The sequence below is a fragment of the Haemorhous mexicanus genome, chromosome Z (assembly GCF_027477595.1).
Source record: "Haemorhous mexicanus isolate bHaeMex1 chromosome Z, bHaeMex1.pri, whole genome shotgun sequence".
Classification (NCBI taxonomy): domain Eukaryota; kingdom Metazoa; phylum Chordata; class Aves; order Passeriformes; family Fringillidae; genus Haemorhous; species Haemorhous mexicanus.
In genome coordinates, this window is record NC_082381.1 from 48,128,958 (window position 1) to 48,273,136 (window position 144,179).

Consider the following 144,179-nt stretch of genomic DNA (forward strand, 5'->3'; position numbering starts at 1 on the left):
TTAAGTTGTGCTGCAGTTAGTAATTTATTTTATAAATTTTCACTATGCAACTTCTCTGGTCTGAATTTGTTTATAATGCAGTGTGTTGTCCTACATCCAAAAAATGTTTTGCAAAGCAGATTGATTTATAGGAAAAAGCCATATGACTTGTGATGGGCATTGTGTATCTCAATGCTGTACACATTTGGACTTCTAAAGAAATTGCAGGAGAAATTAAATACCTGTTTTCTGCATGTTTTGCTACTTCTCCAGATCAAGTGTTTGTGGCTGACATTCATTCTTAATAAAGGCTTTTTTTTTTTTTCTTTTCTCACTGCAGGGTGTCAGTTTGCTGCTACCTGGACTTTTTAATATTCTCTCAGGGTTTTTTCAGTTTTTCAGAATTGAACCAAACATTCCAGTGAATTGAAGACCCTCTTCATGTCTTTCTTCGGACTGAAAATCAGTTGTGAAAGAAAAAACGTCTATTAAGCCTGGTTTTGGACATCAGAAAAATACTTTTCTTCACACATAGGTACTTACGTGATTCCTGCACTAAAATAGAATGTTCTTGTGAAGTAACAGGGAAGTAGGATTTCTTTCTCTGTCAAAATTTGAATATAACAGTTTCTGTGAGGGATAACATTGACAAAAAGGCACTGTTAGGCTGCTTTTGTGGGAAAAAATGTATATATTCTTTAGTTCTGTTCATCTGTTCTGAAAACCTTTAAGGTGTCTGTGTTCTGCTGCAGGGACAGGAGAGGGGAATTATATGTATGCAAATATTATCCAGATATTTGCTATCTAATTGTGATTTCTTTATAGATTCACAAATATGTGAATTGGAAGAACATTTTAACAGATGAATAAAGTGTGGTGTTTCATAAAAGCTATTAATTCAGTTTTAAAGGTAATTGCCTTTGGTACTAAAAGGGTGGTGGGAGGGGATAAGAATTAAAGGTTGGGAGGAAGTATCTGTTTGAGAAGATAGGAAAAGGGAATTTGAGAATTGATTGGTGCTAGTGTGCTGTAAGTGGGTGGATGTGGTTTTTTTTTTTCTTCTCTCTCCTTTTTTTTGGCTACAGGAAGTGATTTGCAGTGTTCACAGCCTTTTGTTGAAAAGGGTCCTTCTCATTTGTGTGAGTCATGCTTTTGCTGTGAGCGAGTTGGCAGCTCTAAGCAGGACTGAGATCTCAGTCACAGAAAACTGTTACTTCACCCAACCTTAACAAGGAACCAAAAGAAATTTCTTAAAAATATACATTTTTTCATTTTTCCTTATACTCTTTTTCTTTTTTACCCTAAACTCTTGTTAACCCTCTGTGCCGTTATGAATTGCTTGCTATGTTAGTGCAGGCATCTCCTGCATTGGCATCAGATTTGCCAGAACATATGCAGGAAAGCAGATAGAAGGGCATGCTTCAACGTACCAAGTATAACCGCTTCAGGAATGATTCTGTGACATCTGTTGATGATCTTATTCACAATTTGCCCATGAACAGCAAGGTCTCAGCAGTTGCTACAACTTCAGCTTCACCTTCGTACCTGGTCTCACCAGAGGTTCTCCGCAAGGACCAAGAAGATGGACCCACCACCCTGTGTACCCTCATCCATAAAGTGTCCCACCTGAAACTCTCTAGCACGGGCAGCCTTTTGGGTATCAAAAACCTCTCCTCTGCAGTAAAGGAGCTTGCTGTCTCCAAATTGCAGGGAAGCTCGAGTGCTTCTAGTTCAGCAGCAGGGGCTTCAGACAACACATGTAACCTTGTCTCTGCCACTTCGTGTTCTCAGCAGGACGTGAGCAAGATGAGTATGGGGAAAAAAGCACGGTCAGAGGAAATGCACCTGGGAAGTGAAGATTGGAATCAAAGTAGCAGTTTTGTCAATAAATCCTCTCGAGGATGGCTGCACTCGAGTGAGAAGATCCTGGGACCTGGTGTGACGTACATTGTGAAGGTTGGTCTGTTTTCTTCCATTCTCTGTTTTTATCAATGAAAAATTCTCTGCTGGTTTTGCTGACAGGATAGTCAGGCTGAAAGGATCTCTGTTTGGTTGGTTTGCTTTTTTTTGGTGCATAATACAAATGTAAATGCAGGAAGGAAGGGTTGGGAAGCTGTGTTAATTTTTTACATTAAAGCAAACCTGCAAATATTGTTCTATAGCTGTATAAAAATCTTGTTCCTAAGCTAAAAGCTGATTTGATCTGGGTTTTTTAGCCTTCTTCTGAATTTAGGTTTTAGGTGTTATCTAGCATACTGTATATATCTCGGATACATAGGTTTTCAATATGTCTGGTGCAATATACAGGAGGAAAGAAAGACTCCTTGATGTGAGGAGAGCTGTTAATCATGCATGAATTTTTCAGTTTTAAAAACCTCTAAGGGCAAGTGGAATGATATTAAAGTGAAATGATATTTGAAATCTTAGAGCAGTAAGGCAGAGAGCACAATTCTTATTCTGTTTCACAATTAGAAATAATGTTGTGGGTAGAGCAGGAAAATGCAGCTTGTTTTACATAATGAGCATTCAGCCACTTTACATGTTATTGCTCTTTTCAGTTCATTGATATAGCATGTCAAAAGCAGAGGATCTTAAGTTTACAGGGTAAACTTAATGTTTCCATATGCTTTAAAAATATTTTGAAACCACCTGTTAAAGTAGAGCCTTTAAGATAAGTGTATGTGCAATGTTTTTTGCAGTTAGGTAAGAGTCTGGTTACATCTTTCAGCATAGTGTGCAGAAAGTGTAAAAATTACATTATTGTCCAGAATTCATTCTTCAGTTGCCATATTTCATTTGCTAAGAGGCTTTTGTATCTTAAGTGTTAAACTGTTTTGCAGCAGGCTATTAATATTACAGGTCTATTTTTAGTGTCATCTTATTTTAGGTGTAAGAGTCACAGGTGACTTTATTCCAGTCTGCTTTAATACTGAGTGACACCCTTGTTACTTAACTCTCACTGCTTTTTCTCAAGTCTTATTATCAAAAGCAGAGTGCATATTTAGCTGTTGGGAGACTAGGAAGCAGTTTTCATTTCTTCGTGTTAGTGGTGATAATAGATTTAGCAGGTGGTGGTAGATTGAGTAAGTTGGCCAATTCAGAGCACTATTGAAGTTGTACTGTCTTTTTTACTACTCTGAAATTTACTGTGACTACAAAGGAGTCAGTGCTACCTTTCAAGCCACAAACTGCTGTTCTGTCACTCTTCAAGAAGTGTCTCAATAAAAAAACCCCACTGATGCTAGACATAGTGGTCTTGAGACTCTGATGTCCTTCTGCACAGAAATACTCTGGTTAACAAAAGGTCATTTACCATTTTCACATTAGCTCAGGCAACTCAACCATTTTAATTTTATTTTGCTTAGGATAGTATAAGCCCAGTAATGACTGTGTGAATACACTGCTGCTGTTAGTTTTACCTGAAGTGATCAATATGAAAAAGAACAAACACAGCATTCAATTTCTTAATCCTTTCAGTAGTTTACCTACTATATGCTAGAGGAAGCTGATATCCTGAATTGAAAAGAAAATTAAAGTTATACAGAAGTGGACTAACATTTACAGTTAGTAATTTACCCATACCTAACTGAGATAGTAGAACAAATATTTAATTAGTGCAATTGATGTTGGGTACATGAAAGTGTATTTATGCACACTGTGTATAGCAGAATTTTCAAAATCAATCAAACAGCTTACTTTTAGCTGTTTGTTAGTAGTTTATTAGTCATTTAAATGTACGAAATCTAGTGTATTGTTTCTGTTAAAAAAATAGGGGATTACTTTAACTTTATGGTTTCTGGCATAAGAATCACAGAACAGTTCTCTAAATGTAAAAACAAAGATTGAAAATAGATACCAAAATAAGTGGTTAATGAATGAATGAAAAAAGACTGGTCCTGATTAGTTCCTATTTTGCCTGCTTATTAACTATCTCAGTTTTCCTTGGCAACTGCAGCATTCATATGGATAAGAATAGAAGAGCAGTTCCCAAATCCTTAAACATTGTTTGCTACCAAGGCTTTTATCCAATCAGACCATCAAATCAATACACAGATAATGTATACTGAGGGGAAACATTCCTTGGATACCTCATGGCTATACTGACCGTCTGGGGGACTCATACCATGTTTAATTAGTACCATATGCCTTTCAGAAAATTCCATATGCCATTTGTTAAGTGAGACAAAAATTAAATTTGTTATTAACCAGCAAACCCTTTTTTTTTTTTTTTTTTTTTTTTGGCAAATGTGCACTGGGTTACAATTTTCTCATTAATCCACATTTAAATGAGAAAATTTGTCATGGAACAGGGTTTGTTGTAACTATTGGGCAGTTTGATAGCTCACATTGGAAACTTCTGAAGTAAGAGACACAAAATTCCTATGTGCAATGCATGAAAAATCTGAAATTTCACTGCTGTTCCCACATTTTTACATCTTACTCATTTTTAAAATAGGCAGTGTAACTCTAATGCTTAAAAAGGGTGCAGGTTTGTGGTAAACTGTAGCTGTATTCTGATCTCCATGATCTGCTGCAATGGAATTGTTTTCAACCATAAAAGTGCTGGTGCTTTCTCAATCTTTGACTCCCTGAGGATTTCCTGTTTCTTTTTTATATATTGTAACATGAATTTCTTCACAAAAACAACCCCAAGAAGCATTTTTGCAACAAATTAGACAATGACCATAACCATGCTGGGGATATTAAGTAGTTAGTCAGGTACTGATATCATGCTTAATAATACTGCTGGACTGTTTAACAAATAATGAATTAATGAAAATAAAAAAAGAAGGAAGTAGTTTGCTGTGCTGGAAGTCTTTAAAGAGCTCAGTGCTTTCCCTATACTGGGACTTATTACTACAGGAAGAGATTATAAATCTTCATGTTGTTGGAAAAACAAAGGCATAGAATGAAAACAGTGTAAAAAAACCCTGAGTAATGCAACAACAATTAAATGTTTCAATGTAATCTGTTGTTTCAAATGATAAAGATCTACTGATGAGTATCACTGGGTAATATTATAGACATTTTGGAGTTTGTTTTATTTAAATAAGAGCACAAAAGTCAAGAGGCAAATGCATTTTTGGTCTTTAGGTAACTTGTGGCTCGATTTTGTAACAAGTGTCAATGAGTTTAAAATGGTGTTGTTCAGCAGTTCAAAACCAAATAAACAAAAAATGCTGTATAATTTTATATACCTAGATGAAGTGTATCTGAAAAAAACCAGTAAGATTTAAAGCCAACACAATAGTATAGAACAAACCTGAATAAATCTAGTGGTAAAAACCAGATAGAAATATAGTATCTAAGAGAGAGGAAGGAAGAACTATTTCATCCAAAAGAATCACTGCAAGTCAGGCAAATAATATTTCAATAAAAAGGACATTAAATTATTATTATTATAGCAAAGTATTTAAAGAATATAATCCTAACTGATATTATTTCTTTAATATTCTAACACTTTCGTTCTTTGTAAGGGAATAACAGCAGTTTATATCTGATGTGGAAAACAGACATCATTGTGAAGCTGTTCAAACATATCACCAAGTAAAGGCTACAGTTCTGCAAACATTCCTGCATGACACTGTTTATGGGAGGATTCTCATTGAAATAATTGAGGCTACCTTTGTTCACTGGAAGTTAAGTGTGTGCTTAGGGATGAACTGAATTGCTGTGTCTCTTTAGTGGCTAACCCAGACTGCAAAGCACAGCCTTAAATGGAGCTAACAAAGTGGAAACTGCATCGTATGTCACCTTCCCCTAGAAGACTTCAGGGTTCAGGGCTCTCTCAGGGAAAAATGTTTCTTTTTTTTTTTTTTTTTCCCCTTTCTGCTTTAGCCAGAATTTATTTGTTCTCACAAAAAAAAAAAAAAAAAAAAAACAAAACAAAAAACAAACAACAACAACAACAACAACAACAACAACAAAAAAAAAAAAGAAAAAAACGACAACAACAAAACAACCAAAAAACATTACAGCAAACTTTTTAATTTCTCTTTTTGGTTAAATTTATCTTCTTTATAGGAAAATTTTTTGCAAGTTTGTTTGAGTTTCTTTTAATCAGATTTAATTTCAACTTTTGTCAATCAAATTGAGGTAGTGCTGTTGGTTAATCACTGATCATTTGGCATGGCCTGACTAAAAACCCCAAACCACAGTCCCAAAGCATCCTGTTTGTAATGAGGTTTACATGTTTAAGAAATGTGTTGTGTGTTTCAACCATATAGTAATAATAGGATAGAATACTGACTTTTTACTTCAGAGTCTGCTACCCTCAAGCCGGGTACACAAACAGTGCTAACAGAGACTAATGAAACTGGCTTGTCAGTGTGGGTTTTAAAGCTGCATGCATGCAGATTAGGGGAGAGAGAAGTAAGTGACAAAGACAGCGTTGGTTTAAGTAATTAATCCTTCCCATTGTACCATATTCCTGAGAGATCAGTTAGTATCCTTTCCATTTTCCTTCACTGTTATTTGAACTATGAAAGAAAGATATTGATGCCTGTTGCTCTGTTGAAAACCTTTCTTTTGATCTTCATGGACCTGAACTACTGTGGGTCTGTTGTACAGCCCAATAATAGGAAAAGAGTATTTCTCACAGAAATTAGATCAGATTCTATGAGCAGAAATCATACTATAGAGTCTTTAATTATAATATTATTCTAATTACATGAATCAAGTACTATTACTGTACATTTGCACCCTTTTTTTCTTTCTGCAGAAAGCAAAGCATGTATTGATTTCAGAGTTGAAGGATTCAGCTGTCAACATGAATGTCTGTTCTCCAGTACATTTGGAGTGTTTGCATGGAGTATTTTTGTTTAAAACAAAAATTATACTCTTGCTAGTTATTTATCCTGCTAGTTATGTATGTCCTACAGTTTTAAAATCCCTAGATGAATTTAGCTGGCCAGTGTAGGAGGTAAAATTGCATTCAGGCAGAATTCCTTTTCTGTTTTTCCTTGGAAATTGGACTGTTGGTTTCTTTATTTGTCTTCCAACAATGTTTACAGTAAGAATATCATGTGCCCAAAGTAAATATCTACCACTACAAACACAAAGAGAAAACATAGATGAATCAAGATCTTCAGTGAAAACTCATGCCCTTCTGTGCTGCTGGAAACAAGACACTCCTTTGTCCCAAATAAAGGTTGTGTTTCTCCCCTAACCAAAGAGAAATCTTGCCTCCACTAACCCAACAGCTATACTTGTGCTGCAGCCTGGCTTCATTTTACAGCTGAAAGTTCAAGTGAATGCACAAAGTATCACTATTAAATTTTCTTGTTTACAGTGAGAAAAAGCTTGGATCTGCTTTGGTGTAGTGTCAGAGACAACCAGCCTTCCCAGCTACTAATGCTCTTTCAAGGTGATTTACTCTCCCATGCAATGAAACAAATTTCATAGAGAAAGAGGAGTTCAGTATTGCTTCTTTGCAATTCTGCATAGTCATGCAATATTAATTTCATTTGAGCCTATATATTTATGACAAAATGTGGTGCTGCTCTCCCTTTGTCAGCTGCAGGCAGGTCTGAGGCAGAGCCTATCCATTTGAGTTGTGATGGGAATAATGATGGGACTTGGTGCAAGCACATTTCCAGTCATCCCTTGTTTTCTGGAGGGATTAGGCACAATTCAGTAAGGATAATCTGGAATGTTTATTTAATTAGTTAGGTTTTTCAAAGAAGTTTTCATAGGGCCAGGTGAGATTTCAGTCTCAAAAGGCTGAACCAGACAATCCAAGTCACAACTAGAAGTTCAAAGACTGAAAAAAACATGTCTGAAATTAGACAGAAATGGCAACCAAAGCTGTAAAAATAGGGTATGGGCTGACACAAAGAAAGAAATGTGAGGAAGACAGAAAAAGATGCCTAGACTTTTTTTTGTCCTACAGCACCATCACATTTGGATTTACAGATACAGATATTTTCATCTTTTTTTTTTTTTTAACCTCAGAATAAATCCTGAAATTAGAGACATAAGTTGAATAAATACCTTAAATAACAAGAACAATACCAAAAGAGAGAGATTTTATCTTAAGATGTTGTCTAAGCTTGCTCAGCACCATTTCCATCCTTTGGATATATTGTTGTACTAAGATACCTTTATTTCCATTTTTGGCTCTTACTAATCTAGGAATTATACAAGGGAGAGAATGTCTCCTGGGACAGCAACATCTTTCCTGATTGGCATTTGACACTGCTTACCTGTGATAAAGTAATTAAGAAACATAATAAGAAAGAGGATTGTCTCTTTTTTATAGACAAGCTGCTTTTGTGAACCACAGGACATTTTAGAAACTCCTGTAACTTCCCAAAGAATTGAAATGTTTCAGAAACCCTGTCTTTGCCACCAAATGTAGGGGCCATGTTTTGTGACCACATGTTGAATGCAGACGCTACGCTTCTACTAACATTTTTGGCAAATTAATTGTGTACAAAGGCTAAGCAGCAGGCACTATGTAACAGGAAACATTGTATGAACTCTCTCTTACAATATATTTACTTTTGCCAAGGAAAGAAAAGATGGAAAACATGGAAAGGCAGGGCTGCTTGGTATTGGGCACTAACTGGCAGCTGCAGGTGCCAATTCTGAGCTGGCCTTGGGAGTTTTAGGAGTGGTGGTAAAAAGGGGTCTCAAGTGAGCCTGCTTGGGGCCATTGGGGACCTGGTGGTACCCCTGGCTTCCCAGAGCTGCTCTGCATCTTCACAGCCTTTATGCTGCAAGGAAACCTTCCAGAGATTTTTTCATTATTTAAATCCAGCCTTGAAAATTTCTCCCCTTATCCCTGTTTTCTGCACAGTGGGGGTTATCTTTTGGGCACTTTTTATGAGAAGACAAGAAACTATAGCTTCAGCATAGGAGAGTTAAATATTGATAAAGACTAAGAAAAAAGATCTGGTTTAATTGCTGAACTCTTTTGATGAAGACCAGAGGTACATATGGCATTCATATTAAAAAGGACTCCCTCTCTCTCCATGCATATTTTGGATTTTCGGTTTTAACAGTGACAGGTATTTCCTACATCACACCTCCAAATGCACAGTTTAGAAAGCAGAACAGTAAATGCATTTCAGATACTTAGCATGGGTTTTTGTTTGACATACTGGAAAAGCACCTGTTAGATCTTTCATCTTCTGAATCTGTGCTTTAATGATACTCCTCATCAAGAAGTTCTACTTGCTAATGACTCTCTTACTCTCTAATGACTGAGGAAGAACAAGTTATTTAATAGCTAAATATATTTACAGTGTCCATATTTACAGTTTGAAATGTCTAATTATGATTTCCAGCTATTGAAGCATATTGTTTTGGCTGCAGAAGCTTTTGTGTGTTTGTGTTAAAGGAATTCTGATGCAGAACATAAGCTGCTGGAACTAATCTGCATGGTGCTTTAAAGGGAAGTATATTTTAGTGGATATTCAAGGTAGCAGCAAAACAGTCTGGAAAGTGTTCACTGAATTAAAGTATGCAGCTGTGAAAATGAAGCAATTCATCTGTGCTACTGCAGTGCATACTCTAAGTGGTTCACACTGCAATAATTGCATTCACTGTTATTATGTATTTTTAAAATTAAACTTAAAAGTATAGAACTAAACCTTGTGGGTTTTTTCCTCAAATGCAGCATTTTCTAAGGGAAATTTTTGTCCCAAACAAAAAATTGAGGCTTAATATAGAATGTGTTTGCATTTAAAATAATAGAATAAATCACTGTCCAGTGTGAGCTTCTGATTCTAACATTCCTGAGGTTTTGCATGCAAAACCATTTATCTGTAAGATAAGAACAGAAGAAATATTGTTCATGCAAAACTACTGATATTTTTCTGAAATCTTGTGAAGGTTCTGTTCATTTAGCATCTCTACCACATAAATATTTTTGGGCATGATGTTTGCAATCTTATTTCATCCACCTGCAAGTAAGAAATAAGAAAAAAGTATTTTATTTGAAGGTGTTTTGTTTTCAACCATTTTCTCCATTTGAGATGGAGATTAGAAAATTGTCAGAAGCAAAATGTGTTTCTTGGTCATATCTTTCCCCTCTCTACCAAGAAATGAGACCTCAGAGTTGACTTAAGAAATTGCTTTTCAAGATAAGATAAAATGTCTTCTTTTCCTAGCTGAATCTTTTGCCTTTTTGAAGACATTCTGAGTCCTTACTGTTGAGCTGATTGTGAGATGCTGCCAGAATGCTTTCACAGGGTAAGACAATTCATAGAAAGGGTTGGCTATCATTTGCCACTTAAGAATTGTTTGTCTGAATATATAGAGACATATAATCTATTTTTGATGCAGAAACAAGTTGATATATATGTAAGAGGAAATAGGAAGGTGTTGGCCAGAGTTGGAGGTATTCTTGGGAGAACTGTGTTCTCATCTATTGCTGTAGAAGCAGACCACCTGTTTTCAAGAGGAATGAAATTGACAGTCATATCCATCATCATTTCTACTAGTATGAAAGCTCTGTTGGTTTACTTGCCTCATGGAGGATTTCGTTATTATAAATTTACACAGAGTGGTTGAGGCTTATCTTTAGTTGAACCCCAAAGAAGATTTTCTTTTCTGTTTCCACTCAATCAATCCTTACCTAGAGTTTTCTGTCTAGATTGGAACATGCATTCTTTAATGAGGAAGAAACCTTTGGGGGAAATACTGGTTCACTGTAAAGCTCTGTACATGATTACTTATTGCTGTAAAAATTACCAACTGCAAAAGTACGAAAGCACGGAAGAGAGCCTTTCTGTTTTTCATGGCAGCATATGTTTATGACACATTTTTGGTGCCGGATTCTGATAGTGTCTAAATTTAGGGCCTTTTCCTCATTCAGAACAAGGCTGCCAGAGCTTCTTTCATGCAGGATTGCTGCTTCCACAACCAGGTTTGCTGTCCTACATATAGCAGGAAAGCACAAGGCAGAGGTACAGACTGGGGGCTTTGGTGACTGCTAGAGCACAGTCACCAGGTTCCTTCAGAAACCTGCTTATATGTCTGAAGGTATGTCTTGCCCCAAGGGGAGGGAAGGACAGGAGGCTATGGCATGGCTGGGAGAGCATGTTAGTTAAGCTCCCATGTTAGCTAAGATTTTAATATGGTGTTATGTGATAGTTAAGCAGACGATTTAAAGGCAAATATATTTATATTCCAAACTATTTGGAGTTTTCAGAGAAACTGAAATCTCAAGCAGCTTACTTAAAACTCTGTGACTAGTGCTTATGAAAATTTACTTTTCTCTGAATATCTAGCCTTGGTTCTGCCCACAGCTTTTTCTAATATTATAACTTACTCTACATTAGAAATGTCACAGAACAAATTTTCCATTCCATTCTTCTACTGAAAGTGCCTAGGTAAACTAGCATAAATGTGAATGGTTTTGTGCATGCAGGACCTCCTTTTAACCACACTGCTATCTGTTCAGCTGATGGTAGCCAGCATTTTCAAAGGCTGCCTCTTCTGCTCATCAAATGCTCTGTATTTTCAACACCTGAAGCGAGTCCTGCAGACTGCTGTGATGCCAGAGTTTGGGGGAAATGTTTGCCATGATAATGGCAGGACAATGGCTCTCCACTTACCAGGAAAGGGTTTCCCTGACTTTTGACTACACCCTCTTAGCAAAGGGCAGCTCTTAAGGTAGAAAAGAAAATGAACAAAGAAACAAACCCCCACAAAACAAAGAAGCAAAGCCCCACAAAACAAGAAACAAACAAAAAAGCCCACAAAAACAAGAAAAAAGGTTTTTGCACCTTTTTATTGGAGTGCAGGTCTTGCTAATCATTGAGTCCAGAAAGAGTTTCCAGATTCCCAGATCTATGTCCCAGTTGGGTAGCTGAGCCACATCTGTGCATTAATGATGAGTATGATAAGGGGCCTTTACCTATACATTTTTTCAGTTTGAATTCAGTGCCTCTCTACTTAAAAGATTTCAAGTGCTAATTCAATTAAGTCATATAAATAATATACATACAACTACACTATGGTTCCCCTATGAAGTAAAGAAGCAAAGGTATGTTTTGATAAGCTATCTCCCCTTTTTGTGCCCACGTCTTGCTGATCAGCAGTTAAGTAATTTTGTGGTGCATGTCTCAGTCAAACTAGTGAGGAATTCAGGGTAATAAATGTACTTGTAAAGCACAATTAAAAACTAGGAAGCATTTTGGCACTTACTATTTTTATTTAACTTAGTTTATTTTATTAAAGGGAACACTTTCTGATTACAGCTTAGACTTGGTTTTTTTTCCTAGTTTTTAAGAAATTTTTAAAATTCATTTTTGTGGATTTTTTTCTCTACTTCAGTGGTTTAGAAAGTGGGTATTGTAAATTCGGTTAAGCTGGGAATTTAATCTAATATGATATCAAAGGGATTGAAGGATAGAGTTTCATATTAATTTACTGAAGAGAAAAATTCATTTTATGAAATACTTAACAATCTACAGTCTCTGGCTATAGCTTGGGCTGCTTTTATGTTGGTTTTTTTATTTTCTTATTTTTCCTTCTTCTCCTTTTCACACATCAATATTATTACTAAAAATCCTGCCTGTATCCACAGTTACATGTGGACAAACTTTGAATCTTGAAATCAAGTCCTGGGCTGTTACTATTTTTATACTATGGCTGCTTGTTAGTGGGCATCTGGATTTGAATCCTAATATGATTTAGGGTAGTTAGCAAACCTGAAAGTAATTTTTCAGTTTTGTGGTACATTGGGGAACTCCCAGTGCACATTTCACAAGCTCCTTTAGCTGTTATTGGTGATACCTGAAATTAGAGGGAGCTGTCATTTTGATGCAGAAATAAATGTATATTGCACTATAAGCAATGGAATCTGAAACAAAAGCTCCTATTTTTAAATAAGGGATTCCTCGACCACAGTTAGCTAGCACTAGTCAATTCATACTGACTACTTGTTTACTTGCATGCCATAATGTAATTCTGGACTAGCTCTTTGGTGAATGAGAATAAAATGTAAAACAATAAAACCCTCAAAACCAAGCAAACAAATTCCCCCATCCCTTAAGAAATGAAAAGAAAGAACGTGTAGGCATATGACTTGAGATACACATGAGAACCAGATGTGGCAAGTAAAAAGATATTCACTTTTTCCCTTTTGCACATGCCAAGTAGAAGCACTGCCTAAGCCTGTGGGTGAGAAAATTGCAGTGAATTGCCCAGCTTATTTTATTTCTATTTTTGAAACCTAGATCTCCATACAACACCCAGAACTTCAGGAATCAGAATCTAATTTTTGAGCCCCCAGGCTATTATCTGCAGCTGTGCAATGTTACAGCATACTTTGGATACATCAATATTTGAAGGCACAGGCTAATTTTTGTCTAGTAATACAATTGTATGTCTGTTTGCTGATGTAACCCTGTTATCTCTCACGTGATTTGTACAAGGCAGGTACAAGCTGCAAAGTAGTGAACCACTCAGATCTGATGATGGTCATCTGGTTACACAGATTTAAACCAGTAAATCTCAATTTACTAAGAATACCCATACAGTTTTGATGAGCTAATGATACTGAGGTAATTTGGATTCAGAGGTTAGGAGTTCTTATTTTATTTGAGAGTAGGTGATGGGTAGATATGCTACGCACAAGGCAGACACTCATCTGCTAGACATGTATGGAGGTTGGACTGCTTCAGTGCTGTATGGAGCTACATCCTGATGAAATAATAAGTCTTGCTACATTTTTATAAAAGTATTTCTTGCTGGTTTTACTGCCAGCTTCCCAGTCCAACAACGGGGAATTTTTTGGTATTTTGAGGAGCTTGTTAGGAAGCACCAAACAAGGTTGTTCATATTTCTGGAGCAAAGGGCTTCTCTGACAGTGACTACTCTCCTTTCTTTTTTACTCTTCTTTTCTCTTTTTTTCTCTCTTGGCTGCAAGTACGCAAATGCACTCAGCCAGCATTTGTGTCCATTTCTGAGAAGTGTTGAGAGATCTCAATATCCTCTTTTACACAGGCTTCAGTTAAAAATTTTAGTTGCTGTTCAGGAATTATCTGAGTCATAAAGAAGACAGGTACTTTAGGGAGAAAGGAACAAGTCTTCGCATATGGGACAAACCAGAAATCTGAGACATATATCCTTCTCTTACACTAACCTGTCAAAATTGTAACTAATAAGGATATTGGAACCACATGGAACGAGAGCTACATGGTCCCACCGGTATGTGGCACTCTGCTTCCTGCAAGGTACTGTTTAGCATGCAAAGAACAAGTTATGAATCTAAAACCTCTGAATGGGAAGGGATTCATTCATATGAAAGATTTTTTTTCCTTGGGACATATTATCTTTCAGTGTACACAAGCTGGAAACTCATTCAAATATTAGAAAATCAGCAGAAGGCAGAATATTTTCTGAGAAAGCTTGGAACTGGTAGTCCTAAATTCTTCTACTTCAAGGTGGGCTACATCTCAATACATTTGGTTCCTGAGCAACGAGAAGGAGGATGATAGCAGGAGCTCATGAATTTCACAGTACACAGTAGCTGATTGGTTAGAATATACATTAAGTGCTGGGTGAAGAGGAGCTTTTTTTAGAAGTAGACTGTTTTATAACTATATTTTGAATGTTTCATGGAATGCCTAAAGCAAAAGATAGCATTTCTTTTTAAACAGGGTATTTATTTGTTGAAATAAATGAATAATTTATTTCCTTGCTATCTTGGTTGTATGTCTTCTTTCTGTGGATCCTTGTCAGGTTGTACTTCAAATGGATATTTTTAGACAGCAGTGTTGGTCTTGGGGAATAATTGAAGCATAGCAGTAGGTGAGTTATATGTCCCTGTAGTTGGCCTTTGGACCTTTTGAATGTCAGTTTTTATAGTAATTTCGTTACTTGAAAACATGCCATGGTGATTAAGTGTTCACATCTTTTATCCCAGCAAATCAGTTGCCATCTTTGCATTGATCAGTCAGGAATACTGCAAGCCTTACTATGTTGTGTTCAGCTGTCTTCGTGATATACATAAAACAAGTACAGGGTAATTTTTCCATCTGACCTTCCTTCAGTCTGATCTTGTCTCTATTTTTGTTAATGCAGATCAGGTAGTGTGACTCAAAGGGGTCTGAATGCACGTCTTCTAAGTATGTTTATGGGTTTTTGTCTACTTATTCGTCTGTTTATTTTGACAGTGGCTTGTGTGCACATGTTTTTGTGTATTTATTTGCACGCCTGCATGTACTTGTCGAAATACCTTCCAGAGTTTGCTTCCAAAATGCTGGACCTGGTTCTCAGACTCATGCAATTACTTTGTTTTAAAAGACTTGTGGCAAATATAGGTAAGTGAAGGAACGAGTGCAACCCAAGAGTGTTTTAGTGTTGAGAAGTCTAAACTAACTGGTGATGAAATAATGAAATATCTTTAATAAAAAATCACAGGGATACCTTTGATTAGTCATACCATTTACAGCATATTTAATTGCAAAAGCAAGAAATAAATAATGGGGCAAAATTAATCTATGAAAGCATCCTGGACTAAAACAAAAAGAAAACAGAAAGAAAACAGGAAAATATTGATCATTGCTTTTTATTGGCATAAGTTAAATTATTTCAGCTGATTATCTCAAGTGATGCTAAAGAATTTAATTTCCAAGAAAATGAAATCACCCTCTGAGATAATTAAAAATAGACTTAATGGCTTAACTTTCTTCATCAGAGCATGAAAATGTAGTTGTATATATTTTAAGCACTCAGGCATAAGTATATGTAAAAAAAAGAATTTATTTGTAGTAAGGTACAAGGATTATCTAATTTTGCACTGATAGATTAGACTGTTTGCGAGTATGATTTCTAGCTTGAAAGCTCTGTCTTCCAGGATCTCCTTAGACAAGACAATTTTTCAAGAAATTTTTCAAAAAATTTTTTCAAAAATTTTCATAAATTTGCAGATTTTTAAAATATTCTAGGAAATGGATCTTGAGATAACCCTTCTCATAAACTGTGTGCTATAATAATGCAAGTTCAAACAATTTAATGTATAAGAGCCAGTTGATGTTCTAGCTAATTTTATTCAATATTGTGATGATTTTATAGCATTTGATAGAAATAAATTAAGTAATAGTGGATATGGAAAAACAAACTAGATATTCCCTCAGCCTGTAAGCATTTTATGACGTACATGTTTCTGTGGAAAATCTGGACTGAAATTCTACATATTACAGTTACTGATCCAGTCATTCTCTATTTAAAAGATTATCTTTTCAGCAAAAATAAAATTCCCAAAGAGGAAAAATTGTGACCTCACTTGATTTTTGCACCAGTTTCACCCCAAATAGATTGTGTTATGCAGTGAAGATAGAAACACTGATATAAAACTGATATAAGAGCTGATATAAAAACACAATGCTACAATAGCATCATGATCATCATTATCAGGCTCGTGATATAAAGACTCCTCCACAATTCCTCAGACTTTCAGAAGTCCAGTGTATGACTAAATACTTAAACCAACATGCAAAGGTACTGCCATGGGTTATGCCAGTCATGAGGCAGTTTGTGCAAAGACACCATCCAAGTATCTGACAAGAGCTTTAGCTCCAGTAGGCTTTAGCATATGCAAGTTATGCCCACTTTTGGAAGCAAATCTAGAAGATTCCCCCCCAGTTTTTTCTCACTCCCAGTGATAGATACTGTTGAATTTTAACATCTTTCATAATGGTACTCCCTTCTTTCCACAGAGATGCAGGGCAGGAATCTTGGTCAAAAAGTCTGATCTTGTCTTAATATTAGCTAACCTTCATGTCATTCCTTCCTTGAATGACCCTGTTAAAGCCATTTCCCAGCATGGATTATTAGTATATTGTATTAGCATTTTCCACCTTTTTACTACTATAATAAATGAAAATACTAAGTCACATCTATCCCTGAACTGTTTATTAAGAAATTTGGTTGCTGGTGTTCTTTTCAGCTTTCCCTGTTCTAAGTTGCCTTTTTTGTTCTAATGAGACTTAGTTCTCTCCCTTTTAAATAACTTTGTCCCATTAACCAATACCAGATAAATTTCTTTTACCACACTTCCTCTCTCAATAACATTATTTTTTTGCTTTGATTGTATATAAAGTGGACCGATTAAGATAGAAGAAAACAAAAAAAAGCACATCAACACATTATAAATTGAGTGTATTACAGTGACCAGGTTAAACATAAAACTGTTTGTTGAATGAAATGTGACATTTAAATAAAACAAAATGCTTATGGAACAAATCTGTGACATAGAACAGCATAACCACAACAACCTACTTTAGACATAGGATAAATCAAATGGAAAAATAAAAATTGCGCATTGCCTTTTTATGGTGAGTTGCACTTTCTCCCAGAACTCAAGCCTAATTATAATACATTTTCCAACTGTTTCTTTTTCCTTACAGTACTTGGGCTGTATAGAAGTCTTACGGTCAATGAGATCTCTTGACTTCAGTACTAGAATGCAGGTTGCAAGGTAAGATTTTGTACAACTACGTTTTTTAAAGTAACTTCTGAATAGTGTCCCCAGAGCGAAAAGGCCAGAAAGATGGCCAAACACATGGTAAAGGATTTTTGGATACCATAAGTCCACTTTTAAATTTTGCTTTTACGTGTAAATCCCTTATGTGGTATTAATACAGTTTCAACAGGAGTTAAAAGATGTTTTCTCTGTGGATTTTTGATATGCCAGGAGCTACTTTAGAAAATTTTTGCCTGTTCCATATGCCAAGTAAGGCACTTATCTGGGTACCAATTTAATGGCATTTAAGCAAGTGAGAATTAGAATATGCTTAAAATCTGTGATCTCAAAATTAATCTAGGGAGCTGGTTTGGAGCCCATGTTTATGGGTTTTATAGTAATTTCTTAGGAAAAGTTTTCAGATTATAAGCTATCTGCACAAAGAATATAAAGGAAAATATATCAACACAATGATACCAGAGCCAAAAAAAAAAAAAAAAAGAAGAATGATTTCTTTTTCAGACGGTATGTAAGAAGCAATAAGCTTTTATTAAGTTCTTATGACAATTCCTTTAAATGTGTCATGGTGTTAAATGTCTCATGTAAGAGCAGTATATAAGACTAAAGAAGTAGAAATGTCCATGAATTTTTTTTTATATGAAAAATATTTTCTGAGAACTACAGGAATGGTGTTTTGCAGGCATTTTCACTTGAAAAGCTGAGTCATTGATTTCAGAGGAATGTAGCATTGATGTCTTATAGCAACTGGAGACCACTTTTTCAAATTCTGGACTTGAAATGATAAAAGAAATCCTTTTCAAAGAAACACATATAAAGTGATATGACTGGATACAGTGCTTGAATTTCAACCCTTTGAGGCATTTTACAGTTGACAATAAATAAATCTGTCGAAAGCCATATATCACACCATAAACAGCTAAATATTTCTTTTATTAAATGAGAAAAATCACGTGTTTTTAGGCTTGTATGCTAATCATATGGTCTATATGCATTGACTTTGAGTTATACCTGCATACAGCAGCTTTGAATTGGCTCATGTAAGTCCTCACAAAAAGTTAACCATTAATTTGTCAGGTTACTGCACTGATGAGAGGCATAGAAGCCAAAGGACAGGTAAATGACAGAATCCCATTTTTCAAAAAATGTAGACTGTGGAGGCATTTGATAATTTTACTACTGTACTTTTAAAAACGTACCATGTACATTTCTGATGTATTTCAGCAGTGACCTTTGAAAATTATTTCATATCTAAGAAGACTTGTAGTTCAAATGCAGGTGGTACATTTATGTTTACCACTTGGAAATTCAGTGATACTGGCTTGTGAAACAGTTGTGATAATTATTTGGCTTGTTTTCTATATCTGGAAGTGAATTCATCTTAATTTTTCTGCACATTTTCCTTCACTGTATGCCTTCGTTGTAATAGTGTTGTACTTTTTTTATTTTCTAGCTTAAAGGCACTACTCTGACATGAGTACATAAGCATATTTGGTGATCTGAAGCAATATGGTCTATGTAAACAAAATACCTTTGCCTTATAGTTCCTCCAATAAAAAAACAAAAAGTTTATTGTATTCTACTGTGAAACAAACTTGGAATTGTTGTTTTTTTTTTTTTTCCTGCTGAAGTTATAGCATATATCACTACATGAAATAATTTTGTTATTCCGCCTTCCTCTGATTCTATCTAGAGAACAGAATTATTTTTTTTCAAGCAGGAAGCCATATCTTTCTGGTTAATTTTTTATTTTGCATTTATGGTTTTCTATTTATTATTAAAAAATGAAATCCCATCATTTTTGTAATGTAGTTCCTGGTCTAAAATTTTTAGGTTTTTAGGTATTTTGAATTGGGACCTAGGATCTTAATCTGCATTTCATTAATTCATCTGGCTCTAGAAATCCCCTTGTCATGTCCTAGATTTTCAGTGCACACATGCTTTGCTATGTAGCACTTAACATACAAGCCTTTTGTTTATTAAGAAAATATTACAGAATTGCTAGAATTCACACATGCTAGTTAATTTTCTGGTGGGTTTTAAGAAACATAACGTAGGCCTCAAGGTATCTACTGAATTAATAAGACTGATGTTCTGATATTACAGGCACCAATTCCTTCTTAAGAAGGCACCTGGTTTCAAATCGTTTGTGCAGCCCTTTGATTACAAATAAAATAAAAGCACCTGAAAATTACATTTATGTCTACTGCATCATACATGTATTTTTAGGTATGTCCATTGCTGATTTCTCTGCAGCTTGCCACCAGTAAAAAAAACCTGTCCTGGTAGCCTGATGACTCCTGATGTGGTGTGGCCAAGGCTTAGGTCTGTAGTGTTAGCTGTGACTGCATCAGCCAAGGAGCCAGGGTCCATAGCTGAAGTAAAAGCTTCTCTGTGTAAACCTCTCTGTGCTGTTTCCTTAACCAGAGAAACAGATGTCACAGGAGCTGCGATCCCTTTCTCACCCACAACTTTATGAATTGATCCTACTGCTTGCATCACTCCTGTGGGATCTGTTATTTTTTCAGGACCTTTCAAAACCAGTCATAGAAGAAAGTGATCTGTCTTGGATTGATATGGCTTATGGCATTATGCAGTATTTACGAAGTATGATGAAAAAAAAAAGCAGAAAAAAATGAGTCAAGTTACTTGATTTATTTTGATAGCCTGGATGCATTTCTTCCTAATAAGTAGACATCATGTTTGACACATAGAAAGCACTTACTCCCTTTCTAGCACTGCATCACATGCCTGTCCCTGCCTCCTTTGTTAACTTTACTTTTTCTCCATGTTGCAGAGCTTAAGCACAGGAAGTCAGTTATTAGGAATCCTAAATTTGCCTCTTTTCTGCCTTCAAGTTATTGCATGTATCACTTTATGTCTCTGTCAGCTTTGAGGATGAGCAAATCCCAAAAAGTAAAATCAGCAGCATCAATTCCTAGAAGAAAAAAAATTGTGGGGCTCCAGTGATGGGAGGGTAAGACATGTAGTCTCCTACTCTGCTTGAAAACTCCTGGTGTTATTTTAGACAAACTGTTAGTCCCAGTCACAGACAACTCTGTGATTAAATGAATTAGTGCTTGTAAATGGCACTTAAACTGTTGAGTGAGCACCTAGAAATTACTTAAAAATTGGACTGAGATATCCACTTATCTGGTGAATTAGAGGTAAGAAATTCATGTGGAAAGGTTGTGTAGATAATTTGAATGGCTTTGAAATCACAGCTGTTATAATGCATTAGGAAAGTATATACATCAGTGTGCATGCATGGGCGTATCTGACAAATAAAGAACTTTGGCTTCAATTTCAGGAACTGCATCAAAGCCCCAGAGTAAATACATTGGTATTTACAGCCTTTCCTTTTTTATTGCAGTCCTGTAAAATATTGGCTTGTGCCATCTAATGCTGTCTTACCTATCCTATCCTGTAACTTGTGTTTGTTTCGCCTTTTCATTTTTTATACAATATAATGTTAAAACTTGCAGCAATACATTTATCTTCATGTGAGAGCAGTGAGAAAACACTTTCACTTGGCATACTCTTCATCAGATCTTAATAACCTTGGTGGTACCTTGCAGAGGTATTACTGCCCTAATTTTGAATTGAAGGAAAAATGAGCAGTTAATGTAAAATTTCTAACAGATTTTTGCCTTTATCATTACACATATGAACTCTCAAGATTCTCTCATTACAGGAGAAGTAGAAGAACTAGAGTAGTATTAATCAGCTGTGTTGTATTTATTCTTTCCTTTAATGAATGTAATGTCATGTGAATCTTTGAGCAAATAAGAGGATGCGCCAGACAACGGTCAGCCATTACACATAATGATAAATGAAAGCAAACTGAATCCACGTGTTGCATCTTTAATTACCCAGTGATAGTTCTTGTAACACATGTGAAGTCAAGATGACTTTCTTGGGCAGCAAGACAAAAAGAAGCATTTAATTTTCAACATAGTGGAGGATCAGGAGGACTAGCAGACAAGACTACTGAGCTAACCACGGGTGACCAATGGTTAAAGTTCATCTGAAACCTACCATCATCGTCATTGAAAGGGGCCACTCTTAAGCTTCTGTGGCCAGGCCTTTGTGCCTTCAGGCTTTTTGTAAAAAAAATGTTAAAAATCAGGTAAAATTCTTTTGCAACATGTGCAGTGTTTGCAGTTCATGCAATATGTTTGTGTGCTTATTGTTAAAGCTACGGTAGAATAATGAGTCCTCGCTTTTGTGTTGTATGCATGAGTGACTTGTGCACTGGTTTGAATTAGATGTTGCATGCACTGTTTGTTGTACATCTGAGTCTACAAGGATGCACATTCACTGGCATTTAATTGAACGCAATCCATTTACTGCATGCAGCATCATAAAGTCACACCTCCCCATGCCGAGTAAAATATTACCTTGCATGTTGTTTTAACAGCAATAGGTCAGAGGACAGAAATGCCTCATATCAGCAGTGGACCCAAATCCAAGCTCTGATCTCAGTACTCTACATTAACTCTGTTGGGATGAACAGCTTGAAAAGTATTCCTCTCCAAATTTGAGGCCTGAACTTTAATAATAAAATTATTAAACCAAATCCATTTATGCCAGTATCCCTGGAGTAGAGATGGTGGAAATCCAAATGTTAAGAGTTGTATTTGAGTCCAGTGCTAAACAATATGAAACAGTTTAGTTGATATAGTGTTTCACCCGTATCTGTGTTGTTTGCAGAAATTGTCAGCAAGCATCACTGAAAAAAAAAGGGTGGAAGACATTGAAAAGCAAGAATGTGTCTCCTGTGATTCTTGATGGCTGATAGGTAATCTGTTATCTGCAGTGAATTCTGTATTCAGTGTCCTCCTTAACATGCTGTCATGCTTAAAGGTGAGTGTGTGTTTTCTCTGCCTTCTTCCATGAGAACTCTAGGTGTGGGATGTCATTAGGAGATGACAGAACACATAGACCATTTACAGTTGCAGGAAGAGGTGGGCACAGCTACTTCAGAGTTAAAGCTGTGGGAAGCATGAGGTGCTAGCTGCTGCTTGGTTCACCAGGAAGCAGGAGTCTCAAAAGTGGATGGAGACATCCCTATAATTCATACAGCATACCTCTGAGTGTGACAGCTATAGTGCCTGATAGTTTGAGAATAATTTACAATTGCTAGTTAAGCTGTAATTGGCACAGACATGTGGTAGAATAAATAGGTTTTTATATGCCTAAGACTGCAGTCTTTCCTCTTCAGTGCAGTATTAGTTGGAAATTGTTACCTAATATTTGGAATAAGTTTACTAATACATGGTAATTCAAAACCAGAATGAGAGCAATTGAGCTCCCCCAATCCATGTGCCTTTGTAAGAAAACAAAGAGCCTCTTGGAGGATGGGGAAGGTGGAAAGTTGGAAGTCAAATAGTCAGGGAAGCTGTTATGGATATTACTGTATCCTGGATTTTCAGAAGGATGGTGACTCCACATGGGTCTGCAGAAGCATGACCTGGAGCAGAGTGGTCTTAACACCATTTAAATGCAAATTGCAGTACAAAGTTAACAGCTGACAGAAATCTGGAAACCAGAACACTCTCAAGTTCTGCTAACAGCACCTGGCAGTTTGATTACACAAATAATTGATGGCATAAGGAATTTGTGTGTTGTTCACCTGACAGATCCAGTTACACCAGACAGTTCATCAACGCTGAGCAGTCTTTTTTAGGCAAACACAGCCCAGATATTTGTAAAGTGTTATCTGTCTTACTCAGAGCTTTCGTAAGATACCTCTCCAAAGTCCTGCTTTGGACATGAAGTCAGTTAGTCATTAGAGAAAAATATTTGCTAGACTAAATGTTTTCACTCTACTTCTGTAAAGTTTCCTGTGTCTGCCATTGAAATATCTGCTAATATCTACTCTTTGAGAGAAAATACTCTAATAAATGATCTGAGGCTCAGCCCAGTTTGGAGATTACTATGATCCTGATTTAGCAACAGAAAACAGTTTTAATTTCTCTCTCCATTTCTCTGACCAGGACTATGGTAAGTAGCTAGAAACCAGGCTGAATGGAAAAAAGCCTGAAGGTCATAAAAGATGTTAAGGGACTGAGCTACTTAGCAGATGTAAACCTTAAAGTACTTTTTTTTTTTTAGATGCTTTTGGTGTCATTGACTATATTCTTGACAGTTAGAGGGCTGTCTATAAGCAAGGTTTTGTAGCTGTGCATTCATATACTCTTACTTTATGTTCATCAAAGCTGTGTATGCATGCAGAGTTAAGAGATATAGTTAAGGTGTGCCAGTAGGATAAACAAGTTTCACTCTACATTTCTTAAAATAAGACCGTTGTTCAGAACTGTTGTGTTGGAAGAAGTCATCAAGATCAGGTAGATTTCTATGTTACTGATGAATAAGACTGGGTTTTCTGAAACTTACTTGCATGTTATGGAAGAAGGTATAAATTGTAAAGAAATTGTTTCAAATATTCCTTAAAAAGTTAGGCCATCTGTAAACAATGAGAACAGAGCACTGAGCATACCAATGGATAAGGAGTTTCTTTGTCAATGAAACCGAAAGAGTCCTTTAAACTGCATTGGTTTCTCTTAGGAGATTAATGGAAATTCCACACTGAAAATGCAGGAGCAAAAGAGTAACTATCATTAGATAGATTGCATGGTGCATATCTAATGACATGTGGTATTCAAAGCCAGCCGCTTGAATGTGTAAAGTTTATTCAGTAAACCAAAAATTAAGTTGGCCAGCTTCCTTTCATTTTCTTCTTTTAGATTTTCTACATGTGAGAAAACTCCATTTGAAGAAACAGAATGGGGAGCTGACAAAAAGAAAAAGAAGAGTTGTCTCCTTGCTCTACAAGTGACATCAGCTTGCGCAACACATCCACTTGATGTCACCTTATTCCACAAAAGTTTTCTTCCAGGTTTCCCATGAAGACAGGCTTCACTTTGGCCAGGATGGTAACAAATGGCATCACTTGGTCTTTGCACCAGTTTCTGTAGGGGTTTCCCCTCAGGGGTGCTGCTGCATGGTACTCTGGATTCGAGGCAGGAGGTGCATCTTCACCACAGTTGGCCTCCCTTTTCTTTCCATACTGTTGATTCATTCTCCTTAACTACTTCTTCAGCCTTGCATCCTCCAGACATGGTCAATCTGCTGTCAAACACTGGTTTAGTCTTCGGAGGTTGTCAATGTCCCCTGTGCTGCTTCAGACAGCGCATGCTCATTTTGCCTGTTTTGCAAATGAACAGAAAGTATTTCAATTATTAAACAGACTTCTAAAATGTATTTTTGGTCTCTGTTTCTTTTTTTTTTTAATTATTTTCTCAGAAGCAAGTTATTTTTAAATTTAGTTCAGACTTTGTTTCTCCTCAGCAAATACTGGTACAATATTTGGTAATGATTAAAATTGACAGGAGCTTAATACTGGTAAGAAATAACTGTGAACTTTCTGAACCGTTCTTCCATTTAAAAAGTCAGTCTTTTGCTGTCTGTTTTTCAACCTGTGAAGTCCTAAGCTTTTGAGGTGGGGAGAACTAAACTTGGGAACTACAGGACACTAGAATATCTTAAAAAGAGAGTATTAGTAGGTTTTAAATATTTTGAAACAAAAGATATCTGACTAAAATGTAGTCACATTTTCTCGTCTCATTATTTGAGATGGCTTTACTTTTTCTAAATATGCTGAGAAAATCTGTGCTTTTTCTATGTGAATGTAATTTCCCTGAAATATGAGTTCCAGAATTCTGGGGTTTAATCAATTAAATAATATTAATTAAGAATGGGAACAGCACAATCAAAAAATGGAGAGTATTTTCATGTGATGATGTTTCATAGAGAAACACATTTGAACTTCCTGAGTGGACTACTTTGTATAACAGAATAAAATATCACTAAAGCTATGAATGATACCAGGGCATTAGCCTTTTTAATGGAACTAAATGGCAATGTAAAGTGTCCTTTTTTCTTTCTCAGATGTCAAGCCACTTTAAAGCAGTATAGGTCAATCTCAGAAAATGAATATTGGCGATTTTTTACTGAATGCACTTGAACGCTGAAATTATATTCAAAATACGCAACATGTTTTGTGCCAAGAAAATGACTCCACAGTATGACCATCTGCAAAGCAGAAAATACTCTTGGGCAGATTTGGAACTCAGCATGTGGTCCTTACTGCAGACATCACAATAACTAATTTTACAAGAGATTGGCATAACTCTACACTGATTTTTGTCTTAGCCTAGCTAATGAAGCAGGATATGGCTTAGAAAGGTGTAATGTCAAATAATTTTCCTATTAGAAAGGAAGTAAATGTAATCACAACAAACTTTTCCAAACTGGTCAATATTTAGCCATGCAGATACATACAGTTTGGTTTCTCCTTCCTTAGGCAAGGGTTTCCTTGCACAAGTCAGGTGATGGCATGCTCAGCCTAGTGGCAATACCTGTTCCTGGGCTTGATTTGTATATCAGGTGTTTATGCTGCTGAAAAAAAAATTGATTTTGATCAATTTGATTTGCTGAAAAAAAATTGTTACATCTACACTGTCCTTTCTAGCAGTGCAAGCTGAAAAGAAGTCTTCAGGCCATCCTTTCCACATCACTAGGCTATCTGGCTATCTGATCGGGGAACTGTCACAGAATCATGGAATGGTTTGGGTTGGAAGGGACTATAAAGACCATTCAGTTCCAATCCACTGACATGGGCAGGGATACCTGTCACTGAACCAGGTTGCTCACAGCCCCATGCAGCCTGGCCCTGAACACTTCCAGAGCTGGGGCACCCACGCTTTCTCTGGAAAACCTGTTCCAGTGCCTCACCTCCCTCACAGTGGAGGGAGGCACCTCCCTCCAGTGCCTCACCTCCCTCACAGAATTTCTTCCTAATATCTTGTCTAAACCTACAGTTTCAGTTTGAAGCCATTCCCCCCATCTTATCACTAAATGCTCTTCACCTTTCTTGTAGGCTCCCTTCATGGAAGGCCATGTTAGTTCACCCTAAAGCCTTCACTTCTCAAGATTGAGCAATCCAAATTCTCTCAGCCTCTTCTCATAGGAAAGGTGCTCCATCCCTCTAAGCATCTTGGTGGCCCTTGGATAAAATGCATATTCAGTGCAGTGACAGATGTTTAGTTGTCCTTATTCTTCTTATTTTCTTCAAATACTGCTTTTAGACTCCTTAACTCCCACGCAGAAAAAGTACTGTTCCTTCTGTTGCAGGCATGCAAAGAGTTGCTGCCAGGACACTCTGACCTTGATTACACAGGATTGCTCTATGAATGTGTTTTCTGAAGTTCCCAGCATTTTCACTAAAAGCATTGTTAACTTGAACCCTGCAGTTGCTTGAATAGATTTAGTATTCACAGAGGTTCAAAATCCAAAGACTCCCAGTCTTCCCACAGCCTTTGGGAACACTGAGTTCTGTAAAACTAAAATATTTTACCAAAAGAAAGACATCTGGAAAAGCCCAGTTATTTGGTTTTTTGTTGTTGTTGTTTTTGTTTTGGTTTGTTGTTGTTGTTGTTTTTGTTTGTTTGTTTGGAGGGGGGGTGTTGTTGGTTTGGGTTTGGTTTTGGGGGGGGGGGTTGGTGGTTTTTTTTTTTTGGTTGGTTGGTTTTCTTTGTTTGTTAGGTTTTGGGTTTTTGTTTAAGTCTTCTCTGCTCTGCCAAGACAGGACATGCAAGGAGTAGTCAAGGCTGCCTTGTGAAGCCTTGCCCTGGGTTTCAGCCTTTTCACCTAGTTATTCCCTCTCCTATCTCAAGTGGCAGTTTTGATCAAAAGTCCTTGAATCAGATGAATCTATTGAGTAATATACTTAATGTCTGGTGATCAGGAGCTGGCAGATAGGAGAGGTAGTATCAAAACTGCTACAAGACCCAACTCTGCCCTAGAAAAATAACAAGATTGCACACATTTCTTGTTGGGTGCAGTGGCCTGAAAATCTGCTTGTCTTTCTGTAAGTTCTGGGCTGCAACTAAAGAGAAAAGATGATGGGGGCAAATAGGAAGAGAAAGGAAATGATAGACTAATTTATCCTTCAAGTACGTATCTCAGAAATCCAAGTCCTTTCTGTGAGGCAAAACCTACGCGGTATTTCAATGTAACAGTTGAACCACTGGAATAGACAGAGGAGACAAGTGTTGGTGATGTCTCTGTGAGAGCAGCTTGCAGTCAAAATGCCTGGGAAACTAAGACACAGCTGGTGAAGCAAGAGGCACAGGTCTGAAAGACTGAAGTGGGCTGGAGACTGCCACTGGCCTGAACTTCCCATTCTATTACCTCCAAAGGATTCACTTCAGCAGAAGAAAGAGATGGGAAAACACAAATTTTAGCCAGGGAGGATGACTCTGTAAAAGTTAATGTCTGCTTGTTTTTCTTGAGTCAAAGAAAAGCATTTTTGGTGAATTTTTCTTTTGAGAGGTGTACTGTTTACTTTTCCCTGGTTACATTTTCAGGAGTAACCCTTGTCTCAGCATTATGGTGATCACTGTGTGATGCTTGCTTTAGTTCTAAGATGGATCAGATATGTTCTTTTAAACCAGCTGCTTTTTACTTGCTCTGTAAGAAAATCCAGTAATTACTTTAACTAAAACACTTGTTTGGAGTAAAAAAAAATGTGGTTAAAGTGGGAACTAAATACAGGTGCTGAACCATGAAATGGGGTATTGTTGTAGCTATAATGGTCTGAGTGCATATGCAAGGCAGGGTTTGTAGTGAGAGGCATTTTTTGGATAAACAGATGTAGGTGGGGGAAAAAAAGGCATAAGACAAGTTATGGAACAAACCACCTCTCCTATAGACCTGAAGAAAAGATAGTGTGCTTGAAAGGTTTTTTGAAAGATTTTTTTAACCATCTCTTGCTATAAATCTCACATTTCTTCAGAATGGCAGGACGATAAACCTGCTTCAAGGTGTGTTCCATTCCCCCAACCACCCATCTCCCCAAACCAATACAATGTGATTCTTCCAGGTGATTCCAACTTTGAATGGAGTCCAAACTAAAAGAGCACAAGGCATGACTATATCAGTTAGGGATTGCCACCTGATATAATCTGTCACATTTGCTAAGCCATTATAAATTGAATGCTGATATACGTGTATGGCATTGTTCTCCTGACTCACTTGTTGATCCTGTGAATAGTTGAAATATACAGCACATGGCATAAAGTTAATATCATTTTTGTATTTATCTAGATGATGTGTCAAGATTTTGATTATTTTGGCTGTTCTTTACCTTGTAGTTCATTGTTTCCCATTCTTTTGTTTTCAGGTTTTGTCTTTTGGTTGGTTGGTTGGTTGGTTGGTTGGTTGGTTGGTTGGTTGGTTGGTTTGGAGTTTGGGGGGTTTAGCATAAAATATTTGTTATTTGCAGGGTTTTGGCTCTAAATATAATGTTCTGTTAGTCTCAATACATATAAAAATAGTTAAACAATGTTGGGAGTCACCTTTGTTCATTCCTGTGAAACCATTCTGTCTTGCAGTGGGACAAGCCTATTAAAGGCTTGTACCTAGTGGTCAGAGGGAAGGCCTATGTTTGTACAGGAGCAAATTCTAAACACTGACCAGACTGACCATTCACATACTAAGCTGCTAAATACTGAAAGGAACTTTCAGTAAGATTCGTTTGGAGCAGTATGATTTCAAGAGTTTTTGTGATGTACAGTTACTTTTCTATGAAAGGGTAAAGATTAAAATCCGTTTTGGACATACATTTCTTTCAGTCAACCCGAGCGTGATGGGAAGAACGAAGCAATCTTAAAAAAAAAATGACATAAAATATTGTTTCAGGCAATGATTTTCCCTGTAATATAAATGTAAGGCCTCTAATAAACTACTCAGACTGTATTGAAATAGTATAAATTAAAATGTTGTACATCCCATGTACTCTATAGAATGCAAATATTACAAAGAATATTTTAGGGTTCTGATACTGTCGAAATCCTGGTAGTTTTGCTCTTACTGGAAAAGTGCATAGTGTAGTAGTAAGAAAAATTATGCTTTCTATCTCTCACATTAAAAAAACCTTTTTGTTTTTAAAGAAGATGTACAAAAGTGAGATGGAAGGATGGTATTATATTCTAATTTACAATATCCTAGTTTACAGTGAGGAAAGGTCTTTTTAATAGTATGAGGAAACATTTTCTTTTTGAAAGGAAAGCTAACTGACCTGCTAACTGTCCTCACTTGTGCACAGAAATACAGTTGAAACTGTTCTCTCCAGTGCATTTCTAGCGTAATGAAGGAACCCACACATTCTTTTGCCATAAAGCTTTTTTCTGTCTCTTCAGGGAAGCAATCAGTCGTGTTTGTGAAGCCATGCCTGGTGCCAAAAGAGCCTTCAAGAAACGAAAGGTATTTTTTTTTCTTGTAGTGCAGTTGACTGTATTTTCTCTGTACAGCACAGTGGAGACCAGGCACAGCAGGCAGGTGACTTTAAGGCAGCTTTGAGAATTGCAGATGATTAATCATTTAAAGTATTAGCTGGTTTTACTCACTATGTGTTGTCACTTGCCCTTTTGGTCAGGATCTGCTTTTGAACGCATCTGGAAATATAAGTACATCTAGGATGAAGATTGTGCCTTTATGTTCCTTCCATAGAAACCTCCTCCTTTTACTTTCTTTTGTAGACTGCAGGTGGAAGACTTAAAACCAACAAATGGGATGCCTTTCCATAAAATGCATGAGTAAATTTTGGAAATAGGTGCTGGAAGGTACAGCAGAAGCCCAAAACATGTGTAGTTTTGAAAGTGGCTAGATTTGTTCTTGAAAGGTAGACATACTGATGACATTTGAAGAGTTTGATAATCACTGATTTCTGGAAATGGAAAGAGCATATGAGGTGATCATTTGTTCCCTCTGCTTTTTCCATAAACACCTGTGGCTTATGCTCAGTGCCCAGTGCTGATGGTGAGTCCAGTGTGTACCTGGCGTCATTACTACCATGCTTTTATTTTTCTTTGTGTGCTGGGAGTTGGAGTCTTCATACAGGGAGAGGAGGAAGCCTTGGCTCAGCTCCTGCACTGATGGCTCTCAACAGTGTCTTCCAGAGGCCTGTTAGCAAAGCTAGGATGTGATGCTATCTCTAAGGGAAGAAGCATAGAAAGTAGTTATTTATAGCCCTTGTGTGTGTTCTTGGGCACAGGAGGAGAGGGAAAAGGTGCAGGTGAGGGAAAAGGTCTGCCTTCTTCCCCAGCTGCTCCACCATCTAGGCAGAATCTCAGCAGAAAGAAATGCAATGAAATGCCACTTGTTTGCAATGGAGAATCATATCCTGGTAAATCAGTCATATGTGACAATATGTGTCACAGTGTAATTGGAAATTGTCTCAGAAATTAAGGCTATGGTTTCACCTCCACCAAATTTATCTCATTGGCTTTTCTTGCTTCCCTGGCTTATCGTTTTAAATTTGAAAGTAAAGACAAAAGTATCTGTCTTCTTGGAAAAAGCATAATGACACAAAGTGTAGTTGAAAAATAAGTTAAACAGAGTTCCAAGCACCTAGTGGGACACCTTGCTGTATTACAGGTTTTAAAAGTAATGTTCCTAATAAGTTGTTGAAAAGAGCAACAGAATTTCAGATAAATGTCAAAGACGTGTCTTTTGCTGGTCTGTACATTCATCATGTTTCTGTGACTAGTGACGTATCAATTTGGTTAAGGTGGCATGTGCTTCCTGAAGCCAAATTTTCACACTTTACCTGCACTGTGGATGGTGACCCTTAGGCATGACTTGGGAATCATGAAGGATTAAGAAAAGAAGAGATACAAGGATATTCAAAAGAGTTTGTTCAAAAGAGAAGTTAATCAAGTACTAGCTCTGTAACATGAAAGGGTTGAAACAGTGCAGCACATGTTACATAGGAGCAGTATGTACACAGTGTATTTTTAATCAGTTAAACTGAAGGAAAAGAAGATAAAATTGAATGTATGTAAACTTTCAGGACTGCAGAAGCTCAAGTGTGCCCATCCTGCTAGGAACAAAACCATCCAAGCTTGCAGGCAGCTTAGGACAAGTGCAAACATAGTGGCAGCAAAGCACTGTCTCCAAACATTTTGTGTTTTTATCCTCATGACCAGCATGAGTATTTACTAGTGCACACAGAGCAAGTTAAAGGGCTTGGTCTGTTACTGCTGGGCAGCCTATTTTTTTACAGGCTGTGGTTACTTGAATGTGGCTGCTCTCATGCAGGTATGTGGTTCCCCATAGCCGTCAAAGGTGAGAAGTTTATGAATTTTGCTTTGACAGCATAACTTCTATTGCTGCAATACGTCCTAAGAGCTGGTGAAATGCCTATAAAAATTATTAATACTATTACATCCCCTGTATTACATTCTTAGACTTATTCTCTGATAATCTTTAGATGCATATTTTACCCCAGCGTAAAGAGGTTTTATTTGTCTATATCAGGCTTTTACCTACTCTTAAGTTTACAAGCAAAGAATGGTTGGGTTTGGAAGGAACCTTTAGAGGTCATCTAGTCCATAATACTCTGTATCCCATTTTGTGAGCATTCCATCAGTATTACTGGAGTCCACTTACCATGTAGCAAGGGGGTAGAACAGTTAGTAGATGTAGAGCAAACAGTAAATTTCAAGAGTTGAAGCTATTTTTATAGAACAAGCACATTGTTGTTTTATGACACTGACTGAAGGCATTCATCTTAGTCTGCTTACTTGGTCCCTTGGTGAAGATGACACTGGTGCTGTCTCACAAAACTCCTATTTTTTTTATTTTTTTTTTGTGAAGAGTAGATGAAGAACTGCTTAGCTAGTATCATAATTATTATTATTAGTAGTAATACTAGTAGTATAAATGAGAAATAATTTCCAGAGGAAAACAGCTGTTGCAATTAAATGATCTTTGAAAAGTCATAAACTTTTTAGAAGCCTTTAAGATCACCACTAACCCTACATACAATGAAGGTCATTTAAAAAAGAAATCAGAGAACAAAAATCTGCTTTTTCCCCCCCTCCTCACAGCCACCAAGCAAAGTCCTTTCTAGCATCTTGGGAAAGAGCAATCTTCAGTTTGCAGGAATGAGCATAATGTTGAATATCTCCACCAGCAGCTTAAATCTAATGAATCCTGATACAAAACAGGTGAGTGTAACTTCTGTATTAACTTGTGAGGCTTTTGATGAACAGCCTGCTGCACAATTTGCTGTCTGCCAGATACCCAGTTGCTCAAAATTATTCCTTAATAATGTCATAAAATGAATGAACCCAAAATATAATCATAGTGGAAGTCAGCTTATTTCACTGTTCAACACAACTTTGATAAATTATTTTCTTCTTGCCGTGTTTCAGGTAGATTGGTTTTGCTCTTAAAAGACCTATGATGTGAAATACCATTATCTGGTTGTGGGAGTTCTTGTTGAATAAAATTACAAACTTTCAGAGTCATAAAAGGGGTGTGCTTGGAGCAACAACTAAAATACTGAATGTACATCCCCAATTTTGTTGTTTTCTTCCCATTTAGAGTCTTAAAGGGCAAACTGTTCCTTAGGCGCTGCCAAAAATACAGCCTCTGGGATTTTGCAGTGCAGTGAAAGGCCAGTCTTTTAGAGAGACAAAGCAGCCTTTTTAAAGTAGCTCATTTCTTCTTCTTCACTGTGCTGAAGGTACAGACAGACTTTGGGGAATCACTGCAGTGGTTTGTGAATGATGTATGAGATGAGAAAAATCCTCGCTCCTTCCTCATAAAAGGGAAGCAGACAGACATGCGTAGCCACTGCTGTGCTATTTGCTGTGAACCACATATTGCATTAGGGCATGCAACTTTCTGCCCAGATACAGAGAGAAAAGAAGTAAAATTCCTACTGTCCTTTGGGGCCTCAGGGTTAAAAAGTAAGAAAGAATATATATACCATTTATTAAAAAGCTTGCTGTTCATTACTATGTTTTCATTAGTATATCTTCATTCTTATCCTTATTTAGAAAACATCACAATCCTCTGCAGTGGGCACTGAGACTGGGGGAGCAGGGCTATGACTGGCAGTCGTCTGTAGCTTTATTATGGAATATGCACAGCAGTGCTTCTCATAAGGACAGTTACTCCCCATCAGAAGCATAAGAATGTGATGTTAATTAGCTCTACTAAGGAAGTGCCAAACCCTGAAAGTCAGCTTGTCATAAGCCAGTGCTAGGGCAGAAATGTAATTAAACTCATTTATTTCGAAGAATCATCCCATACATGTTTTGCCTTTCTCTGAATTGACAAAACTGTTCATCTTCCTCTTATATCATTCTTTTTGACTTAGGCTCTTCTGGGTGCTGCACACCTGGGAAATGTTTGGTTTCTCAGATATCCCTAGCCTGACTGTGGCCTCACCTGTTTCTTGTTTATGCCAAGGATTTGATTTGCAGATCAGCATGGCCCAGCAGCTTTGCCCTTTGAGGCCCCACACAGGAGGATGGCTGCAAACTTCTGTAATAGTGTCTTTTTTCCAGCAGATCTGAAAGGAAAGAAAAGACAAGCCAGGGTTGTTGGCCCCTGTGGTAGAAGGAAAGCAACTGCGTGTACGCGTGCTCAGCAGTACTGAGAACATATTAAGCAGGGATGAGTGGGACATGATTTTGTTTTGCTTATTTCTTTAAAATGAAGGTTGGTGTAGATTAAAAAGTTTCTGAACTGTATGCCAACATTAATGAATTTTTTATTTGAAGCAATGCAAGGCATTGATAGTTTGCTGTATCTCTTTTCAGTATTTTGATATTGTAGAGGTGAGGTAGGGAATACCCCTGCTTCAAACTAAATTAGCTGTGGGATTCAAAAAAGCACCTAACTTGAACTAATAATTTCAAGCACTTCTCAGCTTCCTTAAAATTTGGAAAAAACTGGTTTCGTGACAATCAGAAATAATTTTTCTTTTACATGCTGAAATAAAAGATTAGGTTATTTGCACAAGTCAAGGTAGTGATAATATGAAATTGTGTTACAGAACTTCACTACTTCACTTCTATTATTAGGATAATCTACATTCTATGTGGATTCTATATACTATGTATTCTATTGTTACTTCTTTAAGAGAAGGAAATCCTCACTGCTGAGTAGCAGAACACTAATTTACAAGTGTATACTTAAAAACTAACCACATCTTTGGAGGATGTTGTGGGACAAGCAGGGCTGTTGAAAATGAAGTGCTCTTTACATAAAAGAAACACTACAAATAGAAGTCACCTCTCTCTGACTTAGTGAAGCAGCAAGATTCAGAGAAAGTTCTGTCAGATTTTTTTCTTTCCAAGGAAGGTAGTTGATAGTTCAGGTCTTTAAGAAGCAAGTTAGGGGAAACAGTGCAGAGAATATTTTTTCTAGCCTATTTCGTTTTTTCCAGAATGGTTTTTGTATGTGGTTCCCTCTCCAAAGTGAAGAATTAAGATTCTAATTCTTATTGTCAGATGCTCTGAGGCACTTAACAACGGCCTGTCCCATCCCAGAAGAATTCCTTGGCATGGCTTCTGTGACTCAAATATCAAGTGAAAATTTCTTTCAAATGACCTTTTCTTTCTTGGTTGTTACATGATTTCATTATTAAAAGATTTTGTAAGTTGATTCTCAGAATAGCAGAGATGTTCTGCTTTTATTAGAGGTTCAGGACAAATTGTCTTTTCCCAGAGAAATATCATATTAGTTCAAATTGTACATAAGCAATTTGAATTTCAAATGCCCTGGAGTGTGCCTGTGAATTTGTCCACAATACTACACTGCATCTAGATTCAAATTTCTGTTTGTATATTGTAAACATGTTGATGTTTGAAACATAAAAAGACACAGTAGGTGTTGGATGCAATGTTAGGAATCTTAGCTGGTGTAGAGGTTGGCATGGTTTCACTGATTTCGCCAGAATGGCGTTAGCAGAAAAATGGTTTGATGAATAGGACCTTTTGTTTCATTCATCATTATCTGTAATAAAGAAAGTGAGTTTTAGCAGATTAAAATTTCTCCAAAGACACTCTCTGACAGGTCTGTATGATTTACTAGAGTTCTGAGTACATTTAGCAATCTTGCAGTATCCTGATGCATTTTAAAGAACACCAGAATATAAACATTTATCCTTAAGTTTGTTTATATTATCATGCTACTCTTTGAAGTCCTTGTAGGTAATTTTGATCTTGGTTTTGGATTTTCACCAGCATACAAGCAAAAAACAGAAATCAGAATTGCAAACTGTAAGAAACCCATCTGACTCACACTTATTCTTTCTGATCCATACAGATCATAGCAAATCACCATATGCAATCCATCTCCTTTGCGTCTGGAGGTGATCCGGTAAGCATTTCTGTAAAGCTTTCTCCCACACAGAAACTGCTTTGGGAGGGCCGTGTGACAAAATTTAAAGCACATCTTACTAAAAGAAAAATACAACCACAACAGCTCCTGTTTCTTCTTTCATAAATTTTTCTTGATTGTTGCCATGAAGCTCTGTTTGAGGGGAATGGCCGACAAGCGTTCATGGATCCTCCCCTCTGAATGACTGTAACAAAAACTATCAAGGGGCTGTAAGCATTCATATTGTAACTGATAAGAAGGGCTTTGTTTTTCAGAGCAATGCAGAATAGTTATATGGGCATTGTATGGATTTTTATCCTGTGATTTATCTTGCACTTTTTACAGTAGTAGAATATGTTGCATCTATATTTATAATATTTATAGTAATGCATGCTTTTCCTTTTCTTTTTCTTCTCACCTGTAAGTGTGAATTGAGAAGACTGTGCTAAATTCTGCCTGCAGGTGTATTTGCTACAGTCATGCAGGTTGGAGGCAGGCTTTCAGAAAAAGCACAGATCTTTTTCTCCTGTTTTGCAAATCTTTTAGATACACCTACAAATTTTATTCCTTTAGATCAAAAGGCAGATTCCTGCTTATTGTGCTTTCCCTTATTTTTATAACCTGTTCATCCAAAGGTGTATTAATAAATGGGCTTCAAAAGTATTTGTCATTTAGGAAGCAATGGGAAAAATATAAATTAGTGACATTGCTCTTACCTAAGAGGTTTGAAAAGTTTTAAACTTAGATTAATTGAATGAGTACCTTTTTCTCCATCGTGTGATTATCCATCTAAAATCAGTCATGTACTACAAGTAAGGCAATTTCTAGCCTGCTTTGTGAGTTAATTCTCTCAGTTCAACTCTGTTAAGGTGAAGATGCTTGGTGCTTTCTCTGTTCATTGTGTTTTTGTCAGAAAACATAAAGACAAATTCTAGTCTTAGTATAGCTTCGCTGAGCTCAGTACAATTGCAGAAGGGAAAAGGACACAATATCACAATAATTTGGGGAACAAAAAATGGATCAACAGCAGCTTGGAAACACAACAGATTGCGATGGATGCTGTAAATGAACAATTCCTGAAGTGGGCAGAGGAGTGATTAGCACAGTTCCCTGCCTCCATAAGAAGATTCTTTGCTACCCATCTGCCATCCCAAATGCTAGGTCCTGGAAACACCATTTCACACTGCCCACTGATGAAATGATTTACCAGGAAAGAGGAGAGGAACAGCAGTAGAGTTCTGGATTTGGAGTAAACAAGCTCTTCCAAATGTTTTAAAGAGATAAAAATCTTACTACTGAGTCAGTGAGCTACCAGAGAAATAAAATTGCATGGTGCAAGGAAGCCTACAAGATACAGTGAAATTATGAATTTGTGTTCTCAATAAGACTACTGCATGAGTTCAGTCGGGTGTTGGGATGAAGAAAGTAGGTATGAGTATCTAATGTTTTTCTACAAGCTTATCTGTGGTCTAGTAAGGCACAACTTTAACTCAAAAGCTTGTGCAAAAAGCAGCTGGTTCCTTTGTCCTGGGTGCATGTTGAAGATGACAAAATGCAAGGATGTGATTTAGCTCACAGCTTTATTTACTCATCAGAGAGTCATCTAGACATAACCTTCATCAGCCCTTAATGACTTCTACTTTGGCCACCACCAAACTGCATGTCCCAACCACAGCTGGCCTCCAGACCATAAATGTATCTCCTTATATGACTTTTAAACAGGTTGGAGAAAGGCCATAGTGACCTAGGAAGCTAGGTACGTGCCTGTGTTTATTCAGGAAGTGATTCCCTTATTTTGAAGTTGTTTTGGAATTTGGTTTACTAGGAGGTAGGACTGCTCTCACTTCTCTACCCCATCAACCTTTCTGCTCTGGACATCTGCCTCCCATTTGTCATAGCAATTAGCTTTACCACCTTCCTCCCACTCCCTTACCATTAATTATATCATTCAAAATATAACCCCTGGAGAAGTGTTCCACAGTCCTGGAGAAAGGCTTGAATATATACTTTTGCAATATTCCCCTTTGCAATGAGTCAGTTCCTGGCTGTGTCAGAATATGGGAACTTAAAAACTTCTGTGCCAAATCCTTTTACGTGCCATTTCAGAACCATTTTTATTTCACCTCCAAGGCTGTGCTCTCAATCTGCTTTAGCTCCCTTCAGTCCCTCCTATGATACTCTATACAATTTTGCTCCGCAGTAATTTCAGGTGGCTGTTTCCAGGCTGCCAGAGAAGACATCTGTTTTTTGGAGATATCTGCTGAAGTTTTGGAGTGGAGGATGTCATAAAGTCTAATAAGGCAGGTCTCTCAGAGGTCCCTGAAGGCAGTAGTTTTTCAATTTCAGCAATACCTCCAAATTTTAACACTGTAATGCAATGTCTTTAGGCTGAAAATTATAGCTCATTCATGCTTGTTTTCAGTTCTTGAATGTCAAGGATCACTTTGCTGCATAAGCCAAGTCCTGCATAGTTTTTGGATGAGGGTCTTCTAACTTAGCCACACTGAAATGTGCCCACCTTAGGTCCTTAATGGTTTGTCATAGTCAGCTTGAATCTCAGAGTTTTAAATGAAATAAGGAGTAGGTGTTTTCAGACTGTCACACCCATGCTAGCTATGAGATAGATCTAGGATTTACTCAGGCATAAATGTATCCATTAGCTACGCCTGAAGTAGTAAATAAATTGATCTATGGCCCATTTTCTAGTCTTTCTGGCCCTGAAATAAATAACACAGTGCAATTTGCACCCACACATTCACTCTCTTCCCTCGTTGTGGTCTCTTGGGATCGATGCCAAGCATGTGCTGGTCCCTCAGAGAGTTTCAGGGCATGCTGTGAGAAACTAGTACAGTGAAACAAGGGGTCTGTATTATTTGCTGCTATAGACATAGTCACCTTTGTTTTCCCGTTACTTGTTGATATGCATACTTATTTCCACTGTAGTCACTGCCCAGACTCTTGCCACAGGATGTGTGAGAAATTACGAGACAAAATGGTAGGGCTATGCTTTTTTAACAGACCAACCTCCCTGCTGCTTTGTCTGAGTGCCTTCCAACAATGCATTACCTGACATGGTTACACATCTGTCACCAGGGCCCATGACTGTGCTTCATCACTTCCCTTGCTCTCTCCTTAGGAAGGAAATTGTGTAGACATTCAGTACAGTGATTTGTTTTGGGTGGCTGGTGGTGGCATGTGCTAGCACTAGAAAAAGCTGTGCTGAAGGAGTCTATCTTTTAACTGAAGATTGATGTTTATTATGACATTAGATCTTGGCATAATTGGCAATGATCTTGGATCAGTTGCCTGAAAAGACTTTGTGTACACAGCCAGCTGTAATGTATCCTCTATATCCCTTGGGTTTAGCCTACCTGACTAGCCAGGCATGTCAGGATATACCAGCTCTAACCAGGACTTCCTGATTGCATCAAGACAACATGGCATTTTTCAGATATATCAGCAGGCCCAAGTGTTTCCCAGAAACCCAAGCCTTTCTGTTTAATCTGCATAATAATAGAAGTCTGCACCATTTGTGCACAGGAGCACAGGAGTGGCAGGAGAGGAAGAAAAAACTCCTTCAATAAGATGTCTGTGTGCTCTTGCTAGCAAATCCACCAGGCATGGAGCCAGAGGTGTGGCAGGGAGCAGCCTAAGGGCTGGGGGAGGCGTGCAGGGATGCTGCGGGTCGGAGCCAAGCAGTGGCTGAACACCTCTGTGCCATATGGCACTGCAGTCAGTAAAGCAAACACCTGCTTGTCACACATGAATAAATGCCATTGCTCAGCATTTCTGAGGAGCAGTGCTGTTACTACCACTCTTTCTGCCGCAGAACCAGATGATTATTCATGTTATGAACCAAAATCTCTGGGTAGTTTGAAGATAAGGACTTTTAATTCTATTCCCTCCTAAATGAGGCCTGGGCCAAATCCTACTGAGTTTGTTTGATTGATGGAAGAGATTTTAAAGTTCTGCTGGATTAGATCACATCTGTAAAAAGGAAAAGTGGTGTAATGAGTCCCAAAAGCCATAAATTTTTATATGGGGTTTAAGTAGTATGTACCTGTAGAGCAAAATATTCATTTGGGGCTCTGCCCAAAGGACTGTACATACTCTGGACTGTGATCTTTTGCTGTAATCAGTGCAAATATGCTTTTGCTTTCATTGTAGATATCTTAATTTTTTGACAGGATACTTCAGACTATATTGCATATGTAGCTAAGGATCCTGTTAATCGTAGAGGTAAGTTATAAATATCTATTTGATATCTGTTTTTCCTTTGAGAAACACTTATTATTCATGATTTAGCTCAGATAACACCCCCACTTTCCTCCCCTGAAAAACATGAATGTAGAGTCAAGGATGGCCTTTGACAGAGCCATGGAAAGATTGTGTAACAATAAGAAGCAGCAGTTTGTTTCTCAAGCTTGGAAAAAATAGGTCTTGCCGCTAGTTCATACACAAATATCACTTTGATTTTCTTCATCTCTTGAAACAAACATTTGCCTTATTTGGCTGTGTAGGCATCTAGGCAACAGCCAAGTCTTATCTACACCCAATCACTGTGCAAGAGCTAAGCAGACTTCTGATTAAGTCATCTGATGAGGCAGCTGTATCTGTTAGGTCTCCCCAATACATGCCTAAATCTTCCTGGCAGAATCAGATTCTTTATCAAGTAATTAGCTTTACAGCCAGCTTGCTGTAATTCTCTTTCTCAGTAAAGTTTTATTCAAGGTTGTATTGCTTTAGTAACAATCAGTCATGGACAGGAACCTGCATGTTGATTGTGTTCACTAGGTCTTAATGCAACATACAAAGTACTTTGTAATGTACCTGAGAATCTATTTACTATTCTCAGATCAAAGCGAGAGAAGAACAGGCTATCTCCCAAAAAAAACAAATTAAAAAAAAAAACACCCAAAAAACCCCAAAACAAAACGAAACAAAAAAAACTAAACAAAACCCTAGGTACTTCCAGCAGGGTTTCTGGGGAATTCAGACACTGTAACTCCAAAATGCTGATCCTGCAAACCCTCAGCTGCCCACCATACCATCAGCACAACTGACCCAGTAGCTTCCATATGTAGTCATGTTTAATGATACCTGAAGAATCTGCTGCATCCTTGTGCAGAGATGGCCAGACTTGAGAATATTAGCTCATAAATAATACCTGCACTAAGCATACTAATATACTGAATGTAAGTAAAATACCTAGAAAACTTACAGGGTATGGGAGGTAGGGAATAGTCCAGTTCTTTGGAATGCTCATTCCATTACAATATCTTGTTGGAGAGGCTCCAGTGTCAGACTATAGAATGCATGGTGCAGAGCTGCTCTCCAGCCCACCTGCTTTAGCAGTAGCCTCCTTCTAAATCCAAGACTGATTTAGCTGTTCTGAGAGATCTCAGTCAGTGTAGACACTAGCACTGTAGACCAGATATTTGCTCTGTAGGGTTTGGAGGAGCTCTGTGCTCTGTCTTCTGTCATGTTCTTTCTGCACTGTGTTCTTCCTGTACTGTGTTCCTTCTGTCTTACATCCTTATCTTCCTGTGACTGTTCCTTGTTTAGCTAGGCTATCCTAGACTGAGAAGTCATCTGAGCACCTGACATTGTTGTCTTCCTTTGGTGTAGTCAGGTCAAGTAATTTCTTAGTTTTCTTTATGAAAAGATTGACTGTGTAGCATTCCAGCTGCAGTGCACATCCTCCATCCTTCAGATAATTTCTCTACCTCTTTCCTTCATTTTCCTGCAGCTCTTTTAAAAAGGTATATGATATCTGCATAACGGGGGCTGCCACTGTAGCACAGAATGCACCTTCCTATTTTTTCTTCCTTTTGTCCTCTTCGTCAGCTGGTTCCTTCTAAGCCCTTTTTGCTGCAGTGAAGCACTGTTGTCTCATGTGAAATTCTTTCACTCTGTGATCTTTAAGCCTTCAGCATTATGCCTTTCCTATGGGTGCTTTCCTCACTCATCTGTATACATCAGTGGTTTGCAGATCAGTGACTTTGTACGTCACCTGTATTAAAACACATTCTTTAAAAGGGTCTAATTTAGCAAGGGACCTGAATTGCCCTCTTTTACCATCACCTGCCGTTCTGTCACTCTTTGTGTTGTCTGCAAATTACTTTAAAAGGGGATTCATCTTTACATCTGTATCTAGCAAAAATGTTACTGCTGCTGTTACTGATGCTACCCTACCACCAATGCTTGCATATTAGACTCATTTCTTCACAAGGATGGAAAAGCTATCTTCGTGCTTTGCATTCTGGATCTAGCAAGCTCAAGGCTGTCTATTTTCTGCTGCAACATTCACAAGAAATCATCTCTGTGTGAGCCAAACCTTCTCATCCTTTTACAAGAAGCGTATCTCCTACCTGCTGAAAGTCCATTCACGTATCCAAGGAAACAGGTTACTCATTATGTCACCTACTGAAACTACTTAATGACTCATGCTTCATTTCAGCTCCAGAAAGATTTAGCAGTGAGCAATATCGCCTCCTTAAATTTGCACTCTAGTTATGGAGTGCAAACATTTTAGCTTTGTTTGGCCTAACTACTTTTGGTCCACGTTTTCAGAGAGATAACTGTGCACCTTCCATGGGGGCTGATTGTTCAGTGCCAATAGCAGTGTTGCAGAGGGCATAAAAAAACAAATGCCTCACTGCTAGTCAGGGATATCTGCCTCTGTCTTTGGACACACGGAGGTCCTGTTTTTGTCTGCTGAATCCATTTTCAACATGTAGCTAGGGGCATTTTCCCTGGATGAGATATTTCAGCTTGCTGGTTGGCACAGCAGATGCTCTAAGGTGAGAAGAGAACACCACTGTATTCTGTTTGGCACTGTCACTGGTGCCATCTCATGCTGAGTGAGGTGGTGGTGGTGGTGCTGCTGCTGCTGCTGCTGAGGAAGAGACAGCAGACATTCCATACTAACGATTGCAGGTTTCTTGGCCCTTTTTCTGGCCTCTCCAGAAGTCTATCCAATATTTCAGCCTCTGAAAAAGTAATATCTACACCAACTTAGTCTCCCTGTATTACTTCAGCTAAATGTCATGATCAACCCTTATTTGTAGGACACTGGCATCCAATGCACTTGGTCCCAGTAAGTTGGACACTGGGTATGTACTAAAATGCAGTTTTTCAGCTGAGGAGTTTATATTCAGGCTATTAAGCCAGTCAGGGGTGAAGAAATCAGTAGCTTTGAGCAAGAACCCACTTTCCTGTGGCAGGACTTGGAAAAGAGCCAGTTTGAAATCCAGTCCAGGCTATAGGCAGTAGACAATATGCTTGTCCAGTTCTGAGTATAGAAAATTAACTCACATGTGCTTCTATGGATATCACTGGGATGTTGTTCAGTGAGATCTTTAGCTTCCATCTCTTAGCACCCATTTATGTTCTTGCAGTGTTGAGCTGTGGGAACTTCACAAGTTCACCTCTTTATGTTTTTACATATGATGAGACTTCCAAGCCATTCTCTGATTTAAAACTAGGACAGATATGTCTGCTCAGACAGCTGATAAAGGCTTCTCAGTCTTTATAGGAAGAGAGCTTGTGTTGCTATCCTCCCCCTTTACTGCCACAGTGGGTTCATATAAGTTGCACATGGGGAAGCACTGGAGCTAATCAGGTTGCTGGCTCTGCCCTCCTCAGAAGCCCTGCAGTTTGCTGGGAGTGTCTCCATGCAAAAAACCAGGAAAAGGTACCAACCTCTGTATTCCTGGAATAAGATCAGGGCTCATTATCTAGGAAGTATCTGCGGACACTGCTCCTCCCTCAGACTGTAATTTGGAAAAAGAGAGCAGCTTGTGAACTTGGGGTGATTAGATGTAAAAGTGAAGTAATTAAACTGAGGAAAACAAAACAAGCTTTTATTGTTATTACCATCTATTAATATTTGCGTAATTTCAATTCAAAGCTTAGAATTCTTACATAATATATTGCATTCAGATAATAAGTGAAATTTTGTGAGGTTTTTTCTGTTCATGGACCTTTTAAAATGGCGGAACAGATTAGTGACCTTGTCTATTGCAGTTACACATCAGTCCAATTTTATGTAACCTTTAAAAAGTTGTAATTGCCTGAAATTCACAATATCAGAATTGGGTTTTATTGTAATGTGCACATCACTAATAGAGCAACTAAGCTTGACATGTAGGTGTTTTGTCATAGGTCATTGCAATCCCACCATGACATAAACAATGATTCGCATGTGTCAATCTTTTTCATTTAGCTTGTCATATACTGGAATGTTGTGATGGCCTGGCCCAGGATGTCATCAGCACCATAGGGCAAGCATTCGAGCTTCGATTCAAGCAGTACTTGCAATGCCCTTCTAAGACACCTACTTTATCTGATAGGTGAGTGCAATTGCAGAAGATAGCTAAAGGACCTTCTTTAGCTTTCAATTTACTTGATGAAATGTTGACAATGTTGCTGGGCACAGACAGGACTTGAATACATAAAAATTATTTCTGCTGTATTAGCGAAACAGTGTTTACCTAATGAACATGGAAGAAGTACAGTCAGTTTAAGATAGGCTATGGATTTCACAATGATGTTAAAATGATCATGTGTTTTGTGCTGTAGTTAGTAGGCAGAGATGGATGGCCAAGAATAGTTGTTATTTGTGCCATTTCCTCATTACTGTCACAGCAGCTGTGTCAGTTTAGATGGAGTAGGTCAGACTGCTGGGATTCCAAAATGACTAATGATGTTTCAGTATTTCTCATATTAGGGTGATATTTCTAGGAATGTGATGTATTGCAGGAAGGTTTGACTGCACTGATATCTGGAGGATACAAACTTTCCTTGCATATGTTCAAAAGGCTGGGATACAGCATTTTGTTTTCTTTAGAGACATGGATTGCTATGTGCTTACTAACATTACTAGAAACCCTAGTGAAATTTTACCCTCTGTAATCTCTTATATCAGAGCAAAAACAGGTATATAGGGAATATACAATGCTACCATCCTAATCTGGAAGCATGCTATATCACATCTCTTGACTTTGTGAGGTTCTTGCAGAATTACATTGGTGATAGAGCAGTCAGAACTAAAGACAAAGATTTAGAGCCTAGTCAATCAAGTCATAGTATTACAAGTACTATTTTAAGGTTAGATAAAGTTGTTTGCTAATACAGTTTATAATGGTCTTTAAAGCCAAGTTCAAACACACTCTTCTCAGCATAAAGAATTTGGTCTGTTGCAAAGGAAGTTTATATCAGTTTGTCTAAACCGGGAAGATTTGACCCATGATCCATCACTGCTTCCTGCCTAACAGTGGTAGCTGAAGTGTCCCTACAATTTGCAGTAGTGATACCTTGACAGGCAGTCTTAACCTGCTGAAAGTGTCTGTAAGTGCTTTACAAGTAAGAGGCAAAAGAAAGCACTCTCTTTCTTATAGAGTGCAGAGTTTTGAGGACCCATGGATGGAGGAAGATAACGAGGCAACAGAGCATCCCTATTACAACAACATCCCAAATAAAATACCTCCCCCTGGTGGATTCCTTGATGCCAGGCTCAAAACAAGGCTTCTCACTGCTGCAGACACACCTCAGGTCAGTATAATTTAATTTCTACTCTCCTGCTGATTGATCCAAAATTTTAAAAAGACATGTGTTTTATGGTGGATACCTTGGGTCTGTCTGTAATTTACAGCCCTTCCTGTGTGGCCAGTTTCCATCTGAATATTGCAGATTGAGGGGGCAACACATTAGGCAGGTTCTTAACAAATTAAAGGAGGTGAAATCCTCATGGTATTAAAAGATTAACTGGGTTCAAGGAACAGAAATCCACTGGGGGCTACTACATTTGCAGGAACCATGTCTGCTTCAGAGAGTATCAAATAGTGCACATTAACAGGGAATGATTTAATGCAGAATCATTTAAACAATCTAGTGCAGCCATTACTAACAGTTCATTATGTTAATGACTTGGGAGTGATCAGTATTCAGCCAGGTTCCTAGGTAGATTTTCCACCTCATGTTGAACTAAGGTCAGCTTGACTAGTTCTACCAGCACTCCTGTCAAAAATTTGACTACAGTATCAATGTAGCCCCCTACGAGGTGTTTTCAGATCCAGCCCAACTTTGCTTAAATCCAGAGGGGTCCTGTCTGTAGCCAACATCCTCCCCTCAGTGCCCAAGCGCATCCCCTGGTACCAGCGTGAATCTTTCAGCTTATGGTGTGAAGAGTGCTGGGGCTGTCTCCTGGTCCCCCGTGTGTTTCTGTGGAACCCTTTTCCCAGTAACAGCTTGACAAGACTTGCTACCTGAGTACAAACTAAAGAAATGATGCATCATTTGGTATCATAGTGGGTCACTAAAAGCAGAAACAGGGAAGAACACCTGAAGGTCACTGGTAATATCTTACTCTTAAACAAATGTATTTGGGATATATATATTCTGAAATTTTGATGAATTGGAAAGGAAGAGTGAGGGTACACAAAATATGTTCAAGGAAATTGGCAGGGCCACTTGTAATGTGTCTGAGCATTTTAAAGGCAATTTAAAAATTCCTTGTGCATGTGTCCATTCTAGTCTGCATCAGGAATGGGAGGAGAGCAAATTTATTATCAGAGCCATCATTTAGGAGAAAAATTCAGTGAAGAATGGCATCATGGGCCTGTTAAACCAGGTGAGTTTTGCTACTTTTAGCTGTAATACTGCAGGTGGTCTTGAAGGGCAAAGCATGTGAAAGTCTGGTGCCTCAAAGCCTAAGACAATGAATGGAACTTGGTTGATAGGTTCCCTTTGTCTGAGTTTTAGTGTTGATACCAGTGAAAAACATTTAATAATTAACTCTGGATAAATTATTAAATGCACACCTTCATGAAATATTTTCTTCTGCAGAGCACTTCATAGATAGAATTACCTCGATTTTCAGCTTTCTAACTTTCTATATCTTAAAACGCCAAGATATTTAAGAGTCTCCTGCATGATCTGTTCTGAAAACGTGACCCACTAGGGTATGCAAAATAGAATTTTTAAATGAAAAGCCTAAAGTGAAAGTTTAATTCGAAATGTGAAGCAATGTTCTCTGCTCAACAAATAGCAAATAGTGCATAATGTTCCTTTTATTGTCTTTGAATTTCAAGTAATTTCAAAACACATATAAAGATTTCACCCCATCCATTTTTATGTGATAACTTTACTGTGCTTCTAGGGACACTTTTGTTCAAAGGCCAGAATATATTCCCTATTGTTAATCTATACACATTTGAGGATTTTATACCTTCTCCTCTTCTCATGACTCCCCAACAGAATATAATTTTTGAAATTTACAATCTTTATTTACAAAGATTTCCTTTCCTCCTGAGAAATAGCCCCACCATGCCCGCATTGAAACACAGTTTTGAATCCATTAATTAACACTTTCTCTACTAGATCCAGCTATTATTGACTTCAAATCTCCCAGTCCAGGAAATTTTAAACCTATTATGATGTGGTGTGTTGATAATTGGTCAACACTCTTCTGTCAATTACACATAAAAAGTCTTTACTTTTCTAGGAACTCTGGATATTTGTAGTATGTCAGAAGAGAAATCAGAAGTAGCACCAACAGGAGAGCTGCCAATATATGTAAACACCCAACATATAAATAAAGAAGATCTATTGGCACTTCAGGCAGATGCTGCAAGTGCCTTCAGTGGAACAGCAGAGGATGCTGAAGCAAGCAGCCCAGGAAAGGATCTGTTTGACATGAGTGAGTTCCTTTCCAATCCACTTCCTTTCTAATAAGTGACCAAATATGTTTATGCATTAGTTCTGTATTTAAAAAAAAAAACCGGTTTTTGAAATTTAGTGTTCCTCGTGTAATTATGGTGAATTTTAGTATCCATTGTGGTTTCATGTTGGACTGAACTAAAATAAGAGTGGCTGAAGACTTGGAGCTAGTCTGTATAACATCTGAGTTAAGGCTAGTTGCAGTCCATGTTATCCTTAACATCACAGGCAATTATGTCAGAAGAAAAATTAATCAGGAAGCTTGCCATACAGAAGGTAAAGGAGGGTGAAGGTATGGATGGGTAGAGAATTGTCTTCAGCTTGTCCTGTGAGTATGCTATGAGGAAGTCAATGCATGTATGAAAAGCTTTGTGCTACAAGAAATGTAGCACGGAAATTAAAGTACTGACTTACCTCTTACTACTGTCCTGTCTGTGCCAACTTTGAAGGCAGCTTTTCCTAGATCAGAATCATCACCATAGCTGCAAAACCACAGCTTAATCATCAGACAAAGTTTGGTATTGATGCTACTAATACACATTGTTTTCAACCTTGAGAAGATATATAAGGTGAAGAAATAGTGAAAGCATTTGATGCACAGAAAAATGTCTTGGGTTTTTTAACTATTCCTACCTCAAATAAATTGCTTATCCATGCTTTATTTAATTCAGTTCACATAATTAAAAGGCAGTGAGACAAAGCAGTTGGTGCCTAAAATATTATTTGTAAAATAAAGTATCTAAATTGCTGTTATCTTAGTGTAAGAAAAACCTCATTTTCCTGGCATGTTTTTGCTGAGATATGGCTCTATTTCCACAGCTTAGTGTGATGTTCAATTGAAAGAAAGAAGGAGCAAAGAAAGCTGAGAGAGTATCTATCTGTGAATGTACATCTGAAAGGAGAAAAATCTGCTGTTTGAAATCAGGGATGTTAGCTGTTGTCAGCCATTGGAACATCAGAGAAAAGTAGTATTAGAAAATGTGCCAATTAGCCCTAAGATTGTGGTTTGTTGAGATAAACATATGTTGGACTCCGTGCAGGCTGTGGTATAGGGAAGAGATTTATAAGCTACTTTTATGAGCTGGCTGAGATATCAATAAATGGTGGCAGCACAATATTTTTCCTATTTCTTTGACCTAAACTATCCTCTCTGCGGCCCCATGCAAACAGGGCTTTGTACTCCTTGCATCTGAACATTCTGTTTAGAGCTGGTGTATCGCTTCACTGTGCTGCTCTCCAGATGTCCTTTTCTAAGCCTAGGGGCACAGAACAACATTTCTTTTTGATATGTACTGGTGGGCCAGATGAAGGTCTTGTAATAGCTAATAGCTTCCAAGAGGTCAGTACAACATGTAACAAAGCACCCTGTGCACCCTCTTTGCTATTTTTGTAAGGCTGTTGGGATCCATAATGACACTTTCTACTCCACGGTTGTGCTGAGTTCAGGACTTAGCTGAGGTTTAAAATATGCTTCCCCAAGGCTGGTTTTAACTAGGCAAATGGTGTTAAATGTGTTAACCTGTGTCTGTTTTGTGAAGTTCTCTTCCTGGATGGAAGCTAGGAGTAGGCTGAGTGGTGAGGGTGAATGTTCCCTACTAGACATAGCCTTGGGCTGGAGACTCAGTAATGGATAATTTTTAAATGAATACCTTGTTTGAACAGAGACCAGATATGAGTATAATGACATTAGGTACCCCTATTATGCAATTTATTTGAAATTAAACTGTCTGACATACCTAGAAAGACTGAAGGAAAGATTTGCCTGCTACCAGATTGTATAAATACAGCTGTTGACAATAGCCACTACTGAAATAAACCAGGACCTTTCAAAAAATCCTGCCGAGGTTCAGCCTGATTTTTATGAGTATCCTTGTGTGCATAATATGCATTTTAAACACATTACACTCCTCAGTCTTAATGTATTATATAAATCAGTAAGTCTGTTAGTGTATCTTCCCTTGTTTTTTTCATAAAGAGAAGCGGTTGTAATGCAAAACAAATCCAGTTTAAAATGACCAGAAAATCACCATTTGGCTACATGATTTACCTCTGAATGATCCTGGTCTTGTTTCTGTTTTCATAACAAGAACCATTTGAAGATGCTCTCAAGAATCAAACATCTGAGGCTATGTTGAAGAAATCCACTTCCACGGGATGCCCCAGTCCTCCTTTATCCAGAGTAGCTGTCCGGACTGAAGCTGAGGAGCTGAGTACAGAGCCATGGTATCAAGGAGAGATGAGCAGGAAAGAAGCAGAACAGCTGTTAAAGAAATGTGGAGATTTCCTTGTGAGGAAGAGTACCACGAATCCTGGCTCATATGTACTGACAGGCATGCACAAAGGACAAGCCAAGCATCTTCTTTTGGTGGACCCAGAAGGAACTGTAAGCACTGACTCCTCACTAATAGAGGAGGTTCTGACTCTACTCATTTTCTCTAAATGCCTTTAATCCTCTTTACACTTATTCACACTTCTTTGCACTTATTCACACTTTACTATAAGCACCACCTCATATCTCTGATGTGCCATCACGTCTCTAATTCTCTCCCTGATGCCTAGCAGAAGACCTAGTACATGATTTCTGCACATTACAGGGAGTCTTAGGGACCTGATTCCCAAGAAAGTTCACACTTTGACCACTGCTGTGCAGTCTTGGTCAAAAGTGCAGCTAAGCCACTTCAACATTCTTGCTAAAGGAAGGAGGTTTGGCTAGCTTGCTTGGCATCTCTGTTACCTGGGATATGGACCAGGCCTTCTCTGTTTTCCTGCATGTATGCCCAGGAGAGAACTGGGGTAAGCCTGTTCCATTCCTTTGCTGCAATAAGACTCCCTCCGCTGATGAAGGGACTGTCCCCCCAGCAGGATGGAGGGGGCAAGGGAGCTCTAATTTTCTGTAGCTGTCCTGTCCTGCTTCTGAGGAGGCATAAACTCTTCAGAGAGATTGAAATCATTGTCATGAATTTTATTCTTGGCTTCTGGTAGTTGCAAGTAGGCAACTCCTTTTCATCTCTAAAGGACAGCTTTAGATAACCAGCTCCAAGGTAAGTGAGAAACTCCCATAAAGGATTTGGCCTGTTGGCATCTGAGCTAAGAAAGCTGTGGCAGAATTCCATCAGTCCTGCAGAGTCCGTATTGCAGGGGTGAGGAGCGTCCGTGGTACTTGTTGCAATTAGTTACATTTGCCACATGAGGCCAGTCAAAGAATGATTTCACACTTTTGAGGTGCCAGCTGCCTAGGCTTGGGTTTGATGAGTACACCAGCCCAGGGGAGTGGCTTTACGCCTCTTGAGGGGCCGCCCATCTTTGCTAAAATTTGCCAAAATTAGGCTACTTTGTTGACTCCTGCAACAAGGTAGCCTAATTTTCTTTTCCGCATGAACCCACAAATAGCTGTTGGAGGGTACTGCATGGGAAACACTGCAGTGTGACCTGGCAAGTGCAGGAATGTTGTGTCCCGCTGGGAGCTCTGCTGCAGTGCTGGCTGGCATGGCATACTCAGGTCCTGTGATGACTTCCAGGGCATGTTTTCCCCGTAAAAGTTGGAACGGCTCCCCCATCTTTGCTGTAATTTGCTGACCTCCTTGGTTAGGGACCTGCTTGTTATCTGCACCTATCCTTCCCTCACCCTGCTTGTATCATCATGGCCCAAATGGCTCTGAGATGCCTGGCTCAGGAGGCACTGTTCCAGAACAGTGATTTTATGCAACTGTGGTTAGTTACAGACAGCTGTGCTGTCTGTACGATTTGTGGGATCTTGACACAGCTTCTGAGCAGCCCTATTTGCAACCTGTCAAAGTGGAGAATCATCAATAACACGCCAGTCAGTGACCAGCCGCCGCAGCGTGCCGGTGGCCTGCATTTCATCTGCATGGTCTCAGCGGGATTGTTCTTGAAGACTGATTCACACAAGTGTTGCCTGAAAATTAATTTCACACACAGTACCCAGTGACACGTAACAGGTCTTAAGAGTGTGTTCTCAGAGCAGAGTTAACTGTCCAGTTGCTTCTGCTCTCATCCAGTGAACAAAAAAGTAGAAAAAGGCAAAAGAGTTCCCTCATTCAGATAATGGATGCTTAAAATGGAGGACTGCAGGATTGTTCTACATTTAGAATTAGACCTCTGGTGATGGTAGAGTGTCTAATTTACGGTAAGAACATATCAGAATACAGATAAGTAAAGTTAGTGCTTTTTTTAAAGACATCTTTTCATTTTGAAAATATAGTTTAATTTTAGAGACAGTGACATTTCAAAGCACAAAGCAGAATGCTTCAGAAATTGGGAGACCCTTTTGGTTTCCTTCAGTGGTATAACTATGTGCACAGAAAGCATCATTTGCCATCAAAGTTATTTGTGGTGGGGTTTTTTTTTGGTGGTTTTGTTTTTTTTTTGGTTTTTTTTTTTTTTTAATCCTGTGACATACTGTGTTAAACTTCTCGCACTTTTTACAGAACTTAATGTTGAAACTGAATTATTTCAGGAGAGGTGTCCACCACAGCATGAGGTGACTTTTGAAAGTTTTAGCACAAGTTTTTCTCTCTTCCTGAGAGGAGATCAAGGAAAATAGACAGCATTCCTTACTCAGAGCAGTGCTCACAGGCGTTTGATTGAGGCAGTGTAGAGCCAGCCCTATACAGAATTTTAGTGCAACATGCTTGTTTGAGGTGGATCTGTGCTCTCCCTGTAGCAGTTGTATGCCTAACTCATTTGCAACATAGGAAGGAAATGTGTTGGTGAACATTTGGCTAAATAATTAGAGATTGCTTTGTAATACAGATTTGGTTTTGGGTTCTGATAATTACGACTGTTTTATCCTTCAATATCAGTTTCCTCCTATCATGGGTGGAATATTATATACCAGCAGGATGCTGCTGCAGAGGGCTGGCATGTGGGCTAGAAAAATGATTTTTCCTGCCCTGAAGTGTTTCAGTTCCAAAGGCACAGGAATGTATTGTGCAGCATAGGACAAACCCAAGCTAAGAACATATGGTGTGGATCACTTTCTAGGAAGAGAATTTTTGAGTAGCAGAAGAAGAAAAGCACAAAAATGCTGAGGTGTACAAAGCAGCTGTTTTCCGACATATCTGGCATGAAGGCTCTTTCTAATTAAAAAGTTACAAACATCTCAAAGAAGTAGGTGGTCCTTTGAAGAAGAAAAATCTGACTTACAGTGAAACAAAATCATGAACAGATGTTTTCAAGCAGACCTATACAGAAAGAGTAAAAAAGAGTAGGCTGGTCCATGGAATTGCATGCAAAATATCTATTTGGTGAAAATAGGGGGAGTGAGAGGGAAAACAGAAGCCACACTGGATAGGTGCCAAATTGCCACCAATTTTGATGGAAGAGGGACCAGTTTCTAAAATATGATTTTGTCATTTTATTTTTAGATAATTTTAGTATTAAAATGAGGGGGAAAAGTACCTTACTCTTTAATCTATCTTCTTCATCCTTTTTTTGAAGGTTCGTACAAAAGATCGTGTCTTTGACAGCATAAGTCATCTCATCAACTATCACCTTGAGAATAATTTGCCTATAGTTTCTTCAGTGAGTGAACTCTGCCTGCAACAGCCTGCTGAAAGAAAACACTGACTCCAGATAACTCTTTTAGTTATTGCAACTTGCAAGCTATGACTGGTAGAAATTGCAGATCTGAAAGGAAAATGTACATTAAAAAAAACCCCACATACATTTCACAAGTATGTTTTATTTAAGTTTAAGAAGCCCCATTTCATATGGTCCACTTGAACGTTTTCAATGCTTTATGTGACATGAAATCACATCAGAAGCCTTTCTTAAAAGTAATTTCAACAAAATTGTTCAGATTCTCTAATGTGAATGTTGATAGTGTATATACACATTATATATATAAATACAGTATATATTTATATTTTTCAAGTCAGTCTGTTGACGGTATAAAACTATCTTCTGTGCCATGTGTTTTTACCAAAAGAAAAATAACAAGTGTGATTGTTCAGATAAAAAAATAGAATTCAGCAATCTCAATTTCTTGAGAAATTTAATATTACAAATCTTATTTCTGATTTTACCTAAGAAGCACAACTATGGGGATTACAGATGGATTATGCTAGTTAACCATGGAAGGAATCTGAATTCAGTAACTAGTATTCCAACTCAGAAATTTAGCATAAAATGTTTTTTAAAAGCATTATTCACTGTCACTGATATCAAAAGGATTTTATCTTTCTGAAGTCGTTTGAATTCTTATATGATGCTATTCAAAACATTTCTATCTCACTTTAGCAATGATTTGGTGTGAACTCTATGTGTACAAGGTGTGTGCTTTGATTTTTCTAATGATATTGTAACTGTATACTGTAACTTCAATTTTTTAATTTCAGTGCTAAGGTTATTTATAAGTAGTTCTCTGCTTATGGTGAAGATTTAGGTGTCCTTGAACTAACAGTCTCAAACAAGATGTTGCATACTGATAAGACAAGTTCAAATAACTTGTATTTAATAGGCTTCATACAAAATGTACATGACTGTTCAAAGACATATCTGAAAAATCTTTTCTTCTTATAAGCAGTAAAAACTATCTGAACTCAGTGGTCAGTTTTGCAAATGATGTCACTTGCATTTACTTGCCAAAGCATAACTTAATTTTGGCCTTCAGCAAGTGATAGGTATTGGAAATACACTGTTTTTCTCTAAATATCAAGTTTAAAAAGTACACATACAATAAAGACACATTTCTAGCAGCAATGCCCTTGACTTTTGGTACTGGGAAATGCTTTAAGGGATGTTTGTACTGTTCACATTTAAGCATTATATAAAGTTATTTTCTCATTCTATGAATCTTATTATGAGTCAAATTCAATAGACACAGTTCCTGTAAGTGCAATGCTAGTGCCAGAGTCAAGATTTAGCCTTCAGCAATCCAAGGTCTTCTCTAGCACCAGTCTCTCAAATTAAATCTTCAGACTTGATTCATAAAAACTCAGCAGGGTAAGTCTGGGTTAAGTACCTGCCTACCCCACAGTATACTTAAAGTTACATTTGGTTCTAAGAATTTGCTACATTTAAAAATTTGTCACACCATAATCAAATTGGCTGAAGAATTCACTTAGAATATATTCAGCAGGACTGTCATGTTAAAATTCTGAAACAACTTTCTTGTACTTTCTGCTTTTAAATATGGTGAAGTTACAACTTGAAAGTTTGATTTTGAGTAATCTCAAAACTGAAAATTATTGAGACACCTAAGACTAATCATGCACCTATGTAAAAATACACTTGATTCTGGGATGTCCAGAAGTCAAACTAAGACATTAGTTAACCAAATGCTTGGGATTAATTTTACTAAAGATAGTTATTATTTGATATTTCTAGGTCTGAATGGGAGCTGAGAGCTAAGGTGAACAATTAAATGCTGAATTCAATCCAGATCAGTATGGCACTGAGTTTAGTGGAATTCTTAAAATTTTGTTTTACTAGGCTGGGAGCGGCAAGGAAATAGGAACAGATATGCCAAAGTAGTATCCATTAAAATGACTTTTCTTGAGAGTCTCACAAAATTACTTTACTTACCCATGTCTCACCATGTTCCAGTTTAAATTTTGTCAGCTGCCACTTTTTTTTTCATATATAATGCTTGTAATTCCATGCTCTAACCTTCCTGTAGCCATGTCTTGGAAAGTTTTCACCGTGATATCATAAGAGAAAGTGTCTTTTTATCGTTGAATATTGCATACCATTTCAGTAAAAGTCTGCTGCATAACCCTCTTAGGTGTCTTCAAGAAGCCCACCTGCTCCCTACGTTCATTTTGGATTCCTAAATATCCTGGAAAAATGTGACAAGATTTGGGTGTATGAATTTAAGGCACTAAACATACACCAAAATACATATCCTAATTTTTTTACTACTGACCTAGCTGTAGCTTTAATAACTTAGCAGCCGTTTAGCTGCATGTTTTGGAAATTAAAGCTGATGCCAAGGAGGCACAAAATGAAACTGCTTGATAGAAATACTGAATTTCCCAGACTATATTTCACAAACTGTGCCTCCAGGGGAAAGTGGCTATTTTGAGCTGCTCTGTCAGCACAGCCAATTTGCCCAGCTCAGCATATCCTCTGATGATGCAAGGGTTACACACATCGTGCCTAGATGCAACGTGGTCCGAGACGGCAATAGCGCCGCTGCACTGCGACAGTGCCCTGCCAACACGATGGGCCAGCAGGTCCTGCCTGGCCACACATGAGGATGCAGAGGCTTTTCTGCATCACTGGGAGCCACACAACTGTCTCACAACTGTCCGGAAAGGAAGAGCATGTGTGCTGCTCAGTACTCCATTTGTGGGTCCAGCCATGTTTTTGTCCCTGTCACTCTGTTAAATTTGCCTTTCCCCTAAAGGGCAAATGAACTGTAAAGCTGTTCGGATAGCAGCTCCAAACCAGTTGTCATTACACCAATTTTAAACTGATTTCAACAACTGAACCTGCTAGAGCGGCTGGGCTCACTTCTGTGAGGAGTCAACGCTGCCACCAATTTAAGAGAAGTAAAAATAATAAGATGGATTTAAATGCTGAGAAGTTAGCAGAAAACCTGACAACTAACAGCATAACAATGTGAGTCTTTTAATGTTCACCTTTGATTTGGTGTACCTTTTAAATTATTTTTTAATGCAATCTCAAGGACTAGACATTTGCTTGTGGTAATTCAATACTGTGACTTCAAGAAGTGGAATTTTACTGAATGGAGAACATTTCTAGACTCAATAGAAATCACTGAGATTAGGTGACATTATAGTATCTTTTGAGGTTTTTTCCAGCGAGTAGCTGAGAAGTCAGAACTGGAACTCTAAATATCCTGGAAAGACTGTCTATGTTGGTTTTGAGTCCTATCTGATTAACAGTTTTGATTTCAGTAGTGTTGCAACTATAGGAATGAATGACAATGAAAACACATTCAATGATTTTAAACAAGGAACCAGATGATTTTGATTACTTTTTATTGCAGATCTAGACTAATTATTAAGTTAATAAAATTCATCCAGTGTTGAGGCAGTGATAGGCTGCACAGCTAGGTACAATCATGTTCCGAAACTATTCATTATTTCAGATGCTTCAGAAGCAATGAAACCTGAAAATATGGTCTGAAAACAGAACTATCTTCTGACAAATGGGAGTTTGCTCAGAGTGAGAAGTTGCAGCTTCCCTTTCCTTAATGCAAGAAGAGAATGTTCAAACTAACCATACCTGGCTGGTCACCATATGAGAATATGCAATTTCCATGGCTTAATGCCTGCCTTTTTGCTCAATTACACAGTTTCACTCCTCTGCAGGGTTCACAATGGGAGGTAACACTGGTTCTGCCAAAACCTGTCTGCCAGACATTCAATAAAATCTTGAACAAAGGACATAGTCCTGGGACCAAGGCTTCAGTGCAAAATGTGCAAATGGAATAAAATGTTTTAACAGTCTGGTAAATGTCACCTGCCAACACTAAGTTTTCTATAGTCTATATTCATACTTTTTCCACACTGTGGAATAATATACTCACATTTCTTATCACCATGGTCCCCAGGCATCATATGCAGTGAGATTAGGAGAATTTTAAAAAAATTATACTGTACTGTGATTGCTACTGGCACACCAATACCAGATACTGGATATAATGTATTGATAATAGAATTGATGCATATTTAGACATTTGTCAGTAGATTTGATAACCAGCAAAATTTCACACCTTCTAGAAAATTTGCAGTTATCTGAGGGATATTTGGAATTTGGGAATACTCTGAAAAAAGATTACAAATCCTGCTTTCAAAACTTTTTTCTTAGCTTCCGGTGTCTATACAAAGTAAGTGGTAGAACTAAGAATTTGTATTAAGTAATCCATATTTGCATGAATGAAGTCTAAGCTGAAGTAAGAGACATACTTCCCTTTTTGTCTGCCTGACAGTTTCAAAATATGTCTGCATAGTCTAAATTCAGACACACCTTAATGTACTGTCAAAACCACTTTGACTTACATGGCCTTTTTTGCACAAGCGGAGGTTTTCACTCTTCACACATTCATGTGTGTTCAAAGCTGTCAAAACAGTTGGTGAATTTCCACTTAATGCTCAGTGATCAGCTGGACTTACTCTACTCACTCACATACAGTGTCTGTGGACCTTGGTCATATCTGCATTGGATGCAGCTGGAATGAGAGCTTGCCCATGGAAAAGATAATATGGACATACAATCTGCCTGCAGTTAACCAGAGGCTTGGATAGAGAATGAAAAGCTGTCTTGGGAGAGAAAACTTCAGGGATAAGAAATGTGAAGCCTGGAAACATGAGCCAGTAGGCATTTAAGCCACTAATGAGAATAGAGTGTTGTTGCCAAATTATAAGCATGCTAATTTGTTGATAGAGTTAAAGCAGAACCTCTGGGGATACAAAGCCTACTGCTCATCTCTTATTGAGACGTTTATGTTCACAAGCCCTGATCTGTTCCTCTGTACACTCCAAAGTAAACATCTCCTAAGGCTTCCAGGGAGAAAATGCAGGGCTTTTTGGTTTTTTGTTTGGTTTTTTTTTTTTTTTTTTGTCTCAGTAATGGGGATAAGATTTCTGAGCGACACATTTCTAGCAAAAACATAAAAAGAGTGTGTTTCAACCTTGTTTGACAACACAACAGGTCATGGAAACCAAAGGAAGAAAGAAGCTAGAACTAGGTGACTCATTCTGCTACCCTACTGTGTAAGAGGCTGTGCAGATGACTCAGAAAACAAAGGTAGCCTCAGAATTTGAGATTAAAATGCAGAGATACACTTTATGTGGCTGTCATGAAGATCAAATAAAGTCCAGGTCAAATGGAAGCTTTTTCCAGCAGTCCTCCTGTTTCTTCCATGAGGAACATGACATCAAACACACCCAGGCATACATTAATTCAAAACTAAGTGAAATTTTTTATTAAGTGAAGAACGTGAAGATTATAATTAGTATATATTTGTGTCCTTTTTGTCTGGATTGCTGTGATAACTGCTTCTTAGTAAAAGTCCTGCAGAGTTAAAACTTGAAAGAAGCTAGGTTTCTTCTTTCAAGGTAAATGTTTTTCTTTGCATTGTGTGGGCAGCAACAACAAAACTAAAAAGTGACTATTTTGCTGTAAAAAGAAGTTTTATTGTACAATTGTTATTTAATAATATTTATTACTTTTAGAAACATTTTTAACTGACAATTGCAGGAAAAATAATGTATGTGGAAATATTGTGATAATTTATATTCCTAACCACTTTTGTGAATCTCAAGTCTTTGCCTCTCTGCTGACTGTGATATTTTAGCTATAGAGACAAATTTTGTCTCTGAGGGAGTCCTTGAGCAATGTAGTTTGGAATATAAGTGTCATGCAACTGTTTTCTGATTATTCAGTTTGTATATGTTTAACCAAAGTAATAAAACAGTGAGCACTATTACTAGATTGAAATGCATGTAAAGTGGGCTTGAGTCTATTCTCTTATGCTCAGGTTCCTAAATGAAGTTTATTTGCTGGGTTTGGGATTGGGCTTGGGAGCCCAATCTGCGTCTTGTGCCTCCCAACCTGAAGGGAGGCACATTTTGTAGCAGAATGTGTGCCATTCCAAAAGGTTCTCCTGGATACTGAATATTAGTAAGTCAATCAATTGCTCAACCCAGTAGAATTGCGGATGAAAAATTTCAGAGGAACAAATGGCGCATGAGGACCTGGATCTCAGCTACACTGACCTTACACCACCACAGGAGCTCCATGTTCTTTGACAGAGACAACACATGTTTGTTTTCAATGAACACTACTTTTGCAAAAACATGCAAGTTTTAACATGGGCCCTCCTTCTGAGCCAGATGATGCCCTGTCCTGGAAAGGTAGCTCTCCTGCTTGGCACCCTGAATAGGTGAGAATAGAGAAGGGTAGTAGTCCACTCTATGATGTTTCCATGGAGAGTGACTGCAAGGACAAGAGCAGCCACTTTGTGTGCTGTGGAGAGAACAATGTCTCCATGTCAGCAGGAAGCCTAGCTCTGCTGAGCTCTAACCCTAGTCCTCTTCCTCCACTGACCATGTCTTCTTGCAAAGGACTTCCTTCTCTTTTAACCACTTGGACAAAAGCTGTGCCTAAGCGTGCCCTAGGAAGTTACACTGCTCTTGGGGAGAAGAAATACAGCTCTGAATGTATCGGGGGCACCTGAAACTCTGCATTCCTTTGCACGGTGCCTCCAGCCTTCTTCAGGTCCTGGGGGGCCACAGGACAACAGCAGAAACCTCCAATCATTGCTGCTGTACCTGGCCCCCATGAGCCTGGCCACAAGAAGGGAGTTTCTCCAGGCCTAGTGTAGCACAGGTTCCCAGCTCCTGCTGGGAGTGTCCTTACTTGTGTTGGCAGGTGAAATGGCACCTGGAGGTGAGCACCAGCACATCTCTGCTCAGAAGGAGGTGACTGCCCACTTTTAGGACCCAAACTTCTTGGTGCCTGGCACTTTACGCATGGTGTGTTTTCCATTTCTTTACTAGAGCAGTTGGAAACAAGCCTTGAAGGCAGCACAAAGCTTCACCACAGTCACTTCTTGCAAAATATCTCTTTCCAGGGAGCAGCCATGCCTGGCATAACTGGAGCAGACAGCCCTCCAAGCAGATAGGCCAATGGACTGATCCTACTCCCAGAAAGCAGGGACAAAGCTGTCCTCCATCTCTGGGGATGGCAGATGCAGAGTCTGCCACCCTCAGCTCCATAGCATTCACAGAATCCTGTAATATCCTGAGCTGGAAGGGATCTGTCAGGATCATCACGTCCAACTCCTGGCAGTGCACAATACACCCTAAGAATCACACCTTGTGCCTGAGAGTCCAAATGTTTCTTCAGCTCAGGCTTGGTGCTGTGACCCCTTCCCTGGGGAGCCTGTTTCAGTGCCCAACCACCCTCTGGATGAAAAACCTTTTCCTAATATCCAACCGAAACTCCCCCTTACTCAGCTTCATGTGTTTCCTCAAGCTCTGTCACTGGTCATGATAGTGAAGAGGTCCCCTCCCCTAACGAGGGCATTGCAGACCACAATGGGGTCTTCCCTCAGTCTCCAAGCTGAAAAGACAAAACTCAACTGCTCCTCACACAGCTTCCCCTCCAAACACTTCACCATCCTCATGGCCTTCTATTGGACATTCTCCAATAGCTTAGTATCTTTTTTATATTGTGGTGCCCAAACCAGCCCCCTCACATAAAGTGAGGCTGCCTCAGCTCAGAGCAGAGCAGGACAATCCCCTCCCTTGCCCAGCTGGCCATGCTGTGCCTGGTGCACCTCCTCAGGACAGGGTTGGCCCTCCTGGCTGCCAGGGCACTGCTGACTCATGTTCAGCTTGCCATCAAGCAGAATCCTCACGTTTCCTCACTGGTGCTCTCCAGGATCTTGTTCTCCAGCCTCCCATTCCCCAGTCTGCACACACAACCAGAGCTCAACCATCACAGGTGCACAATCCAACACTCGCCCTTATTAAACTTCTTGCGGTTGGCGATTGCAAGGTCCTCAAAATTATTGAGGTCTCTCTGCAGGTCCTCTCTGCCCTTGAGGGAGATGTCAGCTTCCCACAATGTAGTATCATCAGCTAACTTGCTTAGTATTCCATCAAGTACTTCATCCAAGTAATTTCTGGAGATGTTGAAGAGCACAGGGCTGAGGACAGGGCCCTGAGGAACCCTACCAGGGACAGGTGCCCAGTCTGGTGTCACCCCATTCACTGAAACCTTTGTGCCTGACTCATGAGCTGTTCACCCATCACATGATGTGTTTATCCAGCTGTGGGCTGGACATTCTGTCCAGAAGGATTCTGAAAGAGATACTATGAAAAGCTTTTCTGAACCCCAAATGATTACATCAACGGGCTTCCCTTGATCAACAAAATGGGCTACCTTGTCATAGAACAAAATCATGTTTGACAAGCAGGACCTTTCCCTCTCATGAAGCTGTGCAGGCTGTGACTGATGAATACAGGTTTTCAATACCTCCCAGAATAATCTTGACCATGATTTACTGGGCACAGAAACAAAACTGACAGGCCTGTAGTTGCCAGGGTCTCCTTCCTACCACTTTTGAAACTTGAGGCAACATTCTCCAGCTTTCAGTCAGCTGAGACCTCTCTGGATTCCCAAAACCCCATTAATATCATTCAGAGATTTTGCAATAGATCTTTGAGGATTCTTGAATAAATCCCAGTCAGGTTCCATAGATTTGTAGGGATCCAGCTGGAGCACCAGGTCCCACACAACTTCAGGGTCAACTGGGAGTTGATCATTCTTGCAGTCATATTCCTGGAAGCTCAGGGCACAGAGCCTCCCTTGGTCTGTTATCCATGTTGAAGACAGAGGCAAAGAATGCATTAAACACCTCTGCCTTGTCCATGCCCCTGTTGGTGACATGATCATCCTCACCCGTAATGAGCTGATCTTATTTCTAAGATGCCTTTTGTCACTGATATGAAGTAACTCTTTTTATTATTCCATACATTTCTGGCAGCTTCATCTCCAATTGAGATTTCACAACATGAATTTTCTCCCTACACTGGCAAACAGCATCTCAATATTCTTCCTATATCACCTGACCTTGCTTCCACTGGGCACACACCTTCCATTTTAGTCTCATTTCCAAGAGAAGATCCCTGTTCAACCAAGCCAGCCTTCTGCCTCTGGAGTGCTGCCTTCATGCACAACACCCAGAGTTTAAATGAATGTTTTCCATAGAAGACAAAAACCTTTTCAAAATTCTTTGAAAAATTACTGATACTTGACACCTTTAGTTTTAAGGTTTGAGATTTTTTTTATTAGAAGTTTTTGAAATGTTTCTGGTACCTAATGATTTGAAAACATTCTCTAAGACTGTTGGCAATAAAAGACTCTTGGAAAGCAGATTGTGAAAACCTTTATTTTTTCCACAGGTGACTGGATTTGCATTTAGTTAATAATCCATAATTAAAACAAGTATTCCAATTCATTTAATAATATGAATGAAAGGCTTTGTAGCCTTTGCTCCACGTAAAACCAATTGGAAAGGAAAACCAAATTCAGTTTCCTGTATGCTCAAATCAGCCTGGATGATAAAAAGTTAGATTCTGGGATGTGTTTGGAGGAATTTTATAATATATTAGGGTGAAAGAAGATATTTTCCATCTTTTTCCAGCTTCAAGGGTGTGTCATCTTCCTGGCTGTTTAAGGTCCACTACTGTTAAACTCTTGACTTGTCCTAATTTAAATTCTGCTCTGAAATCTTCCACAATCTATGCCTTATCTAGTAATTCCCAATGGGATGGACTAATACGCCTTATTTAGTAATTCCCAATGGGAATGGGCTCACTGAAGATTGTATTGACAATAGTTTTTTTCTCCAATCATAAGTACTTTGTAAATTGTATTAGCAGTGTTACATGTGAAGCCATGAATCATAGAAACCTGCTTCAAGTACAGCAGGCTAGTGAACTAACAAAATATCCCCACAGCTCCAAAATAAGAGAAGGAAATCCAAGTAGAATGAAAGGGTTTTGCACTAACAAGCAATCCCATGGGCTTTAAGTTCTTTGCATTACTTGTACGTTGCACCAATACTGAGAATAGCTAAGGCTAGAACACAGATGTTAAAACTCACTTTTATGTACATCTTCTTGGACTTTGGCCATCAAAAATTTTTATTTTTCACCTATACAACAAGAATCATGTAACATCCTTGACATGAGGGTTGGTGTGGGTTCAGCAACCATGTTTTCTCAAATCATTTTGTTCCTAAGGCCTATTTGCTCTACAATAGCAAGGAAGCTGCCATGTGCCACCGCTCTGACAACTAACACAAGTACACAAATATTTAAGCTTACAGTTTTAAAAGCCACAACTTCAGGGGAGAACTTCCACAATCCAGCCCAACAGCAATGTAAAATCTAAAAACCTAATCAAGCCATGGCAATGCAACGCCACCAGTTCTACTTCTCACAAAGCTACAGAGCCTGCAGCCTGTATGTACAATACATATAGTTATATCATGCTTACCTTGGTTTAGCTTTTTCTTCTCCTCTAAGTGCACTGCTTTTCAACATTTTTGGTAGAAATTATTTCATATTTACTACTCTCTTTCACAGTTATTTGATTCAAATACAATTCTTCTTTGTTCTTATACACTTTTCTACATTTACAGACTATTAATTTGTAAAAGATAATCACAATGCAAACCTCTACATTTTAAAGGTTTTTGCTACATACAATACACAACTTATACACAATACATATTTGAGAAGAGTCTAATGATGCTTTAAATGTTTAAGACCAGAGTAAAACTAAGGATGAGCTCTTTCAGGCTGTGTATTAAAAAAGCCTCAACTACTTCTGATTGTGCATAAGGCAAAGTGTATTTTGAGACATTAAACACAAACCTTTGAAAGAGCCCAATGAAGTTAGATGTATACATTCCTACTGAGACAATGGGAACTTGTCCCAGAATTTCCCATCAAACTCCACTGAAGCCTCCAGCCATAAAGTACAATTTATGGAAGTACCACAGGGCACTTCCATGAGGACCTGAAACCAGATGTCTGTGAAGTCTTTAATGCTCCAGGACTCAAGAAACCGCTTTGACATTCAACATCAACCCGTACTCAGGCTGGTAAGGCAGTGATGAACCTAAAGTTGTTGTCAGGTTTCTCTAGAATGGGCTCTCAAAAGGCTGGGGCTCCAGGTCTTCCAAACTAAATAAACCTTCCTTCCAGATGCAAGGCAGGGTCGGGTACAAATGGAGATACGCCCTTCAGCATGACCCTGCTGTACCGCATCTTCCCTCTTGTATCTGCAGAAGAGTCCAGAAATGACAGAAGCATAGGATCCCACTGACAGAAAATGGGACATTGTCCCACTCGCAGAACTTCCCAGGGAGAATTTCTAACACAATCCCACACTGTGGTAGGGCCTAGAAAGGAAAGAAGGAGCTCCACAGGAACCCACTGTAGTTCACTGCTTTCTGAAATGATTCGTCTGTCTTTCAGAACTGAAGGATCTCAGCTTAGGTAGTGCATTCACAATGTACACAGGTTTATATAGGTTGGACATACATTTTTAAATATATTGAAAATAGTAAGCAAAAATATATGCATTGAAACAGCACATACACTTGTTACACGTGTATTGAGGGGTCACATTTTAACTACTTTAAATAGCAAATATATATCCTCTCTCAACAGTTTACTACTGCTCACTTAAAATATGTTGTGAAATGCCACAGTGACAACTGTCATGTTGTCTTTCACTAAACATGAAAAGTTTGAATAACAATGGAAAAAATAAAAATACTGCATTGATATGACTTGTTAAAGTTTCTGACAGTTAAAAGCTACTACTTCATTTTAAATATCCCCATTGAAAAGCATCTATTTGTCAGATTAGTCACACTGTATACTGCAACACTATGTTTAGCCTGTTGTAAACTTTTACCAATCAATGACTTTTTAATGAGAAATTGTACAAATACACAGCTATTTGTACCACATACTTATAAGGCCATTAACACAACAGCAAGATACATATAGAGAACTATAATCACCAACTTATGCAATGAATTCTTCTCCCAGATGGCAATAACTGGGCTCATCTTACAGTTGTCAGCAGTCTTTAGTGAATGCTGAAGTTTCTAACAGGTTTTAATGATGTCTTTCAAGACCAGGAGGTGCCAAATGAAGCCTTAGCATGCAACGCCATTGTGGCACTTGATGTCCTTAGCTGTGCATGGACTCTGTCCTGGCCGCTGGGTAGCACGAAAGGCTTTTTCTGAATCAGGTGCGTTACCGAATGAACACCCAAAGCAAATGATTGTTGATAAATAAGTTCTCAAAGTTAAATAAACGGTTAGTGTTTTCGCCTGTGACTGAAGTGCATGAATATTTAAACTACACCTGTAGCTTAAACCTAAAAACACAGAAAAGTATTTGTCTTGAGTAGTCCTTTACTTACAGAAGTTTCCATTGTGAAATGGAGATTCATTTTTCTCAGCAATACATGAGGGAACATTTATTGGTGGGAAATCTTCTTTTGGCTTCTGCGTATTGCTACTGCTGGATTTACTTCGACTGTGATCTGGAGTGGGTTGAATAGGCAAAGATCTGGCCACCTTGGATTTCACCAGGCAGCCACAAACAAGGCGAAAGAAAGCCCGACGCATTTCCTTACTGGCCAGGGTGTAGATGATGGGGTTCATTGCAGAATTGATGACTGCCAGAGCAATAAACCAGTGGGCTTTGTACAAGATGGAGCACTCCTTGACTCTGCAGGCCACATCGATGAGGAACAGGATGAACAGTGGAGACCAGCATGCAATGAAGACACTAACGACGATCACAACAGTCCTAAGGAGTGCCATGGACCGCTCCGAGTTATTGTGGTTGGTGACATTACGACTGCTGGACTTTACCAGTATATAGATGCGGGCATAAAGGATGACAATGGCGACCAAAATGGCTATGAAGATACTAATGCAGAACACAACATAATTTTTGGAGTACAGAGGCAAAATTGTTGAGCAATCTGGCAAGTTGTTTATACAGTTCCAGCCGAGGATGGGGAGGGCACCCAAGGAAATTGAAATAAGCCAGCATGTGCCAATGAGAAGGAACACTCTGTATTTTTTATTTGCGTCGTAAGGCCTCATTTTAATCATGGTCAAGTGCCGCTCAATAGCTATCGCTAGCAAGCTGAAAGTGGAAGCTCCCAGAGCAACAAACATGCTGCCTTCCCTAATGAACCAGATTGTAGAGGACAAGCTCAGAGTTTTCTTCCCAGACATAAGAATGTTTACCTTGTAAACAATCCCAGCTAAAAGATCACAGAGAGCTAGATTGCCAATAAAAAAGTACATGCGGTTGTGAAATTTATTGTTTTTCCATATGGCAATCAACACCATCAGGTTTTCCAGGACTATGAAACTACATAGGATCAGAAATGAAATAGTGGGCAGGTCTATTTTATCAGTTGCCTTTTCCCTTAAAATAAGCTTTCCTGTGTAGTTATAATGCAGTACAATAAGAGAGTCCACCTCTTCATTTCCTTGAGGGCTGACAAGAGCATCAGGTGGCACGGTAACAGCTGCCATCATTTGTTTCCCGATGGATGCTGGACTTTTTTCTTCAGTATCACAAGAATATAGTTCCAATAATTTTCCACAAGAGGGAGATCAAGCCACGTTTCTCCCAGTGCTCCTCTGGGTAGGCGTTGTGTATCCTCACCTCCAGCACGCCTCGCATATTAACTCGGAAGAGTGGCTCTCAAACCAGGCTCTGAAAATAAAATCAACAAAAGCAACATAAATATCACTGTCTTCCCATGTCACCCAGTGCTAAAGCTGCAACATATATCCAGGAGCCAGGGGTCAGGGTCTGGGACTGGCAGGGCACTAAGGTCAAGCACTGCTGCATGCCTCTCACCGTAGCTGTAGGTAAGCTCAGACACAGCCTGGATGCAGAAATACAAGGGCAATGCCACTACATTGTCACAACTGCTCAAAGGTGTTTTCCCCCTACAAAATTTCCATGCTGAAAAACACACAGAAGATCCATGAGAAGGATTGGCAAACAGACCCAGCACGCCATAGTGTGCACAGTAAGCAGCTCACTTCCTCTCAAAAAGACCTAAGTGTACACTGCACTACCAAAAGACCACCCAAACATCACTGCTTCCCCATCAGCAGGGCAAACTCTATGCTTTTAAAGCTTGTTCTTGTTTACTATGCAGACCCAAGGTAGAAAAGGTCTGAGAAAGCTGGTGTCAAGTCTTGATGCCAGTGCGCATTTTAAGCATGTTGTCAGCGCTTAAAACAACTTCCCCCAGTTAATGGTATAAATTTCTGCTATTTACAATTGAGAAGATGCACTGAAAGTCAGCCATCCTAAAGCCAGTCCTGCATCCCACTCAAATTAGTTGGATTTTTGCTACCTTTTTTAAAATAAACATGGCAAGTCATATTTTTATAAATGTTGTTTTTCTTTTTTATAGTTAATTTTACTGGTTTTTTTCCCTTTATGTAGCTATGCAGGACATATATTTAATGTTCTTGGGTTTTTTAAAAAGTAAAAAATAGTTACATCAAATTTGTCTTTCTCAAAAATTCTGATTTTCTTGGTTCACAATCAGTGCTCATGCTCCAAATGTATGCACTGAGGATGAGCAAGTGGCCAATTTTTCACTTTTCTAAGAAAACAAGGATTGAGATGAGGACAGAATTTGTTTCATGTGAACCAAATTTGTAACTTTTTTTTTTTTTTTTTTTTTTTGGGAAAGGTAAGAAAATAATTGTACTGGATTGGAGGATGCTTCTCATGGGCCCAAAATTAAATAACTGAATTTAGGGAACATTTTAAGAGCTGGAGCTTCTGACCATAGCATTTATTTACTCAAGGGTCATGAACATTTTGCCGACACATTAAAGACACTTTCAAAGGACAGGTATCGAGGTAAGAAGGAATCGAAAATATGATCTTTAAGGTCTCTTCCAACCCAATCCATTCTCTGATTTCATGATTCTGTATACAGGTTTCTTAAGATCAGAAACACATTTCAGCCACTGCTGACCCAACAGACTGTTTTGGGCACTTGAGAAGTCTGAGATGCATTTTCAAGTGCCTTCTGAGGATGAGGGGAGGAGCAAACTATATCCCAGATGAAAGTAAAGGTATTTAAATGGTGACCCACACCCTATTTTCCCACCCTTCCTTTTCCTTGATTCCTTCCTTCAGAAAAAAGTTATCTGATAAAAGCCTACAGTGAACTGACTTGAATTCTTTAGTACATTCAGGATGTCCTAAAATTACTTTCTGAGAACATAATTTGGCGTTTTCCCACTGTTATTTCTCCATTTTAGTTCATAGGTCCAAATCACTACAGTTGAAGAGGCCCACTGGAAAAGACATACGAGAAACACAGTTGCTGCTTGGTGTCTTGGTCCTTTTTTACTCTGAAGATGACAACAACCACCTTGTTTCTACCCCATGAGCTGAACTGGGCCCTTGAGCTGTTAAATTCTTTTCTGAAGCATGGTAACAGTAAAGCTCTCAGCAGAAAAACTTCACCTCAGCTAAGGTTCAGTGTAATTGTAATTCAGTTACAATCTGCACACTGTTAACACATTAACTGTCACAGCCTTTCATTGTATTGGCTTATAACAAAATCCCACTGTGTCCATATGAATTGCAAGTGCTTTCCACTGTAAAATAAACAATTACATTTGACTAGAAAAGTATTTGATAATAATACTTTAACCAGCAATATTCACCAGACTGGCTGATGACTGCCTGAGAGAATAATATTCCTATCATTTAAGAGCACCACATGCAACAAAATAAATATTTCTTTAAGACATTTTCAAGTGAGTTATCATACTTGGCTGTCAAAGAGCAAATACATTTCTTTCTGTGAAGAAAATTATATGCCAGACATAGGAGTTTATCAGCCACGACTCAGCAGATGTGAAGTGTCATGACTGTACTAAAGGTAATGGCACTATACCAGTTCCCCTGGCTGAAAGCAAGGATGATGCACTCAATCAGCAGAAATCGTACAGCCTCTGCCACTGTTAGTAATTACTTCTCCTAAAGTTGTTATAGCAAACTTAGTATCACAAAACTAAATCTTTGCCTCTGACAAGCTAGTAAGAAGACAAGGAAAGTTGCAACATTATTATTTACCAGGACGCTCACTGACAGAGTACCACACACAAGATGTTTGAAAGTTAATATAAATAATGTAATAAATTAGAATTTATTTCCAAGTAATATCATTCAGCCATAGTCTTCATTTGTTTACCTCCTGCTTTGCAGCCAGTAATTCAGAGAGCTCATTCTTTAACAATTAGAAAAATTAATGCTGGATATGCATTATAGTAACAAGAAAGTGACAAGGCAGGTTCAGGGCAACATGTGTCACTGCTTTGTGACAGCTCAACGATTTACTCCTCAAAACAAGTTTGCCCCAGTCACACACTAGCTGCAAAGTATGGACCTCAGTTCAAAATATCTAAAAAACAACCTGAAGAAACTGTCTGTGGCATGTTGCTTGCCCAGCACTGCCATGGTTAGGTACCTTAGCAATCCAGACTCTTGAAACCTCTGGAAATGAGTTTTATTTCCTCTAAAGCAAAGCACAGAATCCCTATTTCTACACCAGCAGGTACCACTAGAAGGTTAAACCTCTTTGCAGTGCAGGGGCAATCTGGCTGTACTTCCTCATGGATATGCTGGCTAAAACAGTGGTTGCTAAATTACCAAATTAAGGCTGTGGAACAGTGTCAAGAAACACAGTCCTGCTCAGGACAATTCAGTTGCCTTCTCCAGCTAGTTGGCTGACCTTTGTTATCCCAGCTCCGAGGATGGAGAGAGCAGCTGGGGTCCAAGCCGTGAGCACCACCCCTTTCGTGGAATCTCCTCACCCACCGACATGCTTTGGAGTTTAACCACTGGAGAGAGGTTAATGCAGACTCCTGCAGAGGTCAAGGATCCTGGCAGGGTCAAGCACCCTTTTGAATTAGAGCAGGGGCTCTTTACCATGGATCACATCACTGGTGGATAGGGTCCAGCGCCCAGTGACTTATGATAGGGTCCACCAGTGTCTGTACGGTCCCTCTGCCCAACACACCATAAAAGAAGCAATGCTGTGTGGAAGGCCACAACTCTTGACTTGCTCTTTGGCAAGACACAGCTCCTCTATCATCTCCAACTGAACCCTAAAGTGGTGCAGGTAGAAAGTTAGGCTTCTCTGGCCTGCAACTTTTCTCTAGGAACACATAATTCCCAGTGCCAGAAGGCAACAGGGAACCTGTGGTAATGGGGATGCTAAAATCCTTCAGCACCATCTCCCTCCCATACATCTCGACTCTCTCTTTCCAGTGGGCTCTTCGGTCATGAGTCCTACAGGGAGCTGAGGGCTTTTACCCTCTCAAAAGTCACTGCGCACTTTATATCTAGAAGAAATAAGAAATTTCTGTATATTCAAAAGGTGAACCAAACTGCTCTCAAATTTTCTGAAGTCAAAGCAACAAGTGAGAATAAAGTGAGCACAGAACTTGACCTTCTGCTGCATACTTTTGCCTGCAGAAGAACATATGATACCATGCATTCAGTAGACTTGTAATTTGGAATCATATTTTCCTGTTTTCCAAACAGCCACAAACAGACTTGACCAAAGAAACCTGATGCCCCTTTACCACCACCACCACCACCCGCGCTGCAGTTCTCCCTCCGCTTCCATGTACAGCACCACATCTTGGCCAAAAGAGAGAATTTTAAAAACGGCAAAGGGAAAGACAAGAATGCAAATCTGAAGCCAAACCCTTTTATATTTTATGTATCTGTAAAGCCTTTCCAAATGAAAAGTAAACACATGTAATTTATCACGCACCCTTACCCTGGTAGTCTCATTAACAGAAAGGACTTTCGAGAAGAGCAGTACATTTCAATACACATTTCCACTGAAATTAAGCTGTGCTAGATGCAGATGAAGTTTAGACAACAAACATCTGCTACAGAAAAATGTCTTGGAGAACTCAAATAAACTTATAAAAGATTTTTTCTTAAATGAACGTGCGAGCAGTTTACAGCCTCAGGAAAACAAATAGTTACTTTTCTTGGCTTCTGGCTTTTAGACATCAGTTTGAATTTTGTAACACCGAGTAGCACACATGTACACCTCAGAGGGGAGCTCCCGGATGGCTTAAATCGTGGTCGTTAAAGGGAAGGCATTTTGACTTCCTCCTCCGTCCCCCAGCTGCCGGCCCATTCCCCCCACTCCAAACTTCAGTAACTGTTCTCAAATTTCCATTACCGCTGCGGCCTGAGCCTTCTGGGGTGACAAACGTCTTGTTTAAGTTACCCGACGTGTCCGCCGGTGATGGTCTCACACAGAGAACATCGTTCTACCCACGGGGCGTGAGGATCCCTAGACCCGGGGTTCCCACGCGGCTCGATGCCGCTCCGGGCCAGCCACTGCTCCTGTGCGCCGCACCCCGATCGGTGGCTTCCCGCTCCGACAGCCGGACCCGCACCTCGGCCGGGCTGGCAGCGGCGGGCGCATCCCGGGCAGGGGAGAGGAGCAGGGGCAGGCAGGGCAGGGAGCTCAGGTACCTGCTGCGTCCGCCCGCGTCCCGCGGCGCTCCGGGGCCGCCGCATCCGACCTCGCCGCCTGCGCGGCGCCGCTCGGGCCCCGGGGCTGCGCTGGGCAGGACCGGGCCGGGCCGGGCGGGGCTGGGATCGCCCCGGCCCTGCCCCGCCGCCGCCGCCAATCCCCGCGGCTCCGCGCTCCCCGCCGCTGCCCGCAGCCGTCTCGCCCGGATACCCCCGACCGACCTCCCGACCGCCCCTCCGCGCTCTTCTCGGTCCCCGCGTCCGCCTGCCCTCGGCTCCTGCCTCTGGCACGCTGCTTCCGCGCCGCCGCCGCCGCCGGACAGACTCCGCTCCTCGCTCCGGCGGCCCCTGCCTGCCCCCGTCCCGTCCCGTCCCATCCCGTCCCACCACGCCTCACCCCGCCCCTTGGCCGCTCACCGTGCCCCGTGCCCGGGGGAGCAGCGCCCCAGGGCTGGAAGCTGCCGGCAGGGCACTGTCGCGGGGGTATCAAAGCGTTTAATGCTTAAACGGCGTTTTGGGCAGCCGGCGTGAGAATGTGAGGCGGCAGAGCCCACCGCCGAGTATTTATAAGGTCCAGAAGAATGCGAGGTGGAGGGTTACTCGGGTCGGGCGACTAGAATGTTCAAGTGAGGTTGTACGTATTCTACTGCTGTTTCACTGCGTCCAGTAATGCGACCTTCAGAGAGCCTGAGTCGAGAGGCACAGGGTAAAACATTCAGAAATTCTCGGTAAAAGTACTTCTTCGGGTTTGACCCAGAACTGTTGATTACAGCACGCTCCTGGAAAGGTACCTCTTGACAGAGTTATTGAGTGAATAATAGCAACCCAAGGACGGCAATAGGCGCGTGGATTGTGCCAGTGATGGGAGAAGCACTTTGAAAAAGAAGTTGGAACCTGGATCCCACAAGTGTCTTATTTAAATGTACTTGTAAGATGCTTGTGGGTGCAGCAAATCTTTCTATCAGAAGTGTGTATGATAAGCTGGCAAGCAGAAGCACTACAGCAACCTTGCTAAACAGAAGCAGACGTGTAGGGTTGCCTATCGTCTCACAGCAGTCAGTGTTTTTCTTGGGAGCCTCCTGTCTGGACCTGAGCATCATCACACTTGGAGTCATGCCATGGGCCCGGCTGTCGGGTTGCCTGCACTGCTGTTCTGCAGGGAGGAAAAGTCCTGGAGGAAAGCAGAACTAGGCTTTTTATAGCCAGAAGTTTAAACTAATAGAGCAAATGGTTGTTTCTGTGACTGCATTTTATCTCCTGAAGAGGAGTAATAAAACTTTCTGGTTTAGGACTTTGGTAAGAAATAAGGACTACACTGAGCAAACTGGTGGTAAAATTGCTTCCAAGCTGATGGACCCAATGGATATTGCCCCACTTAGCTATGGATGGGACTGTAGTGCAATATTGCCCCACTTAGCTATGGATAGGACTGTAGTGCAATCTCTAGTGGTCTTAGCCGGTCCTCCTGTTTTGTGTGCTCTGTGAAAGGTGCTCTCATCTGCAAAACAGGTGTGGAAAACTCTTTCCCTGTCCTGTAAAGGTACACGCCACTTTTTGACAAAGGGGAGCTCAGGTCTGTGAATTACTACTCTCTCATTGCTCAGAAAAGCCTTGTTCTACAGATTCCCTGAAAACCACCCCAGGAAAGTGTAGTCCTCTTGGCAGCCACTTACTACACACCAACAAGATCCTGTTCATTTGTAGTGGATGTAAGTAGCCCCTCTCCTGGCTCTGTGTTCTTCTGTTATTCCATGTTATTTTCCCCTCTCTCCTTGTTTTTCCTTTACAACCTCTTGTTACTTAGAGAGGAGAACCAGAAGAAATACTCTCTCTTACCAAACTGTCATGGATGAGGTGACAAGATACTGCCACCACAAATATTATTTGGCAATAGTTCCAGGAGGTGGCGAACTGTATCCTGCTGCCCGTAATAATTTTAAATTGCCTTCAGTTGGGCTTGCTACCTCCAGCAACCCACAGGAGCAGCTAGCAACAAGGCCCCACAGCCGTTCAAGGGAAGTGGTGCATGATGTTATTTCTGACTGAGACTTCTGATAATGTCTGACGTGGTGGTGCCTGAAACCACCTTGGCAGCAAAGCACTGTGAGCAACGCAGTCCCACCAAGTGAGAGCAGCAATCTCATGCCCCAGCTTTCCTATCCATCATGGAAAGCTGACTTCACACACAGCTGTGCTGCAGGGGTGTCTGGTTCATCAGAAGGCGGTGGTTTCTCGTAGATGTCTCTTGACCCCTGTGGTTGCAATGGCTGCTGATGTCATGGGAGGAGGTGGGTGGCAGGATACTGAAGGGCAAGCTGAAGAAGCTGCCCAGGAACCAAGGGCAGTAGAGAGTCCCTGCTTAGAGGCTGCAGGGGATTTCCCTGGTGTGGCATCTCAGGCCAAAGCAAATGTTGGCAAAAACCTTCTGAGAGCTCAGCCTCTTTGGCAATAGCTGATACAACCCACTGGTTCAATTCCAAATGTTGTGCAACTGCCAGTAAGGCACCCATGGAGAGCTTTCCATGGCGATCTCAACCTTAAAACAAATTACTTGTTGAGGGGTAGAGAGATTAATGACTAAGAAAGACATAGAAAGAGAAGGCCAGGAGCAGTGATGAATTTTCATAGCAACAGGAGATTAACAGCTCAGTTTTCTGAGGATGATAAGTCCTTTCTGCCCTGGAAATTCCTGAGTGGTTGGGCAAACAGGATGAATAATGGGAAAGTACTATAACTGATGTTACTGGGAGTATTTGACAGTGAAACTGAAACTGAGAACAAGATATTTCCAAGACTTGGAGGTCCTGAGTGACCTGCTGATAAAATGCAGTATTCATTTCCATGCTGCTAAGTGAAACATAGAAAACCAACTCTAGTAATAGATGTACAAATTCATCTGGAGTGTTTATACTCAGAAGAGAGGTCTTTGTGGATATTCCTTAAAAAACAACTGACATTCATTAACTGTCAAAGGGAAAGTGCATTCTAGGACTGTGTAAGAAAGGAAAGAAGAACAAATTGGAAAACATGGTTGAGCTCTTCTGTGAGCTTGACACCTTGAGCACCACGAGTGTCTGCAGTTACTTCATCTCCTGTTTTGTAAAACACAAAAAGGCAAAAAAGGCAATGGAATATTTAGAAAAGTTATCCATGCAGGGAAAATTCAGGTTAACTCCAGCTAATCAATGGTAAAAAAAAAAAAGATGGAAAAACACAAGATGGGATACTTTAAAACAGAAGGACACAAATTTCTAACAACGTACTGTTGAGTCATGGAAACCGATGAACATGAGAGAAAAATTGGTTGAACAAATTGATGAAACCACTTGGAGTAAAGGGCTGCCAGTAGCTGTTAGGTACAATGGGAAGGCAGTGCAGGGCACAGTGGCTGGGAGTCACAAGCAGGGGCACTGTTTACCCTGCACGATTCTAGCTCCAAAGTTGCCATGGGCCGAATCCTGTCTGTGCTCTTTTCTTCTGTGTTGCAATTAAGTGTGGTCTTGACTGAGGGGCAAGCCACAGCACATTTAAAAGCATGTCTGCTTTGTGGGTGTTGAATAAAGGAGGTGTTTCTATAGCACGGCAGAGAAAGAGTCAGCAGAGGGACCCAGAGAGAGAAGGCTCAGTGAGTGCCATGGGCTCAGCAGATGTTCTAGTGAAGTTATCTGAGTAGTTCTGGGCCTCTCAGCACCCTGTGACAGTCAGTGGATTTGCTTGTCTCTCATGGGTTTTACATGGAGAATAACTGATTAAAGAAAGGATAAATTTTTTCCAAATGCATTATTTGGTCCAATGAATGTAGTGTATGATGAGTGCCGTTGATATGGATGGCTTTTCAATATTGGCATGCTTTAAAGTCAGAAAAGTGGTTAAAGTGACTTCTACTTACAGATAGAAAAAATATATAAACATGCAATAAAATCTGAAGTTACTCTCAGATGAAAGATATTGTGGTTTCTCTCCAGACAAAACAGATAAAGTTTCAAGATTAATATTGACCTTCTCATGTAGTAGTTACAATTAAGTCCTTGAATAATCTCTTTTTTCTGTTAACTGTTTGGGGCATGATAATATCTGTGTAATATCTGTCTGTCAAGATCATGGAAAGTTTTGTTAATGCATTAGCTATAATTTCTTCATACTGACATTCATCCAATGCTTTACAGGTCTGTCATTGATTTACATGCCTGGAGTTCTTGAAGTAGTGCTTAGTCATTTGGAAAATCAATAACTTATTTTGAATGTTTTGGTATGGAAGCTAAACAGCAGCAAGGCAATTTTAAAATTACAAATCAAAGCAGCATGATATTCATCTGATTCTGTGATAGCATATTTTTGCTCTCTGCTTTTCTACTGCTGCTGAACTATTGTCTTTATATTAACAGATGTGCTATGCATAATTCCATCTAGAAGATGAAATCGTGAAAAAAATTTTTTTTTGCAGCACCAGTTTTCTTCTTATTTCTGTGACTCTAACTCAGTGTTAAGCCAGTATTAAATGTAGGACTGTTTAAATTAGAAATCATTGAAAGATAAGTACAATTAATTAGTATTTCAATTGAATATAAAAAATAAAATCAAAATGTGAGAACATTTATTTGGAGTGCTTTTAAAGCATAATCTGCAGGGATTGAAATACACTACATCAAAGAAGAAATCTGTCAATAATTATAAAATATAAGCAGAGGATATTTTGGAAACTTCAAAAACCATTACTTTTCTCACCTCCTTGTGCACTACCATGGCATATGTGTAAGTAAATATATGCTTGTAGGACATATTTCAGTTGCAAGTTTTATATTAACTACAGGAATCATGTGCTTAGCTAAGATGAACTCTGCCTGCTTCTGCAACTGACACCTTCCTCTAGGGATAAAGGGGCAGATGTTCAGAGCATGGCCAGATATTTATTGGTATTGTTAATGTTAGGACTGACTCAGCTCGATGTACATCACTGTGCAGACAGCACATGTTAAAGGAAAGATAGCTGTTATCATTGCACTTCCAGCCAGACATGATGTAAAAAGTGAAATACAGAAAAAACAGGAGAAATAAGTTCAGTCAAACTGCTTCTTGGGTTTCCCCATCTGCATTCTGCAGCCCAACACTCCAGACATGAAGACGTGAAGATGCCTACATCACTGTCTGAAGGTTTGTCCCTTTCTTTTCTGCACATTATTCCCATCCTTCCCCAGTTGTTCCCATCTCCTCCTGTTCAGTGAGCCTCAGGGTGCCAGAGGGAGTTGTCCAGGGTGACCTGGGCCAGCTCATGTGAACAGCATCACTCATCACACACAGGTCCTGCAGAGCTCCTGCTGCCTAGGCTGCCTCCATGAGACCCAGACCTGGTGGTGGGCATTCCTGCCCCCGTGTGAAGGGTAGGCAGAGCGTGGCTGAGGCATGGTGCTCACTGCCAAATCCGGGGGTGTAGCTGTACACACACCGCCCCTGGAGGAGTGCTACACTTCCCTTACCAAGCATTGCATGGTGGGAATGTGTGCATGTCCTTTGGAGCACACTGACCCTTTTTTTCTCATCTTTTTTTAGTGAAAGCAAAATGATGGGCTGAAAGAGTGGAAAAGCTCAGCTCTCAACAAAAGTGTCAAAAAACTGTGAAGAGGAAAATAACGAACTGTAGGTCATCTGGCTGAACTCTTCTAAACTAAGCAAGAACTACAGTAGGACTAAAAATCAAAATAAATTTGAGGTTTGAATAGAATTTACAGTAAAGAACCAAAATTTAGTTAATAGAAATGTTAAGCAAGCATAGAGCCTAAACATATGTTACCAAAGGAAGATGCAGATAGAATCATGTGATGGTTTGGGTTGGAAGGCACCTTAAATATCACCTAGTTCCACCTCCACTGTCACAGGTAGGCACATCTTCCAGGAGACAGGTTACTCAAATCTGCATCCAGCCTGGCCTTGAACAGTTCTGGAGATGGGGTGTCTACAAGTTCTCTGGGCAACTTTTGCCAGTCTCTCACCTCCAAGTAAAGAATTTCTTCCTGATATGCACTGTTAATCTACAGTCTTTCAGTTTAAAGTCATTCCCCCTTGTCCTATCATTTCATGCCCTTGTGAAAAGTCCCCCTCCACCTGTCTTGTTGATATAATCACATAATGGAAGGTTGCAATTAGGTCACCCTGAAATCTTCTCTTCTCCAGGCTGAACAATCCCAAGTCTTGCAGCCTGACCTTATAGGAGAGAGCCTGATCCAGGCCTCAAATCATCTTTGTGGCCCTCCTCTGGGTTCAGGTCCACATCTCTCTTTTCTTGGGGACCCCAGAGCTGGATGCAGGGTTCCAGGTGGACTCTCACCAGAGCAGAGCAGAGAGGTAGAACCCCCTCCCTGGCCCTGCTGCCCACACTGCTCTGGATGCAGCTCAGGAAAAAATTGGCTTTCTGGGCTGCAAGCATGCAGTGCTGAGGAATAGTGAGCTTCTTTTTAACCTGTACACTTAAGTCCTTTTTGGAAGGATGCAACTCTTTTGGATTCTTGAAGGCCTGGGGCAGGCCAAAAAAAAAAGGCCAGAAAAGAAAAATTTACAACAGCTGCATTCTTGGTACATCTTGCTGAAAATCTTTTGGGACAGCAAAAGAGCACAAAGCAGGAAGGTTTTCCCCTGAGTTTGTACTGACACAATGCTTTTTGTAATGCTGGAAGATTGTACTTCATTTCACTGTGATGCTTGATGTTCTGTATTTAACTCTTGTAATAGTGGGGGGAAATCAATAATGATTTTATTGCCCTGCTGAGATGTGTTGAAACTTATTGCTGTCTTTAAGAGAGACAGTCTATAGCATGGTCTTGTTTCTTTAAACCATGGGCCACCATGTTGTACTGTGGTCCGCAAAGCGCTGTGCGTGCAAGTGGGTCTCACATCAGCCTTGCTGTCTGCACTGAAAGGCATGCTGTACCTCAGACAGGCATGGTAGGCTCTGATTTGTGTCTGGGAGCCTGGAGAGGGGCCACCTTACATGGCCAGGCCCTCACCTCTGGGTGTGAGAAAGGGGCAACTCAAGAGCTGGTTATGGGGTCACGGCCACCCTTGGTGCAGACAAGGAAACAGCAGGAGATGGGGCTAGAGATATGTCCCTCCAGTGGGAAGTGCCCCCAAGCCCCCGACAGTGAATCACCTCTGCTGCACCTGTGAGGGGTTGTGAGCTAGAATTGTGAGGCTTGCCATGCTTTAAAATGGTGTGGCTGTGCCCATATCAAGTCTATTCAGTTAATGAGTTACCTTCCCTTTCAATGTCTCCAAATTCCCTCAAAGCCTATTCTAGAAAATGCAATTTAAGTTGTGTTTGAGGCTCATTAACAGTGTGCAGGGACTGTATGGCCAATTGCACCTTGGCTGCCACCAGCTTGGACAAGTCACTGCTGACAAGACACATCAGGAACCAAGGAGGAGACTCAGAGTGGGACATATGGAAGTAAGCTGTGGAAACCTAACATGTTTCCCTAACATAAAGCCTAACAACAATTCCCTCAGCAGAGGAAATAAACAGATATCTAGATTAGACCTAAGTTATCCAGGTAATAGAGTGATGGAAAGAAAGAGGCCTTTAAGCATCTCTATGTCTGCAGAGCATTGTAGCATATCTGTCTGCAGGCACCCTGGGTTAAGGCTACTTACACCACCCCTAAAACTTGCTTGAGAAGACCAGGAACTCCTAGGAAACATATGTTCCCTCATAAACCAGTTTATCTATTCCACAGTGGCCGTGTGACACAGCCACAGAGGAAGAGCACTTCAAACAGAAGACACTGTTTGTATTAGTAGCATACTAGGCTGAAATCTGTATCTACTCTGAGTGTAAAGGTATTTCATTCTAGGCAGTGGAATTCTAGCTGTCTCTGCCAGGAGCAATTTATATTCTGGAAATAAAAGAGACGTGGAGGTGGGTAGGAAAAGACTTAACATTTTAAAGAGATAATAGACCTGATTTTGAAAGCCATTGAAAAATTCTGAGAAATTACCAGAGCTAAGAGGGGCTGAGAATGCTCAGAAATGTTAAAAATCTGGTGTATGTATTCACTTTACAGCAATGACTCAATATTATTAGGAAAGTAGAAAACAAGCACTGTTCAGAAAAGAGCCCTAGACCAGTCACAGCAGCCCCTTAATGTTCTTATGTCCTGCTCTCTTCGACATCTGTTTCCCTTTACACAGGAGATAAATTCCTCCCATACCACATAGCATTCCTCAAGAAGTGTTATTATTTGCTGAAGCAAGAAGTTCCCCAGAAGCACTGCGTGCCTCTGCTGTCAATCAGTCTTTAAGAGCTTTTTAGGAGCTAATGGATGGCGTGTTTGTTGCTGTTTCATGGAAGATGATGGCTGAAGTGTCACAGTAAGGGTCTCTGTAAATAATGCCCAGATGGCAGTATGGCCTGCAGGCGAGACTGAGGACTGTGTCACTGAATGGAGTAGGAGGATTGCTGGTGGAAGAAGGCCTGGAAATGAGTGAGCCTGCCAGATGCTTTCACACATATTCACATGACGCCGTCCATACCTGCACATAAAATAGTGGCAAGTTGTTTTAAAGTTTGGAATGTGCTTTTCACTGTTCCTCTTGAGAGTGGCTGTGTGGTGTGAGGCAGTGCTGTGTGGTAACACCCACCCACACTCTCACCCAGACGCTGGCAGCCTTATTGCTCCTCTGGCATGGGACGCTGTCACTGCCTCTGCCAAGTAATGCATATTCTTGGTGACTTTCTTGGTGACGCCCTACTACCTCTGTAGTACTTAATACTAGTACCACACCAAATTACTTAGTACTGTCTGTGGAATTCTCAGGGTTGTAACTCAGGCTCATGTTCTTACTGCATGCTATACACTTAAGTTACTTATTTTATTAACTTTTTTTACTCTAAGCCATTCTCTGCATGGCAGTGCACAAATAAGATGAAATATTGGCCTTTTGATGCCAACACATTACAAAGATCCCCACTGATATTAAAGGTTCTCCTATTTCTTAAGGCTCCTCTTTATTCATATCTTCTCATTTGTGTTCTCTTACACTTTACCTTTTTATATGCCTTACCTTTCTCAGAATGTCATGTTCTCCAGCTACTGAATCCTTTTTTACTATTCAGTTTCACATACTAAGTTTTCCTATATTCCTACATATTTCTATAACTAATTTCTTCTCTTAGGCTTGAAAGCTCTGACACAAATCTTCTTTTGCCAATACTCAAACCCTCCATGCCTTCTGCCTGCTTCTTTCATATGTCTTTTCTGCTCATTGCTACTCTTTTAAAAGTCTTCTAAGGACAGCAATATTTAAAACATCAGTGGTACCAAAAATTAGTTTCTTGTTGGTTAAGTGCTAAAGTTCACATGCTCCCAGGCATCTGCTGGAGCAAGAACAACTTGCTTAAGGGTGGTGGTGTCTATCAAGCATTGTCTCCAAAGTTTGTGGCAGAGCTGAAAGTAAATAGGTGTGGAACTAGTTCATGGGGCACCTGATATCTCAGGTGGTGGATCTATTGCCTGAGGAGATACATTGCTGATAATAATTTTTCCCGCCTCCAGAGAAGAGTAGGAATGTGTGTCTCCAGGGCATGTTATTTCTTGGGATGTTTTTGGGATAGTGTTATTTATGCCCCACCCATTGGCAAGCCTGGGAAGAAAAGGCATAATCAAAGCCTTATTTAGCTTAAATACAGAGCTCTCTGGTTCTGGAACACAAATCCTTCATTTGCATCTGTACAGATGGTCATGTAGCATGTGTGGACACAGGATAGTTACCAGTGGCATCCTTCCAGTTGTTACTGGGTAACTGTGCATGCACTGGGGAGGGCAATGAAAAGGGGAGTTAAATACCCTCACCGCAGTGGGACCATCATTGCTGTAAGTTGCTGTAACTTTTTAGATGAATTTAAGACAAATTCTCCACCCACCCCGCTGGGATAGGCACCATAAGACATGGAACTTCATAGGAAGAAGAATGACCCCAGGGTGGAGGAATGCTTGCACATTTATACCTCAGCCCCAAGCAGCGGAAAGCCTCAGGATCTCAAGATAGGCAGGGAAGACCAGAAAGCAGAATCCATAGTTCACCATGAAATTAAATTCAAAATCTGTCGTATTTCTCTGTATTTTCTTCAATGCTTTTTCTATGTTCCTTGGAATACTGCAAAGGCCTGTAAATCTTCTGATGCTTTCACTTCGTACAAAGAATAGTCTTCTAAAGAAAATTGAGTAAGTTTTACATAGGAGAAAATTTTGCATAATGAGACAAAGGTGTGAGAAGCTGTTTACGTCTCATTCTGAGCACTATTTGATGTTTGTGGTATTTATTTTTTTTAAAGTACAGATATACACTTAAATAATCTCTTATTTTATTATTTAATTGAATAAAATCAGTTTCTGCATCAAATTACTACTACTATATCAATTTTCTGCATATCTTTATATTTGAGTATTCATTCTCAATAGCTAATGAATAATTTGTCATTGTAAAAAAATTGAGGGGTTTGATGTTACAGGACTCCCAAGGTCTGTGGGACTTGGACCAGCACAAATTTGTAGTCGAAAACCAGTGTGTCTAGGAGTGGATGTCAAGACATAGTTGTCATTTGGGCTGTGCACACATCAAAGATGTTGATCTACTAAGAGCATATCAGGAGGTCTGAGACGTAATATTTTATCCAACAGCAATATGGTCTTTTGGTCTACACGAGCACAGACTCTGTACCAGACACAAAGAGAGGGATCAGTAAGTGAATGACTTTATTCTATTCTCATTTTAAGCACCTTACCACTATTAATTTTGATGGAAGCAATACGTGCCCATGCTCGCTTATATTGCACCTAGGGGACAGTGGCTGTGTGCTAATCCTTGTCTGTTTCAATCACCTTTTAATGCTGTTTTTTATCCATTTCTTTTCTTATAGGTCATTGTCTCATGCTGCCTCCAGACAGAGCTGTCTTTGTGCTGGAAGACAAAGAAGTAACACAGGATAGTGGCTATGGAGCAAAATAATTTGCAACATTCCTGTTTATTTTCAGACTTTGGAGATTTGTATAAGGAATTAAATCTGTGGGGTTTGCACCTTTAAATCAATGTACAATTTTCACTTAATTTCCACAGTCATTTTATGAAACAGCAAATGCAATGCTCTGAATCTCAACTATTAATTTGATTATGGTCCAGAAATTATGCATTCCAGCTCTGAATTTCTGGTCAGAGTTTCAGCCTGAAGACTCTGAAACTGATAGACATTTTCCTTTTGACTGGGGCCCACACTGTCTGCCTTCAGCACTCAATGCTTTGAAACCTACTTATGCAGAATTTTGTTAGTGGCCTTACCTGGATGTCCTATGAATCAGGATTTTGAGGTGCAGTAAAAGATGTAGAAAAGACTAGAAAAGGTCTGACACTTTTGTGATACCTTCCTTCGACACTTACCAGATTTCCAAGAGCTCTTGGCAGGTAAAAATACCATTGAAAAGGTATTTTGTCCTAATAAATCTCACCCATTATGTACGTATACAACAATTTATAGATGAGCTTTGGAAACAAAATTTGCATTATTTTCAGTACTGTTTGGTTATTTCAAAATCTGCTTTGTATTTATGTGTTTACAAGTGTTGATTTTGTAGCCTTGGTGAAAATAGCTATGTTACTGATTTCTGTGTGTACATTTCATACCTTTTGCATTTCTCTCTTGGTTTTCTTTCACTGTGTTTAGCCAGTGGGTTGCCTTCAGATGAATCTGAAAACACCAGCTGTATGTCACTAGAAAGTAGTTTGTGTGTCCCCTTAGAGTAATTTCATAAGGTCTTCATAAGCAGAAGTTTTCCATGTGAGCAATTTTTAATTCTTCTTTTAGGGTTCTGAACAGAACTGGATCTTTATATAAATTTGTTTATTTGAAATTATTTATTTTGGGATTTTGCTGATATTGTTTTCCTTGGCCGTTAAAATAGAAGAGATGAAAAAATGTGTTGCTCGTTTTGGAATTGAATCTGATGGACATTGTGTCTCCTGCTTTAAGAAGATTTTGAGCAGTTTTGAGCATACTTTTGCAGTCCTCAAGAGATATGCATATGGAAAGAATGTGGACTGTAATAACAGCAGAGGTGTATGAAGTGAGACAGCAAACTACCACTATAAGCTCTTAAGAAACCCATGATTTAATTTTGGAGAATTTCTGTGATCTGTATTTGCTGTCCTGCACTAACTAATGGTCATGCTGACAGTGGCTGATGTTTTTCCAGGTTTGTTTGGTGAGTTTTCTGTTGAGCCCTGGTTATTGTCCTATCAGTTAAGGCTCTCTAATATATGGCCAGCTTAAAATAGTGTGGCTTAAAATAGTTTGTTTGATATGAATTCTTCCTGTTACAAGACTGGAGAATTCGGCATGATTCCCCAGCACAGAAAGAAAAGAATTGATGCAGTGTCTTGATAGTTGTGGAATGTGACATGATTCCAGGTATGGCCATGTGGCCACTAGTTAAAGATAAGAGAATTGAGAAGCTTTCCTCACAAATGCTATGCTCTGGGTCATGTGAGGCTGCAAAGGTAAAGCATCTGCCTGAACTTTATACAAGGCTCTATCCCTTCTCCTTGTGTTCCCCAGGAGAGCTGGAGAAGTACCTCACTAATTTTATTTCATCAGATACTGTAGTCTCAGCAATATCCTCTTCGAGTGTCTTCTGACAGCAGTGAAGACGTCCCCGCTCAGCAAATGAGGACCAGAGTATTTGTGTAGGTTAAATCTGCTTCAAAGAGGGCGAAGGGATGTGCTGACCCACTCAGCTGACTATTTTTAGCTGTCATGAATAATCACAGGATGCAAGGGGAAGCATATCTCTAGAGATCACCCACAAAAGGAGTGAATTAATAGCAGAAGTGCTATAAATATAACAGGGCTGGATGACTTGAGTGAGAGTGGCTACTTTAATGGATGAACTGTGGAGAATTGCAGGAGGGGGATGTGTGTGTGGCAAAGCAACAGGAGATTTCATGAGCATATTGTCTCAGAGACAAACTCAGAAGGACTTATTGGTAGAAAATGTCTCTTCAAGGGTTTTGGGGCTTTTGCTCCCTTTTCTATAGCATATGTTCTTAACTCTTGTGTTCTGCTTTTTCTTGACTTTTGTGTTGCTTACCTTTTCCACTGTCTGTAGAGTATCTTCTTTCTATCTATCTATCTATCTATCTATCTATCTATCTATCTATCTATCTATCTATCTATCTATCTATCTCAGTCATTCATTAATCTTTCTCTCTTTCATTAAGAAAGCAGCACAAAGGCAAATGGATCCTTTAGGCTTCTTCAGTATTAATCTGGTATGAGTGGCCTGATAAAGGAGCTTGAAACCAAAGAGAAAGTTCTCCCAGGCTTTTCCCAGAGTTGTTGCATATTCTGAAGAAATACTCCTGTGTTTGATTGAAAAGAAATAGCATCTGTGGCAGAATGAAGCCAAAGACCTGTCACAGTGAGCAGGAGCAGATCTATTTCTGGGTGTCAAAGGCCATGTTACTGGTGATGTGCAAGACTTCTTCCAGTGTTGCCACAACAGACAGCTTCACAAGAGCCCAGCTGCCTGAGAAGTAAGGTGCAGTCATTGTTGGGAAACACACCATCTCTGGTTAAAATTAGTTATGAACTGGTTCAGTGAGAGTAGTCAGCACCATGGTTCTGCGCAGCTCAGGGTTTGTATTTCTCCTTTTCTGTGTAAGCATTCTATTCTTTCACTCCAGGGCCTTAAGAGATTTTTACAGTGGGAATTACTGAGTAGTGCATCCCAGGATATTGATACAAAACATATGGGTACTCTCTGCTGGGAAACATTTCTTTATATACCAAAAAGATTATTACCTCTTCCTCTTTTCAAGGATTGCCTTGAAAAATGTCCTAATATTTATGTTATATTTATGTTTGTGTTATGTTTATGTCCTAGTGTTAGGACATCCTAAATGGTGTATTGACACCAGGAACTTTGAAATGTCTGAACTGCTTTTTTGGTTGCAAGTGGAAGACTTGTTCTCAGGAACATCTGTGAAATTCTTTCATTCTTTCTAGGGCAGTGGACTTGTATTTTATTTCTGCAGCTTATGAGTCATTTTACTGAGCGCTCAGGTGAGGAAAAGGAGCTAGTAATTGCCAGCTGAGTAATGCAGAAATAAATGTGATTCTGGAAGATGTACAGGTGTCCCTGCTTGTCTCTGTGCTGTTCAGAAATATTTGCCTACTGAGACTGCTGCTTGCCATAGTTTGCAAGACATATTTTTAGGCAGAACACCTCAGACTGACCAGACAACAAAGTCTGAATAAGCCTTAACTATAAAGTTTGTTTAAATTGCTACTTGTCTACTGTGAATCAGAAGTGGTTCCTGTTTAATTGTTAATCTGAGAAGAAGATTAGCTGATGTTTTACAAACTAATGCTTTATTCACTCAAAGTATTTTGTAAATTGTGTTGAACAGTGGAAAGGTGACAAGATGTTTGTATTTGTGACATATTTTATTTTCTCTTTGTGATTTCCTAGTTGAAGGTTAGGTTCCTATTGTGTCTAAAATAAAAGCACAGGCAGTTCCACAGGGCCTTTTTAATTTTATTTTAAAAATTACCAGTGTGTTAACATGCAAGGTGGCTGAGGTGGTATGGCAGAAGTTTTCATTACAATGTGATGCAAAAAACTGATTTACCTCAGCTCTCATAGTGCAGCTTTTGAACAAACAACATCAAACTACCACAATCAAGGTTAAACATCTAATGCATCTTTGACAATTACAAGAAATGCTACAAAAATAACTAGGGTTAAGAGCAGCACAATTGGTGGCCTGGCACAGTGCCCTTGCAGGGAGCAATGCACACTGCTGTGGGAGAGGGAAGATTTTTGCTTCTTGAGTTCATTGCAGCATCCTGTCAGGATTGTGTAGGGGAGGTGCTAAAGGATAACCCTGAGATTTTTGGGGTGGAATAACATACCAGCAATGTTGCTGGGGCACCTTTCTTGGTCACCTTGAGAGGCTACAGTCAGGACTGGTTCTGTAGGGGCTGCCAGCCCAGCCCTCCATGCCTCATTGGGCTGGGAGAGCCAGAGGCATCTTCACAGTCCAACAGGTATCAAGTCTGACAGCAGAACCCCACGCAAAGGGTGTGAGAGGCAAAAACCAATCAGCCAAGCAAATCCGTGTTAAGGCTCACTTTCAGGTTCCCTTCTTTGTACAGATATCTCTTTAATTCTGCCTACAACTGGCACAGAGGCAGCCTGTGAGAGGAGCCTGTGTGGACATGCAATATTACCATATTCCTCATTGCTCTGATCCTTGGCACAGGAAGAAGTCTTGCCTGAAAAAGAATTTATGCTCATTTTTCTTCATTGGGGGCTGTTTGATCACCAATTTTAATCAGCTTAAAGCATAAAAGGAGATAAAAATCAGCAGTCATGAGGCTGTGAGGAGAAAGTGGAACATATTTTCTTTTAGTTTCTTTGACATGCAGGTTTTCAGGTTGTGAAATACCTTTGTTATATTTTTGAGAAATAAATTTTGCTCTTGCAGTGGGTGTGCAGAGTATGATTACTTTGGAGCCAGACTTTAAAAAGACAATCTGAGGTGCCAGCTGGTAATAAATTTCAGGCAGAATGCAATTAAAACTGAGTCTTAATTGCTGGTAAGCTGCCTGAAATGAATATTTAAGGAATTTGATTTCAGCATGAACCACAGTTGTTACAGGCTCACCCATTGTCCTGTAGTCAACTCCTGACACAGACAGCTTGGAGTAGCTCTCAAAAGGTCTTCAAGTGACAGGAGATAGTGGAAGGAGTATTGAGAAGGAGTACAAATTCCTAATGTTGCATAAATACTGTATGGAGTATGCTTCATGGCAAGCAAGCAAATATTTGACAGGAAACCTCAATAGCTCTGTTCATGGAGTCATGGCAAGAAGAATTTCCTTTCATATTCTTGTAAGCTAGTCTGGCTCACACATAAATGAAGCCCCCAGGAGGCTTCCTTCCTTCTGGTTTGGGATTTCCACTGGGAAAAATTGCAATTAATGTGATCTAAAGCAGCTACACATGCAACTGAAGCCTTCCAGCCCTGGGAGTGCAGTGAAGCTGTGATGTCAGGGCGCATCTCTAGGATATGTTTACACTAGCACGAGGCCATGCCATTCCAAAGCCACTCCCATCTCACTGTCCTCTTTTCAGCTAGGATAGAGTTAATTTCTGCTCAGCAGATGTTACACTGCTGTGTTTTGTATTCAGAACAGGAACAGTGTTGATAAGTTCTGATGTTTTGAGTTTTGCCAAGTTGTGTTTATCCTGAGTCAAGGACTTTTCCCTTCTCTCATGCTCTGCCAGTGAGGTGGGATGCAAAAGCCTTTGAGGGAGCATGGCTGGGACAGGTGACCTGAACTGACCAAAGGGATGTTCCACATCACAGAACGGGCAAGAGAAGGGTCTGTCTGAGTTCAGGGTGGGGAGGATTGGCATTGGTCATCTGGTGGTGAGCAACTGCATTTCGCACCACTTGTTTCCTTTTTATTGTCACTAATATCATGATTTACCATTGGTATTGTATTTTACTTTATTTTTCATCATTAAACTGTTCTTATCTTAACCGATAAGTTTTACTTTGATTCTCCTCCCCTTCCACCACATCAGAGGGTGAGTAGAGAGGGGGTTTGAGTGAGTAGCTGTGTGGTGCTTTCTTTTCCATTTGGGATTAAACCACAACCATCCTCTTGGATGTGCAATATTGAACACAAATTGTTGAGGTAATAACAGATCTGACCAGAACATGTTAAAAGAAAATTGTAGCAAACATCCATTATATTGGTTTAGCAGTTGTTAGTTAGGATGCAGACATATTTTCTCTCATATTTGTTTAGTCTCTCTTATACTGGTAATACCTTACTTCCAGTGTGTGTTCTCTGTGGTATTTCACAGGGCTTATTCTGTGACAATGTCTCTCCTCATGACACCAATCTGGTGTCTCTATTCAGTATTGCAGACAGCTCTATGTTTTGGGAGTCATCTAGTGGGAGTGATTAATAATCACATATTTGTTTTTTTCTTCTCAGAGGAGCAAACTTTTTCTTTGCTTGTCCTCCAGGCTGATTACAGTAGTTGAGAATTTTAATGATTTGGGATATCATTTGACTATCCTTGAAACCAACCTGGTCCTTTTGTAAGGAGCCAGCATGTTATTGCATGTGGTTCAGGTCTTGTTTAAAGTGAGACAAGTAATTCAGAATTTTACCCAGAGATCTGCACAAAGGTTGGATAGTTTGAAGTGGCAAGAATTGTGGGATTGTTTGAAAAGTACTTGGGGCAGTGGACACTTCCAATGTGTTTGTACCTTACCCTTGAACAAATTCAATATCCAGAAAAACTAGTGAAGTGTTTCTTTAAAAAGAGTGCTGGCGCTCCAGATGGGACCCAAATCACTGCAAAGTGTTGGGGCCTGGCCAGGCCTATTGAGCCATGTTCAGCACTGCTCAGTGGCCTCAGGAGGGTCTCTGAGCCTGACAAGGAGATGACAGCATGGTCTGCAGCTGGTCCCACCACCGTGACAGACGCTGAGGCTGCTCCAGCACCAGCGACTGGCGCTGCCGCCGAAACCGCTGGAACAGAATCAACAGGTGCCCCTGGCAGCGGGGCTGCAGAGACACAGAAAGGTACATGAAAGTCACCTGGTGAAAAAGCTTTAGCAAAACAGTCAAGGAGGACAGGGAGAGCAAAGAGGAAGAAGCAGAACCATCACAAGGGTGATTTTCAGGGTCATCATCAATGCTATCATTGGAACTGGAAGAGGAGACAGAAGAGACAACCATATTTCAATCCCTCTCTCTGAGCGAGGCACAGGAGCCAAGAAAAGATTTCAGCTGACATCCATGTGAGCATTTTTCTGCCTGGCTACTCCAGTGCTGGGACAATGGAGACAATAATGTTGAGTTAGAGGGTAAGGAAGCCAGCCAGCTGCGATCACTTTCTGAGGAACCAGGCATTGACAAAAAAATAGGGAAAAAAGACACAAGTCCTTAGTCGCTGAAGTAGACTTTTATCAAGTGTGAGGGAAAGATATTCCTATAAAGATGATGTTTCATGTAACTCAGGCAAATGGACTCCAATAAAGACAGGTATTCAATAACTGAGAGAAATTAAATGAGAGAAAGGAATGAAACTTTGACCTGGAAATGTGCAGCTCCCCACAGATCCAGATGACCTTTTCTATCAATGAACTTTGTGGAGGAAATCTGTACAGAGTGCATCAGCAGTCCATGCCAACCCCCTGGCAACAATTTTTTGGAAAGGTGATGCACCACCAACAGTCAGTGGCTTGATTTGGCAATTCTGGGAATGAACAGAGTATTTCTTTCTCTGTCATTGTGGCTGTGGGTAAACTGATAGAAAAACTGACAGATAAACTGGCTGATGAGTTCCAGCAATTCAGAGAGAGTATGTCCTGCTCCCCACCTGTACAGGCCCATATTTCAACAAATGACAGCAGGTGTTCTTTTGCTCAAGAGACAGAACATAGAAGGACACACCACAGGATACCCTGTGGCTTTACCTGTGGGACCAATTACCTTGGGAGAGGATATGAGGAAGTGGGATGGACAACCTACCTTGATCCTAGGTGCACAGGTGCAGGAATTGCAGGAAAAACAGATGGGTTTTATCCAGGAAAGTTTCTGCTCTGTCGAGTGGACAGTTTTCCAAGAAGAAGGGAAGCTTTTGAGGCATATTCCTCTTGCAGAACAGAAACCAAACCAAACTAAGCCAAACAACCAAACAACCAAACAAAACCCCCAAACACCATAATTAAATTGTTGGCATGGGACATCTATTATCCTCCTACCTATTTTGTAGAAAGTACAAGGAGGCTTTATAAAAATATAATGAATAGGTAATAAAACACCAATTGTCCTGTTGCATAACTATTCATGGTCACTTGACATGGAGATAGTATATCACTTGATAAAGTGGAGTTATCTAGCACATTCTAGCAGTATCTTGCAAAAGCAAAACTATAGAAACTTTCTACCATATCTAATCTAGTTCCTACTTCTAGTTGTAGTATTTTGTCTAACTGATTGGGCACAGCATGCAGCCACTTCTAATTCTCCTTGAGCAATCATGTGTTAGTCAAATGCCTATGGGGAATAGCACAGACAAATGCAAACTAATGATTAGATTTTGATTGCTGATTTTGTGAAGAATCAAATCTTGTACTTCTGGCCATGATTTCACAAAAATGCCAAATAGATTAGGCCAGAATGTCTGACTAGAGAAACGAGGCTCATCTTTCTTTATGCTGCTGTTTCTAAGAGCAAGACTGAAAACTCTGGCTACTTTCAATACACATCAAGTTGGGCAAATTTTCATCTCAAGACTCTTTGAGCTCTTGCAATTTGCAACCATATGTAAAGGCTGTAAAGGGCCATCTGGTATGAAAAGAGGTCCCAGCGTTTTCATCTTGTAGAGGAATAAATATAGATCTATAAACTACATCTGCATCCTTCTGCAGACTCTTAGGAATTGCCAAGTACATAAATATAAATCCAGTACTTCACATAATTCTTGGCCCTGTTGTGTCAGGAAAGACCTGATAACTCATTGCTGAATTTGTGCCTCACCACAGTAGGTACTTAGATGAGGTGTTTGCTCTGGGAGGGCAGCCTTTTGGAGGTACACATGCACACAGACAGATGTATGCACATGCTCCTGTCCCAGGACCTGGTCAACAATCTTCCCTGCAGGGCTTCTCTTTCTCCCAGTGATGGTAGGACAATCTCAGTTGAAGATGCATCTATATTAGGTACCTCAGTTAATGGTAAAACATTTGATGGGTCATAATACCACTTTATTTTTCCCCTGGTCTAAGAATGTGCAAAATGTGTTTCTCTGAGTTATTGAAAGTCCTAACCTAAATCATGCAAAATACTATCTCTAGTTGAGCTGCTGGACAATGCTTTCCTCTCCTGCTTCTCACTGGCAGTAGAGCAGGAGATTTTTAGATTTTCCTCTCCCCTTCATCTGGCAGTAGAGCAGGAGATTTTTAGAAATAGGCTGGTTGCAAAGCAAATGCAGGTTGCCAGGACACAGCTACTCTTCTGAGATTTGCAAACATATAGTTGTGAGTACTTCTGTCCTCTTGGCATATAGCCTCATTCAGTTTTCAAAGACAAAGCTAAAATTCTCTCATCTCTCAAGATGGAGAGAATATATGTATATAATTTCAGGTGAAGTGTATTATGGGAATGTTGCATTTCAAATAGTAATGCTTTGTATAGACAGGAAGTTTTCAGCTTATATGAAGTTTAATAGAAATCCAAAAAACTTTAATTCTTTCTCTTTCTTGTAGGAATACTTAATAGTGTTCATAAAATAATGCTTAGTTACTGTTTTTATGGCTTTTCCTTAAAAAAAAAAAAAAAAAAGTGCAGTGAGTCATATTGGAAGAGAGAAAAGGCAAGGTTGCTCCAAAATATTCTGAAATAAATATAAGGCATAACTCTTAGTTGTTAGCAACTAATTTTTTTCTTGAGTGATTCAACATCCCCAGAACAACTGTGACTACATAAACCACTGCTCTGAAACTGGTCCCTCTGGAGTGATCTTCCTTCATTGATGGAGTTCTTTTTTCTAGAGAGGAGAACAGAATAGATGGATGGCAGGATTATTTACAAGCAGTCTAATCTCCCTAACAGCTCTCACAAACCATTCATCTGGTTCAGAATATGAAGGATACTCAATTATTCAATGAAAAGGTTAAGCTTGCGGTAATTATGCATAGTCAGTAATGAAATGTACTTCCCCTGGGTATTTCTTTTGAAAGGAGGCAGGCTGACAGATGTTTACCACATCCTTTCTGGCAATGTTTTCTGAGGTTTTCGTTTGCAACACTGTTTATGCTTGTTTTCAAAATGCAGTTCATTGTCTTTAATGCTTTACTGAAGTTGTAACGGGGTGACAGTGAAGTAAGTCAGCCACAAAAATCTGTGTGCATCCAAGCCAGGGCAATGCTACTCCTACCATTTTTGTGTAAATGTGAATATTCTGCTGCATAAGAAGAGTCAGGGAACAGACCACCTAAGTGCTGGCTCCACACTTTTGTCCTTCCTTACATCTATCCATCTCTTTGCTTTCAATATAACACTTTTCTTGTAAAGTATTTTGTACCTAGCCATGAATTATGATACATATATAGGAGCTTGTAACTGTACTTCTTGTGGCATATTTGGCTGCGGTACTTGGTTGTGAGCTGGCTTTTGTCTTCAGTAATTGCTGAAGGCTTGTTTTGTTAATAAAATCTTATGGACCAAGCAGTGGGACTCTAAAATGATAAGCAGCTTTGTTAAAGACATCCTCTACCTTTAACCAAAGCTTTTTCTATCAACGCCTTGCCTTGAGTATCAATACTTTGATGAATAAGTACTAACACATCATACTATGCCCACATGAAGAGGCCACACAGAGGTCTTTCTGCAGTTCACTGCAGGACTGAACTTCATGCACACCACCCATGGCATTGAGGTCTCTGCTGGGGAGAAGCCTAATGTCCCAGTGCCCTCATTGCCAGGGACAGAGGACTCAAAGAAAACTAACTAAGAGTGTCAGAGCACTGCTGTGGGATCTCTGACAAGAGAAAAAGTGATTTGCAAAGCTTGATCCTTTGAGCAATGCTGTTTCAGTTATTTGCATCCAGAGGCCACACCTGTGGTCATTTCTCCAGACTGCAGTGCTGTATCAACAAGCAGATCCCAATTCATGTTTGGGTGGCTGAGAGCATTAACACAGTAGAATTCATCTGAGCAGAAAAAGAAGGTGGCAAAGAGTTATTTTTAATGCAGATGTTTTCCAGAGACAGTGCCCAGAGACTTTCTTTGTGCTTCACAGTTTCCCTCTGAATCAGAAGGCCATCATTTGGGTGGGAGTTGGCTTTCCCCAGATGTGCCCAAGGTTTTTTGGACAAAGGTCATGGATAAAGAAAGGTTTTTAGCCAGAAGCAAAAGGTTAAAATTAATGCCTTTCCTGAAATATGGATCATTCATTGATAGGAAGGACAGATTTAAAGAAGAATCCAACACCAGTTTGCATAGCAGTAAAATGTTCCCTGTAACTGATCAGGCTCTTTAAAGGCACAGAGAATAAGAGTGTGCAAAAAGTAAGTTTTAAATTCAGGTAAGAGCTTCATAGGCAGAGAGTTGAAGTCTCCTGAAGCTGATATGAACTACAGAAACATATAATTATGCTGTTATTGCTTCTTACCGATCTTTAACACTTTTGTAACTGTTGTCTATATTTTGACTGTGTATTTTTCACTTCATCTGTGGTAATGCTTGGTTTCTAAGTGACAGGGCTACCTGTCTGCTTTCCAGTGCACCTATATTTTTTTTATTTTCCCCTAAACCAATTACAGCATTCCTTCATTAGCTGCCCAGAAGCTGTCAATGGACAGATGCCTGTGCTGCAAGCTTTTAGGGTAACTACTGTTATCTGGAAGTATACTATGACTACAACAGGACAGTGGGCAGCGTGGCCAAAGCTCCACAATTCTGAAAATAAAACCCTACTCTCTCTGTCTGCTCTCCTGACCTTTCATTGACTGAGAGCAAATCTACAATGTTGTGTCTGATTGCCAGTGCACGCAGGGCCAATCAGAGTCTGGAGTTAGTGGGAATGGATGTAAGATCTCTTAATATTCACAGAAATCTACAAAGAAGAAAAGAAAAACATTTGTAATGAATTCAAGGTAATCCCTGGACTGTGGGTTTGGAATGTTGGGTGATTTAAGAGATTATTTAGAGTGCCTTCCTTTAAGTAACACCACTTGTGCTGCCTTAATATTTGCAAGTATTTGCTCTGAGAGCTGGTCAAGGTCCTTGGTGTCATCTGCTGCAGACTAACAAACCAAATTGTTTAAATGCTCATTGAACTCCCATACAAAAAGAAAAGAGTTCAATTATACCATCACGTCAAACTGCTGATGGTTTTTCTTATTTCCTGTGGAACCTTTCAGTGGGAAAATGTCTTTCTCACGGTGTTTCAAGAATATTTGTTGTGGAGGGACGAACTTACTAAGGGTGATTGGTCTTCTATTCTCCCATTGTGTCCTTATCTTCAAATGTTTATGTTGCAGTAATACCCATACCCTCCCTGCAAACTGAGGTTGGCACTGCTATAGATAAAAACAAGGACCCAACCTTTGGCCTGAAAGATTGGTGAACCAGTTTTTGTTTGCTTTTTTCCATCTTACAAAAACAATATATTTTTGGGAGCTCAGATGACAAATGCAGCAGGGCAGATTGTTTCTAGACAAAGGTGCATTGTGCCTCAGCCATGGGACAGTCAAGGAAGGCCAGAATACAAGTATAACAAGAACTTCCTAACCATCTACTGCCAATATAGATGGCCAGACATAGTAATAGGTATGTAGTGAGCACATACCTTGGAGAAGAGATAAACCCAGAGAGGTATTTAAATGCATGTTATTGTTTAGGTTCTCTTCCATGAAAACTATGAAACATGAAATTGGACTGTATTTTACAATAAGGCTGAGGTCAAAGGAATTATGCTGTTGCAAAACAGCAGGATGTGGTTCACAGGCAAAGGATGAAATCTCTGGAAATGGAGTACTATGGAAATGAGAAAGAGAAAGATGAGCTGTGTGTCTGAAATTCAGCATGATCTCAGTGTCTCTTTCACTGATGAAATGCCATGGCATCTCAGTTCTGGAGAAGCATAAAAATGGATGTTTTCATATAACCAGTGCTGCTGCATGAGAGGTTAAAACAGCCTTGCAGTTGCAGCAGTGAAAAGCACCATCATAATGTATCAAAAATGAGAGGAAGTGGTTTTCTGAGTGGACCCTGACTTAAACATGAAGCTGATAGCTTCCTTTGGCTTGCAGCACATTGGAAAGAAGCAGGACTCCCATTAATAGATATTGCAAGCTGGCAGTGGAAGACTTACTTAAATAAGCAAGGAAGAGATTTTAGTGTAAGAAAGGAAAAAAAGTTAATCCAAAGTTTATTGAAAGAGTGGAGTGTTGCATCATTACATATCAAAGTGTATAAAAATAGAGAACAACATGCTAGAGAACAAAGCAAAGCTCAGCTGGAAACTCTATTTGCAGTTCATGCACACTAGCTGCACCTTCACAATTATAATAATCCTGTGTCGTGACTCAGATTTGAAAGTCTGAGCATCAAATTTGAGGTATCACTAATAAAAGATTATCTCAAACTCTCACCCAGAGATTTAAGAAAATTAAACTAAACTACTTGCTGCCTAGGTAATTAATTTTCCCCATTTACAAAAGCCCTACTCAGTTACTTTAGCAGTGTCTTTTTTCTCTAGCTATTTAATTTTCTTTGGAAAACTTCCTATAGCATCAAATCCCTTTCTCTATTAAGTTCTCTGAAGACTTCTAAGTGTATTTTATTTTTGTTTGGTTGGTTTTCTTTTTCTTTTCAGGCCTCAAGGCAAGGAGCTTTTCCCCAGACAGAGAACCACTAATGCAGGGCACGTGCCCATCCGCTGGTGGCCCAGGTTTCTAACCATGGCTGCTGTAAACTTCCCACTGCTCCTGATGTACCTCCATGCTTTTCCTTTCTTAGAAATGCATCCTGATCCAGCTCAGCAGCTACTGAAAATAAACTAGCTATGGGTCTGGATGTTGGTTCCTTTCAGCTGTGTCTTTCTCTCTGCCAGATGCGGACAGAGGGCCTCTCCTACAGGACGGGGAGAGGAGGAAGGCGAGAGAGAGAAGCTCTTTTCTCTTTTAGCCCCACATAGGTTTTGGGTTTTTTTATACCTGCATATTTACAGAGATTTGCAGAGTCAGAAATATTTTAAAAGTTTAAAAATTTTTTGAACATTTCCTCTTCTTTTGATTATACAACACATGTATATCATGTCAGTTCAGAATGCCAAGTCATATGAGCTGGGATTTTCAGGCACAGATAAGGAGACTTCAGACAAAGCATCCATGCACAGCCCAGAGTAGCAGAAACTTCCATCCAGTCACTTTGGCTCAGATTAAATCTTTACAAAACAAACTTTGCAAACATGCATGCAACCGCAGCCTTACTACCAGTTTGGCTACAAATCTCTTCTATTCCCAGGAGCATTAGCAGAGGAAGTTTCCCTGGGACCAGCTGGTGAGGCAGCACTGCAAAGTAAGTGCAAGGAAAACAGAGGTGGTAGGGTGGAAATACTGGGGTATGTCTCAACTTTTAAAAGAAAACAGAAAATGAGAACCTCCAGGATTTCTATTTTTAAGAGAGCCTGGGAGAGCTGGATTTTTTTTAAAAACATGTGAAATTTTAAAAAGGGGTTTCTTTGGTTGGAGCCCCATTAAGCCAGACCACAAATGGCTGGGATGCCAGTTATTTTATGGCTGCCCGAGGCAAATCAGTAGCTGTATCTAATTTTTCTGTATCTATGCTAACTGTAGTGGTGCCACAACAGTTCAAGGGCTATCCAACTTTTCCTTGTATTCAGATTTCATCAGTGGAGCAGCAATAGGGAATACAGTGACTATATATTTATTTACTTAAGTTTCAGCTTTCTTAGCAATAGCTCGCTTATAGAACTGACACACACACAAAAAAACAGACCCAAGCAGTGGAGCCATGCATTAAAAGCATGTGATTTATTTATATCACTGAAACTATCAAGAGAATTGGGACAGGGAGGTTAAAAAGTGCAAGCTGCTGTTTCTAAAAAGCCAGGGACGCAGGAACATACAGCCCTGTTTTAAGATAAAGGGGTAAAGGCTGCCTGGAGGAGAAAGGTTCTTTTCAAGGTGTTGACATGTTAGATGATGCTGTGCTGCAGGGAGGTAACTGTAGCATAGTGACTTCTCCATGGATATTTACTCTGACTTTAAGTCAGTGAGGCTGTTACTGTTGTTGTCTCCATTAAATGTGAGCTTGGGGGCATTTTAATGCTACCAGCCTGTGCAATTGTACTGAAGTTCCCCCAGCTAATACTGCTTGGTTTTGGTAAAAGTCTCAGCCCAATCAGTAACGTTATTATAGGGTCTTTACAGATCTAGCTGTTTTTAAAAAAGTCACAGTTTTAACTGTATTGTTACTTGGAATTCAATCAAAGTCCATTTGAAATGTTAAAAAATGGCAGGAAAAGAAAAGCAGTATAACATCACAAATGCTTTTCCAATGCTTTTCAAACCCCACAGTTATTCTGGGCATGACTCATGATTTCTGTATGTCTGGTGAGCTATGGATCATCTTTCTTTACTGCTTGCTCTAATCTGTGTATCTACACTGGGATACATCTGGGCCATCTGGCTAACATCATGGTGTGAAGAGCGCCCATGACTATATAATTTTGTGAGTTTGTGCTGTGATCCTCAGTGTGCTCCTAGACTCTATGAGCTCAGTATTTTGCATGGACATCCAGAGGACCTCACAACAGCCAAAATAAAAAAGAGGACTATGATATATCCCACTAATGCATTATCTTGCAGTGAGCATCTGGGATAGAATGGATTTGTGTGCACCTGGTTGCACTTGTGCAGCCCAGGAGCCATTTTTTCCAAATCTCCATGGCATCAGGGAGATGATTTCCTTGCCTGTCAGTATTCTCCCCCACTCTGTGCTGACCCAGGCTCAGTATCTTCCCTGGAGCAAGAGCTCTGCCTCTCTGGTGGCCTTCTCCTCCCCACCACAGTAGCTTATGTGGCAGGTAAACTTGGCTGACATACGTGTCTATAAAAATGCAGTCAACTCCTTCTGGGGCAGCTGAAGATGGGAATCAGGCACTAACTTCATCCTGCCTGCACATGGTTGTGGTGATAGTCTATTCTTCTCTTATGTAGAGTGCAAAGCACTTTGGTTTCCCCTGGGTAAAATGGCACTACTTAAACATTAACTATAGTCTCCTGGAAGCTTGTTTCTGGAAAACAAGAGAAGCTCCTTTATAAACACTAGCATCTGCCAATTCCAGGAGTCAGGTCCATCCGAAGAGCAGATACTGCCCACGGTCCCAAGAGCAGAGGGAAAAGTGTCCCACAGCTTCTGGGTATGAGGAGCACACCACGCTGTCCCACACTGCACTGAGGATGGGGACTTCCATTGAAATGCCTGATGTTCCAAGAGGAAGCCAGGCAAAAATAAAGCTGCATGCTCTACACCATGTTTCACACAGCAGCCTTGGCTGCTGCTCGTGCTGGCTGTGAACACTGGCAGTGGGCATGGCCTGGGGCTATGTAACAATGATAAAAACAGAGATAGCTCCAGGATCTTTGGGTGACATCACACTTGTGTGTAGGAGCCACAGCAGGGCAAAATGTCTGGTTTTCTGGGAGTGGAGAAGAAAATGGCTTAGGACTGCAAACTGTGTTTTTTCAGAGGGAGTCAAGCCACAATATAGGTGTGTCAATAAAGTATTGAAAGGCTGGGTTCAAATCTATCTAATTATTAAAGAAAACAGTTTCTCTTGATGGTTGGATACCTTAACAGATAGTCATGTGCTTTGGGAATGCTTTGGTGTGCATTCCTGAAATAAAGGTGCAATTTCACAAGACAGGCAATGGAAAGAGGCAGAGAGCTCTGAAGACCTCTAGTGTGTATTGAGATCAAGAAGAGATATGAAGAGCTGTTGCCCTTTGGATCTAGGCTGAGTGAGGAGAGAGTGGGTTCCCTAATGCCAACAACAGTAGCCCCTAAGTGGGTTCAACAAAGCAGTGGGTGGAAGAGGCCCAGTGTCTCCAGCACCCAGTATTTTCTTCTCCAAGGAGGTTATTGTCTAACACAGGCATCACAGGCATTAGCAAGGTATGTTTCATTTACCTTCTACAAGTCCCTCAGCATTCATTTTTCTGTCTTTCATAAAGAATTACTCTTTAATTTCTGACCCTGAGTACAGATTATTACTTGGAGGGTTTGTTTTTTTTTTTAATGTTCCTTATGATTCCTGCTGAGGAAAGTTTTTGCTTTGGAGGCACGTAATTGTGTATTGCAAAGTCCAGTTGTCCCGAGAAGACACGCAGATCAGCCACCTGGCATCAGTGGAAACATCAAGAATAAAAGTAGGATGTGTCTAGGGACTTATGAGAGCTGGAGGGAGGCCAATTGCAGACAGAGGGACTGTGTGAACTTGAACATCAACCCACGTTCTTATTTTATTTTTTTCTTTCTTCAGTTGGTTTTGAGGAAATATGGGCTGAGGCTTCAAAATACAACAGGAGAAACACTTTGTTCTGAAGTAGAAGGGTCTTGAGAACAACTGAGTAGGTTGAATGTATTATGAAGTGCAAAGGTTCTTTTTGTTTACTGTATTTCAGGGAGCTATAAGAAAGAACAGAATATGCAATTTCAAGCAAGACAAAAGTTGAATAAAAAGCTGTTTACAAATTCAGATAGTCTGGGCAGAAAGGATTGGACAGGGCATTTTGAAGAGAGAAGGAGTGAAAGATGTACAAAGTTTCAGATACAGGGAAGAATTTTCAAGGATTCTGGAAGAACACAAGTTTGGCACTACATAACAGAGGGCTTTCGGGTCATATTTCTCTGAAGGAGGCAGAAAGCCCTCCACTGGAAAGCTGTTCCTGGATGTTGGGTCCCCTGTGTGTCCTGGAAAACATGACCTTGTTTATTCATGTAAAGAGAGGGATTTTTTTAATGCCCGAAAAATCCTGTGTCCTTTCACCAATTATTCCTTTTAATTGAAATAAGTTCCAAACCTCCAAATGCTGAGCTGGTCAGGAAAGTTAAGAAAAGTAACATTGATGTTTCATGGTTATCACACTGCAGTTAAGAGGGGGAAAACCCCAAGAATCATTGGATGTATGACTGTAGGGGGAAAAAAGCATGTGTAGGTAAGAGATGCCTTGGGCACCTCCTCTCCATCTCTGCACATTTGGATGCAGATGTCCTGTGCCGATGTGGGGTGCAAATCCTGCCTCCAACCATGACCTGAGTCCAGGCTGCCAGTTTTGCTGTGACAAGGCAAGGTTAGCTAAGATAGACGTGCTGTGCAATGAGGATATTTTGGCTGAGGGGTACTGACAGAGGGAGCAGTCACTGGTTACACCAGTTTGCTACTTCCCTCTGTTCTCCTGGGAAACTGGAAAACCAAATTTCCTTACTTGCCTTACTGCTCAAATTGCACCATTTCCCAAGGCAGGGTTTATCTGTGCGTGCCTGGCTGGCTGCTGGCAATGGTTTGCCTCAATCATTGCTGACTTGGAAATTCCAGCCTTGGGTCAGGGAAATCAGTGCACAACCATGTTCAAACGGTAATGTTACATATCTTTTTACAGACCTTACTATCGCCCTGTTGGCTTCAACAGCCTAACACTTTAAGAAAGACCTTGGTTTTAATAATTCCATTTTAAATTCAGGTTCACTTTAGTATCTGGAACCATTTCCGGATGGCAGCTCTTCTCTCATTTAGGCAAGTGAAAATTTGTAAGTCTCTAGTTCCACGTAAAGAGGAATGAATTAACTTGGCTCCTCTGGCTGCATTTTTTTTTCCTAAAATTCTATTCTACTTCCTTCATATCCACATACTTCCACATTATTCTATTTCATCTGCTATTTCCTTTACTCACTTCAGCTTTCTCTGTCATGCAGTCTCATTTGGGAGGTTTTCTTGTGCAAGACTGGTGTAATGCAGGCATGATTCTTGTGCAGGTTCCATTAATGTATATTTTAAAATGTTGTCCATCTGAGACATGAAATGTTGCATTTAGTATTCATGGCAGCTAAGAAGGGAGAAAACATCACGAAGCAGAACAATGGTAGATGCACTAACTCATGGCAGAGATAAGATAAATAAAGTGTTTGATATGGCTGATCCTTAGTGCTTGAGCCTGCTTAGCGTATTGGTCTCTGTAGGAAGGATGGGGAAAGGTGGAATAAATACAGTCTCATGACTTTAAAACAACTGCAAATCATTTTCAGAAAGGCATAGCAAAATATGTCAGCTTGAGGAAGTCTGTGCTACGTTGTATTTTTTTGAAAGCCTTCAGAATGAGGTGTTTTTGCAATGCGATGATGATGGTGGGAGGTACTGATATATACTACTTAAATTGGTATTGGTTTAAAAGAAACAAAAAAAAGGTGAATGATCCACTTTTTTAAGATGTTGAATGTTTTGTGCCACAAGATCCATGTGAAGTTTTTGCCTGTTGGAAGCCTTTGTGAGAATTTCTCATTCTTGGATCTTTGACTGAGAGCTTAATGCAGAAAATTGCTTCCTCCTACACACTAATAAAAACACAGTAAGGATTTTACAAAGGAAAATGAATGTTGTTAGCAACAGAGGGCTTGACTGTCCAGTTCTCTTCACTTTATGCAATTGTCCAGACTGCTGCAAAAATGATGTACCGTTGTTCTTACTGGCCTTGATGTATGCAAGCTCAGCACTGGTGAACTTAGCAGGCAGTGATCCAGAATGATATGAGAGGACTATGCAGGTATTTGCTGGTTTGTAAACAAGGCTGGTAGTTTTGTCTTCACATGGTGTCTAGACAGCAGCAATTAGTAGTAATTAGTAAGTACATCTGCTGTCTGCTTAGTCCACTGCAGCTCACGTGCTGTGGAAGGGATCAAAGAGTTTTACTTCAACATCAATACCCCATAAAATAGAGTCTTGCATTAGACTCCCATATGTTGAGCCCCTGCTTTGCTCTGATGATCAGGTTTAGAGTTTTTGGGGAGCTGCTCAGGAGCCAACCTGCCAGATAAAAATGATGGACTATTAGTGAACACTTAGCCGTGTAGTAATAATAAGAAACAAAACACAAAGCAAAACAAAACAAAAGTCTTGAACTGGATTCCTGTCACGTAAATAAAATTCTGCTTCTAGGTAAGACTCAATTCAGTAGGTCAGATCTTCACAAAATATACTATGAGGAAAAAATTCATGCCTCTGTTAGGTTCTTGAATCTGGCTTTTACTGGGCTTGTCTTATTAGTAGGCAGCTTTTGTCATGCCTTCTTGCCACCACGTAGGTGCTAACTGTGCCCCTGCCTTGTCCCAAGGCAGAAGGAAGGTGGCAATGTTGCAATAGGCTCTGTGTCAGAAACAGAGCAATTAAACACTGGACTCTCTGCTATGGCCATTGTGGTTCCCTGACACCTGAGAGCAGCCCAATGTGTGACTCTCCAAGTGGAAAACCACTGCTGAACAGTTGAGGAAAATGCTGTTTTCTACTGCTCATGTGAAGAGAGATGCGGAGCGTAAATAGAAATTATTGTTGGTTGGGTTGGTTGGTTTTTTCCACTGTTTGCTTTCAGATGTCTATGTGCCACACAGGCACTGCTTCTGGTGGCTCACATACTTCTGATAGCCTCTACCTGTAATATGGTTGCTGCCAACTGTACCAAGTAGTTGCAAGATTAAATCAGCCTTAGTCACAAAGCCTGTCAGCTGTGCCACATATGGTGAGCAGCACCACAACCGTGGAAGAGGGCCTTAGAAGCCTCCTGGATTGTTCTTCGACACACCTATCTCTTAATTTCTCTCCCCTAAGACAAGAGCTTGTGCTTCAGGGAGCTCCTAGAATACCTACCTATTGTCAGCCCTAGCAAGTAATGTTTCTTTTGTGTATAAGAGGCTGAAGACCTGAGAGTGTTTTAAAACCAAATAATTTTATGGTCAGTAAATGTTTTCATTCACAAAAAAGCCAGGACCTCTCTATTCAGGGAAAGCACCCTGTCTGCTAGGCTATGGAATGTTTCTCAGATTTTCCTAATAAATCCTATATGAGGACTAGAAGAGTATGGCTGTCCCAGAATTTCCCTGAGATTGATGCCTTGGATATGGTGTAAGATGAGGAGCTGTAGCTACCATATCACAGACTTTGTCTCTCTGCGTTCCTGACACATTGCAGCTCTTTGATGATGAACATTTAGAGGAATTTTAGCAAAGACTTCTGCTAGCTCTGTCTTCTCTCTGACAAATTACTGTGGCCTAGGAAATTTTTTTGCGGCGTTTAGGAATGATTGCTCTTGAACCAAGGACTGAGAGTCTCCTTGCAGGAAGCTTCATCCTATTAGCAGATTGCTCTGGAAAACCCAGAAAGCTGTAGTGCCAAGCATAAGACGCTTTTTGAAAGCTGACAGAGGAACAAGAAAAAGAAAACTGGTGGAGATTTTGCCAAACAATAAAGGTCTGGTTTGTAGCTGATGTTTGGGTCAGGCGGTCTAATTGGCCTCAGGGAGTATATTTCTGAACCAGCTGCAGTCCATAATGTAAATCAATATTTTAACATCGCAGTTAAAGGACCTCTATTGCATTAAATCTGCAACAAATATCAGACCCAAATTGTTATACACCTTTGGGGATTCCCAAAGTGTCTAGAATGGATTTTCTGTTCTTCAGATAAACATCGAGCCAAATTTGTGACTGTTTTGTTGCTCTTATAGGAGAGCTAACCCACAATAGATTGATGAATCCCATTAAAATCAAAGCAAAACAAAACAAAACAAAACAAAAACCACACTAGATTTTTGTATTGTATACAAGTTACAGTCTCCCAGCTGATTTCATGGCTAGGCTTGTTCAGGTTGTAGAGCAGTAATGCAGTCTCAAACTGAGACATGGGTCATGTGAAGCTGTCAAAATCTCCCAGGCTGACAGAGATTAAAACACACCCACTCTGATCTTTGTTGCAATATGAATGTCTAAAGACATTTTTACATCCCAAAGTATTGCCAGAAAGTGAAAAAAGGATAAATGAATATATTTCCTCAGTCAAGGAGGGAGAGACAGTCTTCAGAAGCATGTTCTCTGGACTTTATACTTTTCCTCTGGTTTATATGTACAGAGATCTGAAGCGGAAAAAGCACTGTCTGATGAATCTGAGTTTCCTTTCATTTACTTGCTGAACGTGAGAAAAGCTCATATTTTTAAGACTGAAAAAGCTAGTTGAGATGAACTTCCAATATAAAATGGGAATTTTACCCAAATAAAAGTCAATTTTACCCAAGACTTGAACGTTTGGATGCAAAAACCTTTGAAATCGTTAATGCCATTTAAAGAAGTGAACACTACAGAGAAGTACTTGATCTGTAATTTTTTTACCAGCTACTAATCAAAAAATTTCTATAAAACCCATAAGTAAAATCTGCCCAAAATTACTTGTTCAAGTGGTAAACATAAACAAACTTTTCAAAATTAAAAGGAAAAGGGCATTCTTCAATATTTTGTCCAAAACCAGAGTAGCACTGGAAACACAAGCATCTACAGGCTGGAAAATACAAGGAGTGGGAGCATTATTTTGAGATGTGCGAAATGTTCTGTATAATTAGTTTAATATTCATCACTGTCTTTGTAGCTAATGAGGGATGATGACTCCCAATATCTCATTAAATTTAACCTTACTAGAGAATGTTGCTTTAGACACAATATGGCAGATTCCCCATTTCCTTACTATCTTATTCTCCTTTTTTTCCAAAGACATTATTTATCTACTCAAAGTCCTCTAACTCCCTCCCTACAAGTATGGGACTGGCATACTTGTAACTGGCATACTTGTAACTTCTGCTTAAGCAGATGAAAGCATTACTATCATTCTTCCTTAATACTTGAAGAAAGTTAATTTCCCTTACTCTAAATACTTGGAATGCAGTTCTTTACTTCTCCTGATCTGGTCATTTTGGAGACAACTGAAGCTGTGGACACAATGCTTTGATGCAGATCTTCAGTGGCTGAAAATACACTGCCTTTGTCTTAGTCAATAAACACATAATGATTTTAGCTGTTAACAAGACAAACTTTGCTCAGGTCTCCTGCAGAGAGATATTCTTGGGGCTCCTTTATGGTCAGATGTGGATGATATTCTTCATTCTGTATACTTCTGTTCTGCTGTTTCCTTCCAAGAAGGATCCTTATCACATGGTGTACTGCAGTCCAATACTCTTCTCTCCCATCACTTCCAGCATCTCTCTGTTTTCTGTCCCATGTTGTAGAATCTTGACACGATGCAAAATAAGTGACTGGTCGAAATGGCTGCTTTGTGGCTTCGATCTTTGTGAAGGCTAACCATGGGCTGAGGCTTGCAGCTCATCAGATGCAGGTGTAGCTGGAGGTGGTATTCCTTTCCCCTGGTGGCCATTGCATGGCCAGAGCCACTCCATGTCCTGGGTGGCTGTAAGTGATCACAGCTGCTTTTGCAAGGATTTTTGTCTTCTTACAGCTGTTTAAAAAAATCTCTGTCTTTTAATGAGAAACTTAGGTTTTCTCTGTACTCCTTTCATCATTTAGCTTTATGAGGCTATTTTCTGTTGGACTCAGGGGGTTCTGAGTCTTATCATTCCATAAAAGAGCAGTAACTGTTTTTACAGCATGTAAAAGTTAGCACTTCAATGTGCAGATGCTGAAGTTTGTAGTATCTATAAATTATGTTTCCCATGAGCATCCCTGTTGCTGCAAGGCTGAAAAGGGAGATGTATAGCAACATTAATTTTTTGATAAGGCCCCACTTATGGGCTGTGAAATATTCACATAGTCAAGGCTGGTATTTGATTTATACCATCTGACATTACAGTTCATATTGCTGCAGAAGAAGTAAGGACAATGGTTTTCTGTTCTATTTTTAGAAAGTTGGGACAAAAATCCCTTTGTGCGTTGATATTCCAAGGCCAGGCCTTCCCTTAAATTTGATGTACCTAGCAGAAAATCAGCCCCAAAGGATCTGGGGCTAGCTTAAAGGGGTGGTGATCTGATGCCAGTTCACAGTTCATATTTAGCAGTCCTAGGAAATTTTGGAAGAGATTCCTAGAAATCTGGAATTGCTACAGTTCAGATTGCTTAAGAAGATTAAGTCCTTAGCTGACATCAAGGATGATCACCTGCCATAAGGAGGCTGTAAACTGTTACAACTACACTGCTGTTTTTTTCTGATCTCCAATTGTGCAGCTGTTTTTTAAAATGTAGATGTTGCAAAAGCCTGGGATCCAGTTTTCGTGGGTTCAGGATTAATTGCTTCATTTATAAAAGAAAGTAAACAGAGCAAAAAATTTAGTATCCCTCTTAAAGCAAGGAGGAACCCCCAAATATTCCTATCCATCCATGGAAGCACTCTGTTTTGTGACATTTTGCTTTCTCAGTTCCTTACCCATCCCAGCCCTTCCTGCAGCTCAAAGTGATACACAAGAAATAGGACAAGGGAATAATATACTGCTGTTTCTGCATGCTCTTATACCAAGTGTCTCATCAAATTATTTTTCCTGTGTGACCTGGGTATTAGGGAGATCCCAGCCCCCTGCTCTGCCTTTTTCTCCAGTCCACTACTATGTACGTGGGAAACAGTGCCTCTTGACTAGTCCCCTGTCCACTTAATCTCTTCATTTCCCCCTATTAAGCTGCAATTAAAAATCTAATTATTTTCATCTTGTTTTTTGCATTTTTTTCCCTAGACTTTGGATACTTCCCACTACTTTTTCTGGTTTTTTACCTGATTTTGACAAATTTTCAAAGACTAGCAATTCCCATTTCCATACAGGGTCTATAGTTTCTATAGACTGGCTTTAACAAAAATATCCCAGTTAAAAAAGATGTTGAGGATTTTATTCAGTGGTTAAAGAATGGGATGCAGTTTCTCAGGTTTTCAGTTCAGTTGTCTTTCTTAAATGAAAGAAATTAGCCTTGGTTCAATTTGGTGTTATACAATTGGTGCTATTTCATTTACTCCAGAACTGCTTTATTTCTGTATTGCGCACATTTTTACTTCCACTACTCCTGTTGCAAAAAGCCGGCTCCAAAAGCACCACAGTTATGTTTATGTAGTTTACATCACTTACACATAACTTACATGACTCTTAATTCATGAATATTTGTGAAATATCTCCAAAAGTCTCTGGATATCAGACTTGGTAGAAGCATCACATATTGAAAGACTGACTTTTTAATGAAGTTACTCAAGTGACTATTGAAATGAGGAAATGAGGGACAGTGGAAGCAGAAACCCAATGAAATACATTTTCTGTAAGACCTACACTTTTCCTGTTGCATGGAAATGCAATGAAAATCCTGATGATGAATGCCTCTTTGCAAAAAAACTCCATATGTGAGCACAACAGTAATTAGGATTCCTGAGAAAGGTCACAGAAAAGTCATTAAAAATTCAAGGTCAACACAAAGGAAAACAAATGCAAAGTTTAACCCAGGGCTTCAGTGATGAGTAGGAGTGCATCCATCTTAGTACAAAGTGCTGCTACTGTTTCCTTTGTGGCCTTTTCTTCTTGTTGTCATGGCTGCATTAGCTGCCTTTTTATTGAAGTGTTTATATTCCAAATACAAACACTGCAGTTCTCATCTAGCATTCATTTATGTGAATCAGGGCCAAAGCTTTATGCCTCTTTACAACCTTTCTGTGAGTTCTGACTCAAGCCCAACATGCTTAATACATCTATATCTCTTCCTGATATATACCTTTATGAGCATTGATAGTTATCTTATGCTCACTAAGAGTTTCCCTGAAAGCATAACTTCCTCTGCTATTGGAAATTACTAAGAGCAGAATGACTTTGCATCTGAGAAATTAAAATATATCCTTAATGCATCTGAGCAGGATCCTGGGAAGGTAAAATGTGCTGTATGTGATGGATGGATTTTTAATCTACCTTCTCTGTCTACTTTGTGGGCACCTTATCCAACAGGGATGCCACTGAGCAAACTGGCTTTCGTCCACCAAAGCACTTAAGCTCATGCTCATCCTGGGACATGTGAATCTTTCCACTGAGATTTCTGTATAACGAGGGAACATTGCTCTTTGGAACCAAAAGTCCTGAAACCCTCAAGAGAAGAACACAGTACCAGTTCTGGAAAAGCAATTAAAAGTAATATTTCGTCTTGTTACTTCAATATTCAGTACTGAAGAACTTCTCTCACTAGCTCCTGCTGAAGCCAGCAGGATTTTAGGGAGCTGTTCCAGGGAAGCCCAGCACCCCAAAGAGTTAGGAATGGGGAGGAATTAAATGTTCATTACTGAGTGGAAGCTGTTGGTGTCAGTGTAAATGGTCCCAAATACACCCTACCCTCAAAACCACGGTTTCCAGAAAGGACAATCACTGCTCCTTGAGTCAGCTGCTCTGGGCTCTGCCTCAGAGAAAAAGCCTCATTTACAAGCATCACTGTCTGTAGTGTATCTCATTCCAAAACAGTCATTCAAGCAAAACTGCCATGGGTCTGAGGGAAGCTTTCTTCACATGGAGTGGCAAGCTCAGGAGCAAGCAAGGTCTTGGTAGGTGTAGCAAGGACTCTGCCATAAGGAGGGAAAGGATACTGTCATACTCCTCATGTTTCTGCTCAGTCCCATTTCCTCCATGCTTGGTTAACAAATGTGCATTTTGTTATTCTGAATTAATGATGTCCTGGTTTTGCCTGAGCAGCATCAAAAAGCTGCCATCTCCAATGCCCCTGTAACCACTCATGGCGCTGTTTGTTCCTAGAGCACCTGTGCTGACAAGTGCCATTTATCAAAATTAGTTTGGGAAGCAGCTGCACCTAAGCATTTCCATGTAAGCAAGAGTCTCCGGAGATGGGGCAGCAAATGAGGCAGAAGGAAGAGTGGAAACCCAGGAAGATGATCAGAGCTCACCTTGACTTGCAGTGATTTAGTCTTCAAGTGCTTGGCCATATTCCAGAAGGCTGTAGACCAAAAGCAATTCTGTTTTTACCTGGAGCTTTGAAAAACTGGAAGAAATAAAGGTGTGTCTTGGAAAAGAGCTTTTAAATGCTGAGGAAAACTGCTTTAAGTAAAAGGCTTGTACCTCTGGGGACTCTATCTGCAGGTGCGTCATAGTATTCTGTAACATTACAGGAAGTCAGATAAAGAGAATTTGACATATTAACTACCAAACAGATAGTAACACTGTCTTATGAACAGGAATTTTACTCAGCTGAAAACTATTGTTTTAAAGGAGATGTTTTTCTTTTACTGATCTGTGAGGAAAATATATTTTACGTCAAGGTAATCTAAAACTTGTTGATGCTAACCATCAGAAAAATTACTTCTGGTCCAGGCTCTCAAGGTCCTCCTGAGATTATGACTCATTATTGATCTCAATCAATTTTATTGATGTTTCTCCTTGATCCATGGGATCATTTTCTACTCCAGTCTGACCAGATCTTACTATTGGTAACCTTTTTGTGATTTTGAAACTCAGTATTCTGTTGTCTTTTCCATTAAATTCATCTTACTAACCATGACAGCAAAAAAAGTGGGATCTCAGTTGATGAGCTTAGTTGTAGTCACAGCACAGTAGGATGAATCATACCAACTAATGCTTCTCTAATAATATCTGAAAAATACTCAGTGCTGTTTTTTGGGGTTTTTTTAAGGGGTGTAAGGTAGGTGGGAACACCCCCATCCTGTGCTGTCCTGTGTGGTGGGGTCAAGAACAAGGACGGGAGAGGTCCTGACATCTCTTTCGCTATGGTGCTGGGAATGGATTTGTTCTCAGGGTTGCAGCTTGACAGGAAGAGACAGGGAGAATCTGGTATCCTGACAAAACTTCAGGAAAAAAATAACATCCTTATTTTCTGTCACAGTGCCAAGATGGCCCCTGTGCTCTGGGACTATCAAGCCAAGCTGGACATCTGGTGTGGGGATTCATCTGATGGAATGAGGATGACTACATCAGAGTTAGTCACCCCAGGCTTGCTGGAGAGTCCACAGGGAGAAACGGGTACTTCCAAAGGTGTAATTTGCCCTATTCTGAAGAAGTTATCCAAACCCCTATTACATGAATTATGCTCCAGATATCCCCAGGTTTCTCTGCTGAACCAGTTAGCTCATTGTGCTTTCCTTTCCAAAAAGAAATGTAACATCTATTATAAATCTCTACTGTAACTATTCAGACTTACTTCTTGCCTTCCCCTATGGTCATAAAAGAGCAGTAGGTCACCAGATTCTCAACAACAAAGCTTTATGTACCAGAAACTGTTATCATGTCCCTGTGTCTTCTACATGAAATAAATGGTTTTTTCTCCTCAACATTTCCTTGCAGGATATCTTTTTTCATTCCTTATCACTTCCACTGTTTTGGCTGGACTTTCTCCAGCTTGCCTTCAACATTTAATATATTCTATAATGATTCAATAACTCAAGCTAAATAATATCTCCTGTTGCTCACACCATAGCCTCTAATTCAGTTATCTTCTTTTATTCTCATGCTAAAAACATTGCATCTTTATCTATATTGAGTCCCATAATAGATATACCTATCTCTGGTCTTTCCTCCTGAATCCATGTTTGTATCAAACTTTAAACGTGAAGACACAGTGAAAAACTCAGTTATACCTTCCAGTGCTTGGCAGACTTGCAGTGCTGACACTGCCAGCTCAGCAAAGAGGAGGAAAAATAAGATTAGCAGCAGTGACTTTGACTCCAAATGCCTTCCAGGGAACTGGCTGCATTTGGGTTTGAATTTACATCTCAGCAGTAGACAGATTTACATCTCAACCATTAGATCTCTGTGAGAAACTTCTACTCCCTGTGCATCTGTGATTTTTCTAGTTCTTAGTTAATGAATACACATAGATTTAATACTAGTGGTAATGAAGACACAGGGACAGGATAATGAGAAGCAGGAAGCAGTTTCACACAGTTTCCGTGAATGAAAAATGTATGTGGGTGTTCTTAGGATTCAGATAGAGAGGAAAACTATGAAGCTCAATAAAAATAGATGTTGTTGGATTATCCCTCCTAAAAAAAACCCTCCCGAGAACAAATGATAGCTAGAAAATCCCTGAAAAAAATCCAGCCATGGATTTTTTCAAAACAATTTTTTTAAATGTTATTTTGGTCTTCTGTTCCACATAGCCGTGCTGTTGATTTAAATGGACCAAGGCTCTGAATATGCTTTAGATATGCAGACAGACAGAAGGGTGACCCATGTAAAGCTGCACATTACTTTCCAACCTCTCTGTGTGCCGCTACAAAGGGGAGAAAAGCATTTATTAATTTCTGTAAAATTTTCCTGAATTATGAGTAGTTATTCCCTTATTTTAAAATGAGGCCCTATTTTTTTTAATTGAACATGGGTAATTTTTTTTTTTGGTGGTCTAATTTTAGTGTTTTTTCTTAAAACACTAAAATCCACAGTATAAATCCAGTCTTGTTTTTAACTGTCACTGCTCGGAACAAATTCACTCTGTGGACTAGTGCAGCATACCGCACCAAAATTCAATGCAAGAAAAAAGTTAGCTTTTAATTTTTGTGTCTGTGGCCCTTAAAGAATACACGTGCTGTGAGAAACATTAGCCAGCAAGAACTTGTATGGGCAAGGCTGAAACATCAAAAGCGGCAGTCAGGTGGTGCCCAGACCTCTCTGGGCTTGTCTCAGCTCCCGCTATTTAATGTAAATGAGGTAATTTCACATATGCAGATAGTGGTGGGATCCTACTTCACATCTTAGTCTTCCTTCAGGGAGTCAAAAGCAGCCAAATATTTTGAGGAACCCAGTTCCCTGAAGGCAACCCCTAAGTGTCATGGTGCAGCACTTATAGAGTAGTAAGTGCACATGTGCAGGTTGGGCTGAGTAATCCTTTCTGACTTTGTAAGGAATAGAGTGCAGCCAGCAGGAGGCAATGAGGAGAAGTGTGACACTTGAGAAACAAGCTCTCTCCTGCTCACTGGGGAAAGAGAAAGGACATCTAGAAAGAGAGGACTCCAAACCAAAAAATAAGTGAAATTGAACCAAGTTAAACTGAAATGCCTGCAGCCCCAAAGCCCTATTCTCTTTCCCACTTCCCAGCAACAGCAGCAAATGAACAAATTTAGCTGGAAGCAGAGACACACAGAGCAGATGCTTTGCTCTAGATTTCTCCTTGCAAATGTGGTGCTCAAAAGACAGTGCCCAGTCTTTAAATCTTTGTTCTCACTGATCCTTTTTACATCACTTTTTCCATTCAATCTGTTTCTTATTCATTGCTCTTAAGACCCAAGCCACGTCTTTTCTTCCCAAGTAAGTGATTAATATTCTCTTTTCTTTCCTAAGTCCTTGCTTTACTTCTTCCTGTGCTGACAACTTGTACTGTGATCTCTTCACACAGCTGACACTTAATAGGGAGTCAGGTTTCCCTATGATGCCCAAGCAGACATTTTCAGGGTGTCACATGGAACCAATATAGTTAAAGAATAACAGAAAAGTTTGAGGATTATTTATATTTTTATGGCCTTTAGCCATGTCTCCATATGTTTCAACATCTGTTGTTTAGCAGACGTTAAATGCTGCTGAGCAGTGAGATAAGTTCATGGGTTATATTTGTACTTTACCCAAAGGGCAATGTGCTTTTATATGTATTTTAGAATTCATGGGTGCACTTAGTCAATAACAAATCACGTTGGACCATCTGCTATTTAAAAGCCCTACAACTTCTTATGGTGAGGTTTTTATCAGTCTTATCATGTCATTTGGAAAAAAAAAAGTTCATCTGCCTAAAGAGACAGCTTCTTCAATAAAGATTCCTGAAGCTTTCCTTAAGTGCTGGTTTAAAGCAAGGGACATATGGTTACCATCATAACGGCAATCAATGATTGCTGACTAAGACAGTGGTGAGATGAGCTACTAAAATCTACTAAAAGAGCCCAGCTCCCTAAGGCTTTTTTCCCACCTGGTAAATGTGAAACTATTCAATCATTTTCACGCTGTTGAATTTGTATCTCTAACACAAATGCGTCTCACGAATCTCAGATCCAGGCACCTATTATAAAGTACACTATGCAAGCATAATTTCAGAACAAAAAAATTACAAGTATTTATAGATACACAACATCATGTTGATAAATACCCAAATGAGCACTGAATTTAACCAACCTTAATAACAGCTACTCTTGATAGCTTGTAGTTGTCCTTAAATAGTATGACTTACTATGATGACTGTCACCAAACCTTTAGAAAAACATTCATCTCCGTGAGTTTTGTAAAAATTATGCAACAGAATTGATTCTGACACAATTTTAACATCCCTTTTTAAAAGTCTGTCTTTGCAATTTTTAAAGTGTCTGTGTTTCTGTATCTTCTCTCTGATTTCTCTTTAGAACTGGAAATATTCCTCCTGAGAAAAAGGTGAAATAAACTTCTTTTTCACCTTAAAGAAACATGACTTCTCTAAGAGAAACTCCAGAAAATATAGGGAAAGGATTTTTTTTTTTTTCTTTTTCAGAGTATCCTTTTCCACATTGTATGCATACTTGTACACCTCTTGGAGAGTGCAGTGAAGGTATGCTTCAATTGTGTCTATAAAAACATTTGCCACTTCTTCTTCTTGAAGTTCTTATGTGTTTGAAACCTGTAAACCTTTAGAAAAAGGTAGCTCTTGTTCCCTGTTTGTTCTCTGTGCATCTGTGCAAGAAGCAGGAATAAAACCAATGGTTAGCCCTGATTACTTGCATGCATGTAGGTCCACAATCTGAGTAGCTTGTGCTGCTCTGGGCAGCTGGGATTCTTTCTGTGCTTGTCCATGCATAACCTCTAATCACAGCCTAACTTTGAAAGACATCTGATTGCATCAACCAAAATAAAATGTTCTTTCCAGAAGCCTAGCCGACTGAATTTTTTTCTTTGCTTTTATATAGTATACAACAAAAAAGATATAATTGAAATTTCAAACACAGTGTTTAATATAGCTTTGGAAAATTAACAGCTTTTGTTTGCAGCAACCACCCTCTACTCTTTTTTTTTTTTGTTGTTGTCTGAGAAAGAAGAGATTTACAGATTTTCAGATCAGGACAGAAGCTGGAAACTGTGTGTGAGGTATTTGGTAAAAATAGTTCCTGTAGTTTCCCAAGATGGAGAGAAAACTCCAGGAAGTCAAAGAGGCAAGTGTAAGCAGAAAAGCAGTGCAGCCTGCAAAGAGAGAGATTTTGGGATGAAAAACTGGCACAATGAATTCTGAAGCACTGTGAACTTATTGTCACAGTTGCTGTAGATTCATTAGAAAACTGATGGTGTGTATGTGTGAGAAGAACAGCAAGACCATGCCTACTGAGTCCCCTCGGTAGGAGGGAGGGATGGCCTATCAGAGCACTGGAGCAACAGTCTAGTTTTCCTTACAGTAGAGTTGATTTCCCTTCTTCCTGTAGGGGCTTCTGTGGATGGGAGATGTTTGGTGCAGTGTTTTCCTCTCCAGTGAAGCTGGCAGCTTTACAAGGGTGACTGTTAACTGAGGTGGGGTACACTGGCTGGTGGCTACAGGAGAGCAGCCTCAGCACTGCCAAAACTGTTGTGCACCAGACTTCCTTCACGGAGCCAGGGGAACCAGAGACAGCCAGGGCAGCCAGAATATCTCTGCATTGCAAGGCACAGTTCACAAATACTGAGGTGCAGTGTCAGGTGAGGTTTTCCCCCCACATCTCATCAGACAGAGAAGTGACTCCAGAGCCTTCTGGCATATTTATGTATGTAGGGAGGACTCTTATAATAACTGAATAACTGCCTATGCTTCATGTTCACAGCACACCTTGAAGTCTTGTAGAAAAGCATACTTGTATCACAAGCCCCACACATCACCCATTATTTAGAATAGCTAGAAGGATTTTCACATTTTTCTGAAATTTAAGGAAATGCAATAAACAATAATTTGCAATATAATTTTGTGTTTTCAAAACCAGTAAAGATGGATGAATGGGCAACTACACAATAATTTTTGAATTTGACAGGAGTAGGGATGGCAATCCGCCCTATCATAGGACTTACCTCCCTATTATTTCCAGTCGAATTTTTTCTAAATAAATCGCATTGCTATGCCTCAAATGTTTTGATGCAGGATGGCATCCCTCCTAGCTAAGCAGTCTTTTAATGCATGGCCAGCTGTTGCTTTTGGGGTTTTTTTGTGTTTGTGGCATTTGTGCTACCTTCATTGAGGACAGAATCAGACTCTTTAGGGCATCTTTGCAAGATTTAAAGCTGAAGCTAATGAGTAACTCTCTGATGTCAAGCCGAGTTTGAAAAACATTGGAAACTGTCAGAAGGGATATTTGACATCCAGTGATTATTAGATTGCATTTTGAACAGTAGATTCCGTAATGCTAGCTGTTAGGAAGATATACAAGATTCAAACATACAAACTCAAGAACTGTTGCTAATTGCTAATTATTTATCAGATTCCCTACATAAATATATATTTGTGCTACTTTATATAAACCTAAATATAAATTTTTACTGATCCTAGAAAAAAATTGACCTTATTCTTGAAAGATTTTTGCAATCACTGGAAACATGTAAGTGTTTGGAACAAAGATAGCCTAGTTATTAATTGGGAGTATTGAAATTTGACAACTGGCCTTGATCTTCTGTAATGTTTGTACACCTTCTTCAAAACATTTGAACAGAAAACTTCCAGGTCTCAGATAATCAGCATAAGTACAAGACTCTGAAAAAGGAAAACCATGGGCTCGGGTTCTTGTCTTCTATTTCATTAAATTGTGGTTATTTAGTTTTAAACAAGCTCATTATAAGATATAATTGTATTTTAGGTGAGATATAATTATCTAACATTTAGAGATAAAGAGTCTCAGTGTTCGACCTTCCAATAGAAAGATTTACTTTTTTCAGTCATCAGTTGTCAGCTCTCAAAAGGACTGAAATCACCTTGTCTAAATATTTTGGAAATTATTAATATCCCACAATTTAAGATTCAGCTTTACTTTTACAGCTCTGATCATTCAGTATCTTACCATTGTGAGTCTGTTAATCAAAAATCAACATTTAACTCATTTTTGTACTTTGCTTTACTAATTCTTTTGCAGGAATGAGCCTAAAGTGAAATGAGAACTCTGTTTTCAGCCAAATTATCCTTACAGGTGCCAGAACATGAAGGCATTCTGAAGTGCTTTGGATACTGAAAGGAAGGAAGGGCTGGGCAGGGAAAGGCTATATGAAAAGGTTTTCAGTGTAAAAGTCCAGGAAAAGGAATGAGCACTAAAAAGTTGATATGATGGCTTAAGGAAGACTTAGGAAAAGCATCTGGAAGTCTGGAGAATGTCAGAGGACAGTTGGGTTAAGGACCAGGAAGAGTTGGGGTAAGGACCAGCCAATTCACAGATGTTTCAGACATATTTCAGCTAAGTTGAGGTGAAGAAAGGCTCCACACTTTGGCAACAGCCTCTACAGGGACACTGCTAGTAAGAGCTTCTTGGAACAATAGTTCTTGCAGCTATTGCAGGGGTATTTCAGCACAAAAATACACATCCAGTGCAAACCACTAGGACCTACCTGATGCTGGTAGGTATTGTGCTTGTAGGTTATGAAGGCTGCTCACTTCTTACTACCTGGCTTTTCCAGAGATGGTGTGGGTCCAAGGCCATTAAGACCCAATAAAGGCCTTCATTTTGTATGGGAAATGCTTCACCACTGAAACAAAGATCAACATAACAAAAAGCACATTGTTTGAAATCCTGCAGATCCATTAAGGCAATATTTAATTTTTAGTCATTTGTCACTGTTAGTACTATATATATATATATATATATATATATATATATATATATATAGTATGAGAAATAACAATTTTCCCAGAAAGCAATGCACTGGAGAGTTCCCCATTATGATGAAGAGAATTGCCTCAGAGGCAGAGGACTTTTTGTCCTCTAATAACCACACAGCTCATTTCTGTGTTGGTGAGAACTGGGACATACTGTTTCTTGTATGGCTTGAGCTGAAAACAAATTTGTCAGGATTTAAGAATCAGTTGATATTTATGACTTAGGATTTAGGAAGGCATGCTTTACTAACACCTTACGAAATATTGGAAGAAATGACAATATTTAGAACATTGATATCGAAGTATGTAGAACTTTCAGAAGAAAACTAAACAAGTACACTTCAATGTCACCATAATTAAGTGAGAAAGAATACTTTCCTGTTTTGCATAACTTCTTCCCATAAATGCAGGATGTGCTGGGAACTGAAGGACAAACTCTTTGGTAACTGAGTCCAGCAAATGCTAGAACCTGTTTTTAATTGTTTCCCTGGTAAGCAATGGCATCTATGCAGCTTTGATTGATTTGCGTTTGCCAATCATCTCAGGGTATTTAAATGTAAAACACAAATCACCTGGTTTTCTGACTTAGCTTGCAAATCTTGACAATTTACAGCAGTTTACATATGCTTTCCAGTTGCTGCATTTCTATCAGCGAAAACAAGGCCAGAGTATGAGACAGTAAAAAGACTCATCTTGATTTCCGTAGGCTTTGAATGATTCTCTTTGAGGCCATGGATCTATGTTAGGAGCAGACAGAGACCCACCAGCCACAGAAATGCATAATTTATCGCTGAAAACCTCACACCAAGAAACTTTGTGATTCTTTTTGTCAAGCTAAGACGGTAGGGTTTTACTGTTTTGTATTCTTTATGCCAGATGAATTTAAAAATTCTGTAATATAACTGAAATTTGGTGTTTCTCTGCTAATGAGACTGGCATGTATGACCTGGGACTTACAGCACCCCTCCATATTGATAGGTCTGCCCCCACTCCATCAAGAATTTTTACATAGATAAAAACAAATCTGGAGAGTTTTCATCTACCAGCCATTATGTTGAAAATATCTACTTCTGCCAAACACTATAAGAGTACCAGTAAACAAAACTTGCATTATTTTGGGGGGAAAATCATAAGAGAAATGAGGCAGGAAGATTTGTGGGGATTTTGTAGAATTCATAATTTGATCTGTCCAGTGTGATGGCAGAAATTTCAACATTTTTTTTTTCACTCAAAGCACACATCTTCTTCTGGCTTTTCTCAGTTCTTCTGTAAATTAAATATAAGGGATCCCTGCTTCTATGTTCTAGACTGTCCTTCTATATTTTCTCTATCAACACCCATGCTTTTCACTTTCTTTCTTTCTTTCTTTGAACTGGTTGGTCCACTTTTATAATTAACTAGTGAGTATTGATCACAAGTGATTCCCAAGTACTCTCTTTTTCCTTAATTCATTGCCCTTAATATCATTCCTGCATTTGGTGTCTCTGTCTGACATGATGCACATATATGAGATTGTATTTCACATGGCTTGGATAAAACTGATATTTTCCTGAGGTTTTGCTTTCTCCCATAGATTCTGAGATTTGATATTAAGGTAATATTCATGCTGCTGGAAATGTGGGTCATTTTATCTCCCTGATCACTCGTGTCTAAACTGTTATTGTCCATATTTATTTTAAAGGTCTGATCTTGCCTTTTAGACAGTAGACCAGTAAGACTCAACCAGAGCACTATTATTCCATATTCTTTCTTCTCTTACTTCTAATTTGTTTCCTCTGTAAGTGCAGCAACAAAATTATCTTTGCAGCAAATATTATGGGTATTTTTTCCTGCCTATGCCTTCATTTATATCAGATCCTAGAATGTAGAGAGAGGTCGCTCCAAGAGGCAATGAGGACTTAGCTGTTGAAATCCTCTACTTTGCCCTTCTTAAAATAGGAAAAGAGAGAAAGGGCAGGAACAACAGCAGTGTGAAGTGCTCACAAAATGTCCCTTAGAACTAATCATTGATGGCTTACAGGGCAAATCACTGCTCTTGACTGTATTCTTGGGGGAACAAAGACACAGTTTCACCTCCTACCTGTTTCCTTCTTTCCAAGTTGCTCGTATACTCAGGAGGTCTTACATCCACTTGTGCCCACTGGTCTTATGCAGCCACTGGTGTGTGTGGCAAGACCCTCAAAGCTCATTTGTAGAAGTTTAAAAAACACCTATGAAAGGAAGAGTCCAAAGAAGAGACAGAAGGATTTAATTAAAATTGTGACTGACTAGTCAGACTGTATTTGAACAGACCCATATTTTTCACAGAGACTGGCAGTTTTCTGGATTTACATCCTTTCAGAGGAATGTTCCACGAAACAGTGCTGGAAGAGTTCGTGGTTTGCTGCTTGCACCTCCCTGTCCCCAGAGAGAGCAGAAGAGATTTCACAAGCATAATGGTAATGTAGGGGGGCATGTGTCATTACACTGCCAGCAGTGCTGTCTGGAAACTAACCAGAGACAGGCAATAGAAAACAGCCAGGCTGTGTGAAGAGAATACTGTGCTGATCACATATTACATTACTCTGAAATTGAAAAATTACCTCTTCTGAAAGTATAACTTGTGAAAGGTTTGATTGCCACATACAATAACTTAATGTGAATGCATCTGTTTGCAGGCTGCTGGAGAATACAGAATATACCACTCATTGTATCATGGATTTCAACACACTGACATTAATAAACTAAATTAATTTCTCCAAGAGATGAGTGTGGCCTTCAAGAGAACCTCTAAACATTATCCTAATTCCTTTACCAAAATGCTTACTGCTAATGTGAAAGCTGCCTTGTACATAAACAAAACAGCTCAATTCCAAAGTGTAACTTTTGAGAGAAGAACTTTTAAAAACTTCTGGGCTATTTTGACTTTAATAAAACTTCTCTGGATTTAAACATGTGAAACCCATATTGAATCTGATCTTAATTTAATTAAGAAACAAGTAAAATTAATGTTATTTATGCCATTATTGTTTATACTTTTATTTTCTTTTGGTATTAAATCTTGCCAGTAATCCTTTTTCAAAATTATTTGATTTGAATTTGTCTCTTATTATATTTGGATTATAACAGCAAGCAAGCTAGAAGGCAATAGTCTGATTTATTTTTAATGAGATTCATCAAACTGATTTAAGTAGACCATACCAAATTATAGTTGTACACAAGGGAAAGGAATGAAGTAACATAGGTAGGCTGCATGCACACCACAGCACATTCAGCACCAGTTTGCTGAGTTTAAGAACACATGTGAGAACAGTGTTAAAAGCACTGAAAAGTACTTACGAGGTACTGTGTCTCCATAAGTAGTTAGTGAGCAGCCTCCTTCATCTGGAAACTGAGGATATGCTGCCTCTCTAACAGATTCAATAGCTAAGGTATAATGAGTAGGTTCTAGTGGGGTCAGCTGAGGGATGTCTTTTGGTGAACTGCCGCTGTGAACTTTGAAAATGTGTGCTGCAACATTAGGCTCTCTACAGTGAACCACAGGTGAAGGACACTGCCATCAACAAACTTCAGAGCACAGATACTTGTAATACTCCTTGGTGGGTTTATTTTATGAGGCTTACTTCTTGTCAGAGGCTTTGAGGAATAAAACAAACCTGTACTAAATTTTTGGGAAGAACTGATTTATTTTGAAGTTTCATAACTGATGTTACTGAAGGTAACACAAAATACTTACAAACGCTGTGATTTGTCATCAGAAGGGAAAGTTATTAACAATTGAAGGGTCCGTAGCCTGTCTATAAATACGAGTATGTATATTTTTTAGTCAATTCCCTCTGTCAGGCCTCATCAAAGATAGCAGCTGGCCAAAGCTCCCTTTCATATCATTCTACTGCCCTTTCTCCCTTACTAATATATGACAGTGTGAAGGTGATCGGAGAGTCTCTGTCATCCTTTTCATTTCTCACTTCAGAAACTTTTATAACAAAAAATAAAGCAAGGAAGTTCAGATTTTCCAGAAGTAGCCCTTCATTTTGGATACCTCAGTGCCTACATCAATTTCTCATAGGTATCTGTGATACTTTGAGAATCTTTGCCATCAAATTACAGCTCATTCTGGAATACCTACCTGCAATACTTGAAATCTCACCTATTTCCCTGTGCCAAGGCTTTGATTACCTATTTTCCTTTTGCTATTTTGCTGTAGGGAACACAGAACATGCAACACATTCTCCAACTTGCTCAAAGTTGTACAGCATTTCATCAAAGTACAACATTGGAAGTACTTGCCGAAAGGTGAGATAAAACCCCAACATTTTATACTCATGCAAATCCCACATTTATCTCATATTTAGATGTAGAGTAAAATATGGTAAAAGACTTCTGTGCCCTTCCAACTCTTCTGTGACACATTCAACTTATATGGAGCCTATTAGATACTCTGCATGGCAAATATGTTATTCTAGCAGATAGAGCTGTGCTCCTCAAAGAAGTCTATGTTAATGGCTTTTGCAGAAGTTGGAACACACTATGGGAATGTTATCCTAGTCAATGAGGAGTTCAAGACTTCCTAAAAAAATATTAATGAAAATTGTTGTCCGGAGATTTCCCAAAAGATTTGAAGACTTTTCCCCTCCTCTACTAAAACAGTTCCTGAAAAACTGCAGACCTTGCACTGTTCAGAATCAAGAAAATACTCAGCAGATGCTGTTTCTGTCCCAAAGTGAGAAGTTCATGGCTTTTTTTTTTTTTTTTGGCAGCCCCTATCCTGTGTTCATGGAGTTCACACAGCCTTCCTGAAAGGGTGATCCGAGGTGGAGGGGGTGCCGTGGGGGATGACACACACCAGCCGTGAGAGAAAGCTCAACTTGCCCTGCTCCTCAACGTTTCCCACCAGCCAACACACTCAGCACTGCTGTGCTGGAACTCTAAAGAAATGCTTATTTGCTCTATGGCAAATCTTGCTGTCAGTAAAAATTAAAGCAAAGCTTCTGGGGAAATAATGACAATGCCTGATGTTGCACCCCAAGCAAAGCACCCATTTCATGCCTCCCCCCAGCATAGAAAGTTCGGCCAGAACTTTGTAGCAAAGTATATATGCAAATCTTTGGACATAGGTATGAGTTGGGTTTCAGCACGTAGGTAAAGGCTGGGTAGTGACACAATATTCCCAGGAAAGAGACTAGCAGTCTTGGTTTGGGGACAGAAATGATGCAGAGCAGGTCCTCATCCATTACACCAGTCAGTCCAGCAGTCTCACTTTTTCTGTGCTCTTCACAAGAGTTTATTTTCTGATTCCTCACAGCAATGCCAGCTCTCCAAATGATTGTGGCATATCCTGTGATACTGTCTGTGCATTCCTGTAAGACCTTGTACTGCGTTGTAAAGACATACCACACGAGCTCAAGGTTTCTACATCATGTGCGTTAGACACACAGAGAAATAAGCTGGAGAGCAACCTTAATATCCAGGGTCCTAAGTGGTTACCTGGTTTGTCACATCACAGTATGGTAACATTTAGCCATTCTGGCAGCCTCTTCTTTTTTGAAAATTACTTTAATTTCTCTCTAATTACATTTTGAGATGAGAATGTGAAACCACTGCCAGGGACCTTCATATCTCTTCCTCTACAATGACATAAAAAACCTTACACTCTAGTAAGTGCTGTAACAGGCACAGAGACACACGTTTTTTGTTTTTTTTTTTAATGGGTGTCAAAGTAAGTCTGGGATGGTATAAATGTGATCAGTAATTTCCCTTCCCAGCTTTCTGTCATATGACATCTCTGGGAAGATCTTGGAATGGTGTTAAAAATAAAATTCCTAGCACTTTCTTGTGACATGATATTTGTTTTCCAGCTTTTTTTTCCCCAAAATTATATTCTAACAGTTATTATTATTTTTGCATTTCTGTATCATCTGCATGCAGAAACACAAAAGATACCCTGCAGTGTTTTCTCTGCTTGAAGCGATCTAGCCCTGCTTTGGAGCAGTAGCTGGCTCCAGTGTAGTCCAGTGGAGTACTGCTGGATAGTCAATTTATTCAGCACAAAAGAAATTAAAGCCTTACATCGCAGCCCTGAAGCCAGAGATAAGCTGTGCAATGCATCTCACAGAAATTCACATATGCACAAGGACACACATATGCAGGGAGTAAATTCCTGTGATGGTACTTCTGACCTATATGTGGGCTTGAAAAGATCTATGCTGCTTCTGAAAATTTGACCTAAGTTTTCTTTCAAGATAAAAAAGTCATGTATTGAAAACATTGACTGATCTTCTATTAGGAAAAAAAATCAAAGTGCCAACAGTAATTTTTCAAAATTGTGATTTTCTGGATGATGATACTTCTGTGGTAGTAACACTTCCATCTGAGTTTGTAAAAATTCTGAAGCCTTTACTTCATATTTTGAAATAAGACTTCCTGCATAATCTGATTTCTTTTTTTGCCTTCATTATTTGCAGCTATCTTTTTAGAAGGAATATATTATGTAAAAACTAAGCTATTTGAAAGCAAATCAAGTGACAAAAAGTTATAGCTATCTTCTGTTCAAGACAGAGAATTAAATGGGTAACTCAAATGATCTGGTCTTTTTCCTCCAACACTATATCAGCCACAGAGATGGTTCAAGTACACACTGTAATTCCCAGTTTAAGTGGGGAGGATGAGTTCAGAACTGTATTATTTAGCAAGAAGAAAATGGCCAGTCATGTACTACAGTCTGGTATGTGTTGTCTCTAAAGCTGCTTACAAATCATACATTTCCAAATAGTTATCTGCTCTCTGCTAGTGGCTCATGTGGCCTGAATTGAAAAGAAATTGCTTGCATATGCATTTTATCAAATATTTTCGATCTTCCAACAGGCATGGACAACAACAAAAAGAAACCTGTGGACTTTTCAGATTGCAATGGGAGAAACACAGACAGTATCTGTAAATACAGTGTGATACACTTTTGATTTACTGACATGGTTCTCCAGGCCCAGTTTCCACTAGAGGAAAAACCTATAAGAATAAAAATTCTTTCATTTTGACATATGAAGCCTAGTTGCCATAGAAAACAGTATCCAAAAGATGTAGAAATAGTGTGAGCTCTGTCTTTTCCTTCAACAGTTTTTTACGCTTCTCATTGATTCAAAAACCACAGAGAGGTTCATCACCCATTACAAAGATGTGCTTTTTTACACGACTTTCTACTTTCCTTCTTCACAAAGGAAGAGTTTAAATTCACAAAAACACTTCTGCTGCGCTTGCACAATGAAGCAAGCACCACAGCCAATAAAAACTTCAGGTTTTACCTGTGATGTTTTCAGTCTAATGCAGATTTGAAACCTCTGAGAGACAGTAAGGAAGGGTGGAGGGTGGCTGTAAGGGAACCACAGCTGTCACTGCCCAGGGAAGTGATGCTTCATGTACTCCCACATATGAAAGGAGGAAGAGGACATGCCAGTCTCTGTAATGCCTCCTGGCAAGGTCAAATGCTGCTGAGGTATTTCCAGCTTATGTTCCAACAAATCACTATTTTCCTAACCATCTCACAATCAGCCATGAAAAAACCATAGTGAGTACTTTATGTCTACACAGCATCAGGAACAGAAATGAGCTCTTAATATGTTTCAGTCATTGCATAGAAACAGGTCCATCAACTGCCGTCAGCCTGTGGAACATAACCAGCACAGGACCCGGATGCTCTGCCAAAGGTCATAGCCTGAGCAAAGGTCATGTAGTACATGGCAGACTCTTCCTTCCATAACCCTGTTTTTCTTCTCATTTTTCTTGATTTTTTCCAGACTGTTCCTTAGCTGTGGCCATAAACTGTTGGGTGGCATACAACTGGGGATATGTTGAGTCAGAAGGACATATTTCTTTTTCACCTACCTTGGGCCGAGGTCAGAGGATCTCTGTGTCTCAAACCATACGTGCAGTGTGCATTAAGGTATGACATTTACCCAAATAAATATGTTATCCTCTGGTCCCCTGTTCATGCTCCTATGTCACAGGGAGTAACACAGCACAGCCGTGTGCAGCAGTCAGGAATTCACTTCTCCGGAAATGCCTCATGCCTTTTCTTTTACACTTTCTCATGCAGAGCAGGAATTTCTTTCATGTCCCTTTTATGTCCTTGTCTCTCAGCTACAACACTAGTCAACTAAGACATCTGGCACCCTGTTTACCCCAGGGAACTTTGCAGTGTTATCTTTTAATGTTGTTTTTATAAGTAGAAAGAGTGGCTGGTTACATGTATGCTGTTACCACATGTTAAACCTACTTGTTAGTGACTATTGCTTCGTTAATATTTCTAGTGCCATTGAATGCAGTATTATGACATCATCCTTGCCTCTTCTCATGTGCTGGTTTAATTAAGGCATTTGTTTGCTTTACGGTTATTACTTCCTGTACCAGGAAACCAAACACACTCTAAAGAGGTTAACAATGGATTCAAAGTTGTCCACAGGCAGCTTGAGGGAATAATTTTTAAAAGTCTATTAAAGGGATAGGAGTAGTTTCTTATATATTTCTTCTATTCCCTGGAAGGTAGTGATTCGATTGTCTGGCTTTATCTGCTGCATATGCTGCTATTTGTTTACACTGGCTGTTTGCCTAAACAGCTCAATTTCCTAGATCTCCAGCTCAAGAATAAACCTAATGATACTCTATAGTGTGCCCCACTGCAGCCAAAGGAATATCTCAATTACTGAACTCAGTTGGAAAAATTCCAGCAAAAAGTCAATTCCTCTTTAAACCTTTAGAGTGCAGTTGCAGACCCACAACTGTGCCGGAAATCCCCCTGCATGCAGATCCCACTGAAAACACCTGGCACCCAGCAGTAGGAGTGGTTGTGGAATGATGAACTTTTTTGCATACCCTTGCCTATGGAAGCCACTGCCCCATCTCGGAGGGCTGCCAGTGATTTTGCCTGTTGCTGATCATCAGAGAATTTAGGGCAGGGTTTAAGGGTCACACAGCCTCTCACAGAGTAAGCAGGCACTAAGAAAGCCAGGGGGTTTGCCCTTGCCTTGGCCTTCTCTGGGGTCTTGATGGCTGCAGGGGATCATTGTAAACTTCACTTTGTCTCTCCATAGCTGCCTACATGAAGGTCACACTCCTCAGAGAGCAAAGAGCAGGACTTAGGTTCTTCCAGCTCCACCAAAACAGGCACTGGCTCAGAAAAACATTAAGACAAAAGGGTCAGTGCTCTCCTCCTCAAAAGAAAATAAGGGGAGAGGCATCCCAGTGACCCTCACAGGGTCATCAGTGGAAAGCTTCTGTTTCAGGGCATAACTCACATCACTGATATCAGGGACTGCGCACCCATACCATTTGGCTGCTGTTACTGGCTGGTCCAGGAACCCCATGTGTCCTACCTGAACATGCCATTGGGATTTATTTTCACAAGGATGATCTGATCAGCTATGAAGGGTTGAACAAAAATGAAATGCAGCTTTCAGCCAAGATCCTAATGAGCCACAGCTGGCTGCTGGTCTGAACGTCTGGTATGTGCACTAATTACATCATGATGGAACATCCTCTCTGACATGTCACCACACTGCTATTAGTACATAGAGCACAACTAGGAAAAAATTAATCTGATAACTCACTAATTCATCACAATAAAGTAAATTACAGAAGCACCAATTACTCTCACAACACACAGAGATGTCCTTGAGCTCCAGCCTTATAGTCATCTGCTGAACTGAGGCAGCTAGGACTAAGAAGACCTAAGAATCTACTGCTGGGAAAAGGAGTACAGAGCATCAATTGTCTCTCCCATGTGCAAGAGCAATGACCAGAGAAAAAGGTCCCCAGAGATCTTTACTCTGCAAGCTGTGGCTGTGTCTCCAAGCCAAACCTAAACTTCCATCCTCTCCCAGCCCGTGGCCTCTGAAGAGATGGTTTCACTGCACCTTTTATTTTTTCATACACTTGTGTAAGGCCTGGGCTGAGAGATAAGAAAAGGTAGTGTTCCAGAAGAGCTGCCACTAAAAAATGCAGTAACAGTGGCTGTTAATACTGGAGCACCATCTACTGTCTACTAAATATCTATTAACACGAGTGTTTAAGCACCTGTCCTGCATGCACACCAAAACCACTCTCTGACCACCTTCCTCTGATCTGAGTTTTCTGCCTTCCTCCTGGGTCTGGTCTCCGGTAGGAAGGACGGCTGTCTTCTTAGATCAGGCACATATGTGTGTGCCTCTGACTGAGGACTTGGAGAAAGCAAGGTAGAGATGAGCTGCATTTGTTTGATAAGTGGGGTATGAAGCTGGGCAGGCCTGAAGGCAGGCAACCTGCCATCAAACACAAGAGGTGTCTGATCAGACACAACAGCCCCACCTGCACAAGGACAATGGTATCGATCTCTTACCAAGACAGACTAACATGAAAGCAAACATTTTCCAAAATTCTCTGTGAGAAAAAGCAGCATTACTTCACCTCATCTTTCTGCGGGGCAATGTGGAGGCAAGACAAGGAGCAAACAAAAATCTTCCAGATCAGTATTTCAGACCTTCCAAAAGTTCTGGCAAATATTGTAACACCAATTAAGCTGGTTGCATCCATTAAAACTATTGTACTAGTTACAGAAATACTTCATAACTCAAGTCTTTTGGCAAGGAGAGCAGTAGAAGTTTAGGAATGTAAAATAAAAGTTTGATCTAAAATGCCATGACCTATGGTCCTAAATGTCAGCCTGTAATGCTTTTTTTTCATCTTCTGATTACAGGAAGATATAGGGTGGAGAAAATGAGGCTACAGAGAGAGAAGAAAAAGAAGAGCAAAAGAAATTGTGGCTAACAAAGGTGAAAAACAAGAAGCAAAACCATAATAAAAGTAATAAAACTGATAAAAAATATGACTTTTGACTACATACGACTACATAATATAAAGAAAGGTGCTGAGAGAAATCTATAGCTGCAAGAGAGGAGTGAAAGAATGATTTGTGAGAAACATAGTATGAGAGAAGTTGAAAGGGAGTGAAAAATAAATAATGGATGTACAAAATATGTTAGAAAAAAAGGCAAAAAGAAGAACCTAATTTGTGTAATACAGCAAACAAATTGCAAGTACTTAAAATGAAGTATTCTGCTGCTCTATTAGATCAGAAGTATATGCATTCAAATTCAGGTAGGACAGAAATCTAAGGTTTACTCTCTCAAACGTACATTTCACTGCCTTCTTTAGCCACCTTCACATAAAAATTTTAAAAACACACAAAACTTGTTTCATGGGCCTTCTTGAAGTTGTTGTGGGTTTTTTTAACAGAGTTGCATCTGCATTTATGAGGCTGTGAAATGACTGAGGTTATCATTCTGGGTTATTACAATGTGGACTCTCCAGGAGAACTCTAAAATATTTTCTGCAATATCTACCTTGAGCAGAAGTATTACTGTCTAGAATTCTGGATGCAAAAGTCAAGAAACAGGCAGAATTTTTCCCAACACTTCGAGTTCCTGGCCCATCTCTCTGCCCAGAAGAGAAGCTCTATGCACACTCAGTGGGACAGTAACTTCTCTGTTTCACATTTTAAAAGTTTAGGTTGTTTTTACAATTTCTGTTTTGTTCTGTAAATCAGTTAGTTACTGTTGAAACTAGTGAGTGTTTTTTAATTGCCTTCTGTGGATTTGACCCTCAGAGTGTATTTGGAGAACAAGATGTTCCAAACTTGCTGTAGAAGAGAGTTGCACCAAACAGCCACTCTCCAAGATTTTCCAAACAAAAAAAGTGTTTGCAATTTTATTGGAAAAATAAGGCATTTTGCTGCTCCTCCAGTTTTCCCCTCCTCTTTCTAAAGACCATCCTCTAAAATTCCATCAGTAGCCTACTGGAACTTCTGCTTTTTAGATTGCTGGTCCAGAAACGCCACAGGAATTTGTTGGGCTGTCTCTGAAAGTGCTGACAGAAGGCAGGGATGGGAGGGGTAGAGGGTAGCTGCAGGAAGTTGAGGTCTAGGACTAAATGCCTGATCTCTCTCTATCAGATGGAGGCAGAAGAGTAATGCAGCAATTTGGCATTAATTCAATGTGGCTGAGAGCTCCTGCTGGGAAACCCTCTGAGATCAGAGCTATGTGGTACTTGACAAAGTTTTTTTCAAAATGTATTTTATCATGCTGTAAATGTAATCTATTTAGTTTGGAAATGTAACTATACTGCATAATCTTCCAAATAAATGCAATGGGGTTTCTTTCTTTGGGAACTTGATGTCTATTAAAAAGAGACATTTATAAAGCTCTGAGTATGTCTTGGTTCTCTTGAACATACTGATGCTGTGCCTCTTCAGAGAGTACTTTTTTTGTGTAAAGTGGCACCAGAAAATAATCTTACCAGACAAAGGATGTAGAGGTTTAGACAAGATCTGTCTGGGGGCTTAACTCATTGTCAGCAGCAGCACAACACAAAATGCAAAACCTCTTGTCAAGGAAAGGTTATCTGAAGGTGGCTGGGTTTAGACAAGAACATGTCACTCTCTTCTTCAGCCACCCTCACACACCCCTCTGGCATGTACAGTTGTAGACAGATGTTGTCTTCTTCAGATAACACATCTATCACCATGGAAATCAGAGCAATCAGTGACACCTCAGTCTCAATAATTCTGTGGTTCAGGGCAAAGCACATGCAGTTTCATCTGCTTTGGGTCAAGATGTGACATCAAAAATATGCCTTGGATCAAAAAAAGTTCAGGATGGAGGAATGCATGAACATGATCACCTTCTCCTAGTATATCACACTTCTGAGTATGATGAACTGTTATTTGATTGACATAATTCCATAGGGTTATTGCTCATAGTGACACACAAAAATAATTGGAAATTATGTCATTTTCCAACTAATAAACTAGGATAGAGCCACAACTTTAGATAACCAAATGTTTGGCTAGCTACAAATGTTCCCATCTACACTTCTGAAAACTGATTTTTTCTTTTAGTCCAATTATATGGTATGAGATTATCATGTGAAATTGATGCCAGCAACATCTTTCTGAGCTTGGCCTCACTGTACTTAGGGCTATGATTTTTCAAAAATAGTGGCTTAATTTTGTGTCTTGGGACACTTAGAGTTTTAAGTATGGAGTCTATTTAAGTGACCAGGACTGGATTTCTAGATGGCATAAGATATTTATCCATCAATATGCATCAATTTTCATCACAGACTCATGTCAGAGACTGATTAAAGCTGGAAGAAAGATAACACACACCTGCCACCATGGTTAGGAGCACCTTCCACTAGATCAGGTTTCTCAAAAATCCATCCACCCTGGCCTTAAATATTTCCAGGGATGAGGCATTCGTAACTGCTCCAAGTCAACTGCTTCAGTGCCTCACCTGCTGCACAATAAAGAACTTCTTCCTATTATCTAATTTAGGCCACTGTCTTTCATTTTGAGGCCATTACACCTTCTATCATTCCATGCCTCTGTAAAAAGTTTCTCTCCAGCTTTCCTGTAGGCCCCCTTTAGGTATTGGAATGGCGCTACCAGGTCTTCATGGAGACTTCCACTTTTCCAAGCTGAGCAACCCCAGCTCTCTCAGCCTGTCCTCATTGCAGAAGCTCATCCCCATCACCAACAAAGATGTCCCAGGACTGTCCCCCAAGAAACACCAATCATCAGTGGTCTCCACTTGGACATCGAGCTGCTGAGTTCAGCTCTTTGAATGCATTCATCCAGACAACTTCTTGTCCACCAAATGTTCATCAAACCCAAAGCTTTCCAGTATAAAGACCAGGCTGTTTTGTGGGAGCGTGCCAAATGATTTGCACAAATCCAGGTGATGATGTCAATGGCCTTCTCTCATCCACCAGGGCTGTAATCCTGTTGTGGAAGGCTACCAAATTTGCTAGACATGATTTTCCCTCAGTGAAACCATGACAGCTATCACCAACCATTTTTTTTACCTATTGTTTCCTTTTGCACAATCACAGTGCTTGCATTCCCACCTCCTGTGTGAATAAACTTATGTACTTGCAGAGTAAAGCACTCAAAGTGAAGATGGGAGATCCATGTCTTCAACAAAGAGCTGGATACCAAACTGCTGAAATCCCAAAGTACACAGTACGTATTCAGCAGTGCTTGCTCAGATTGTGCACTTGAGTGAGGACTTGACATGGTGGGCAAACACAGATTGCCATCAGGTGATCAAATAATCCCTCAGAGGTGTCTGTGGGTGAGCAGTTGTGGGGTAGAGCCCCACTACAAAAGCTCGTGGCTATTTTCTCATCTGCACAGGCATCATGGGTGGAGTGGTGGGAAGAACTGGTATTACAGATCCTTTCCCTGTGTTTTCCCACAGGAGCTGGTGGGGAGTGCAGAGACAGATGAGCACATGAAGCTGAGGAGTGGTTAGACAGATGATCTGTCTCGCAGACTTGCAATGGACACCGAAGTCCAGGGACAGTAACTTTGTTCCCATGGTGGCACTGCATGTACTTAGTTAAAGAACAATGCAAGCTTCTCTTTAAAAATTTTCAGTGAGGTTGGGTTTGTCTTAGTACATTCACCTCCTTCCCATTGTTCTCATGGACATCTGACAGCAGCCTGCCCCTGTTTCCATGACATAGGTCACAGTATGTGTCATGGGGAGAGAAGTATAGGATATAGTACAAAAATAGTCTTGTAGTTATTCTTCAGGAAGATCATGCTTGTTGTGTGAGTTTCTCAGCTCTCATAGGAAATTGCTGGGGTTTGTTGTGTGTGTTTGTTTTGTTTTGGTTTTTATGAGTACATCTGTTTAGCATCTGAATTTCTAAATAACAAAATTAAATAAAGCACAGGGTTAACCCATGTGAAGCCATAAGTCTGTGGATCCTTAGGAAGTGAATTTTGACTTGCTTCAGTTGTTCTGCTCTATAGCAATGATTATTTCCATGTGGCTCTTTATGTATGATCTGAAAACATAGAAATGTGGAATTGAGATTAGCATGATCTGCAGCTTTATCCCTCTGTCTCAACTGTACTTCAAAATGATTAGCTTTAGAGAGACATCCTCAGCAGTTGATGGGAGTGATCAGTAAATAGAAATAAACACAGGGAAAAATGATAAGTAAATAGAAATAAACACAGGAAAAAATGCAAGTAACAATTTTTTGGGTCACAAAATGCTGGTGATTGAGCTACACAAGCTCCAAGCATAAGTTTTTAAATTGCACTAATGCCATTGCTGCAGTTTGGAAGATGACACTTCTACGTCTGAACTGTGTCCATGCAAAGCTGAGGATTCTCTGGGCTGTGCATCCAGTTGCTGTGTGGCTGCTCTCTACCCTCTGTGGGGTGACAGACACACAGCCACAGGTTCACAGCCCACAAAGAGGCCATAAAATCACAGCTGAGTTGGAAGACACCCACCAGGATCATAGAGCCAAAACCCTGGCTCTGCATATGGCAATCCCCAACCCCTCCTGGCCTGTGGAGTCTGAGGCAGATGCACAGCTGCCTGTGGCCTCCCTGGTCAGAAGCTGGAAAGTACACAGTGATTTTTAAGCAAATGCGTGGACCAAAAATGCTTAGAACAACATAACGAATGATACAATCCTGAATTTCAAGATTATTTTGAGTTTGAACACATCAGTAACATCTTTTTCATTGTGGTTTCTTAGGTACTTCTGCATTAGGAAACGCTGCTGGTGAGCAGGTCAGACTTCAGATTCTAGCTAAGATTAATCAAGGCACTTTCATTTACAGTGTAAAGTTTCCATGACCATATAAACTAATAGGAAATTTAGTCCAAGAAGTGCAGAAAAAGTATCTGATAATGCACTACAATGCACAAACTTTTCAAAGAGTCTCTAATATGACTTATGTACTATGAGTTACGAAAAGTCCAATTAAGTCCTACCTATCCAATAAAGTACTAAGACAATTTGTTTCATGACTTTACCAGACTGCAGGTTTTCACAGGGAATAATTACCACTGGCAAGCAGCAAATATCACCCTTGGCTTCTTTCTAGGACTCCAGCTAGTGACATACTTCACTGACTTCTGACACCAGACTTTGAGACTTAAACCTCCATGACAGCTCTGGGGAATAAAATAGCTGATAGCTCAGAGTTCACTGAGTAAAAATATTCTCTCCCAAATGCAATACCAGATTGACCAAAATTCTCCCTAAGAAGTGCCATTGAAGATGAGAACTTTGCATGTCCATCTATGAAGCCTAATTCTGGACCACTTATAAGTAACTTAAAGCACCATCTCAATTGTATAAAGCAATGAGGACAATGCACCTTAAAAAAAAAGAAAAAAAAAGAGGAAAATCTCAGCTTATATGCAGACTTCGAAAAAACCCCTAGAGACATATTACTCAATCCTTATGTCCAAGACCTTAATATACCACAAAATGTTGTGGGGGAAAGAATTTCCTGTTACTTTCATCTGTGTGTTCACATGTAGAATGTAAAAAAGTTCAGTTTAATATTATATAGCAGCCCACTTAATAAGCAGTTATGCTAAAATAAAACTGCATTTTTATTCACGTGACTGTCTGCTCTCCAGGCAGGAAATTCTGACACAGGAGTTCTTATATTGATTTATTTTTGTACGTGCAAGTTCTGATTTTTAACTTGGAGACCGTAATAATGTTCAGCAAAAAACTTACCTATTTTTCTTTACACTCCAGTTTTTAGTACACTGAATTCTGCAGGAGTTCCTCAGGACCTACTAGGAATGAGAAGCGTTTTGTTTTTCCCGATGGTCATGAAAAGCTTGTTCTTTATTGATTATTGATGAGCTATAGAGCCAATCACAGAAAGACATGCTCATAAGTTCATAATTTTTTTGGTTAAACCATAATGATTCTTTTCTACACAGGAAAATCAAGCTACCACAAAGGGATACAAGCCTGTTGTGCACACTGTGGATTTTTTATGTGGGGGCATTTTGATGAGCATCAGACAGAGGTTTCTAGGCCAAGAGCAGTCTCTGAGATGGTGCTTGAGCCTGTGGGGTGCACCAAGGGCTGCTGGATCGCATCTTACCGTGTGAATGGGACTGTGTGTACTCTGTTTGCCTTCTATACTCCAGAGAAATATTCAGCTGCCTTCTTTATTCATTGGAATTTCCCTGAAATTCCATTTTCCTTCTTTCCTTTCTCCCTATCTCCTCTGTCCTGCTTTGGTATGACATTTCCCTGCAGTCATCTAAGCTCTTTGCCCTCTCAGTGTTGAGCAAACGAATATAAGTTACAAGCTGGCCCTCGTGCAGGCTCACTTTTCTGTAAAAGAAGAAATATGAGAAAATAACACTGTAGATGTTCTCACTACAGCCAGGAGACTTTGGGACATTCTCTCTAAGATCATTGTCTAGCCTGGCTGAATCTGTCACCTTTTTTTATATATATACACATATTATTAGAGACATTTGTCTGTAGAAAATTGTCCAGACCCCTGTCCAATAGCTGGCACTTTGCAGCAGCAGTAACTAAAGGCCTCAAGCCTGGTAAATAATTTTAAAATATTTCCATGCAGGACTGTTAGTTTGTTTGAGCCTTTCAGCTGATTCAGCACTGCAGCAATGGAAATTAATGATTAATGGTTTGCTTATTTTACAGACTAATAGCTCACAAGCCAATTGCCCACTAATATTTCCCTGATGAGCACAGGGTTATTTCTGTGTTGCAGTGGGTTGCTGAGAAACTAAACTCCTACATTCCCAGACTGTTCATGATTTTGGTAACAACTGCATGAAATGGACTGCCTGTTATTGTATTTAAACTTAGCATGTGGCCCTTGTTTATTTATCATAGGTCATAAAGTTGACTGAAAAATTACTCAGAATTTAATTTCAGCATAAAAATAATTTTGAAATTAAAGTCATGGGGAAAAAATAAAAAAGAGATTGTTTCATTTAAAGACAAAAGAGATGGAAGTAAAACGTGGGGGGTGGGGAATGAAAGGAAAAAGCAATACATTGATTGACATAGACTATTCTTACAGTTTGTACAGCAAAATATTACTTTCCCAAGCAAATATTTTTTTTCACTGTTTTTTAAATTCAGTAGTGTTAAAATGGTTTTTATTCTTCTTTCCAGATATTTAAACTCTTTCGCTGTACATGTACGGACTAACCTACAGAAGGTGGTTTTGAAATTCATTCTAAGGAATGAGATAATAATGTGGTAAAAGGTAGAGGTTTTTCCGTTTCATCTCTTCCAGAGCTGAAATTGAAAATTTTACTTATTTACTAGTCCAGTGATCTCAGGGTTTGAAGAAAAAAAAATTTGACTTCCTCTGAATAAATACAAAGAGAATTATGGTACTGCAGTTTCAAACCGAAACAGAAAAGACAGAAGGAGGGATTGGGTCTCATTATTTAAGTTTTTGTTCCTTTTTCAGTTCCCTTGTGCCTAAAAAACTTAGAATTTCTTAGAAGATAATAGCAATACGAAATTCCATTTTAAATTCATTTGTAGCTCAAAAGGACTGCGAGGGTATCAGTTTTGTGGGGGTTGTTGGATTTGTTTTTTAAACATCAACCATTAAGGCTGCATATCAAGTGCGTGCTTCCTGAAACTGTTATTTCAAAGGACAGGGATGAAAATAAAAAAGCTGCAAATCTCTCTGAAAGCTTACAGGCTACATGTTTGTCATTTTAAACTTTTCTCTTCATTAACCAAAAAAATCACTGGTGGAATTCTTGGGCCCCTGTTCCCTCCATTTATTTCCCATCTTCCTCCCTTTTTGTTAGGGCTGATGTATTGAAGTCCATAAATTTCAATTTTTCAGAAGAAGAGTCCAACAAGACATTGACTTCCATCAGCTTTTTCCATGAACTCAAGGGAACTACACTTTGCAGAAGTGGGTTCATTGCTACAGCCGGGCCAGGATAAATCCCACACTGAAGTCTAAGGAAATCTCAATTCACTCAGGCCTGTTGATCACCCCAGCCACAGAAAACCCAGAAAATGCCATTTGCCTTGAGAGAAATCTTTCAGTCATGCCTTAAGCTGGCACAGAGCAGAGAGCTGAAAACTGCAGAGAGGCAATTTTTCCGAGGAGAAAAATTGCAGAATCATGGAATTGTTTAGATTGGAAAAGACCAAAAGGTCATGGAAATCAACTACTAACGGAGCACAGGCATGTCCACTATAACACCATGACCCTAAAAGCTGCACCTAAACATCTTTTAACTATCTCCAGCGATAGTGACTCAACCACTTTACTGGGAAGCCTTTTCCAGGACTTGAAAACCCTTTTGGTGAAGGATTTTCCTAACAGCCAATATAAATCTCCTAGGTGAAACACAGTGTTATAGAATCATAGAGTGATTATGATTGGAAGGGACCTTGAAGATCAGGTAGTTCCAATGTCCCTGCCATGAGCAGGAATATTATTCACTAGATCATGTTGCTTAGGGCCCCATCCAACCTGTTTTTCAACACTTCAAGGGTAGTTCATTCACAGCATATCTGGGCAACCTGTTCCAGTGCTTCTTCATCCCTGAGCAAACATTTATTCCATTTTTCTAGCCTAAATTTTTTCTCTTTCAGTTTAGAACTTTTGCCCCTTGTCCTGTTACTATCTACCCACAGAAAAATATCCTCACTCTCCTTTTCATAAATCTCCTTAAGGTACTGGAAGATCACAATGTGGTCTCCCTGCTGCCTTCTCCAGGCTGAATAACTCTAGCTCTCCCAGCCTGTCTTCCTAAGATAAATGTTCCATCCCTCTGACCATCTTCATGCCCTCCTCTGGACCCATTGTAGCAGGCCCATGTTTTTTGTTGTGCTAAGAACCCCAGGGCTGGATGCAGCACTCCAGGTGGGCTCTCACAAGGACGGAGTAGAATCAGTAGATTCAGCAGAATCACCCCACTTTCACTGTTGGCCATGATGCTTTGGATGTCACCCAGGACACAATTGGCCTGCTGGGTGGAGAGCTCACACTGCTGACTTGTGTGCAGCTTTTCAGTGGCAAGATCCCCCAAGTCCTCTTCAGCAGGGATGTTCTCAGTTAGTTCTTCCAGTCTGCGCTCATGTTCAAGATTGCCCCGACTGACGTGCGGTCCTTGACTTGGACTTGTTAAATTAAATTAGGTTCTTGTGGGCCCACTTCTCAAGCTTGTCCAGGTCCCCTTGGATGATACCCTCTCTGTCCGTTATGTTAACTTCATCACTCAGCTTCATGTCATCTCCAAACTTGCTGAGGCTGCATTCGATCCTGCTGTCTTGTCATCGAAAAAGATGTTGAAGAGCACTAGTCCTAAGACAGAGCTCTGAGTTCTGTGGAAAAAGAGCCATTTACCACAACTCTTTGCCTGCGTCCATCCAGCCAATTCCTCATTCACCGAATAGTCCATCCACCAAATCATATGGAACCATATCAAAAGTCTTGAAGAAATCTAGGTGGATGATGTCTGCTGGTCTTCTGTCACCAATCCCGTGACCCTGTCCTAGAAGGACACCAGGCTGGTCAAGCATGATTTGCACTTAGTAAGGCCTTGCTGCCATGATGGCTGCCTCAAATCACCTCTGTGTCTTTCATGTGCCATAGAACAGCTTCTGGGAAGATCTGCTCCATGATCTTCCCAGTCACAGAGGTGAGGCTGCCTGATCTGTGGTTCCTCAGGTTTTCCTTTCTCCTCTTTTTAAAAATGTGAGTGGTGTTTCCTTTTTCCTAGCTATTAATGACTTTGCCTTGGCAAATAAGATGAGATTGTCTTGGCAACAGCATCAATCAGATTCCTCAGGGCTGGAGAATGTATGTCATCAGGTCCCATAGACTTGGAGCAACTCAGTTTCATCCAGTGGTCCTGAACCTGCTCTTCACTTACAGTGGGAGGCACTTCACTGCTCCTGCACCCACCCAAAGGATTAGGGACTTGAGAGACATAGGAAGCCTGATTGCCAGTGAATACTGATGCTAAGAACTTAGTACCTCTGTCTTCTTTGAATCTGTTGCCACTTCCTTGAAGTAATTTTTATTTGTCCTATTTCTTGCTACCTGGAGGAAGAGACCGGCTTCCACCTCCCTATAACATCCTCTTGGATGGTTTTAGAGAGCGATAAGGGAGATGATATGCTGAAATCTGGAAGTGATATGAGTGTGACATGTGAGGAGTCTCTGTGCAGCACCACTTGGCAGCTATAGCTGCCAGATAATCAAGGAAGCACATGGGTTAATTACAACTGAATCACTGACCGTAAAATGATGCACCATCAAAACCAGAGTGCCAAGTGGATTGATTTACAAAAGCTGCAAATTTCTAGGAACTCGGTTTCTGCAAAGTGTCAGAAAAACAGAAACTGGGAAAAAAGGGGACATTCTAGCCATTAAATCTTGTGGAATTGTTAGCCATCTGTTCCCAGAGAAATGGATGAGTCACTTATCAGTTGTCATCTGCTCTACAACCCCATCACTACCACAGCCCTCAAGAAATGAGCAAGTTAGTAATAAATCCTGTATTTTAAACAGGAAATGATTCTTCATCTGGGGATGTCTAAAAAAGAAACAACCTGCTGTCTTCCAAATGGCCTGTAGGGAAATGACTGTGCTCCTCAGTCAACCCTAGAGAAGTTTAATGGCTTGACTCTGCTGACTTACTGTCATTATGAGATCTATTGGGGCAGGGGCAGGTTGTGAAGCCAATGTTATACAACTGAGATGAAGGTTAGACTGTGTTTGGACTCTGGGGTGTGAAGAGAAGTATCAGGGACACTGACCTGGTTGCTTCTGATATTTTTTTGCCTCGCTAAAGTTCCTGGCTGCAGTCTGCAGCCTCTCTGCTCCTGATGCACCAAGGGACAGCAGACCAGCCATGTAAGGCAAAGGCCATGGCTATGCTTAGGTCAACAGAAAGCAAAGCACTTGTGAAAAATGCTTTCCTCTGCCTTGTCTTCCCTTCCAAAAACTTTGTGCTTTCCTGGTATACAAATTACAGGAAAACAAAAAGGACATGGACACTGTCAATGGGATTAACTGATTCTAACAGAAGACAGTGTAGGGGTCTAACAGAAGACAATGTAGGGGATGGAGACAATAATTTGATTATGTGATGAATAATATGCAAATGATAGGTATCTGCTCTCAGTTAAGAACGTCAGAGCTGGAGTGAAGCAGAGCAATTTCCTTGCTTGTAAATAAATAGTGTTGTCAAAATTAACCTTGAACCTAGTCTCTTTCATACAGAAATCCTGCGTGAAACAGTAAACGTTTTGAGGTGGATTGAGCACCATCTTGATAGGTCTGCAGAGACGGGTCTTTTTCTTCTTGTGCTAGGTTCCCTCAGGGGATTCAGACAATCATCAGTCATTCAGCAGCTTTATAGACTGGGAGACTCATTCTGCTGATCTTGCTTAGGGATGGTTCTCTCTTAAGGACTCTCCACCACCCTAGCACGTAGATGTTACGCCATATCCATGTGAACCCTTCTGAATCTTTTCCTGGGTGGTAGCTTTCAAGTCCTTAGAGTATGCTTGTGTCTTCCTACAGTTTGTTGCTAAAAGTATGACAAAATACTAGCAATAGAAAATTAGCTCAAATACTTTTAGGCATTGGTGAGATGTGCATCTAATTTTTTTTTTTTTTTTTTTTTTTTTTAAATGCATAACACTCTCATTCAGAAAATCTGAAACCCAACAACCAAAATAACCAAACTAAGATCTGGTTTTGGAACTGACAAAATACTCATTTTGAAACTCATATTTTAGCAGTTAGAAAGGTGTTGGGACAAATTGCTTAACAGCCATGCATATAAAAATTTTAAGAGACAGACCTTTTTAAAAAGAAGCTGATTAATAATGAGAAATAAACCTTGGGCAATGTGATGGATTCTTAATTTCTGAAAATTCATAGTCAAAAGGGAATTCAAAATACAAGATTGAATGCAAACTGAATTTAAGAATGGATGAAATATCACAGCATGTGATAAAAAGAATAGGAGCCCAATGGTTCTTGGTGGCCTAGAAATCTGTAATGGAGCACAAAATTGAAAGATGCTAGTTTTCTTAAAATACTCAAACTATCAAGTCTGTTTCAGTTACCTTTCCTTTCAGTAGTACATGACTGACTCAGCAACCTCTACAGACTAGAGCATTTTATAATGGGGATTCTCTCTGAAAACTTGTCAGTGGCAATATTTCTTTTTTTTTTTCTCTTTTACTCCTTATACTTCACATTTTTCTCTATTATCTTACTGCATTTGGACATGCTGTTAGACTGCTGTTCATTTTGTTGCTCTCTCAGCTTTCATCCATGTGTAAAGTTCTTAGGGCCAAAGCTTTTGCTCAAGCTTTCATTTTCTTTTTAAACTGGCAGTATTAAAAGTTTGAGCATGTTACTGCAAATCTTTCTTTTCTGACAGCAATATTTTGCCAATGACAGTAAAATTTTCTGGTTCAGTTCAGGAATCTTTAATCTGAACCCACTTATTCAGTCCATTGGACTAATTGCATTAAAAAAACCCCAGACAATTGCCCAGGTCTAAACCACACATGTAGAGAGAGCAGAGCTGAGTCCTGACTGAAGAAACAATTCAACATGCATTAGTTTTCATTCATTTTTCAATAATCTGTCTTTGTCTCAGTCTGAAAAAAAAAAACCCAACCTTTATAAACTCCTGAGTAAAGTCTGACTGGATGTTTCTCAGAATGCTTTCATCTTGTTTTGTGGGAAAATAATCTGTGTTTTTGTGTTTGAGTAGAAACTTGTTGGTAAGTATTCTCCAGCTGGGATTTTGAAAAAAAAACACACACAGACACACACACACACACACACCCTCTGCTTTCTGCCTCATCACTTTAATCTGACAGTTCTGGAACAACCCAGGCTGTAGGTGATCAAAGCTTGTGACACAACACTTCACGGAGACAGGTGAGACAGATTAGAGACAGCTGTTACAGGTCTGTGGAGCTGCACAGGCAGCTGCATCTCTCTGGCATTTCCTCTGCATTTAATTTTAACATCACTTTTTCCCAAGCAAGTTTGGAATTGCTTCAGTTTATGTTGATGGCAGCTGAGCTATGCAAAATTTTTATTTTCAAATACAACTTCATTACCTGCATTTGGATTTCATTAGAAGTATGACCTGGAGCCATTGCTTGTACATTTTCCTAATTGCATAAATCACTTAAATGAGCTTCTACAATATACATTTCCAAAGAGCACCATGAGAATCTCACAGTTTCTCATGAAGTCAGTTGAGACAAAACAGCTTTTGAGGAATGTTAGGGAAGGAGAAAAGAGATACAAGTACAAGAAATAATGATGGGCTTAATGAAGACATAGAAAGAACTTCTCATCATGTTTTCGTGTAATATGAATGTGGTCAGGGTAGTTGCTTTATAAACATAATTAAACAAACTGAAAAATCATGAAAAACGGTTTAATTCTCACTAGACAAATTGAATCAATGCATTTCACTTTGAAAAGTTATACTGCAACAAAGAGCTTAGCAGGATAAAAAGCTTCAATTAGACAGTCATAGCATGTTAGGAAAAAATAACTGCAGTTTTTAAAGAGACAGAAACTCTCCTGATTGTAGTGATAACCCAGCCTAGAACGCCTGAGACTACAGAGTACCTAAGCATGGTGACAACATAAATATTAAGAGTAATGTTCTTGTTTGTAGTTTTCATTTCCAAGTTTGAAGCGAAGTTCAAAAGTTAGTGAAAAATCTATGTGTCCTTTGATATGTATCATCAGCTGCCAGCTGCTGCCTTGGATCCCTATTACACAATCTGTTCTGGGGGAACAGATAACAGCTACTCTTCTCCGACAAACAGGACTGCTGCTGCTACTCAGGGTGACACCTGTTATGCTGAGGTCTAGGTATTCATTTGGATAGCTAAATTCCTTAAAACTGAATAAAATGGATATCCACAAACTGGCTAGCAGCAATTCTTCAAAAAACCCAGCTCTACTGAAGGCAAGAGAGATATGAAGGAAAAATATATCTTTTCCAAAGCCAAGGAGAACACCTTCAAAGCCTGTTTGTACAACCATCAGTCTAAGACTTGCGCCTCAAATATATGTGGTCTCAGTCTTTTTCAACACAGACAATTTCTCTGCAATCAAATTTTTCCTCTCTGGCCTCACTGCAGCAACTGTTTGCTGAGAGGCTGGTATTGGAAGGCAAAGGCTGTGTTGTCACTGTATGTCATATTTCCTTAGCTTTGCAGAGTGTCCACCTGATGTTCCTAAAGTTGTGCAAGTAGAATTGACTTTGAACAAGGCTGGTCTTGCACTCCCTGCTATTTTTGGTGTTAAACAGCTTGGCTGAGAGCAGCTGTTGAGTGGAAGAACTGAGACTGCTTGATCCACACAGCTGCCACTGGCCACTGATAAATTCAGTGCAGAAGAAAAGCTGAGTAACACATGTAGAGTCACAAACACAGAAAAGAAAGCACAAGTGGGTTTTTCAGAAGTCTTTGGAGACTGCTAGATGTGAACAGATTTCCTTTCTGTCATGAAAGTTAACGTGGAACAATGTATGGATGTTTTCAAACTGTGCTTCCCAGAAATCAGTTTGTAAGTGTTGGCTGGTGTGGGGTAACTAGAGCAACTAGTCACTTTGCAGTAAGCTAACATCCACTAGCATAACTTTCAATTAAGGTCTATAAAATATTATCATGGATGCAAGTTAATATAGAAATGGCAGAGCAGCTGTATATCATTTAGTATGCACAGAGTTGTTAACAGTCCAGTTAACAGTCCAGTTGTTAACAGAGACCAGTTTTCCTCACCATTAGTTCTATGACTGAAATGTGGTTATCTTTTGAACAGGTATCTTTAACTAGAAGACAGCATATGTGTATAAAGGAGTAGAGGCAAATCCCCTTAGAGATGAAATGTAATACCCCTTAAGGGAAAAATTAAACGTCACCAAGGGGAGATTTTAATTGCCATAGCAATAAACTACATAGGTGTCATTTTCTACGGAATTATTTTGAAATTTAATGGAAGAGACAATTAAAGAAAAACCCACTAGATTCATTCATCAATATTTTTGTTTAGGGGGTTTTCTGTATTTTCTTCTTAGTCATATCAAAGAATCATTGAATCATAGAATCACAGAATCATTGAATCATAGAGCGGCCTGAGTTGGAAGGTACCTGAAAGTTCATCTAGTTCCAATGCCCCAGCTTTGGGTAGAGACACCTCACACTAGACCAGGTTGCCCAGACTCCCATCCAGTCTGTCTCTGAAACTCCCAGGGAGGTGACATGCACCACTTCTCTAAGCAAATGCCACCTAGTAATTTAACCATCCAGTCATCTTGCATCTCATCCTCTTAGAAAACATCTTTACGTATGGATATCTGCTCCTCCTCTAGTCTTCTGAATTTAGCTCTCTGTCCTTTTTTTTTTTTTTTTTTTTTTTTTGTATGGTCACAGAGTAGATATCCATAACACCAGAAATGTTGATGTCTTTCAGGAACTGAAATAGGAAAATAACATCACCTATTCCCAACTCATCACTCTTGGAGAGCTGGAACACATCTTCCAGTGAGGATGTCTTTGACATGGACAGCTTAAGCTTTCTGAGAATTGAAGAAAGAACACCTTAGATATAGGAAGAGAATATTTTATTCTTGTTCTCCAGTCTAGTTTACTGAATTAAACACTGTGAGGTTTGCTGGTCTGGAGCAACTTGCAACTTTGCAGTGCCTGAGTAATCTGCACAGAAAAGAAGGGAGACATTATCCTGAATAAAAATTCACCTTGTAGTTTTGGTCAATAGATCAAAAGACTACAAAGTAAAGTTGACAGGTAGTCTTGATTTGGCTGAAGATACAATTTTCTGATTTGAAAAACAAAGGCAAAGGCGTAGAAAGTTAACTTTTATCCTGCCTAACAAGGTATAAATAATTTGTTTTGTGCAAAGCCATTTTTGATTGCAGAATGTCTGTACAATATATTAGAATGTGCAATTTTAAAGATAGACACAATATAAAAAGAAAACATGGTTACAGAGGTAAGGCTTTATGTGGTTAGGGAGTCTTTTTCTATTTAAATTGCCACGATGGGCTAAACCATCCATCAGATCAGTGACAAGACTCTATCAAGTATAATAGTTGACCTTACAAAAACCTATCTCCTCCCAGAGATTTTGCTGCTGTCATGAGATCAAACTTTTGCTATTGCAACAAGGTAGTGAAAAAAGGTTATGCACAGATGAAAAATCCAAAAGGCAGTTTGAGGATAAAGCCAAAAGGGCCTTTGCTGTATCGTAACAAACACTGTATCAGAAAGCAATGCTCATCTGCTTGATCCAGAAGACCGCTTGTCCCTTTCTAACACGTATTTTTTGGTAGTGTCCATGAACTGATTTTTGGTATCT

General features: G+C 39.6%; 2 protein-coding genes and 1 long non-coding RNA gene across 5 annotated transcripts; 2 read left to right on the forward strand and 1 right to left on the reverse strand.

Moving 5' to 3' along the window:
• The first annotated feature begins 883 nt into the window (after positions 1-883).
• Positions 884-53,098, forward strand: SHC3 (SHC adaptor protein 3). Its single transcript, XM_059836628.1, has 12 exons — positions 884-1,935; positions 17,346-17,416; positions 29,686-29,749; positions 32,377-32,496; positions 35,612-35,665; positions 39,853-39,904; positions 43,893-44,019; positions 45,067-45,220; positions 46,202-46,298; positions 47,172-47,366; positions 49,474-49,769; positions 52,847-53,098. Exons 1-12 carry the CDS (start codon positions 1,396-1,398, stop codon positions 52,973-52,975), a joined length of 1,899 nt encoding a protein of 632 aa, XP_059692611.1. The 5' UTR covers positions 884-1,395; the 3' UTR covers positions 52,976-53,098.
• LOC132322267 (uncharacterized) lies at positions 20,768-24,672 on the forward strand. The gene is made up of 3 exons (XR_009485067.1): positions 20,768-21,548; positions 22,133-22,285; positions 24,169-24,672. It is a non-coding gene; the product is annotated as an uncharacterized LOC132322267 (long non-coding RNA).
• Positions 53,099-62,261: 9,163 nt separating the features above from the next.
• On the reverse strand, positions 62,262-72,506 carry S1PR3 (sphingosine-1-phosphate receptor 3). Of its 3 annotated transcripts, none has more exons than XM_059874014.1 (2): positions 71,908-72,506; positions 62,262-66,657 (listed from the first exon to the last, which is right to left on the reverse strand). In XM_059874014.1, the coding sequence occupies exon 2, from the start codon at positions 66,474-66,476 to the stop codon at positions 65,331-65,333; it is 1,146 nt and encodes a 381-aa protein (XP_059729997.1). In that variant the 5' UTR covers positions 66,477-66,657; positions 71,908-72,506; the 3' UTR covers positions 62,262-65,330. The 3 variants fall into 3 exon arrangements, with proteins under 3 accessions (XP_059729997.1, XP_059729996.1, XP_059729995.1); XM_059874013.1 differs by lacking the exon at positions 71,908-72,506 and adding an exon at positions 71,713-71,848; XM_059874012.1 differs by lacking the exon at positions 71,908-72,506 and adding an exon at positions 71,491-71,565.
• Positions 72,507-144,179: the final 71,673 nt, after the last annotated feature.

Excerpts from the sequence above, each read along its gene's own strand:
- SHC3 (XM_059836628.1), top strand. The coding sequence starts at position 1,396 with ATGCTTCAACGTACCAAGTATAACCGCTTCAGGAATGATTCTGTGACA. Across the intron at positions 39,905-43,892 it reads GGATCCTGTTAATCGTAGAG|CTTGTCATATACTGGAATGT; the intron begins GTAAGTTATAAA and ends TTTTTCATTTAG. Across the intron at positions 46,299-47,171 it reads TCATGGGCCTGTTAAACCAG|GAACTCTGGATATTTGTAGT; the intron begins GTGAGTTTTGCT and ends TTACTTTTCTAG.
- S1PR3 (XM_059874014.1), bottom strand. The coding sequence starts at position 66,476 with ATGATGGCAGCTGTTACCGTGCCACCTGATGCTCTTGTCAGCCCTCAA.